At 39.4% G+C, this 144,179-nt stretch overlaps 5 protein-coding genes and 2 long non-coding RNA genes across 12 annotated transcripts; 6 read left to right on the top strand and 1 right to left on the bottom strand.

The window, feature by feature from the left end:
* The first annotated feature begins 4,837 nt into the window (after positions 1-4,837).
* On the top strand, positions 4,838-5,206 carry LOC119786737 (protein S100-A1-like). Its single transcript, XM_038290247.1, has 2 exons — positions 4,838-4,994; positions 5,077-5,206. Exons 1-2 carry the CDS (start codon positions 4,863-4,865, stop codon positions 5,203-5,205), a joined length of 261 nt encoding a protein of 86 aa, XP_038146175.1. The 5' UTR covers positions 4,838-4,862; the 3' UTR covers position 5,206.
* Positions 5,207-8,613: 3,407 nt separating this feature from the next.
* Positions 8,614-25,005, top strand: LOC119786739. Its single transcript, XR_005281227.1, has 2 exons — positions 8,614-8,748; positions 24,923-25,005. It is a non-coding gene; the product is annotated as an uncharacterized LOC119786739 (long non-coding RNA).
* LOC119786738 (protein S100-A1-like) lies at positions 23,874-25,005 on the top strand. Its single transcript, XM_038290248.1, has 3 exons — positions 23,874-24,032; positions 24,538-24,674; positions 24,764-25,005. The coding sequence occupies exons 2-3, from the start codon at positions 24,543-24,545 to the stop codon at positions 24,890-24,892; spliced, it is 261 nt and encodes an 86-aa protein (XP_038146176.1). The 5' UTR covers positions 23,874-24,032; positions 24,538-24,542; the 3' UTR covers positions 24,893-25,005.
* Positions 25,006-63,576: 38,571 nt separating this feature from the next.
* Positions 63,577-64,765, top strand: LOC119786727. Its single transcript, XR_005281226.1, has 3 exons — positions 63,577-63,711; positions 64,216-64,355; positions 64,444-64,765. It is a non-coding gene; the product is annotated as an uncharacterized LOC119786727 (long non-coding RNA).
* Positions 64,766-72,746: 7,981 nt separating this feature from the next.
* snx27b (sorting nexin 27b) lies at positions 72,747-89,906 on the top strand. Of its 2 annotated transcripts, none has more exons than XM_038290236.1 (13): positions 72,747-73,260; positions 76,413-76,644; positions 77,534-77,726; positions 78,056-78,120; positions 78,204-78,308; positions 78,389-78,467; positions 79,897-80,060; positions 80,135-80,224; positions 85,405-85,554; positions 85,652-85,780; positions 87,223-87,282; positions 87,365-87,413; positions 87,508-89,906. In XM_038290236.1, the coding sequence occupies exons 1-13, from the start codon at positions 72,929-72,931 to the stop codon at positions 87,642-87,644; spliced, it is 1,785 nt and encodes a 594-aa protein (XP_038146164.1). In that variant the 5' UTR covers positions 72,747-72,928; the 3' UTR covers positions 87,645-89,906. The 2 variants fall into 2 exon arrangements, with proteins under 2 accessions (XP_038146164.1, XP_038146163.1); XM_038290235.1 differs by having other exon boundaries at positions 72,752-73,260; positions 87,365-87,427.
* Positions 89,907-99,557: 9,651 nt separating this feature from the next.
* LOC119786694 (neuronal acetylcholine receptor subunit alpha-7-like) lies at positions 99,558-116,685 on the bottom strand. 3 transcript variants are annotated; one of them, XM_038290171.1, is made up of 10 exons: positions 116,384-116,685; positions 112,753-112,892; positions 109,046-109,090; positions 108,484-108,593; positions 107,404-107,465; positions 106,981-107,148; positions 106,466-106,660; positions 105,802-105,888; positions 105,608-105,717; positions 99,558-101,911 (listed from the first exon to the last, which is right to left on the bottom strand). In XM_038290171.1, the coding sequence occupies exons 1-10, from the start codon at positions 116,433-116,435 to the stop codon at positions 101,039-101,041; spliced, it is 1,842 nt and encodes a 613-aa protein (XP_038146099.1). In that variant the 5' UTR covers positions 116,436-116,685; the 3' UTR covers positions 99,558-101,038. The 3 variants fall into 3 exon arrangements, with proteins under 3 accessions (XP_038146099.1, XP_038146097.1, XP_038146096.1); XM_038290169.1 differs by having other exon boundaries at positions 107,386-107,465; positions 108,484-108,590; XM_038290168.1 differs by having other exon boundaries at positions 107,386-107,465; positions 116,384-116,684.
* A 6,353-nt stretch (positions 116,686-123,038) lies between these two features.
* adar (adenosine deaminase RNA specific) lies at positions 123,039-143,792 on the top strand. 3 transcript variants are annotated; one of them, XM_038290203.1, is made up of 17 exons: positions 123,039-123,167; positions 126,936-128,488; positions 128,570-128,643; positions 129,057-129,361; positions 129,457-129,652; positions 129,737-129,933; positions 130,746-130,881; positions 132,237-132,475; positions 132,544-132,700; positions 135,335-135,503; positions 137,319-137,412; positions 137,540-137,656; positions 137,738-137,865; positions 139,533-139,715; positions 139,834-139,946; positions 141,661-141,788; positions 142,896-143,792. In XM_038290203.1, the coding sequence occupies exons 2-17, from the start codon at positions 127,054-127,056 to the stop codon at positions 143,215-143,217; spliced, it is 3,993 nt and encodes a 1,330-aa protein (XP_038146131.1). In that variant the 5' UTR covers positions 123,039-123,167; positions 126,936-127,053; the 3' UTR covers positions 143,218-143,792. The 3 variants fall into 3 exon arrangements, with proteins under 3 accessions (XP_038146131.1, XP_038146130.1, XP_038146129.1); XM_038290202.1 differs by having other exon boundaries at positions 126,936-128,643; positions 130,746-130,872; XM_038290201.1 differs by having other exon boundaries at positions 126,936-128,643.
* Positions 143,793-144,179: the final 387 nt, after the last annotated feature.

Here is a 144,179-nt window from a genome sequence, read left to right as displayed (position 1 = left end):
TAGAAAACTATCAAGAGTTCAGAAATGTAATTGAAATAGAGAGGAAATACTGTTGCTGTCAATACAACCAGGGAAAGGGGATACCCTATGGAAGCAAATCGTTACCATATTTAAAATGAAAAAGCATTTCCAGAAATGCTTTTTAATTTTAAGAATGTGGCTGCATTGTTTGACTCATAAATGAAATTAGTAATCAATAATCCTGTTTGCATTTTCATTTTCTTCTTCAACACTGCTCATCCTTTTACTTAATTAAAATAAAAAAGTAAAAGACATTTGAGATTTATTTTTCAGAATGTTCCCTAGCAAATTTATACCAAAATTCAATTTGAAATGTAAAATTTGAAAATGAAAAAGCATTTTCAGAAATGCTTTTTCATTTTAAGAATGTGGCTGCATTGTTTGACTCATAAATGAAATTAGTAATCAATAATCCTGTTTGCATTTTCATTTTCTTCTTCAACACTGTTCATCCTTTACTTAATTAAAATTAAAAAGTAAAAGACATTTGAGATTTATTTTTCAAAATTTACCCTAGCAAATTTATACCAAAATTCAATTTGAAATGTAAAATTTGAAAATGAAAAAGCATTTCCAGAAATGCTTTTTCATTTGTGGCTGCATTGTTTGACTCATAAATGAAATTAGTAATCAATCATCCTATTTGCATTTGCATTTTCTTCTTTAACACTGCACTTTTATGCCATAATCAAGGAGAAAACACAGCGGACATTGCTTTATCGTTTTCATGGTCTGCCTGCAAAGTACTGTCCACAACTCGAAAACGAAAATGGAGCTTGGCTTCTTATATTAATGATATAGAAACGTTTAAATATACCTCTCGTGGGAAATAAATGTGGTTATTTGGCAGATTCATTTACAAAAATATGGATTTTTAAAAATAACATTAATTCCAAAGATTTTGACCGAGGTACGGCTAATTTACTTGTTGTGGTCTCTTGTTATTTACACACAACAATAAACCGTGGTAGCCCACGTGAGTTTTGAAATTGCAAAGCTTTCTCTTAAAGCTACAGTGTGTAACTTTTAGCGACATCTAGCGGTCAGACTGCAGACTGCAGCAATACGAACATCTCCCCCCCACCGCTTCTCCCCCCCAACAGTACGGCGAGCGTTACGGGACAAAATGTCTTCCACGACGTCCGCATCACCTACCTTCTCAAGTGATGAGGTTTGTTTACATAGATAATTTTACAGATAGTATTTCATTAGTCTGTGTAGGGTATAGATTTCATGTAGACTTAAGATAATAAATATACCCGTTATTTTTTCTACATCGTTGTGACGTTTTGGCGTTCTCGCAATCGCTAGTTTGTTGGCTCTGCGCTGCCATAGCGCAAAGATGTCTGCCTCCATGGCTGCGAGACCCGCTCCTATGTAATTATAAATAACGAATTCTAAGGCAACGCAAATATTAAGGTTAAGAGGCTGAGCTCGTAGATGATGATAAATAACATAGTTATGTATAATATATTACATTTCTGACTGTATATCCCTGTAATTATTACACACTGTAGCTTTAAGGGTAAAATCAAATGCGCATCTACACAGCACAGCGTTCACAGACAAGTGTGATGCACGCGCCGCGCCGCAAACGCGCTGCTGTTCAAGATGGAAAAATCTAACTTTCGCTGCTCGACGCGCCTCTGAAAGAAAACAGCTCCTTGTTCTTTTCCACACGTTCCTTAAAAAATCTTTCGTTGTTTCACAGTGTCCAAATGTTCTCATCCCATTGAAAACTTTTGTAAACCATATGCTTGTAAAAAAAATGAAATAGAAAATGGAGTGTAATGATTAAAGACTAAATCCTGAAGGAAAATAACCTTTTCCTGTGTGAAATTTAGTACTTAAATCTATATTTGTGTTTTATTATTAACTTGCAATTTTTCTTTGTTGTACTATCCTTAATAAACAGTATGTGTTCTAACATCTGACGCTTTATTTATATAAAATAAAAATAAAACCTGCTTTAATATGTCCCCCCTGTTTAAATCAGACAAAAAAAGGTCCCAGCTTTTTCACTTTTGACTTATAGCTACGCATCTTTTATGATGAAAACTCACTCCTGAAACTCTGGAGGTGATAGACCTTTGTTTCTTAAAGTTACAAGGGGGGAACAGATTATAGCAGGTCACCTGCTATAATCAGCGCCCACTACCGAACAAGATGGGTAGCCTGGTCAGCAAGGACCTGAGGAAGAGCGGCTGCTGACGTCACTCTGCTACCCTCCGCTCAGAATGCTTTTTCGTTTTCGAGTTGTGGACAGTACTTTGCAGGCAGACCATGAAAACGATAAAGCAATGTCCGCTGTGTTTTCTCCTTGATTATGGCATAAAAGTGCAGTGTTAAAGAAGAAAATGCAAATGCAAATAGGATGATTGATTACTAATTTCATTTATGAGTCAAACAATGCAGCCACAAATGAAAAAGCATTTCTGGAAATGCTTTTTCATTTTCAAATTTTACATTTCAAATTGAATTTTGGTATAAATTTGCTAGGGTAAATTTTGAAAAATAAATCTCAAATGTCTTTTTCTTTTTAATTTTAATTAAGTAAAAGGATGAGCAGTGTTGAAGAAGAAAATTAAAATGCAAACAGGATTATTGATTACTAATTTAATTTATGAGCCAAACAATGCAGCCACATTTTTAAAATAAAAAAGCATTTCCAGAAATGCTTTTTCATTTGAAAATTTTACATTTCAAATTGAATTTTGGTATGCATTTGCTGGGGAACATTTTGAAAAATAAATCTCTAATGTCTTTTTCTATTTAATTTTAATTAAGTAAAAGGATGAGCAGTGTTGAAGAAGAAAATGAAAATGCAAACAGGATTATTGATTACTAACTTCATTTATGAGTCAAACAATGCAGCCACATTCTTAAAATGAAAAAGCATTTCTGGAAATGCTTTTTCATTTTAAATATGGTAACGATTTGCTTCCATAGATACCAGGCTAGTGCTGAGAGATAAATTAAAAATATAAATGTATTCTGAGTTTGTCAACCCACAGAAATATATTCTTGGTGCCATTAGTGAGACAGCTAATTATGTATTTTCTTTAAAGATTTGTTTAACATTCTTTGGAGATTTAAGTATAGAAATTAATACCATAATTACATTATTTATGGTCCTGGATAAATATCTGCTTTCATTCGCACATACGCTGATGTACCAATCGTGCCTCTGGTACGAATCGGGTAGTGACACAGAATTCGGGAAAACCAAATTGAATTGTAACTTCATGATACATTCCCAAAAGTTGGAAGATATTTTACATGCATAGAAAAATATATTTATGAGATTTGTAATGTGTATTAAAGAGCATGGAAAGTTTCCATTGAATGATCTTTAAATGTGTAAATTCTCTCTATTTCATCGTATGCATCATTTCCTAATGTCCAAATCTGATATTTAACCAGTTTCTTTCCCAATTTTCCAGAGGAGGCTTATTTTATTGGTTGCTTTACAGTAATCGGCTGTCCCACGGAACATCTTCAGTTATGCTCTAAGTGTTCTCCAGACACTCTGTAGGCCTGCCTATTTTTGTCGTTTGGCTAAAGTCAGGTGAGCTTTGTTGCATCACTTTTTTTTTTTTTTTTTTTTTGCAGTTGCTGTTTAATTGATATGAAAATAAATAGTTAACAATAGTTTTGGTCCAGATTTAAAGCGCTTAGATCTTTTTATTGCCTTTTGGATATCAAGGTAGTGTGGGTTTTAGTGCTTAGTTTTCCCCTCTTGTCAGGCACTTATCTCATCTGTAATGTTACTTAAATAGTTAATAGTGGGGAAAATATATTCTACTCCAAGCAAAATTCTATATTATCACATCAAATTTGATTTGAATGTGTTTCTTGATATAATGATTATGATTTAAAAGGTGACAATTCATGTTTTAATCTAACAGCAATGGCTTGCTACCCCCTTCCCCTGCTTTTATTGATGGTAACAGTTTTAATTTTAAATTACATTTTAACAGCTTTCTACCAGTGAAATACAGAGTGTGTTAACAATTCCCCATAATTTCTCAATGAACTTCATAGTTGACTGCATGGTCTGCTTAGCTGAGCAGCATCGCAAATTACTTGAACCTGTCTTGTTGCTACAAAAAGATTATTGTAACACTCTACTCATACCCACACACCAACACACAGAAAAAAAGAGCAAAACCCACAACAAACAAACACAATCACGGAAAAGCACCATGGGAGGGGTTTATAGTTTGAAGGTGGGTGTGTCCCAAAGTGTTTAAAACAGACTGTCTGTGCTCTGCTCTCACATCAGTCGTGTTTTCTTCCTCAAGCTGAACAACACCTCCATATAAACTGGTAAGAAAATCAACTCTTTTAAGTCAGAATTCAAATTGCATTTATAGTAGATTACAGATTAGGCTTCATGTGAATTAATATATATATATTTTTGTTGAAAGCACATTAAACTTTGACTTTTAAGCTTAAGTTTTAGATGATGATGAAACGGAGGGAAGCATGTAACCAAACAAACTTAACAAAAAGTATACCGACTATTATCTTTAAGATGCCTGATTTTGTTTTGCATAAAATCGTATTTAAAGAGGCTTACTAATGGTAGCCATTTCCTGGTTTGTTGTACTGCCATTAGCTGATTAAAACCAGCAGTTGCAAGAGTGGTTTGATCAACCCATGCAGATAGGAATCATTGCACACTAGCAAAATGGCTTAGGGTTTTTTTTTTTGCAAAGGGCGTGGCTGGGCACAAAGGAAAGAGCCAACGCCCATGTAGCCTAAACCTGCAAAATTTCTAGTACTACAACAGCAAAAATTAAATGCCCTAATTGTGACTCAATCTTATCCCAGCCACCATGTCCACCATTCTGGGTGCAATTGGAATCCTGAGGCAAACTTTTGATAAGTATGCTGGAGCAGAAGGAGGCAAGGGTTCTCTGTCGAAGAAGGAACTTGCCACCTTGCTGAAAGCTGAGGTTCCTGGATTGGTAAGTAAACTGATCTTATCAGGGATGTGCCATGATTTCCTAAAGATTTGTTTTTTTAAAAGGTGAATATTTGTCTTTACAGGCTGATAAAAACGAAGAGGTGGATGAGTTTATGAAGGCGCTGGATGAAGATGGTGACGGTTCTGTTGATTTTAAAGAATACGTCGTTTTTGTCGCCACCTTGGCTATGATTTTGGGCACTACAGAATAATGAACATAAACGGTTACTAGTGTTGTGGAGGTTTGAGCAGGTTAAAGTGAATATGATGTGAAATGTCAATGTTTGTTTTTAAACAAGGAAAATTAAACTTTTTTCACACTTAATGTCTTGACTGTTTTTTTTTTAATCCGAGTGGAAACATCAACCCAGCATTTTACTGTTTTCCTTATCTGCCTAAAGCAGGGATACTCTTCAAATGAAACAGCCTATCCATTCATAAAACAGGTTTTGTGTGGGTTGTCTTATCATGAAGTAAACCCTTTTATCAGTTAAAAATATATGGCTGCATTTGGATAAGCTCTATTTTCCATTAAAAACTTGTTCTGATTTATTTTTTTCGAACATTTGGCTTATGAGAACGTTTACAATTGTGGGTCATGAAATAAAGGATTTATATTAACTTTGTAATTGTCTAGACAAATGGCGAGCTTCAATGAGGATGTGGCATTATTCAGGGTACTGGCTGCACGGTATACTTAGGAAACTGGTAGCTCTGTGGGTGGCTTGTTTGGGAAGTTGGTGTGACGCAATTTAAGGGCTCCTCTTTGAGTTTATACTTTTCTCTTTCGAAACACTATAATCCTAACACTGGATTATAAATACTATTTTATATTCTAGTCTTCTAGTAAAAAATTCTGTTAAAAAGCAAAATATCTGGTCTTAATCATATACTAAGTCCAGATGGCTTTGATCTGTAGACTAAGGGGAACATTTTGTTGTGCAGCTATTGGCCTGTAAGGTGATCTAATTTTAAGCAGCATAAATAAAGCTGTTCTTTCTAAATGGGCATTTGTTTGGAGGGGCGGGGCTAAAGGATTTGCCCAGGATGGCATTCATTCTAGAACCAGCACTCAAATAGTCATAGAGAAAACTCTACTGTTTAAATCTGTTTTTAATACTGGTCAATATTTTTTTTTTTTTCATAAATTTGCCTCTGGGTTAAAGCTAAATGGTTTGGAAAAATACTGCTGAAGATTCTCTGCTCCAGCAGCTTTTCCAATGCTGCCACCTGATGTTTTTTAGTACAGCAAAAATGGCTATATAAAAATGATATTGTGCATATGATTTTTCTCTTTGAGACGAGGTAAACAAGGATGTAAGTTCAAATATTCATCTGCTTTGGATTGTGTTCTGTGATAATGTTTGGAAGTGTCTAAAACTTCCTGAAATTTGCATCCTATATTGTCCTTTGTTTTCTGCAAGCAGCTCAGTGTCATGATCTGGCCTGTTTGCTCTCCATTTATTGGTTATTTCTTTCACCTGTTTTCCCTCCCTGCCTCAATTATCTATTCCTCTCATCTGTTTCCTTTGGTTTATATTTTGTTCAGCCTGAGCATTCGGGGCCAGATCATCATTTGTTTTTCTGTTCCAAGAACCTTGTTCTTGTCCTGGATCCTGGCAGCCAGTGGAAAGAGTGTTTTGTGTCTGTCTCGTCTCCTGCTCGTCCACAGTTCCTCCCCTGCTGAGCCCTCTGGGTTTTCCCCTGTACGCAGGGAGGTTCAGTTTTTATCCAAGTAAGCCTGGCTCCAAGGTGGAGACCAGTTTAAAGGTCCTGCATCAAGTTCTGGTTCCACGTCCTGTCTCTGCTACCCTCTTCCACTGAGCCTCCTCATCTGCACCTGATCCTGTGCATGACCACCTGGTCACACTTCCGGACTCTGTTGGACTCTGAACCTGCCTGGGAGCTCTACGAGGCCTGGAAGCCTGGATCCGGCCTGTTCTGTCTGTTCTGAATCTCTGATCAGGATCGGCTTCCTGCAAGACCTCTGGGACTGCAGCACTGGGGACATTCTTGGACTGGACTGTTAGACCAGGTAAGTGACCAACTCAGATAATGATCTTCTGTCAGGTAAAAGGAAATAAAAACATTGACCGTTATCTATTTTGGTTGTATTCTTTTGTGCAATACACAAAAGAAGATTTAGAAAATTGTTATTGTGTCTGTTTGTATACGATTTTAATAACCAAACCTGGCTGGAGGATGCTCCAGTTGCCGTCTTACTCTCATGCGAGGCACAGAAAGGCCTCAATACTGAGCAGGTATTGTTTTGTATCCTGACTCCTTGGAACATAACACTTCACCTTTAAATAGAGTCAGAAAAACCACTGTTGATAACAAATCGAATAAATCTTAAATAGATTAGATTTGGTATGATTATCTGACGTTATTGGGGGAAATCACGTCGAAATAATTACACATAGGTGATATCCCATCTACCTTCTCCACTATCTCGAAATCCTATCCAAACACTCAACTGACCCCCTCTAGTGGAGACTCTGAAAAATTGAATAAGTAGAGTAAAGCAAACGAAACCTTTCACATTTCCTTACAGATGTATTGTTGTACTATTACTAGTACTGAACTTCAGGAAGCAGGACAGTCGCAAGTTGGTCACAAAATCTTTTGATCGATGAGATAGAGATGTGGTGACCACGGCTTAGCTGCAAGGGGGACGATTTTTTTGTCATCAGGCCCAAAACTCCTGGCAGGCTGCCTGATCAGATAAGCTCGACTTTACTTCATTAGATGAATTAGTCCCACAGTTTAAAAGAAAAATTATGTTCTGATTCTATCCAGACAGGGACCTGTCCCTCCCACCCATTGACTTCACAGGCTCCAAGTGACCCTGCAAGGATATGATTATGACCTGGGCTAGCTGCTGTGCTGAAGAAATTAGTTCCTAATGTTATCACTGGATGGCTGTTTTGTGAAATAAAGGAATGTGCATCTACAGCAGACTAAGTCAATTTTTTTCTGGTCTATTCTTAAAAGACAAAATAATGACAAACATTTCCTAGTGTTTCAACTTTCGTGAAGTGCCATTTTTATAAATATTTAAAGATTTAATGATTTTGTTTTGCATGAAAGTGTATTTAAAGAGGCTTACTAATGGTAGCCATTTCCTGGTTTGTTGTACTGCCATTAGCTGATTAAAACCAGCAGTTGCAAGAGTGGTTTGATCAACCCATGCAGATAGGAATCATTGCACACTAGCAAAGTGGCTTAGGTTTTTTTTTTGTTTTTTTTTGCAAAGGGCGTGGCTGGGCACAAAGGAAAGAGCCAACGCCCATGTAGCCTTAACCTGCAAAATTTCTAATACTACAACAGCAAAAATTAAATGCCTTAATTGTGACTCAATCGTATCCCAGCCACCATGTCCAACATTCTGGGTGCAATTGGAATGCTGAAGCAAACTTTTCAAAAGTATGCTGGAGCAGATGGAGACAAGGGTTCTCTGTCGAAGAAGGAACTTGCCACCTTGCTGAAAGCTGAGGTTCCTGGATTAGTAAGTAAACTGATCTTATCACTTTAAAGGAATGTGCCATGATTTCCTAAAGATTTGTTTTTTTAAAAGGTGAATATTTGTCTTTGCAGGCTGATAAAAAGGAAGAGTGGATGAGTTTATGAAGGCGCTGGATGAAGATGGTGACGGTTCTGTTGATTTTAAAGAATACGTAGTTTTTGTCGCCACCTTGGCTATGATTTTGGGCACTACAAAATAATGAACATAAACTGTCACTAGTGTTGTGGAGGTTTGAAAATTCGAAAATTAAACTTTTTTCACACTTAATGTCTTGACTGTTTTTTTTTTTATCCGAGTGGAAACATCAACCCAGCATTTTACTGTTTTCCTTATCTGCCTAAAGCAGGGATACTCTTCAAATAACACAGCCTATCCATTCATAAAACAGGTTTTGTGTGGGTTGTCTTATCATGAAGTAAACCCTTTTATCAGTTAAAAATATATGGCTGCATTTGGATAAGCTCTATTTTCCATTAAAAACTTGTTCTGATTTATTTTTTTCGAACATTTGGCTTATGAGAACGTTTACAATTGTGGGACATGAAATAAAGGCTTTATATTAACTTTGTAATTGTCTAGACAAATGGCGAGCTTCATTGAGGATGTGGCATTATTCAGGGTACTGGTTGCACGGTATACTTAGGAAACTGGTAGCTCTGTGGGTGGCTTGTTTGGGAAGTTGTTGTGATGCAATTTAAGGGCTTCTCTTTGAGTTTGAACTTTTCTCTTTCGAAACACTTAAGACTTTAGATCTTCACTGGATTATAAATACTATTTTATATTCTAGTCTTTGTAAAAAGTTATGTTTAAAAGCAAAATATCTGGTCTTAATCGTATACTAAGTCCAGATGGCTTTGATCTGTAGACTAAGGGGAACCCCCTCCTTGAACCGCCACCTTAACGTGGTGGAGGGGTTTCAGTGCCTGGGTGATCCCAGAGGCTATGTTGTCGGGGCCTAAATGCCCCTGGTAGGGTCTCCCAAGGCAAACAGGCTCAGGGTGACAGGTCAGACGAAGAGCGGTTCAAAAACCCTTATGATGAGCACAACAACGAGGCAAGTGACGTCGCCCGGTACGGCGGAGCCGGGACCCCACCCTGGAGCCAGGCCTGGGGTTGGGGTTCGTTGGCGAGCGCCTGGTGGTCGGGTTCTTCCTCGCGGGACCCGGCCAGGCCCAGCCCGAAGGAGCGACGCGAGGCCATCCCCCAGTGGGCCCACCACCTGCAGGGGGAACCATGAGGGACCGGTGCAAAGTGGATTGGGCGGCAGCCAGAGGCGGAGACCTTGGCGACCTGATCCGCGGGCACTTAAACTGGCTCTGGGGACGTGGAATGTCACCTCACTGGCGGGGAAGGAGCCCGAACTTGTGCGGGAGGTGGAGCGATACCAGCTAGAAAAAGTTGGGCTCACCTCTACGCACAGCCAGGGCTCTGGAACCGAGCTCCTTGATAGAGGCTGGACTCTCTTCTACTCTGGAGTGACCCGCGGGGAGAGGCGGAGGGCGGGGGTGGGGCTGATTGTCTCCCCCCAGCTCAGCCGTCTCGTGTTGGAGTTCACCCCTGTAGACGAGAGGGTCGCATCCCTTCGCCTTCGGGTTGAGGGGAGGACTCTGACAGTTGTTTCAGCCTATGGGCCGAACGGCAGTACGGAGTACCAGGCCTTCTTAGCATCCCTGGGGAGGGTGTTAGAAAGCACCCCTCCTGGGGATTCCATCATTCTACTGGGAGACTTCAACGCCCACGTGGGAAACGACAGTGACACCTGGAGGGGCGTGATCGGGAGGAACGGGCCCCAAGCTTGGAACCCGAGTGGTGTCTTATTATTGGACTTCTGTGCAAGTCACGTATTGTCCATAATGAACACCACGTTCAGGCATAAGGATGTCCATCGGTGCACTTGGCACCAGGACACCCTAGGCCGAAGGTCGATGATCGACTTTGTAGTCGTATCTTCTGATCTTCGGCTGCATGTCCTGGACACTCGGGTGAAGAAAGGGGCGGAGCTGTCCACCGACCACCACCTGGTGGTGAGCTGGATACGCTGGAAGAGGAGGAAGCCTGAAAGACTCGGCAGGCCCAAACGTGTAGTGAGGGTCTGCTGGGAACGTCTGGTGGAACCCTCGGTCAGGGACATGTTCAACTCCCACCTCCGGGAGAGCTTCTCTCAGGTTCCGAGGGAGGTTGGAGATATGGAGTCCGAATGGGCTCTGTTCTCGGCCTCTATTGTCGATGCAGCTGCCCGTCGCTGTGGCCGTAAGGTTTGCGGTGCCTGTCGTGGTGGCAATCCCCGAACCCGGTGGTGGACACCGATAGTAAGGGATGCTGTCAAGCTGAAGAAGGAGTCCTATCGAGCTTGGCTGGCTTGTGGGACTCCTGAAGCAGCAAGCAGGTACCGTGAGGCCAAGCGTGTCACGGCCCGGGCGGTTGCAGAGGCAAAATCTCGGGCCTGGGAGGAGTTTGGAGAGGCCATGGAAAAAGACTATCGGTTGGCCTCAAAGCGATTCTGGCAAACCGTCCGGCGCCACCGGAGGGGAAAGCAGTGCTTCGCTAACACTGTTTTCAGTGGGAGTGGGAAGCTGCTGACCTTGAAGGAGGATATTGTCGGGCGGTGGAAGGAATACTTTGAGGATCTCCTCAACCCGACGGACACGCCTTCCGTGGGGGAAGAAGAGACGGGGTGCTTGGGGCTGGAATCGTTCATCACCCAGGCCGAAGTCACCGAGGTGGTCAAAAAACTCCACGGTGGCAAGGCTTCGGGGGTGGACGAGATCAATCCTGAGTATCTTAGAGCTCTGGATGTTGTCGGGCTGTCATGGTTGACACGTCTCTTCAACATCGCGTGGAGGTCGGGGACAGTACCCCTGGATTGGCAGACTGAGGTGGTGGTTCCCCTCCACAAGAAGGGGGACCGGAGGGTGTGTTCCAATTATCGGGGAATCACACTTCTCAGCCTCCCCGGAAAGGCCTATGCCAGGGTGCTGGAGAGGAGAGTCCGGCTGATTGTTGAACCTCGGCTGCAGGAGGAGCAGTGTGGTTTTCGTCCTGGCCGTGGAACAGTGGACCAGCTCTACTTCCTCTGCAGGGTGCTTGAGGGTTCATGGGAGTTTGCCCAACCAGTCCACATGTGTTTTGTGGACTTGGAGAAGGCATTTGACCGTGTCCCTCGTCCTGCCCTGTGGGGGGTGCTCCAGGAGTATGGAGTCGGGGGCCCTTTATTAGGGGCCATCCGTTCTCTGTACAAGCGGAGCAGGAGTCTGGTTCGCATTGTCAGCAGTAAGTCGGACCTGTTCACAGTGGATGTTGGACTCCGACAGGGCTGCCCTCTGTCACCAGTCCTGTTCATAACTTTTATGGACAGGATTTCTAGGCGCAGCCAAGGACCGGAGGGGGTCTGGTTTGTGGAGCAGCGGATCTCGTCCCTGCTTTTTGCGGATGACGTAGTTCTGCTGGCTCCCTCCTGCCAAGACCTACAACGTGCACTGGGGCGGTTCGCAGCCGAGTGTGAAGCGGCCGGTATGAGAATCAGCTCCTCCAAGTCCGAGGCCATGGTTCTTGACCGGGAAAAGGCGGCTTGTCCCCTTCATGTTGGAGGAGAGTCCCTGCCTCAAGTGGAGGAGTTCAAGTATCTACGGGTCCTGTTCACGAGTGAGGGAATAATAGAGCGGGAGATCGATAGACTGATCGGTGCGGCTGCTGCAATAATGCGGACGCTGCACCGGTCTGTTGTGGTGAAGAGGGAGCTGAGCGAAAAAGCAAAGCTCTCAATTTACCGGTCTACGTTCCTACCCTCACCTATGGTCATGAAATTTGGATCATGACCGAAAGAACGAGATCCCGGATACAAGCGGCTGAAATGAGCTTTCTCCGCAGGGTGGCTGGGCTCTCCCTTAGAGATAGGGTGAGGAGCTCGGTCATTCGGGAGAGGCTCAAAGTAGAGCCGGTTCTCCTCCACATCGAGAGGAGTCAGTTGAGGTGGCTCGGACATCTTCTTCGGATGCCCCCTGGACGCCTCCCTCGGGAGGTGTTCCAGGCATGTCCCACCGGGAGGAGGCCCAGGGGACAACCCAGGACACGCTGGAGAGACTATGTCTCTCGGCTGGCCTGGGAGCGCCTAGGGCTTCCCCAAACAGAGCTGGAGGAGGTGTTTGCGGAGAGGGAAGTCTGGGAGTCTCTGCTTAGTCTGCTGCCCCCGCGACCCGGTTAAGGATAAAGCGGGAGACGACGACGACTAAGGGGAACATTTTGTTGTGCAGCTATTGGCCTGTAAGGTGATCTAATTTTAAGCAGCATAAAGAAAGCTGTTCTTTCTAAATGGGCATTTGTTTGGAGGGGTGGGGCTAAAGGATTTGCCCAGGATGGCATTCATTCTAGAACCTGCACTCAAATAGTCATAGAGAAAACTCTACTGTTTAAATCTGTTTTTAATACTGGTCAGTATATTTTTTTTCATAAGTTTGCCTCTGGGTTAAAGCTAAATGGTTTGGAAAAATACCGCTGAAGATTCTCTGCTCCAGCAGCTTTTCCTATGCTGCCACCTGATGGATGTTTTTTAGTAGGGGTGTGCATTGGCACTGCCCTCACGATTCGATTCGATTACGATTCACCAGGTAACGTTTCGATTCAATTTGATTCTACGATGCATTGTGATGCATTGCGATGCATCAAAATCCCATTGACTTCGTAAAATCCGAAATGTGCCCAGATATCTGCTTTCCAAGCTTTTGGTGCGTTTTTAATTAGGCCTACCCGTCTATTGCGGTCATCTCCCTCCGCCTCAGCCATCTTGATTGTTGGTATGCCCTCAGAAGTAATTGAAACTTCACAACTTGTCTATTTGAGATCAGAAAATAAACAGTGACATAATCGATTATGGCACGTTGCCACATCGATGCTGAATCGTGCATGCCCCGCATTGCAATGCATCGCTGAATCGATTATTGTTGACACCCCTATTTTTTAGTACAGCAAAAATGGCTATATAAAAATGATATTGTGCTTATGATTTTTCTCTTTGAGACGAGGTAAACAAGGATGTAAGTTCAAATATTCATCTGCTTTGGATTGTGTTCTGTAATAATGTTTGGAAGTGTCTAAAACTTCTTGAAATTTGCATCCTATCATGTCCTTTGTTTTCTGCAAGCAGCTCAGTGTCATGATCTGGCCCGTTTGCTCTCCATTAATTGGTTATTTCTTTCACCTGTTTTCCCTCCCTGCCTCAATTATCATCTATTCCTCTCATCTGTTTCCTTTGGTTTATATTTTGTTCAGCCTGAGTATTCGGGGCCAGATCATTATTTGTTTTTCTGTTCCAAGAACCTTGTTCTTGTCCTGGATCCTGGCGGCCAGTGGAAAGAGGGTTTTGTGTCTGTCTCGTCTCCTGCTCGTCCACTGTTCCTCCCCTGCTGACCCCTTGCTCACACTGACTCCGGTGCGGTTACCGAGCCGACGGAGACCGCAACTCCCGCACACCCCCTCTCACACCGCCCTTTTGACTACGGTGCGGTGCGGCTCTGCGGCTCCGGCAACAGGTCCGGAGATTTAACTCGCGAGAACAGAAGTTCACTTGAGTTCACGTGTTCACGCGATAACACGGCCCAAATAAGGATATTTGCGAGAGCTTGTTGCGGAGGGCTCCGGCACGCCGCAAGGATAGCTTTCTTGCGGAATTTTCTGCAACGCCGGAGTGTCTCGGTAACCGCAGCCGGACAGCTCAGCAGCCGGTGAGAGAGGTTTACGTCTTTTTAATGACTTGGAATCACTGCGGCGCCGCACCCACCGCACCGCAACGGTAAGACCGGAGTCGGTGTGAGCCTGGGGTGAGCCCTCTAGATTTTCCCCTGTACGCAGGGAGGTTCAGTTTTTATCCAAGTAACCTCCAGATTCAAAATACTCCGTCAGCGCTCTGCCCCGCCCCGCTGAAATACGTCGTGCGGAGTGCTTGTCTTTCATGTAAATCAATGAGAGCTGTTCCATATCCACCGCTACTCCTCCGCACGTCTCCGTCCAAGTACGTCTTCTCCGTCCGTCACCGACAAAATTCGGAGCCGAGCTATTTTTTGCTCCGCTCCGGTCCGACCAGGTCAAGATCCGCAATTACAATCGCACCAAACAGGAAAAAGAACATCGAGAAATTCCGGTTCGTCAAATTAAAATATAGTAGCAACAGATCGGTGAATAGAAATTATAGCACAATTCTTATATATAGGGCTTGGTCGTAATGACGTAAGCACTTTGCGTCGCCGCCATCTTGATGGCCTCTTTTACCGCAGCTCAGACTACTGCCTATGACTACCGCATACTGTACTCCTTCTCAGCCGTGTTTTAATTTGATTAATTTCACCTTAACTTGATTTCAACCATGGTAAAACGTTGCTATACTGTGGGCAGTAACAGCTCAACACATGATCGCCATGGGAAAAACATAAAAAATGGGTTAACTTTCCACTGCTTTCCTGCCTGGAGGCGCAACCACGGAGATAAAGACTCGTCATCTAGCTTGGATCGCAGCTGTAAGACGACCGAACATAACTTTCCACAGTATTTTAATGTCATTGAGAGTGTGTTCCCTGCATTTTCATTCTGGTAAGTTAAAGATGCACGGTTTTATTTTATAGCCTACTTTGTTTCTTTCCTTCAAAGTTGGGATCTTTTACGGGAAAATAATAAAAACGGCAGCGGGAAAAGGCTCAAATACGTGAGAAACCCGGAGGTTTGGCAGTTAACGTTACTAACTACACCTTTGAAACACATAGCAGCTAGTTTAAAGTACATTACATGCGTGAGTGGTTGTTAGCATTAGCGGTTAGCAGTTGCTAAACTAGCAGGTTCCAGAGCCCGTCTGATCACAGCTTACCTTCGTACGGATTACTGTGCTCCCAATGTTTGCTGGCTTTATGATCTGCAGCTCCTGAACCCATCCATTCATGAACTGCATATGAGACTCCAAGGACTTGTAGCTTCGGAACTGTTTTAAAGTATAGGCGCTCACTCATCGGGGCTCCACTCATTGTTTGGAACTTCATATGGATCCAAATTATTAATAATGCTGATTTTGTCAACATACCGGTCCGTGTCTTCTCTATTTAATGTGTCCTGGTAAATTCCAGATCTTTTTCGGGATTTTAACATCTTTTTTCTCTCTACTTCTACGTCTCTTCTTTCAACAATAACGTTGTATCAGAGCTATGTTTACGTTAGTGTAGCCGTCAATATGGCCGCCACATTCCACAATGCAACGCGGATCCCAAGCCCTATAAAAAACAAAAAACTAACACCGTTTATTTAAATGATTGGATCCAAACTATTGGTTATTCACCAACGAGGAAGCAGATTTCTCATCTCCATCAAAATATTTATTTTATACCGAGGGACTTAAACTTTAATCAAATCCATTCAAAAGAAACTTCTTATTACAGGAATGAAAAGAGATGCTGAGTTTGGGAGTAGAGAACAAACAAAGTTTTATTATCCTTATCCCCGTTACAAAAATCTACAAAATGTATATATATATATTTGGGCAGAAACTGAACATCTGCTGGATGATGGTGGGATTTTTTTAATATGCCATATTAAATTAAGCGTTCACAGGGTTCATGCAGCAATGAGTGACTCCAATTTAATGCTATTTTAATGCTATTAGAAATTATTTTAATGCCATCAACAAGAACCATGTACACAAGTTATAAGTGTACATGAACTATGAAGGAGCTGTAAGCACAGTTCCATGACTCTTGTATGTATGTAAACACACACACACACACACACACACACACATATATACGTATATATACATGTATATATATTCTCTCTAGCTTTTTCTCAACCTCGAGCTTCCTTTCCGAACATACGGCTTTATGATCAGTTCCACGCAAATTAATAGCGATATAATCTATCTGACGAAATTGTTTTTATAAGCATTTTTTATTAAATAATTATTATTACTTTGATGAACATATTTAAAAAAAATGTGTGCCAATTAAGGCCTTGATTTAAAAAAATTTTTATGAATTGTAATTATTTTTAATGATCCGTGGAAACCCTGGTTCATCTCGCGCATGCTCTCTACGATCTCCAAGGAACTGAGAGCGGAGCGGACTGGAGCCACAGCGGAGGTTGTAGGCTTTGCTTTGCGCAGGCGGTCTGGAGCCAGCGGGGCGGAGCGCTGACGGAGTATGTGGGATTTCGGGGTAAGCCTGGCTCCAAGGTGGAGACCAGTTTAAAGGTCCTGCATCAAGTTCTGGTTCCACGTCCTGTCTCTGCTGCCCTATTCCACTGAGCCTGCTCATCTGCACCTGATCCTGTGCATGACCACTTGGTCACACTTCCGGACTCTGTTGGACTCTGAACCTGCCTGGGAGCTCTACGAGGCCTGGAAGCCTGGATCCGGCCTGTTCTGTCTGTTCTGAATCCCTGATCAGGATCGGCTTCCTGCAAGACCTCTGGGACTGCAGCACTGGGGACATTCTTGGACTGGACTGTTAGACCAGGTAAGTGACCAACTTAGATAATCATCTTCTGTCAGATGATCATGGTCACTTACCTGTGTTTCTCCCACTAACTGTCATGATTGGCTTAAGAGACTTAACCCACATGCAGAGCACCACTGGAAGCAGAGTAAAAGTTTAACAGAGTTTATTGAAATGTTCACAGAGAAATCATGAACTGGTTCTGGCACAGGTCCGGGACTGGAATCACTGATGTCTGCAGAGATGGATAGTTTGATTAGCCAGGCAGTCAGATGGTTTATCGAGTGAGTTAATTCTGAATGTACCTTGAAGAGGTTCTGACAGATCCTTTGTGAGGGAGGAAACCGGTTGGGTCCAGAGACTGTAGATTCAGCAGAGAGCTCAGCAGCAGCAGCGTCTAGCTTCTGGCTTGTGAGTTTCAGACCTTGACTTGAGTTTTTAGCTCTTCCTTGAGAGCAGTTGGTGAAGTCTAGACTGAAATCTTCTGGTTTGGCTTCCTAGGGCAGGCAGGCAGGTTTACAGGCAAAGCTCATCCAGAGCTTCAGACTTCAGTCGGGTTTTCTGTGAGCAAGAAGACAGAGGCAGGTTAGAATCAAGTTTCTCTCTAGAGGCAACTAAGATTCTCAAGATTAACAGAGGCTCAGGTTCGCTAACCAAACTTGGTCAACACTGCAGCGTCGAAGGAAGGTCTGACTGCTGCTTATGAAGGAGGTCTCCTGATGGACTGATGATCCTCAGGTGTGGTGAGGGCTCCAGCCCAGGAGACCCACAGCGCTCTCTGCTGGAGACAGGTGGAAGATCTCCAGATCCCAACACTAACAGTGTCTGAGATTGGTCGGTACCCCGCCCCCCACCTGCAGTCGCCGCATGCCACAGATCCTAGCAGCTTCTCTTTTAGTTTTGTTAATTTAATAAACATTTAAATGAGGGAATCTCATCCAATATAACTTTAAGTTTTACAGAGCCAAATATCGGAAAACTTATATTTTCCCATTGTGAGGCGCAAAAATGAATTTAGTTTCAACATACATTATAAACAAGGTTATATTACAGCAGATAATTATGAGATAGATTAAATTGACTTTAAACAAAAAAAGTCAGCTTCAATTGAAAAGTCAAAATATATTGAAGGGATGACAAAAGCAATTCACTACCAAGTCAAGTTCTGTTTGTTACCTTTAACTACCTTTAAAAAGCCAAAAGTGTCATGTTTGGTTTAAGGTGTCTAACCCACATGCAGAACTCTCAGAGGCAGGAGAAAAGTTTTATTGATAAGTTTGAACACAATAAATGAACTGGTCCAGAGGGGAACTCGTTTGGTCACGAGTGGGTTCTGAAAAGCACACAGAAAAATCAGATCCAGGACTGGTCACAAGTGGGTTCACTGCAGAGGGGGACAGAGGAGTTAGTGGAGGTCCAGGAATTTTGCAGGATGAGAGTGTGCAGGGCTGTACCTGTTCTGGAGTTGAGCAGAGCGGCAGAGGGGGGGAACCTTGAGGGTCCAGAGTCTGTCGGCAGGCTGAGGGCTAGGCGGAGGCAGAGCTTAATTTGAGTGCTGGCAGATCACAGATTTGAGTTTCCTTCAGTGTCTTCTGAGAGCGGGCAGGCAGATCATAGACAGGAATAATTCTCCAGAGTTCTATTGAGAACGGACAGGCAGGTCACTGGCAGAGAAAACTATTCAGAGTTTCAGGTTTCAGGCAGGTTCAAATCTAGGAAGCAGAGAGGAGAAAAACAGATCAGGTTCAGGCTTGCTAACCGTTACTGGCAAACACTCTGGCACTGGAGAGAAGTCCTCCGCCTCCTTAAATATGGATCTCCTGATGAGCAGATGAGCGACAGGTGGTGCAATCAGCTCCGGCTCCAGGAGATCTCGTACGCCCTCTGGTGGAGAAAGTGGACAGACCTCCAGATCCCAACAAAAAGTTCCTTCACTTTACTACCTTTACCCACCCTGTATAAACCCTGTCACTTTTATATAAAAAAAACAGATAAATAAAAAACACACAAAAAATGGGCTGAAGGAAAAAAAAAAAAGATCACCTTGAACTGGGGTCAAGGAGGGTAGATAGAAATACAATGCTCATGGATTGCATGGATTGCAAAACTTGAATTTTTTGCCGTAGTTCCCTGATGAGGTGGTCTCAAATTTGGAGAGTAGCTGGTGGTGCAGGCTTTGTCATCTCCTCCTGAAGGCCTTACTTCAGCATTTTCATGAGGACAATTAATGGAGGCGGAAATGTTCTCCTTTTCACTCTGACAATGTTGGCCTCCTCTAATGACGACAAAGAAATGTCAGTTTGAAAGACAGCAAATTCTGTCCACATATAGGCATAAGGCTAACAGCAGGCACCTTTATAACTTTCGCATTGGTCTTCTCCATTGCAGACTTAAACAGGTCTTTCTCCATGGCTTCAGAGTCTAAGGGAGGGAGAGAGAGACCCCTTTCATTTTATGAATGAATTAATTTGAATTTATATATACCTGCAATGTAGGACAAATAAATGACTGTAGTAATACAAAAGTAATTGCTTGATGATAAAATGAAATAATTGGGAATAGGATTTGTAATTAAGCCCTATACACAAGTCTGAAGGGTTGCGCCTCCTTCACTACAAGGTGGACACAGAGTTTATCCAGCTCTTGCTTCATAGTTGATGGTTAAAAGGAAATAAAAACATTGACCGTTATCTATTTTGGTTGTATTCTTTTGTGCAATACACAAAAGAAGATTTAGAAAATTGTTATTGTGTCTGTTTGTATACGATTTTAATAACCAAACCTGACTGGAGGATGCTCCAGTTGCCGTCTTACTCTCATTCGAGGTACAGAAAGGCCTCAATACTGAGCAGGTATTGTTTTGTATCCTGACTCCTTGGAACATAACACTTCACCTTTAAATAGAGTCAGAAACACCACTGTTGATTACAAATCGGATGAATCTTAAATAGATTAGATTTGGTATGATTATCTGACCTTATTGGGGGAAATCACGTCGAAATAATCCCACATAAGTGATATCCCATCTACCTTTTCCACTATCTCGAAATCCTATCCAAACACTGAACTGACCCCCTCTGGTGGAAACTCTGAAAAACTGAATAAGTAGAGTAAAGCAAACGAAACCTTTCACATTTCCTTACAGAAGTATTGTTGTGCTATTACTAGTACTGAACTTCAGGAAGCATGACAGTCGCAAGTTGCTCACAAAATCTTTTGATCGATGAGGTAGAGATGTGGTGACCACGGCTTAGCTGCAAGGGGGGCGATTGAGACAGTTTTTTTTTTTTTTTGTTACTTGTCAGGTTCGGGTCTGAGCTGTTCCCTCTCCCAAGGAAATCTCAAGTCTTCGCTAAGTGCGGAGCACATTCCCCCCATTCTGCCTCTCTCCGCTGGCTGGCGCGTTGGCCTGCCAGTGCATTGGTGGTGCTATAAATGAAGCAGACTGAAGACGTTTTATCGTTGTCTCCCTTTTATCTCCTCTTTCTTCTATCTATTCTCCTTTTTCCTGTTTTACCTTTCCTGTTCTACTTACATTGCAGTGTCCATGTGATCTGTAATACTCCCTGCATAATTATAATAAGGCTATTTACATGCATAAATCCAGGCGATAGCTGTACTGCTCCATTTGTGAAAGCAAGCATCTGTTAGGCCCTTTAGAACGTTGCCACATGATGTAAAACATTATGGTAATAATAACATCGCACAGCGTCGGTGTGCCGAGTCAGGAGCATCTAGTGTTAGCGCGTCTAATGACCAATTAGGTTTTACCTGATCAATAAAAAATCTGTTTATGGTGAACAAAGTAACTGCAAGACCATGATATAAAGGGGGAGAGCTGGGTAGCACTGTAGCTAGCTGTGCTCAGTAGCTAACACGTTAGCCTCTTTTTTCTCGGCCAGTTAGCCATATTACGCTACAATATTTTTAACTGTGTCAACAGCAACCGTTCGTTTTCTACAAGTAAAATAACTTTTTTATTTTTCTAAAATCTCTACAAAAGTCCTTTTTGAGATGTTCCATTTTTTCCTTCCTGTCCTCAATCTTAATAAAAAGAATAAAAATAAGCTGAGACTTTTTCTTGTCATCTTGTTAAATGGCAGAGTTTAATCTTATAACGCAGTAGTTTCTGTCAAGACTTATAATGATTGTTTTCTACTTTTGGCTACTTTAGATTATTAATGAAATGTAAAATAATAGCAAATATAAGTAATATGTTTAGACTCCAAAAGAGATTTGATCCTTAAGAAACTGTTGCAATACAGTTTGTCCGAGTGGAGTTGCCATATGTTTACGTCATAAGAAGGGGCAAGGCCCCTAGCAGATCTGGTACCTACACCGTCACATGCTGGTCAGAGCTTGAAGCTTTCTTTCTGAAACAGGTTGTGGTGTGATGACATTCTCGTAATAGTATTCTCGTAATGTTATGACTTCATTCTCCTAATATTACAACAATTTTATCGTAATGTTATGACTTTATTCTCAAGATTAAAAAAAATAAAAAAATCTCTAGCCTGGCCCTAATACTCCATAGTATATTACAAGCTTTATGGACACTGCAAAATTCGGAAAAACTCCCTAAAATTTGCAAAAAAGTTGTATTATGTCTTGTACGCTTATGTAGGATGGGAACCATGTAATGGTGCATGACACTTCCATCTGTCAATCAGTCGATCAATTAACTGTTGTCAATTAACAGAAATAGAGTGACGTAATGTTATGTTAAAGACAGCAGTTTGAGATTATCTGAAATCTGTGTTGATTCATTGGGGGGCTGGAAGTAACCATCAGAAGCTATGTCCATTATAGTCACAAAAAGATGGCCAACAACAACACTCCGGTAGACTGGACAATATCAATGTGATAAGAAAATACCTACCAAGAATACTACAACCAACAACATAAAGATTTGATGCATGGAAGAGTGTGGCAATGCTTTTATCCTATTAATGAAAAGAATCCCACCCTTTCCATTTGAATGCAGATGAAACAGACTCTCATTCTGGCGAGGCAACGTTTTTCAATCTGTTATTGTCTAATTTTGGTAAATCTCTGTAATCTGTACACACCCAGTAACTCAGGAATTTCTCAAATAGTGAGATTAGCATATCCGAAGTGTGGATGAAGTACTGTCCTTGTCAAGGGTGTCATTCATACAGAAACCACAGCTGCAACTGCAGTTTTGAGACTAAATGCAGTTCAATCTGAGTTTTTTTTTCACTTATATAACTCATTCTTTTCCCTCAATAGATTTTAAACCAGCCAAGACAACTATGCAGCTTGATCTGCCTCATCATTTGCTCCTTGGGAAAATGAGACTTAACTAAAGTTGGTATACTGACAAGACAAATGCCATTTTGTCTTTAAATGATATAAATCAAAATTAAAGAATGCATAAAAAGAAAGAAACTTGTTTGTTCCTTTTTTTTTATTTCTGGGGTGTTGGTATGTTCATGTGACAGTAAACAATTCCCTGGTATTTTGTACTACCATGAGCTTGTGTCCTGATTAAAACCAGCTGTGGCTTAGTCATATTCAGCAATGGAGACAGATGGTGTGGCTTGATAAACAAACAAGGGCAGTCTGTCGATTAGTTTGAACTTTGCTCGAGGTGTATGGATCTTGTAAAGCCACCGGCTTAAAAAAAAATCATGTTACATGTTGTAAAGCAACCGTCAACGCCCATGTGTCCTTAATGTAGGCTAGGGTGCTATGCCTCGAAATTTACGGATGAAGATTGAAAGAAGAATGTAACTTCCTCTTGTTTCCGACAACATGTCTGAACAGTTGAGAACAATTTCAGCACTAAAAGAGACTTTTCTATTATAAGAGAGGAAGGTTACAGTAAAACCCTGTTGAAGGACCCTTTAACATGGTAAAAGGGGCATAAACTACCAAATATTCATATATTTTAATCTGTTTCTTTTATAAAATTAAAAGCATCTTTCCATCAGCTAGCTGCCCTAATTAAGTGAGGACTAGAGTGTTTGTCTTAAATGGATTTTTTTTGTTGTTGTTGTTGTAGGCACCTCTTAAAATGATTTAGCCGACTCTGCTGTGTTCCTTTGTCTTTGGGTGTTTAGATGGAAAAGCAGAGTTCCAACATGACTTGAGTTTTTCTTAAAATACAAAATACTCACAAAACTTATCTTTATTTCGATATAGAAAAGCCTCAGCAAGTCATTTCCCATGTCTCTAAGTGCATCATAAAGTGTTTTTGTTCTTTTGACCGCCATAGAATAATGGTCAGTTAAGCAATAAATGTCAATTAAGCAATAAATTCAATTTTGTCAAACAATGGGATGCAGATACCTCTGCAGATTATTCTCAATCTTCAAGTTCAGTGTAAAACCACCAGCACTGTTTACTTTTAAAAATTCGTTAATAATGTGTATGCAAACACATAAAACTACTGATCTGTGCTGACAAAAACGGCAATTCTGTTGGAGATAAATGGGAGTGTCTGTCGGCTGCCCTGTCAGAAAGTCCAAAGTCTAACAAACCAAGAGGGTGTGGTTAGCTGCAGGGAATGTGAGAGCAGGATGTGAGCGCGCGCGTGATTGTAGTTCTGTCCTCGTGCGCCCCTGAATAACCTGCATGTGGAAGCTGAGCTGAAGCTTGCTGTTTGCTTGCTTTTTCTTCATTTTCTTCTTTTTATTTGTAATCAAACACTTACGGCGCTCACTGTCATCACTCAAGGCTAGATCAACAAACGATTTAAGTTCTAGTTCACCAATTAACCACTTGATTAACCCTAAAATATCTCTGCAATCTGGGCCGCTACTTCCCCTGAAGTATCTAAAAATCCTCCCTTAACTTGTCTTGTTGCTACAAAAAGATTATTGTAACACTCTACTCACACCCACACACACACAGAAAAAAAGAGCAAAACCCACAACAAACAACACAATCACGGAAAAGCACCATGGGAGGGGTTTATAGTTTGAAGGTGGGTGTGTCCCAAACTGTGTTTAAAACAGACTGTCTGTGCTCTGCTCTCACATCAGTTGTTTTTTCCTCCTCAAGCTGAACAACACCTCCATATAAACCGGTAAGAAAATCAACTCTTTTAAGTCTAAATTCAAATTGCATTTATAGTAGATTACAGATTAGGCTTCATGTGAATTAATGTATAAATTTTTGTTGAAAGCACATTAAACTTTGACTTTTAAGCTTAAGTTTTAGATGCTGATGAAATGGAGGGAAGCATGTAACCAAACAAACTTAACAAAAAGTATACTGACTATCATCTTTAAGATGCCTGATTTTGTTTTGCATGAAAGTGTATTTAAAGAGGCTTACTAATGGTAGCCATTTCCTGGTTTGTTGTACTGCCATTAGCTGATTAAAACCAGCAGTTGCAAGAGTGGTTTGATCAACCCATGCAGATAGGAATCATTGCACACTAGCAAAGTGGCATAAGGTTTTTTTTTTTGCAAAGGGCGTGGCTGGGCACAAAGGAAAGAGCCAACGCCCATGTAGCCTAAACCTTTAAGATTTCTAATACTACAACAGCAAAAATTAAATGCCTTAATTGTGACTCAATCTTATCCCAGCCACCATGTCCAACATTCTGGGTGCAATTGGAATCCTGAAGCAAACTTTTCAAAAGTATGCTGGAGCAGAAGGAGACAAGGGTTCTCTGTCGAAGAAGGAACTTGCCACTTTGCTGAAAGCTGAGGTTCCTGGATTAGTAAGTAAACTGATCTTATCACTTTAAAGGAATGTGCCATGATTTCCTAAAGATTTGTTTTTTTAAAAGGTGAATATTTGTCTTTGCAGGCCGATAAAAAGGAAGAGGTGGATGAGTTTATGAAGGCGCTGGATGCAGATGGTGACGGTTCTGTTGATTTTAAAGAATACGTCGTTTTTGTCGCCACCTTGGCTATGATTTTGGGCACTACAGAATAATGAACATAAACTGTTACTAGTGTTGTGGAGGTTTGAACAGGTTAAAGTGAATATGATGTGAAATGTCAATGTTGATTTTTAAACAAGGAAAATTAAACTTTTTTCACACTTAATGTCTTGACTGTTTTTTTTTTTTTTTTTTATCCGAGTGGAAACATCAACCCAGCATTTTACTGTTTTCCTTATCTGCCTAAATCAGGGATACTCTTCAAATAACACAGCCTATCCATTCATAAAACAGGTTTTGTGTGGGTTGTCTTATCATGAAGCCCTTTTATCAGTTAAAAATATGGCTGCATTTGGATAAGCTCTATTTTCCATTAAAAACTTGTTCTGATTTATTTTTTTCGAGCATTTGGCTTATGAGAACGTTTACAATTGTGGGTCATGAAATAAAGGATTTATATTAACTTTGTAATTGTCTAGACAAAAGGCGAGCTTCAATGAGGATGTGGCATTATTCAGGGTACTGGCTGCACGGTATACTTAGGAAACTGGTAGCTCTGTGGGTGGCTTGTTTGGGAAGTTGGTGTGACGCAATTTAAGGGCTCCTCTTTGAGTTTATACTTTTCTCTTTCGAAACACTATAATCCTAACACTGGATTATAAATACTATTTTTTTATATTCTAGTCTTCTAGTAAAAAATTCTGTTAAAAAGCAAAATATCTGGTCTTAATCATATACTAAGTCCAGATGGCTTTGATCTGTAGACTAAGGGGAACATTTTGTTGTGCAGCTATTGGCCTGTAAGGTGATCTAATTTTAAGCAGCATAAAGAAAGCTGTTCTTTCTAAATGGGCATTTGTTTGGAGGGGCGGGGCTAAAGGATTTGCCCAGGATGGCATTCATTCAAGAACCAGCACTCAAATAGTCATAGAGAAAACTCTACTGTTTAAATCTGTTTTTAATACTGGTCAATATTTTTTTTTTTTTTTTTTTCATAATTTTGCCTCTGGGTTAAAGCTAAATGGTTTGGAAAAATACCGCTGAAGATTCTCTGCTCCAGCAGCTTTTCCAATGCTGCCACCTGATGGATGTTTTTTAGTACAGCAAAAATGGCTATATAAAAAATGATATTGTGCATATGATTTTTGATCTTTGAGACGAGGTAAACAAGGATGTAAGTTCAAATATTCATCTGCTTTGGATTGTGTTCTGTGATAATGTTTGGAAGTGTCTAAAACTTCCTGAAATTTGCATCCTATCATGTCCTTTGTTTACTGCAAGCAGCTCAGTGTCATGATCTGGCCTGTTTGCTCTCCATTTATTGGTTATTTCTTTCACCTGTTTTCCCTCCCTGCCTCAATTATCTATTCCTCTCATCTGTTTCCTTTGGTTTATATTTTGTTCAGCCTGAGCATTTGGGGCCAGATCATTTTTTTGTTTTTCTGTTCCAGGAACCTTGTTCTTGTCTTGGATCCTGGCAGCCAGTGGAAAGAGTGTTTTGTGTCTGTCTTGTCTCCTGCTCGTCCACAGTTCCTCCGCTGCTGAGCCCTCTGGGTTTTCCCCTGTATGCAGGGAGGTTCAGTTTTTATCCAAGTAAGCCTGGCTCCAAGGTGGAGACCAGTTTAAAGGTCCTGCATCAAGTTCTGGTTCCACGTCCTGTCTCTGCTACCCTCTTCCACTGAGCCTCCTCATCTGCACCTGATCCTGTGCATGACCACCTGGTCACACTTCCGGACTCTGTTGGACTCTGAACCTGCCTGGGAGCTCTACGAGGCCTGGAAGCCTGGATCCGGCCTGTTCTGTCTGTTCTGAATCTCTGATCAGGATCGGCTTCCTGCAAGACCTCTGGGACTGCAGCACTGGGGACATTCTTGGACTGGACTGTTAGACCAGGTAAGTGACCAACTCAGATAATGATCTTCTGTCAGATGATCATGGTCACTTACCTGTGTTTCTCCCACTAACAGAGTGTCTGAGATTGGTCGGTACCCCGCCCCCCACCTGCAGTCGCCGCATGCCACAGATCCTAGAAGCTTCTCTTTTAGTTTTGTTCATTTAATAGACGTTTAAATGAGGGAATCTCATCCAATATAACTTTAAGTTTTACAGAGCCAAATATCGGAAAACTTATATTTTCCCATTGTGAGGCGCAAAAATGAATCTAGTTTAAACATACATTATAAACAAGGTTCCAATACAGCAGATAATTATGAGATAGATTAAATTGACTTTAAACAAAAAAAGTCAGCTTCAATTGAAAAGTCAAAATATATTGAAGGGATGACAAAAACAATTCACTACCAAGTCAAGTTCTGTTTGTTACCTTTAACTACCTTTAAAAAGCCAAAATTTCCTTCACTTTACTACACCCTGTATAAAACCTGTCACTTTTATTTAAAAAAATAGAATAGAATAAAATGTTTCTAATGCTGGGTTTTAATCTATTCCATTTTTTGACACTATTCCTCTGGCCTTTGAAAACACTTGCATAAAAAACACATCTTTATTAATTAGTGTATTGTAGTTTTTTTCCCCCACCCAGTACTGTAGTGCAGAGGTCTTCAACAGGGGGTCCGCGACCCCCAGGGGGTCCACGGAGGTACTGCATGGGGGTCGCAAAGCTTTGGTTGATTAGTTTTTTTTTATATTCTCCCCTGCAATTTTTTCCACTAATTGAAATGTCTAAATACACATTACCATGAATTCAACACACTGTAGTAAACAGATAAATGGAGGCAGAAGATGTCTTTCAGTCATCAATGCACACATTCAGCGACACACAGGAGCTCTTTCAAGCTGGGCACCGTTTCATTCACAACGCCTGTCCCATCCACCAGGAATCAGAAATACTTTAATAGCCCAGGGAGGGATTACTTTAGTTACATTACTCCATCTGTAACAGAGTGACTATTGAAGCAGTTTGATAGAACACTATTTCATAGAATATATATAATAAGGGGTCCCCGCTCCATCTCGTCATCAGTTTGGGGGTCCTTGGCCTGAAAAAGGTTGAAGACCCCTGCTTTAGTGGATTTTCCATTCCTGTTATGTTGAGCTCTGAATGTAGCACTTCAACGGTGGCATCTGCAGTTATATTTTGTGATTTTCTTGCCTCCATCACACTTTCATCTAAACGCCAGAGCTTGCTACCTAAGAGAGAGAAGTAAATGTTTGCAAGTGCTCTGATAGAAATAACTGATCAACATGAAAAATAGATTGATTACCTCTAAAGGTATCATCTGAAGTGGAAACCTAGGGGGAGTTTCATCTAAGCTCTGTTTGGAACAAAATTGTGGCACATTCAAAGTCAATCTTTTAATGACCTCTTTGGCTTTAGCGGGGCTGAAGGAAAAAAAAAAGATCACCTTGAACTGGGGTCAAGGAGGGTAGATAGAAATACAATGCTCATGGATTGCATGGATTGCAAAACTTGAATTTTTTGCCGTAGTTCCCTGATGAGGTGGTCTCAAACTTGGAGAGTAGCTGGTGGTGCAGGCTTTGTCATCTCCTCCTGAAGGCCTTACTCCAGCATTTTTATGAGGACAATTAATGGAGGCGGAAATGTTCTCCTTTTCACTCTGACAATGTTGGCCTCCTCTAATGACGACAAAGAAATGTCAGTTTGAAAGACAGCAAATTCTGTCCACATATAGACATAAGGCTAACAGCAGGCACCTTTATAACTTTCGCCTTGGTTTACTCCATGGCAGACTTAAACAGGTCTTTCTCCATGGCTTCAGAGTCTAAGGGAGGGAGAGAGAGACCCCTTTCATTTTATGAATGAAATTATTTGAATTTATATATATCTGCAATGTAGGACAAATAAATGACTGTAGTAATACAAAAGTAATTGCTTGATGATAAAATGAAATAATTGGGAAGAAGATTTGTAACTAAGCCCTATACACGAGTCTGAAGGGTTGCGCCTCCTTCACTACAAGGTGGACACAGAGTTTATCCAGCTCTTGCTTCATGGTGGATGGTTAAAAGGAAATAAAAACATTGACCATTATCTATTTTGGTTGTATTCTTTTGTGCAATACACAAAAGAAGATTTAGAAAATTGTTATTGTGTCTGTTTGTATACGATTTTAATAACCAAACCTGGCTGGAGGATGCTCCAGTTGCCGTCTTACTCTCATGCGAGGCACAGAAAGGCCTCACTACTGAGCAGGTATTGTTTTGTATTCTGACTCCTTGGAACATAACACTTCACCTTTAAATAGAGTCAGAAACACCCCTGTTGATAACAAATCGAATAAATCTGAAATAGTTTAGATTAGATTTGGTATGATTATCTGACCTTATTGGGGGAAATCACGTCGAAATAATTACACATAGGTGATATCCCATCTACCTTCTCCACTACCTCGAAATCCTATCCAAACACTCAACTGACCCCCTCTGGTGGAGACTCTGAAAAATTGAATAAGTAGAGTAAAGCAAACAAAACCTTTCACATTTCCTTACAGATGTATTGTTGTACTATTACTAGTACTGAACTTCAGGAAGCAGGACAGTCGCAAGTTGGTCACAAAATCTTTTGATCGATGAGATAGAGATGTGGTGACCACGGCTTAGCTGCAAGGGGGGCGATTTTTTTGTCATCAGGCCCAAAACTCCTGGCAGGCTGCCTGATCAGATAAGCTCGACCTTTACTTCATTAGATGAATTAGTCCCACAGTTTAAAAGAAAATTTATGTTCTGATTCTATCCAGACAGGGACCTGTCCCTCCCACCCATTGACTTCACAGGCTCCAAGTGACCCTGCAAGGATATGATTATGACCTGGGCTAGCTGCTGTGCTGAAGAAATTAGTTCCTAATGTTATCACTGGATGGCTGTTTTGTGAAATAAAGGAATGTGCATCTAAAGCAGACTAAGTCAATTTTTTTTCTGGTCTATTCTTAAAAGACAAAATAATGACAAACATTTACTAGTGTTTCAACTTTCGTGAAGTGCCATTTTTATAAATATTTAAAGAGGAGTGAGTCTGCGGCGAGGGTAGTGAATTTACATAGTATCCTTATGCAAACTGCATGGGGAAGGACAGGGAATTGGCCAGCAGTGAATCCAATGCTCTGAGGGCGTTCGTTGCCCTCACCTAGTGCTATAGAACTGAGGTGTTGTCATACAGCAGTACCGCATGGAGAGAGTGGAGCGTTGAAAAGCTAAAGTTGAAATGAGATGAACTTTACTGTGAAATCATGACAAGGAAGCCAATCAAGGACTGGTTGTAGGCAAAGCTTTTTTTTTTTTTTTTTAGTTAAATGAAATACAGAGAAACTAATGTTAAGAAAGGTAGAAATGAGGAATACTCTAAAGAGGTTTTTAGGTAGCTTTGAAAAAGCAGTTTTAATTTAGCCCTAGAAAGACTGTTCATCATCTTCCCTTAACTCCAGCCCAGAATCCGGTCTGTTGCTGCCCACTCACAGCATTGGTGCTTTCTGAGTGAGTATATTTACAAGGAAGTGCAGCTGAATCCAACTGTCATCCAAGACAGTTCTATATGAAACAAAGTGAAATACCTTTTCAATGCTTCTGGGGCTTTTCCAAAAATTGGTGGTAAAATGGTAATTGGCCTGTACTTATATAGCACTTTCTTAAGTCAGGAGACTTGACCAAAGCGCTTTACACTACATTCAGTCATTCACACACACACTCACACACTGATGGTACCACAAAGCCAATTCAAAAGATCTGCACAGAGAACAATTTAGCAGCAATCTGTGAAGTTAAGTTTCACCAACCTTTTTGTAAAATACTGACAGACCTTGACAGAAAATTCCATGGGGTGGCCAGGGGTAACAGCAGACCTTAATTGAAGGGTCTGGGAGACTGGTTATTTACTAAATATTAAACAATCACTTCAGCCACTTGATAAGGTAAACATGTCAACTGTTATATCCACTACCAGCATATGAATGACATGGGATGTCATGCAATAACTTTATATCTGCGCATATCAAGTAGCACTGACAAAGTAGTGCTTAATGGGGGGGATATGTGACCTCTGGATGACGTAAACAATAATCTTTAATGTCCCTGAAGCAGCAGTAGCACACATGATCTTATTGTTTTCATTTTCACAAATGATCCTGCACTAATGAAGTAATAACCCTTCGGTCTATTTTATTAGTTTTTTTATATGGGTGAGGTGTCCAATTTGATGATGCTCTCCAGGGTGTACACACTGTCTATCTGAAATGCAGAGCAGTGAACTCCCTGCAGTGCTTACGGAAATCACAGTGAATCGCAGTCTGCAACTGCAACCATAAGGGAGTTTGGTTAATAATTTCCCTTTTGTTTTATTATGTAGACAAAAATGTATCCTGAAGTTACACTGCCCTCCATTTGGCATTCAAATCTAAAATAAACATGTTGTAATTAAAACCTTTTTGAATTTTACAAAGTTGTATGGTACCTGCATTAGATATAGCAAGGATGGATCATCTTTGTGTTGTGGTCTGCCCCCCTACAGACCACAGCTATAGTTTGGAACCTGACAGGAAACATCCATCCATCTTCTGTCACTCATATGTCAAAGTTTTATAGGTGGCTGGTGCCACCTATGAAGGAAAGGAGGGGTAAACTCTCGACAGGTAGCCAGTTCATCACAGAGGCAAAGCCATGCACACAGATACTGTAACCTCAGATCATCGTAGAGCAGTGGCGGATCTAGAAAATTTTACATGGGGGGGCGAAGGGGTGGCAAGAGGTCTTGGCAGGGTGGCAGAAGTAGACGGTACATGGGAATCCTTATATGTGAGCTGCTTTAACCAAATAAACACAAAACACTTTTAAACTACAGTAGTTGTTGTTTAATCATGCCCTTACACACTACAAAGTTTTTCTTTTAAATTTACAACAGAATAAGCAAAGTGCAGTGATCGAACAAAAAAAAACCTGCATCTTTTAAAAAGTAAAAGTCTAACAAGCAAAATCCCTTTAATTTATTTGTTATAATAATTGTGTCCAAGATGCAGTGGACTACAAGCACTTATTTCCTCATTTCCTTCACTCATTTCTGTGTCTCCTTCATGTATTTCCTCTTTTTCGTCACTTATTTCTGTGTCTCCTTCAGTCTTTTCCTGCACTGACCCTCCTGGGCTCTCCAGTTTACTGCCTTCTCCCTCATTTCCCTTGCGCTCTTCCTCTTGTGTACTTGTTGGAATTTTCTTTGCAAAAAAGCTGGTTATATCCCCACTTTTAGCCTTCCTTTTCATGGCTAGGCCTATGAAGTAATATTTGCATGCAAAGGTCAATATGTGAAAACCTCTGGTTATCCTTGTATTTCATTAGCCTACACTGTAGGGCCATGGAACTTATAAGTTAAGTAGCATATACTACAATACCTATATATATATATATATATATATATATATATATATATATATATATATATATATATATATATATATATATATATATATATATATATAGGTATTGTAGTATAGCCTATATAACAAATATAAATGAGAAAGATTTATCACATTCACACACCAGTTATGTTTAGACTACTTAATTCTATTGTATTTGTTATTTCCCCAGTTATAACCTGGTTTCATTGCTGCGTTATCTGAGAGGAATTGGATTTATAGGACTGCTCAGCTAATCAAATCAACACTGTAGCCTGCGTGTTGTAACGTAACGGCGGCATAACGGTTACCATCAGTAAATCAGTTAACGTTATGGATAAAAAAAATATTTTGTATTTTTTCATTAAGCTGTTTTTTTTCTTAACATTAATTAAAGGGAAGAGTGCTCTTACAAATCCCGAGGGAAGGATTTGACCGACACACTCGCTGTTTTTGCTAATCGTCTTTGCAGATATTGACTACAAATGTAACTTTTAAGTGAAACGTGTGTTTAAACTACACCTGGTAAAAGTCACTTCACCTTCAGATGCCCTGGGACAGCTCAGTCTCTCCAGTTGGTTTGCCCACTACAGAGCCACCGCGACGCTGCAGACTGTGTGTGTGTCTATGGCAAGCCAAGAAGGTCATATTTCGCATTGAATTGTCGCGTTAAGATTGAAGTTAACCCGCAAAAAACGCGCGTTCTCCCGAGATTACGCCGCTTTTTACGCCGTCTTTTACCAACAAGCGCCGCCTTTTACGCGCGTCATGATAGTACCGCAAGACGCGCGTTAAATACGCGCGTTGTGTCGGTCAGAACGCGCGTTAAATACGCGCGTTGTGTCGGTCAGAACGCGCGTATTTAACGCGCGTTTTCCTAATATGATAATGATGTCCTTCCTTCTTTTCCCACAGCCAATGCATTTGAACTGGTTGCATCCAACCTCTGATCAAGGCAGCCAGACCAAGAAAGTTCAGCACAGATCTGCTTTGTGGAAAACTGCACAGAGCTCAATGTTGCAGCATTGCCAGAATTCACTGCATTCACAAAGCCTTAATTTTAGGAATATATCCACTACTTACACTTTGCTGTTATTTTGAATCCATTCCATGCCTATTTTCACGTAAAAACGTTTTGCATCAACATGCATCGCCAACTAATGTTTTGTATTCACAGGTATTACTAGGAATGTTTCACCACTTAATACTACCGAGAGGGGGTGTGGTGGCTTAAGTGACCGCCTTCAATGCGATCCTTTTGCTTCGTGGCGGGTTCGAATCCGGCAGAGGCCGTCCGACTTTTCCCTTTATATTCTGTCTTGTCTCCAACCAAGCCCATTTATTTATTTATTTTTTTCTGAGAATATAATCATAAATGTAGCCTACTTCACTGTTTTTGATCCATCACCATGCATTCTGTCATGTAAAAACTTTTTATATTGTACTAATAAAATGACAATAAAGGGGACACTTGTCTTCCAGAAAATTTGTCGGTCTGACTTGTTTTCTGTATATTTTCCTGCATATCACCAACCTTTTTCCATAATGCTTTATACAGCCATGGAGCAACTGCTGTTAAAATTAAATTAACAGGAACATTTCTTATTAAAAGTGTTATTAGTGCAATGAGAAAAAACTTGCTTAGTTCCTAGTAATACCTGTGAATACATAACATTAGTTGGCGATGCATGTTGATGCAAAACGTTTTTACGTGAAAATAGGCATGGAATGGATTCAAAATAACAGCAAAGTGTAAGTAGTGGATATATTCCTAAAATTAAGGCTTTGTGAAATGGCAATGCAGTGAATTCTGGCAATGCTGCAACATTGAGCTCTGTGCAGTTTTCCACAAAGCAGATCTGTGCTGAACTTTCTTGGTCTGGCTGCCTTGATCAGAGATTGGATGCAACCAGTTCAAATGCATTGGCTGTGGGAAAAGAAGGAAGGACATCATTATCATATTAGGAAAACGCGCGTTAAATACGCGCGTTCTGACCGACACAACGCGCGTATTTAACGCGCGTTCTGACCGACACAACGCGCGTATTTAACGCGCGTTCTGACCGACACAACGCGCGTATTTAACGCGCGTCTTGTGGTACTATCATGACGCGCGTAAAAGGCGGCGCTTGTTGGTAAAAGACGGCGTAAAAAGCGGCGTAATCTCGGGAGAACGCGCGTTTTTTGCGGGTTAACTTCAATCTTAACGCGAGAATTCAATGCGAAATGTGACCTACTTGGCTTGCCATAAACGCGCGTATTTAACGCGCGTTCTGACCGACACAACGCGCGTATTTAACGCGCGTCTTGCGGTACTATCATGACGCGCGTAAAAGGCGGCGCTTGTTGGTAAAAGACGGCGTAAAAAGCGGCGTAATCTCGGGAGAACGCGCGTTTTTTGCGGGTTAACTTCAATCTTAACGCGACAATTCAATGCGAAATATGACCTTCTTGGCTTGCCATATGTGTCAGACAGACTGAGCGCGAACTGCGCTCTGCACGTTTGAATCAGGGGCGTGGCTAAGTATTTGAGGGACGGTGGCAAATAATACATTAAAAATAAAAAACTAAATTGCAACCTTTTGGTAAATGTATTGTTTTGAGAAGCCTGTGAACATAGTGGCAGGTTGTTTTTACAGGTACAGCTTTTGGATCATCAAAGTTAGGGGGGCAGCTGGGGGGGCAAGGCTCCATATTGGGGGGTCAGCTGCCCCCCCTTGCCCCCCTGTAGATCCGCCCATGTCGTAGAGACACCAGTTAACCCAAAATACAGAGAACCCACACATGCAGATGGAGAAAATGCAAGCTCTGCAGAAAGACCCCAGGCCGATAAACTAAATCAGGACCTTCTCACTACAAGGCCATAGTGCTACAGGCTGTGCCACCATAGTGCCTGTGACTAGAAACAGTCCATTTTATTTTCTCAAGTAAAATGGAACTGAATGAGTTAGATCTTAAATTGACACCTAAAAGGTATGGCATGTTTTTTTTGTCCATGGATGGACAGCTTTCAGTGATGGATTGAAGACTGGTGTGTCTCACCTAACAGACCCAAAGGTCACATAGGCAAAGACAACGGAAACATTACACCCCACGGTTTTAAATGCATTTTATGCCAGGGGGTAGTTGGCACACGTTTATCATAGACATTTGATCTTTAACAGCACATTATCAAGGTTTCCAAAGCAGTTTAAATAACATTCCGTCATTCGCATATGCAGTAAGCTGCCTTGAAGCCACAGCAGACATGTATTTTTCTCAATGAGGGCTTTTATGACCTAACAAAAGAAATAGATATTTATGCTTTGGATCATAAACTGTATTTGTATATTTATCTGTGAAATGACTAAAGTAAATATCTAACAACAAAACATTTAGTTTTGAAGAGCATTGTTTAATTTTTTTAGTCTGTCCTAAGAAATGTATCTAAAATCTGGAAAAAAAAGTGAAGTTGTAATGTTTAGTAAATACTCATAACCAAATAGGAATAATTGCACGTGTCCCTAGTTTTAATTCTTACCACTCGATGTCAGTGTTGCTCTATCTCAGTAATATTATGCTTTCTTTTTTTAAAGAAATCTCTTACTTTTGCCCAGCTGCGAGGGGCAAAGAGAGGAGAAGAAAAATACGACTTTTTAAGTTTTATAGACAACAGAACATTTCAAAGCATAGCTTTAAAATGCATTTATACAATGGTCTGGGTAAAAATACACATTTCTGAATGGCTGCAGAGTGGCTAAAAAACAACCATGTCACAGAAGCTTTGTAAAGTTCATTGCCTAATTTTGAATAACAGATACGTTGTTAGGGCATTATTCATTTCTTATGTATTACTAAGAAAAAGACAAGAGAAATTAGCCCATGTTAGGCCTGTTATACCTACCCTTGATTTAAAAATGACTTACGTTGCTCCACAGCTTTCAATTTCTGATAAATAAAAAATAACATAAAGACGTTCTACTTTGAGGATGTCTGGATTTGATCAGGATGAATCTTCCTTAGGAGAACAAGGACTGCTCATCAGCATATCGGTCTGTATCATTCATAAAGTCTTAATTTCTCTCGTTGCACCTTTATCATTTTCTTATTTTAATTCCACTTTCCCTTGTGAAAGGTAAAACACACTAATCTTGAGTGGAAGTATCTGCATAAGAGTACTGCCAATTTGGTCAGTTTATAGATTCTTTAGAATCTATAAACTGACCAAATTAAACTGTCCATTCCTCGAGAGCTACCATCTCTTCTGTATAAAATATAATTCAATTTTATTGTCATTACACTGTCACAAGTACAGAGCAACGAAATGAATTCTCTGCATTTAACCCATCCCCTTGGGGAGCAGTGCCATTGTGCCTGGGGAGCAGTGTATTCCTTAGGGACCCAGAGTGGCAGTGGGGGATCGAACTAACCACTAGGCCGCCACAGCCCCCTAACACCTGAATACAAAGGTTCAATCAACTCATTTAGCAGAGGCATTGTAATGAGTAACTCCTTTGATTCAGATGTGTTAAAAATGGGTTGCATCAGAAATTTGCAGGATAATAGCTCTTGAGGACTACTAGACTTTAGCATCCCTGATGTAAATATTCTAGATAATAGGCATGTGTGGGATTTGTGTAATCATTATTAATATAAAGTTGATTTCTCAACCCTGCATTCTGATACTCAACTATTATAAACACCAAAAATACTCCAGTAAGGTAAATTGAAAATATTAGGAATATTTAATATATATTTCATTGACTGATTGGCCTTCTTGGATTTTGACATGAGGTTGCACTACCAACTTGGCTGATTTTTTTATTTTTTTTATCCCTTTAAATAGAACACAACTCAAATGTTGTACTACATTTGGAACCATATTTATTTTGCACTGCACTGAACTTTTTCATATTAAAGCCTTTTGCTCTTTTAAACTGGTATCCTTTTCTCCCACACTGTTTACTTTCTTGATCACCGCTGCACTTTATAAATGGAAATGTCCATTTCTCTGTTGTAAGCTGCTTATTCACTGTTGTAACAATTCTTTCAAAGTTTAAGGTGTATCTTTGTTAAATAGTTTATTTCTGTTCTTAAATGCTTTAATTCCATTGATGTTTCAAAGAATTTCCTTTTGTTTTATTGTTTTAGAATAAGGTTAAACTAATCAACATCAAAAAAGGAATGCAAGAATTGGCTCCGATCAAGTAATTTAAAATAACTATATTACTTTAGGATACTTTTTTTAACACCTAGTAAGTTTTGTTTATTTAAATATCTGATCTTGGAAATCCCTCCCAAAAATTGAAAAGTTAAAATGTACTTTTCTAATATAAATATTCAGTCTGATTTAACATTAAACTGTGGGAATCAGGTGTGGCTTTTTCCAGTGTCAATATTAATACGTGGTTAGAATGGCAAGGGTTGGTCTACAGGCATATATGTAAAACATTTTTATATTTTGCCATGGATGCCTAGCCTTTTCAAATGAGTAGCCAAATGTAGGTTTGCAAATGCAAAACTTACTCAAACATCAACGATAACAATATTCAGTTGCATTCTGTTTTTTTAGTAAATTATTTTCAGCGAGTGTTTATGCCCCAATGAATACCAATATTTATGCTTTGAGTCGTCATATTATTTGTACTTTTTAGTTTAGTTTATTTATGTACCACCAATTTACAACATGCATTAGCTAAAGGCATTTTACAGAAACAATTCAATCAAATCACCTAGACAAATTGGTTAAAGGTTTTATATCTAAGGAAGCACAACTGATTGCATCAAATATTTGACTTTACAGCATTCACTCTGCCTGGATGAGCCAGAGTAGTATTAGTAAACATCCCCTTACATGGTGTCAATGCCGCTGTACTACTCCTGCACTCCGAGCATGCACACAGTGACAGTGGAGAGTCATCAACTTATCTGTAAATTTAAAGGAATAGTACACCCAAAACATGATTAGCCTTCATTTTCTACTCACCCCCATGCTGAACAACACCCTGGAGTACTTTTTTGATATCTCAAATGCATCTGGAGATCTGGGAGGCTTCTTGCTGTCTGCTGACATTCAAATAATGGAGGTCTATGGTGCCCGAGACAGAAAGGTCCATAAAAGTCCACAAAAAACGTGTCAATATTCCTCCATACTGGTCGTCCAATGTATTCCAAGTGTCCTGAGTGGGTAGCATCCAGAATTTACTCGAAACGAAGTCATTTAGAATGTTTTTAGAGCATAAACAGTAGTGTATAGGATTTCCTGAAAGCGCGCACATGCGCGATCACGACGCTACGGAAGCCGGCAGACCAAACCAGATGAAAGTGCGCATTCAGCGTCTGCTCTTCCAATAATGCAAGCGTAGAAGAAGAAATGTGCTGTTTACCTGTGCAAAGAAAGAAACAACGAAAGAAAAATGTCTGAGGACTTCAGTGTTGAGGAAGAGCATGAGTTCTTTGCCGAGCTGAATGCGCTGGTTAGATCTGCCGGCTTCCGTAGCGTCGTGATCGCGCATGTGCGTGCTTTCAGGAAATCCTATACACTACTGTTTATGCTCTAAAAACATTCTAAATGACTTCGTTTCGAGTAAATTCTGGATGCTACCCACTCAGGAAACTTAGAATACATTGGACGAGCAGTATGGAGGAATATTGAAACGTTTTTTGTGGACTTTTATGGACCTTTCTGCCTCGGGCGCTGGGTACCTCCATTATGTGAATGTCAGCAGACAGCAAGAAGCCTCCCAGATCTCCAGATGCATTTGAGATATCAAAAAAGTACTCCAGAGTGTTGTTCAGCATGGGGGTGAGTAGAAAATGAAGGCTAATCATGTTTTGGGTGTACTATTCCTTTAAGTTTAGTTTATTTATGCACCACCAAGGATAATCATTAAAGATTATGATTTCTATTCTTTAAACATTGGAATAATTAGAGCATTTTACAAAATTTCTGTTGAATGCAGAAAATGTACAGAAATGTACATACATTTAAAATCAAAAACACCCCACCCCCAGACAAACACATGTTGCAACAGATGTAATACCGTAGAATTCCTTCAGTTGTTGAAAATGACATTTCTACCAGCCTAAGCAGGTGTCTTTACATGGCCTTTGGCTGTTCTGAGGTATTTTCACTCGGTTCACTGAATAACTTGAGTTGTCTTTTTGTATAATATTATATTTGCTCAAAGTTACATGCCATTTATAGATGCATGTAATGGCATTAACGGATGAATGTAAAAACCTTTGGCATCTTAAACTTTTACGCACGGATAAGCCAAACTTAAAGAAACAGGGAAAAATGTTATCCTAATATTATAAAAAATGTTCAGCTTTTTTCAATTATATCACAAAATGATGCCGTGAAATTGAAGAGTTGTCCTACAATACATATGCAGGAGTGGCTCGCATAATCTAATTTACAAATAAGTTGAGACATTTACTTTGGGATAATTGTTTTAACACCTTGTAATATTTCTTCATGTGAGCCTTGGAATTTGGAAAGAAAAACATGTAAACATTAACATGTACTTGCCTAATATAAATATTCAGTCTGATTTAACTTTAGACTGTGGGAATCAGATTATGGCTTTTTCCTGTGTCAATATTAATATCGGGTTAAGATGTTAAGGGTGGGGCTACACGTATATGTCATGATCCCTACACTGATAGCTGACCTAATTGTTCATTTCACTCACCTGCCTAACCCTTCCCGTTACTAATACGCATTCATCTTATCCACCTGCTCCTGCGGCTTTCTATACAGCTCAGACAAGCTATCAGGGCCAGATAATTATATGTTTGTTTGTTTGAGTTTTTAGTTGGAGATCATGGCTGATTTCAATGGTTCTTGTGCCTGTTCTCGCAAGTCAGTGGTTAGAGAGGGTTCTTTGTCTAGTCTTGGTGTTTCCTGATCATGTCCTTGCTCTTGTCTGCTGAAGTTGCCCTGTTCCTGTTTTAGCTCATTGGAGGGAACTAAAGTTCAGATGTTTTCCTGGTACCGTGTCCTGATCTGCCTCTCAACTGCTGAACCTACCTGTTTCCATCTGAGGATGTCTGCCTGAACTCTCTAATGAACTCATGGAACCCTGAACCTGCCTGAGCGCTCTGTGGATTCCTGGAACCCTGGATCTGTGTGTTCCTGTTCTGATCAGAGCCCCTGACTGGGCTACAGACTTCTGGATCTCAAAACTGTTCCTGACCTGGTTTAAACTTCTACCTGTTCACTGGCGGCATCGAGGACACTCTGGGTGGCTCCCGCCGCATCTCGTTTTGCATTCCATCGGCTAGATTTATTTAAAGTGACAGATCTTTAGTCAACAGCTAGGGCATCTAAGACAGGGACCACTGCAGGAAGAAAACACAGACTAGTCACCATATCAATCTGGCTGAGAAAGATTATGAATGTGTGAGTCACTAACCTGGTCTTAAAGTTCAATTCGTGCTCAAAGGACGAGTTAAGGTCCAGCCAATCGGCTTCCGACAAGACACTGCGGGTGCTGTCCTGAGAGTCCCATGCCACTGTAGCCCCAGAGGTCGGAGGACAGGCAGGAGATCAGATCTGACCAGACAAAGGAAGGCAGGATATTCCAGAGGGTGAAGCAAACGCCGGTGTCACAGATGTACTGATTGAGCACCAGGAGTTCAGAGGTTCAAAGAGTTTCCAGGGAGAAATCCAGGACAGTGTCAGGAATTAGTTCAAAGTTCGGTACAAAGGCTGAAATCCAGCAGGAATCTAAGGATAGGTGAAGCAAAGAGATCAGAATGGGAACAGGCAGGGCAGAGCTCCAAAGGCAAAACGGTTAAGGATCAGGGAATCACAACACAATCAGGTACGCTAGAGAAACTCTTACCAAAGGCCTGAGAATAACCTGGCTCTGATGACTGGTTAGAGGACTGGTGAAATAGAGGCAAGAGCAGGTGGATCTTGGACTTCTTGGATATTGATTTGGTCAGGTAAGTAACAGAGGGGGTTGTTAATCAGTTTCATTTGCTTTGGTGTTAATGAACTTAACAACAGGCCGTGTATAGATGCATATTATTGCTTGAATGGATGAATGTAAAAACCTTTGGCATCTTAACATTGTATGCATAGGTAACCCAAAATTTAGAAAATAGGTAAAAAAGGTTATCCTAATATTTTTGAAAATGTTCAGCTTTTTTCAATGATATCAGAAAAATTATGCAGTGAAATTAAGGAATTGCTGTACAATATATATACAGGAGTGGCTCGAATGAAGTAATTTTAAATAACTAAAAGTGTTTACTTTGGGATAAATTGTTTTAACACTTAGTTATCAGTGTTAATTTAAACCTCTGGATTTGAAAACCCCAAAACAATTTAGAAATTAAAATGTACATGCCAAATATAAATATTCAGTCTGATTTAACTTTAGACTGTGGAAAACAGGTTGTGCCTTTTCCTGTGTCAATATTGTTACGTGGTAAAAATTGCAAGGGTTGGGCTACAGGCATATATGTAAAAAATCTTAAATTTATTTTCCATGGATGCTTAGCTTTTTCAAATGAGTAGTCAAATGTGGGTTTTCCAAGTGCAACACTCAATCAAACATAAACAAAAACAATATTTAGTTGCATTTAGTTTTTTAATAGTAAACTGTTTTCAGCAAGTGTTTAGATGCCCTAATATATACCAATATTTATGCTTTGAGTCTTCAACTTATCTGTACATTTAAGTTTAGTTTATTTGTGCACCACCAATTTAAAAACTTCCTTACCTAAAGGCATTTTACAGAAATAATTCAATCAAATCACCTAGAGAGGTTATTTAAAAGTTTTATATCTAAGGAAGCACAGCTGATTGCATCAAGTAGTTAACTTTACAGGATTCACTGTGCCTGGATGAGCCAGATCAACAGTGAGTATTCCCATGCTTGGTGTCAAAACCTTTGCACTAATCCCTCACTCCGAGCATGAAAACAGTGACAGTGGAGAGAAAAACTCACTTAAAGAGGAAGAAATCTCTAGTAGAACCAGGCTCAGTGTAAGCTGCCTAGAGTTGAGGCTGACGTGGGTTATGAGGTACCAATAAACAGACACACAAAAGGAACATAGAAAAAATTTACCAAAAATGTTTTCTATATTAAAAAAGTAATGGTAAACAAGCTCAATATGTGTCTCTGTTTGGGAAAAAAACTGTTGAGCACATCAGCACTGTGTTTTACCCTCCAAAAAGATGAAAGAAAGCACATATGTGGTAATACATACGGTACGCTTTTAATGTGGAAATAGATAAACTAGTAGCGAAATACATAAACTAGTAGCGAAGCTATTAGTTTAGCTACATTTTCAAGTAGCTTGACTGTAGCGTCGCTGCTTTATTTATCAAGTAACTTTCCAGTAGTGACGTTATTATTTTTAGCAAGTAGCGACGTAGCGTCCACAAACGCTACAAAATCCAGGGCAAAACTAAGTAATAAAACCAGGTTTTCTATTTTTTAAACAACAATCGGAGTTATTCGTTGGACATTCACGCATGAGCCTCTATTCTGCCTCTCCTGTCTGTATCTACGAAACATGCGCACTGCAGTGGAACTCAAAGAATGACACACACAGACACACGCAGACACACAGAGCCACACACACAGGATGGAGGAGGAAACAGGAGCAGAGCGAGAAGAGCAGCCAATTGTCGCTACCACACTGTGGCCTTATCTTCAGAGATTTTGAAACTTGTTGAATCCTCTGATAAAAAGTATGTGTTCAGATGTTGTAAGGCTTATTTGCACAGATAAGATTTTTTAGGTATGAAGCAACAGCTCTCCCATGTAAATAAGCATTCAATTAATTGCCCCCCAAAATACAATGAATAAATATGTAGGTAGTGTTAAGTAAGAAAATATTCTAAAATAGTTAACTTTGGAAAAAGGTTGGCTTTTCATTCTTCCTTTCCCAGGTCCACTCGGCGAGCTGCATGTGGTCACAATGAAAACCAGCATTGCGTGTGGACGTCACAGAATTACAGAGTTTAATCCAATATAAGACAATGCATAAACTTAGAAATAAGACAATGCACAAACTTACACCAGAAACTGCAGAACAACGGAGACATACATTCAATTACCTGACATAAATGGAGAGAAGAAAAGAAAGCAAAGACGTACAAAGACATCTTTGGAGAGTTGCAAGAGCAAATCTGATTTGTTACTTCTATGTAGAAAGCTTTATCCTCTTGTATCTAATCCATTCAAAAAAGGCTGGCTTTTGCTCCTCCAACCAGGAGCCATCTCTGACACTGCCTAGAGCTTCACTTAATTTACGGCAAACATCTGGGGTCATTTGCTTCTTTGTTTTAACAAGAAAAGGCGGAAAGCTTGTCTTGGCATTTAGAATTCTTAGGGTCATCTGGCTAAGATAAGCTTTCACAGACAGCTTGTGGAATGCGGGGGCCTCACCATAAATTATTATTATTATTTTTTTAAATTATAAAAAAAAAAAAAAACTAAATTCTTTTCACTAAACCTGTAGCCAATAAATAATGAAAAAGTAATCTTCCTTTGAATCTTCTTCCCACTATTTTTGTCAATCTTCTCGGATCTTTCTTTTAAAAACTTTTAGCTTCTATTTTACTCATATCGATTTTTATATCACTCTTACTTTGGTTTATTGCCATCTGCCTCAAGTTTTTGTATAACTTGATCCAACAACATATTCCTCATCCCCAAGAATTTCTCAGCTCCTTTAACAATGATTTTGATTTTCTCATTTTTATGTTTAACCTGGTCCGTGCAGTTAATAACATAAGCCACAAACAAAACAAGTTTGTCAAAGTCAACAGGGTTATAAATCCTGGCATGCTGCTCTGGTTCTAGCCTTAATACTTGAATGTTACTCACAGTTTCCTTTTGCTTTTCCTGAACCTTCTTTAACGCCTCAGCATAACTTAGGTTGTTTGTTGATTTCACTTTTTGAACCTCAACTGCTTTCTTCCTAACTTCACACCCTCTATATGTTGCCCTGTGCTCTCCACCACAATTACAGCATTTAATCTGAGTATTTTCACCACATTCTTGTATTTTGTGCTCCCCTCCACATTTAAAACATCTCTGTTTGCCCCTGCACACTGCAGCAATGTGACCATATCTCTGACACTTGTAACACCGAAGTGGAGGAGGAACATAAGGCCTGACTGGATAGCACATGAAACCCACTTTAACTCTCTCCGGGACTTCTGGAGTAGAAAATTTCAGAAGCACAGATAAGCTGTCAACTCTCTCATTGTTCACTGTTTTCTGCAATCTCTTTATATCACTGACTTCAACATTATGGATGTTATGTTTTAATTTCTCCAGATCCTCATTAACCGGAATTCCGTAAATAACTCCTCGGGATTCTTTCTTTTCACCCAACACTCTTTTACTCTCCACTCTTTTCTTTCCAATGCTTACAACACTCATTGCTTTCCTTTTGTGCTCTTCTGATTTACAGGCGATTAGCAAGTTTCCATCTCTCAGAGTTTTAGCCATTTCAACTTCCCCCACTTTCTTTTTTAGCTCCTTAGAGACTATTACTGGGCTCAGAATAATATTTTCATCTTCCTTTCTGAATTTTAATATTATCTTCACCTCTTCTTTCATGATTTTTTTACGTACACCCTTGCTTCCATCATCTGTGCTTTCGTCTTCAAGGTTTCTTTTGATTCCTGAATTCTCACAAGTTCTGCCCGCTTCACTACTTTTGGATTTTTCATTTCTCCGGTAACTACCAACTGGCATCCAACTATCCATATCCGAATCACTTTCTAGCTCTTCCTCATCCTCTACAACTTGAGCCGCCATCTTGATCCCACAAACTGGCTTTTGACTCGGATCAGTGTCATTGTCATCGTCTCCTTCTTCCGACGAGAACCCCCAAACCATTTCGCGTCGCCGAGATCTCGGAGACCTGCTCATGTCTGAGCCACACCACGTGTCCCCCACGCCCTTGTCCTCTTCTACTCGCCAGCTCTTTATTTTAGGTGAGCGGAAACACACACTGGCGGCTGTGAGAACTCCACAGGGCTGCCTCCACTCAGTCCTTCTCTGCCTGAAAGATTTTCCGGCAATCCAAGTAAGCTCAGGAGATTTCTGTTTCAGTGTCGGTTATTTTTTTTAATTTTATGAGTCTAGTTTCCTGTATGATAAGGAAAGGATAGCTTTTGTTAAGTAATTTCTGTCCGGAGATGCTCTTGAATGGGCGGAGACCAGATTTCCGTCCAAATCTCGTTCCAACTGTACCTATGAAACATTCATCCAGGAATTTGAAAGAACCTTTAGTCAGATCACCAAGTCCATCGTTTCTTGTAGTCTTCTGGAATCTAAACAGGGAAATAGATCCGTCGCCGAGTTTTCTTCTGAGTTCCAGGAAAGAGCAGCCGTTTCCGGGTGGAACGAGTCTGCGCTCAAGACCACTTATCTCTTAGCCCTGAACGAACCCGTCAGAAACGAGCTTTCATTTTACGTCGAGCCAACTAACCTTGAGGACCTCATAGAACTAGCCATTGGTTTAGACATAGCACTACAAACCAGATCCAGTTCCCTTCAGCGCCAGGTTAGTCTCTGCTCACATTTACTCGACCCTCACTTAGCTCCATCTGTCAAAGGACTCAAATTAGGCCCACAAGTTAAATTTCATCTACTAGAGTTCCCCGCCAGCCTGATCAGACACCTGAACCAGTCACTTTCGTTCCTGAACCCGTTCCCATTCCCGATTCCCTAGCCACTGATTTAGTAATCCGTTCTGGAACTCTTATTTTTCAACCGGTTAATTTGTCGCCAGATTCAATCAGTGAACCGGTTAGCTTAGCTCCAAAGACCCCTCGGCGTAAGAAAAGGCGTCGCCTTAAGTCAGCTCTGTGCCGCCTAGAGACCCCTGGGTCAGCTCTGTGCCGTCTAGAGACCCCTGAGTCTACTCTGTGCCGTCCAGAGACACCTGAGTCTGCTCTGTGCCGTCCAGAGACCCCTGAGCCTGCTCTGTGCCGTCCAGAGACCCCTGAGCCTGCCCGGTGCCGTCCAGAGACCCCTGAGCTTAAACTTAAGAGGGCTTCAGAATTTGGAGTTGGTGAAGATATGCCTTCAAGAGCCCCTCAGCAGAGGCCACAAACTGCCAAGAGCCCTCTACAGACACTTCAAGCCACCTCAGAGACTGAACATGTGCCTCCTTGGGTGGTCTCCCCTGTTCCTGAGATGGAACCACAGTCGGTGGTTTCTCCAGTTCCTGAGGTGGAACCACAGTCGGTGGTTTCTCCAGTTCCTGAGGTGGAACCACAGTCGGTGGTCCTTCCAGTTCCTGAGGTGGAACCACAGTCGGTGGTCCTTCCAGTTCCTGAGGTGGAACCACAGTCGGTGGTCCTTCCAGTTCCTGATGTGGAACCACACCCGGTGGTGTCTCCTGTTCTTGAGGTGGAACCACAGCCGGTGGTGTCTCCTGTTCCAGAGTTGGAGCCACAGTCGGTGGCCTCCCCAGTTCCTGAGTTGGAGCCACAGTCGGTGGCCTCCCCAGTGCCTGAATTGGAGCCACAGTCGGTGGCCTCCCCAGTTCCAGATGTGGAGCCGCGGTCGGCGGGCTCCCCTGTTCCTGACTGGGAGCCGCAATCGGCGGGCTCTCCTGTTCCAGACCCAGAGCCGCAATCGGCGGGCTCTCCTGTTCCAGACCCTGTTCCAGAGCCGCAGTCGGCGGTCTCCTCAGAGCCTCCTCTAGAGCCGCAGTTGGCGGTCTCCTCAGAGCCTCCTCCAGAGCCGCAGTTGGCGGTCTCCTCAGAGCCTCCTCCAGAGCCGCAGTCGGCGGTCTCCTCAGAGCCTCCTCCAGAGCCGCAGTCGGTGGTCACTAATGAGCCTGTTCCTGAGCTGCCGAGGAGGGGACGGGGTACCCCGTGGGGGTACCTGCTGAAGTTTGGGCGTCATCCTCCTGAGAAGCTGCTTCGCCTTCGGCCCCGCGGCTGGACCCCTGAGCGTCAGCTTCGCCGCCGGTCCCGCGGCAGACCCCCGGAGCGTCAGCTTCGCCTCCGGCCCCGTGGCAGACCCCCAGAGCGTCGGCTTCGCCTCCGGCCCCGCGGCAGACCCCCAGAGCGTCAGCTTCGCCTCCGGCCCCGCAGCAGAACCCCGGAGCGTCGGCTTCACCTTCGGCCCCGCGGCAGACCCCCGGAGCGTCATCTTCACCGCCGACCCCGTGGCAGACCCCCAGAGTTTCAGCTTCGCCTCCGACCCCGCAGCCGGCCACCTAAGACTCTGCTCCGTTACCGGATCCTCGGCCGGTCCCCAGAACCTCCGCCATGCCTCCGGCCCGGCGGTGGTCCCCCTAAGACGCTGCTTCGTCCCCAGCCCCGTGGTCGAACTCCTGAGCATCTGTCTCGCCTCCGGCCCAGCGGTAGGCCCCCTGAGAATCGGCTTCGCCTCCGTCCCAACGGTCGGCCTCCTGAGCATCTACTACGCCTCCGCTGCCGGTTCCTGGGCCGGCCACCTGAGACTCTGTCCCGCTCTGAGACTCTGTCCCGCTGCCGGTCCCACGACCGGCCACCAGAGACGTTGCCCAAGAAATTTTTTGGGTTTTCTTTTGTTTTCGTCCACCATAAGTGGATCGTTTCTTGTTCTGGACTCTGGTTTTGTTTTCTGCCCTCCTGGCCTGTTTTCCCCTTCGCCCACCCTGGGTGGGTTGTTTTTTGGTTTTTGGACCTTTTTTTCTGTTGGTTCTGGCCCTCCTCGCCCTAGTGCCCCCTCCGCCCGCCCTGGGTGGGTTGTTTTTTGTTTGTTTTTTGGACTTTTTTTTTTCGGGGGGCGTCTGGAATCCGCCCTTGAGGGGGGGGCTCTGTTGGGATCCTCAGGCTTGCCCACCAGAGGGCGCCGAGGATCCTCTTCTGCTCTTTGTATTTTTTCCCTTAGGACTGAAGTTACTGTTGGGACCTGGAGATTACCCTCTGTCTCCAGCAGAGTGTGCCATGGGTCTCCTAGGGCTGGAGTCTTCCTGCACACCTGTTGCTAATCCACCCATCAGGAGATCTCCCCTTTATAAGCTCCTGCCAGGCCTTGCTTCCACGCCGCAGTGTTGATCTTAGTTGGTTAGCTTCCAGAGCCTCTGTTTCAGAGTGAATCTTGGTTGTCTCTAGTATGAGATCTGATTCTAATCTCTCCTTTATCTGTGCCTCACAGGAAACCTGTCTCTGGTCTGAAGCTCAGGAAGAGCTGCCTCACTGGAAACCTGTCTCTGGTCTGAAGCTCAGGAAGAGCTGCCTCACTGGAAACCTGTCTCTGGTCTGAAGCTCAGGAGGAGCTGCCTCACTGGAACCCTGTCTCTGGTCTGAAGCTCTGGGAGAGCTGCATCACAGGAAACCAGTCTCAAGTCTGAAGCTCTAGGAGAGCTTAACCTGCTAATCTGCCCTGGTGAGACAACCCGAAGATTCCTACGTGGATGTAACCTGAAGACTTCTATGTGGAGTTTACCTTGGAGGTTCCTATGTGGAATCGGCCTGAAGAATCCTATGTGGATTTTTCCCTGTTGTTCCCTGCAAAGAGCTGGAAGCTCAGCCTGAAGAATCCTATGTGGATTTTCCCCCTGTTGTTCCCTGCTAAGAGCTGGAAGCTCAGCCTGAAGAATCCTTTGTGTTTATCCCCTGTTGTTCTCTGCAGTGAGCTGGAAGCTCAGATCAAAGTCAGCCAAGCTAAGCCTGATGCTAGATGCTTAGCTTTTCATGAACTCTGCTAACCTACAATCTCCCGTCCCAGTACTGACTCCAGTGAACCTGCTCCCCTGCCTGAACCAGTTCCAGTGTTTATTCCATGTGCTTGTATTCAATAAACTCTGTTAAACTTTTCATCTGTTTCCGTGGTGTTCTGCATGTAGAGGCAAGGATTCATTTTGGTAATGTCTCTAAGGGTAGGCTGCATGTGTTAAAGGTATGTATGGGCATGTGTGGGTGGAGCTATAAGTGGGTGTTGGCATGTGTCTGAGTGATTGTCTAATTAATATCACCTGGATCTGCTCTGAGGCTGTTTGTTTTTGTTTGATTCATAGGGAGGCTAAGACAGGGTGCCAATATTTCTGTTGACCGCAAGTTTAAAGCAAATAAGTCTGCAAATCGACCTGTTGTACAATGCCTCACAGAAAAAGAGTACAATAAACATCCCTAACTGCAGAAAAGCTTTATGTTTCCTCCTTGAATTCAGCGCGTCGAACAGATCCCTGCTCTCCTCTCAGTGACTATTTTTTTGGATGATAGTCGCCTACATTGTCAACAGAAATGGCAAAAGATCCAACACTTTGATTGAACTGTGCACGTAAGACAATGGACCACTCAGCCATTTTGGACGCAAACTGTGAGTAAATGTGAATGAAAAGACGGAGCACAGCACAACCTGTGGTATGTTGGATTCTGTCGCGGCCTTCTGTTCCAACAAAAATAAAGTACCAAAGTTTCCAATGAAGGCCGTGGGTGGTAACAGGTGGTTTTGTTTTTGTACACACTTCCAGCTTGGCTTAAAAGGCAAGAATAAAAAATATTAAAAAAAAGAAAAAATACTTCAAGTGTCTTGGAACTTAGTAGAAACGAAATTTAATGTTTTAAACCTCCAAAAAAGTGGTCAAAAAATCATTTTTCAAAACCTCCCGTCCACACTAGACCTTTTACCAAACATCCTCCAACACCTGGGGCCTGTTTCAATAAGGAAGTTCAACCAACTCTGAGTTAAAACTTGAACTCTGAGTTGACTTATCCTGAGATTGGAAACTCTGAGTTTTGGGTTTCAGAACAGCTGAAATGAGTTAGTTCAATCAACTCTAAATTGACTGACTCTGAGTTAAGCGTGTGCACCACAACTATAAAAAGCCATTATCAATGGAGCACAGATATTACGAGTCACCATGGCAACAGCGTCAGACAAAAAAAGGTGTGCATATTTCTCACCAGCAGAACTGGATGTGCTTATGCAAGCATATGCAGAATTTGAACATGTATTTAAAAAAAAAGCAACACGGCTGCAGCGGATTTAATATCAAATTTTAAAAGGTATATTTTGATTTGAACTTTCTCCCTCTAGTTACACACTTTGGTCAATTTAAGATTAATTTATGCAATTGAATATTGTTTATTTGAAAGCATTAGAAGTGCAGTTTCTTGTCTCTCCTTGTATTGTTCATGTGGTTGAGGTTGATTTGGGATTTAGAAAGTAATTAATAAGTAAGTAAAACAAATTAGTAAGTAGACCAATACTTTCTAGAGACAGTAATTATTACATTAATCTAATTAGACTTGTAGAAGATAAAATTTGTAGTTAGTAATTAAGTAATTTTAGAGTAACTTACCCAACTGTTATAATATCAGAGGTGAAACTGGAAGAACAGTATTTTATTAAACCTAATTTAGTTTTCATGGATAGGTGCAATCCTGCAGGCATCAAAAGAACATGGCAGCAGCTGAAAATGAAATATAAAAACATACTTCAAGCAGGTAAGCCTTGAGCACATCATGGGAGTAGAGTAGCTACCTGGCTTTACAAACAGGATCATCCATAAAAGGACATGCCATTTCATTCCCTTTGATGCGCTCTACGTGACTGAAATGTGTCCAATGAATACTGTATGTCCCCAAAGAATCAATGAGGTGTTTAAACACCACTTCCTCTTTAAAAAAGGGGAGGAGACCAAAATAAACTCTGGATTTTCTGAAGAAAACCTGCTCCCGACCAGGTTAGGTTCACAGAGTAAATTCCCATGGTAACTGACTCTGAGTATAAGTTACCTCTCTTTCAGAAACGGGCTTGACTTACTCTGCTTTTTCAGGTTTAACTTACCTCCCTTTCTGAAACAGAAAACCCAGAGTTTCCCTCATTTCAGCGTTAACAAACTCAGAGTTTTCACTTAACCTCCTTTCTGAAACAGGCCCCAGGTGTGCTCTTGATCACTCAAATTAATGGGAGGGACAAACAATTAAGAACTTACTCCAAACTACTCCAAATGTAAAAATAAATAACACATTTTGGTTCTAAATTAACTTAAATATATTTTATATACCAAAAGACAAAAACTAAATTTTTAGAAATAACAAATTACAAAAATGTAGCATAAATGGCCACAACAGATTCAGTTTATTCATACTGTGAAGATCATATCTGTTTTGGACACAGTTGATGCTGGTTACCACTGCGTATTTGGATGCATAGATGCTGTGGCTGTTGGTTATATCATTCAGCTATATTACTCAAAACTGAATTAACTTGTGGAAACTGTGGATCACTCATTTGTGCATATCAAAGAAAAGTTGGAATTGGATGTTTGATGCTGTTATTGCTGATGCTTAAGCCTGAATCAAAGTGTGGACATGCAATATTGGATTGTTCATGTATGGATGCAGATTTATGCCAAAAAACGCAACCCTGCTTGACTTGTGGACTGAAACCTGCTTTCTGAAATTCTGTGTTGCATTATTTGTTGGGCATCAATATGAGTGCATCAAAGGCTGGTTCACAAGTAAATGACACTCATTGCAATGAAGTTGTTAAAAGGAAAACTTTTCCTACTGAAAAGGCCTTGATATGGAAAATGGAAACACTGCAGAAAGAACGCAAAGCAAAAGTGAATAAAATAAAAGGCCTCATCACTGCTTTAAAGGAGCTCATAGAGAGGAATGATGATGTTTCTCAGGTGGAAACTGAGTTGGACAAGTTGATGCATTTGCATGAGGAGACAATTTCTCTGCATGAGTCACTGATGGAAATAATTCCTCAGGAAGAAAAGGACAAGCAAAAGGTGTGGTTTGAAAGTATCAATAAATATAACAAGGGATTTATTGAGGATGTAAAACAATGGATCTCTGAAACAAATGCACCATCCTTAAGACATGCAACAAAGGATTCTGTGGTTGGTAAACAAAACAAAGAATGTGAAGATCCACCATGTTTGTCACTACACGAGCCTCAGCTTGATGCTAAAGTGTCCTTAGACACAGGACAGGAAGGCTTTCCTGAAAGAATTGACATGCAACAGGATGAAATTCAACCAAATGACAGCATCTCAAATGTTGGAAGCAGAAGACATGGATCAAAAAGTGGAACCTCAAGAACTTCAACCTCTTCTGTTTCATCTTCTCACATCAAAGCAGAAGCTGAAATAGCTGCTCTTCTTACTAGACAGAAATTACTCAAACAAAAGCAAGAGCTGGACCACCAAGAAGAGGAAATTAAGAAAAAGAAAGAAAGATTTGTGCTTGAGATGGAAATAGCTGCTGCTCAAGCTAAGATGGAGGTTCTAAGAGTCTCAGGAAGCAGTGTGAAAGGCAGCAAAAGTATAAAATTAAGTGGCATAGAATCCTATGTGGCCAAAGGGGCTTGTGCTGCTCTTAATGTTGAAGCTAATTCATTTGTGCCTGGTAGCCAAGGAGGGTATGACGCTCATACCACACTCAAGCCTCATCTGGAAAGAGTCAAGTAAAAAAAGAGAAAGTCCAAACTGACAAAAAGACCTGCCTTTACTGCAAGAGTGAACATGCGTTGGAGTTGTGTTCTCTATTGGAAAAAAGAACACATAAAGAGAAAATCACTTTTCTCAGAGAGCATGGGGTCTGCTTTGGCTGTCTGTGCATAGGGCACATAAGTAAAGACTGCAAGAGGAGACTGACATGTAAAACATGTGGAGCTAAACACCCTAGCATGCTTCATATTCACTCAAAGAATAAGGATCAAGTTGAAGGTCATGAAGGTGTGCCAAAGCAAGATGCAGCTGTGGGTGGTTCTCTGGTGGCAGTGCAAAGTAGTGGTCTTACTGGGGCCGGTGACCAAGACTGCAAACTCTCCATAGTGCCAGTCAAGGTGAAATCTAAAAAGGGCCAAAAAATTGTGGAAATGTATGCCTTTTTGGACCAAGGCAGTTCTGGTTCATTCTGTATATCAAGTCTGATGAACAAGTAAAATGTTTCTGGAAGAGGAACTAAAATTTTTCTATGCACTATGGGCCAGGAAAAGCTTGTAGGAGGCTATATTGTATCTGGTCTGGAAGTTGCTGGCTTGGAAAGTGACCTCTATTGTGACTTGCCAGATGTTTTTACACAAAAGAAAATGCCTGTGTGCAGGAGTAATATACCACTGGAGCGGGATCTGCTCAGTTGGCCATATCTGAGAGGGGTACATCTACCTGAAATTGAAGCAGATGTTGAGCTTTTGATTGGCTTAAATGCACCCAGAGCACTGGAACCAATAAAAGTGATTCCAAGTGAGAATGGAGGGCCATATGCTGTTCAGACATTTTTAGGATGGACTGGTAATGGACCAGTATTTGGGGAAGCTGACTGCAATCAACCCAGCATCACTGCTAACCGTGTCTCTGTAGTGAAATTGGATGAATTGTGGAAACAACAGTTCCAGCTAGACTTCCCTGAGTGCAGCCATGAAGAACAACTGGGTCCATCAAGAGAAGATTGCCAGTTTATGGAAATGGTGAAAGGCACTGTTGAGCTGGTGGATGGTCACTACACAATTGGTTTGCCATTAAAGAACAGGAATGTATACATGCCTAATAACCGAAAGCTAGCAGAACAACGTGCTTTGAATCTCAAAAGAAGGTTCCAAAAAGATGCCGTATTTCACAAGGATTATACGACCTATATGCATAACATAATTTCCTGTGGTTATGCTGAAAAGGTGCCTGCAAAAAATCTGATTTGCAACAGTGGCAAAGTTTGGTACATCCCACATCATGGGGTATGTCACCCACAGAAGAAGAAGATTAGAGTGGTTTGTGATTGTGCTGCATCATTCCAAGGTACATCACTCAATGCACAGCTGCTACAAGGACCTGATCTTACCAACTCATTGATTGGCATCATAACCAGATTCAGGAAAGAACCCATCGTGCTGATGGCAGATATTGAGGCTATGTACCACCAGGTGCATGTACCAGCTGAGGAATGTGACATGCTAAGGTTTCTCTGGTGGCCAAGAGGGGACGTCTCTCAACCCATGGTGGAGTACAGGATGCGTGTCCATCTTTTTGGTGCAACCTCATCACCAAGCTGTGCAAATTTTGCTCTGCGAAAATGTGCAGAGGATAACAGAAACTCCTTCAGTGAGCAGGTGGTGGATACCATAATGCACAGCTTCTATGTGGACGACTGTCTTGTTTCAGTTCCCTCTGAATCTGAGGCTATTGCACTCTATCACAACCTTCAGGCCATTTGTGCCAGAGGAGGATTCAACCTAAAGAAGTGGATGAGTAACAGTCGAACTGTATTGGGTGCAATCCCTGAAGAGAACAGGGCAGAGGACATAAAGGACATGGATTTGGACCATGGCCTACTTCCTGTTGAAAGAGTACTGGGTGTACAATGGTGCGTGCAATCAGATGCATTCAGATTCAAAATCTCAATCCAAGATCTGCCTTTTACCCGTAGAGGACTTTTGTCTGTGGTCAGTTCAATATACGATCCACTTGGAGTACTTGTGCCAGTGGTTCTAAAAGCCAAACTAATCTTGCAGGATCTGTGTAAGAAAGGTCTTGGGTGGGATGAAGTTATACCTTCACCAATTGCGAAGGAGTTGACCAACTGGATAGATGAGCTTCGTCTACTTGAGGACCTCAAAGTCAGCAGATGTTTAAAGCCAGTGGATTTTGGTTCTGTGACTTCTGCCCAACTGCATCATTTTGCAGATGCAAGTGAGGTGGGTTATGGAACAGCTACTTACCTCTTGCTGTGCAGCACTGATGGAAAACAATGCAGCAATCTCATCATGGGAAAGGCCAGAGTGGCTCCATTAAAGCCAATTACCATTCCTAGACTGGAGCTGACGGCAGCGGTGGTAGCAGCACGTATGGACAGATTCTGGAGAAAGGAGCTGCGAATGCCACAACTCGACTCTGTCTTTTGGACCGACAGCACTTCTGTGCTGAAGTACATCACAAATGAAACATCCAGATTCAGAACATTTGTGGCCAACAGGGTTGGAGAGATACTTAAAGCATCTCAGGCAACTCAATGGAGATATGTAAGCACTCTGTCCAATCCAGCAGATATTGCTTCAAGAGGACTTGGAGTAAAGACTTTCCTCAAGAATGAACAATGGATGTGTGGCCCACAATTTTTGCTAGCAGAGGAGCAGTGGCCTACAATTCCATACAGCTTAAAAGAACAAGAACAAGATGATCCTGAAGTCAAAATTAGCGTGTTGACAAATGTTGTTGCAGCCCAAGACGAAGATGACCCACTGTCTCAATTGATTGACCGTACCTCCTCATGGAACCGGTTGAAGAGAGTGATAGCTTGGGTCTTAAGATTCAAAAGCAGACTTTTAAGTCTCTGGAAGAAGAGGAAGGAAGTCAAGGGGCTGTTGTCACACTCAAAAATGGATGAGAATGAACAGAAGACTGTTCTAAAAAAAGAGCTGCAGAGTGTCAAGGATTTGTTCCCCGTTTCTCTCTCTGTGGAGGACCTGAAAGAGGCGGAGCTAGAGATCATTGGACTGTGCCAACGGAAAAGATTTCCTGATGAGTTTTCCAGTCTCTTAAAGAATCAGAATGTGAAACAGACAAGCCACATATACAAATTAAATCCATTTCTAGATAATGGTATTTTGAGAGTTGGCGGAAGGCTCAGTAAGTCAGCAATGCCTGAAGAGTCAAAGCATCCAGTGATTTTGGCCAATGATCTTCATGTTTCTGACATCATCCTTAGAAAAGTGCACAAAGAAGTCGGTCATGGGGGCAGGGCCCACATGTTGGCAAGGCTACGCCAGAAGTACTGGATTACTGGAGCCAGTGGAGCCATAAGAAGAATCTTGGCCAAATGTGTTATATGCCGACGGGTTTTGGCAGTGCCAGCAAGCCAACAGATGGCAGACTTGCCACTCAACAGGATTTCTCCTGATGAACCACCATTTACATCAGTGGGAGTGGATTGTTTTGGTCCATTTGAAGTGAGACGTGGAAGATCCAAAGTCAAAAAATATGGAGTTATATTCACCTGCTTAGCTCTGAGAGCTGTGCATATTGAAGTAGCTGCATCACTGGAGACAGATTCCTTTATGAATGTACTACGTCGCTTTATAGCTAGAAGAGGCCAAGTCAAAGAGCTTTGCTCAGACAATGGAACCAACTTTGTTGGCACGGATCGAGAATTGAGAAGATCTCTGGAGCATTGGAATCAAGCTCAGATTCATAATGAACTATCACAGAAAGGAATAAAGTGGAAGTTTAATCCTCCTAGTGGTTCCCATCATGGGGGAGTCTGGGAGAGGTTAATACGTTCAATTCGAAAGGTCCTCAACTCTACTTTAAGAGTTCAAACTCTGGATGATGACAGCCTCCACACTGTGCTTTGTGAAGTTGAAGCTATTCTCAATAGCAGACCAATAACAAAAGCATCCACAGATCCAAATGATTTGGAGGCTCTGACTCCTAATCATCTCCTCCTCCTCAAAGGTCAACCATCTTTCCCACCTGGTGTTTTCCGGAAGGAGGATTCGTATGCTGTACGTAGATGGAAACAAGTACAGTACATCTCTGATTTGTTTTGGAAAAGATGGACAAGAGAATACTTACCACTGCTTCAGGAGCGTCAGAAATGGAACAAAATCAAGCGCAACTTTGCTCCTGGAGACATTGTGCTCATCGTAGATGACTCTGCACCCCAAAATTCTTGGATTATGGGGAGAGTTGTTGAAGCCTATAAAGACAGAAAAGGACTCGTTCGACAAGTCAAGATCAGGACCAAGACAAGCTGTTTGGACAGACCTGTAACAAAGATTTGCCTGCTTCAGGAAGCCGAGGATACTTGATGGATTATTTGTTATGATTTGCTGTTCTTGTTCTGTTGTTGATACTACTTCACTTTGAACATAGAACCTGTGGCACAGACCATTTTTTACCAGATTCTCTGTTCAAACTGCTGATCTGAAAACACAGCTTCTATACATGTTTTTGTGTGAGATTATACCATGTTTCTCTTATTATTTAGTAATTATTATATCATAATAATTAGGGGCCGGAATGTAGAGGCAAGGATTCATTTTGGTAATGTCTCTAAGGGTAGGCTGCATGTGTTAAAGGTATGTATGGGCATGTGTGTGTGGAGCTATAAGTGGGTGTTGGCATGTGTCTGAGTGATTGTCTAATTAATATCACCTGGATCTGCTCTGAGGCTGTTTGTTTTTGTTTGATTCATAGAGAGGCTAAGACAGGGTGCCAATATTTCTGTTGACCGCAAGTTTAAAGCAAATAAGTCTGCAAATCGACCTGTTGTACAATGCCTCACAGAAAAAGAGTACAATAAACATCCCTAACTGCAGAAAAGCTTTATGTTTCCTCCTTGGATTCAACGCGTCGAACAGATCCCTGCTCTCCTCTCAGTGACTATTTTTTTGGATGATAGTCGCCTACACTGCATACTGGGCTTTTCTGAAACCCATCATGACAGCTTCTTTATTTTTTCTGTCATGATGGGTTCACTAGTGAGACCCAATAATGCAGAACACCACGGAGACGGAAACTGAAGTAAAAGGTTTAACAAAGTTTATTGTCACAAGCACAGAGTTAATCACTGGTTCTGGTTCAGGCCTGGGGAACTGGTTCACTGGAGTCTGCGTGGGAGACAGTTCAGTTAGCGTTTGCTCAAAGGAGTTTGATTCAGACTGTTTCTGATTCGTACCTTGAGGGTTCTTGGTTAAAGCCTTGAGAGGGAAACTGTTGGGTCCGGAGATAGTTTGTTCAGCAGAGTCCGTTAGCTGCTTCAGCGTCTTACTTCTTGAAAGTGAGCTGACCTTGGCTTTGAGTTTCCAGCTCTTAATCCAGAGCTGCATGGGAATCCAGAGAGGGACTTCAGGTTTGGCTCAGAGGGCAGGCTCGGCAGGTTAAGCTCTTCCAGAGCTTCACAGGAGAAAAACAGGTTTCCTGGAAAACAGAGACAAAGGTTAGAATCCAGTCTGGATTCAAGAGTCAACAAAGGTTCTCAGAGATACTAGGCTTAGGTGCTAACCAACTGGATCAACACTGCGGCGTTGAGGCAAGGTCTGAAGACAGCTTAAATACTGTGGATCCTCTGATGATGGAATGGGCTCCAGCTGTGCAGGAGGCTCGACTCAGGAGGATCCACGGCGGACTCTGCTGGAGGAAGGTGGTACTTCTCCAGCTCCCAACATTTTCACCTTTTCTGTAAACAGTTTCATTTCTTACTTGAATCGACTGTTAAATTGAAGTCTGAAGACGTTTTCTCTAAGGGAGACCCTAAAGAAATAAGATGCCTTTTGTAGGGTTTTGTTTTCCCTAGAGATGTCCATTGAATGCAAACTCATAGCCATGTCTCAATGTGTATAACACTACACAGTACCTTTAATTTGGTTCTAAAAACAGCAGATTGTTTACTAGTTTGTCTACTAGTAATTACTTTAGTTTTTTTATTATGCTGATCATAAAGCAATTTTTACACTGTGTTATGTCATTGGCTGATCTTTAATAAATATTTTAACCAGTGTATCAGACTCATTTTGAATTGATATTAGGTTGGTACAACGTTAAGTAGCTTCTGATGTAGTTAAGCTACTTTTAACACATTAGTGTAACTTAGCTTGCTATAATTCTTTAGGTGGTAGCTTTGGTGTAGTGAAGCTTAATTTATTGTTGAGTAACTGATAGCTTAGCTCACTACACTGGACAAGTAGCTTGCCCAACACTGCGAGACAGTCAGCGCCTGAAACACTGCTTATTTTCAGAAAATCAGCACTGCGTTTTCCCTTCCAAAATGATGTTGATAAAATTATGCTGGAAGTTTTGATAAAAGTATGTACAAGTTGGATAAGACCTGAGATCGAAATATTAACTTCAGATCATTTATAATAAATCTTTTTCCTGGGCCATTTCTATTTGATCACAGAAGATGGTAGAATATTAAATCCAAACATTTACTGATTCTTACAACAAACATAAAATTGACGTTTTCCTCTTTTGCTTCAGTTAGGATTATGATTTCTATTTTTTAAACATCAGAATAATGAGAGCAATTTTGCAAAATGTCTATTGAACGCAGAAAACATAGAGAATTGTACAGTATGTACATTACATATAAGTACACCAACCCAGACAAGCATGTTTCAACAGATGTAATAGCTCAGTAATCATTCACTCATTGAAAATGACATTTTTTACCAGCTTAAGCAGGTGTTTTCTCACGTTCTTTGGTATTTCTCCTGAGGTGTTTTCATTTAGTTCTCTGGAAATCTTAAGTTGTTTTCTTTTACAAGAGTATGATTGCTGGAGAGTTAGATGCTGTTTATAGATGCATATAATTGCTGGAATGGATGAATGTAAAAACCTTTGGCATCTTAAACTTTTATGCATGGATAACCCAAACTTAAAGAAATCTCTGAAAAAATGTTATCCTAATATTTTGGAAATTTTTCAGCTTTTTCAAAGATATAAAAAAAAAGAATGCAGTGAAAACGATGAATTGCTCTACAATGCGTATGCAGGATGTGCTCGAATTAAGTAATTTTGACTAAAAAAAAAGCGTTTACTTTGGTATGAATTGTTTTAACACTTAATTATTATTGTTCATTTAAACCTCTGAATTTGAAAACCCCAAAACAATTTAAAGATTAAAATCTACATGCCATATATGAAAATTCAATCTGATTTAACTTTAGACTGTGAAAAACAGGTTGTGCCTTTTTGCTGTGTCAATATTGTTACGTGGTGAAACTGGCAAGGGTTGGGCACCAGGCATATTTTAAAAAAATCGTATCTTTTTTTCATGATGTCTTTTCAAATGAGTAGCCAAATGTAGGTTTTCCAAGTGCAACACTCAATCAAACATCAACAAAAACAATTTTTAGTTGCATTTAGTTTTTTAATAGTAAATTGTTTTCATCAAGTGTTTATATGCCGTAATGAATACCAATATTTATGCTTTGAGTCTTCAGCTTATCTGTACCATTAAGTTTATTTATGCACCGCCAATTTAAAACCTATGTTACCTAAAGGCATTTTACAGAAACAAATCAATCAAATCACCTAGAGGTTATTTAAAAGTTTTATATCTAAGGAAGCACAGCTGATTGCATCAAGTAGTTAACTTTACAGGATTCACTGTGCCTGGATGAGCCAGATCAAAAGTGAGTATCCCCTTGCTCGGTGTCAATACCTTTGCACTAATCCCTCACTCTGAGCATGCAAACAGTGACAATGGAGAGAAAAATGAACTTAAAGAGGAAGAAATCTCTAGTAGAACCAGGCTCAGTGTAAGCAGCCTAGTGTTGAGGCCGACTGGGTTATGAGGAAACCAATAAACAGACACACACAAAAGAAACAGAAAAAATGAACCAAAAATATTGTCTTCATAAAAATGTAATGTTAAACAAGCTCAATATGTGTCTCTGTTATGGGAAGAAACTCAGAATCAGAATCGGGTTTATTGCCATTGTTAGTGAAGGAGTTCACAACTAGGAATTTTTTATGGTACAATCGTGCAACATGAAACATATAATATGAAATAGGTAAATAAAATTATAAAAATCTCTAAAAACACTGGAGTATAAGGCATGCAAAAATATACAAATATATACACTTAGGATAAAAATATGGATAAATAAAAAAAAATATAAAAAGTATAAAAAGTAAAATGTACAAGGTAGTGCAAATAGAGCAGTGTGCAATACAGCAGTGTAAATGGCATGGGCAGGTTATGGAGTCTGACATATAGTTATGTGTTCATGAGTCTTACGGCAGAGGGGAAGAAGCTGTTTTTATGGCGGGAGGTTCTGGTCCGTATGGACCGTAGCCTCCTCCCTGAAGGGAGAGGTACAAACAGACTGTGTCCAGGGTGAGAAGGGTCGGCTGTGATGCGACCTGCACGCCTCCTGGTCCTGGAGACATACAGGTCCTGGAGTGATGGCAGCTTACAGCCGATCACCTTCTCAGCGGAGCGCACAATGCGCTGCAGTTGGTATCTGTCCCTGGCGGTGGTGCCAGCGTACCACACGGTGATGGAGGAGGTGAGGATGGACTCAATGATGGAGGTGTAAAACTGCACCAACATCCGGGTTGGCAGCTTAAGTTTCCTCAGCTGCCGCAGAAAGAACATCCTCTGCTGGGCCTTCTTGACGAGGGAGCTGATGGTCGACTCCCACTTGAGGTCCTGGGTGATGGTGGTGCCCAGGAAGCGGAAGGACTCCACGTTGGAGATGGGGGTAGGGCTGTCTGTGAGGGCAAGGGGGGACGGTGGGGCTGTGACCTTTCTGAAGTCCACGATCATCTCCACTGTCTTTTGGGCGTTCAGATCCAGGTTTTTGCTGCTGCACCAGGACACCATCCGGTCCACCTCCCTCCTGTAGGCAGACTCATCACAGTCCGAGATGAGCCCGATGAGGGTGGTGTCGTCCGCAAACTTGATCAGTTTCACGGACTGATGAGCAAATCAGCACTGCGTTTTCCCCTCCAAAAAGATGTAGATAAAACTATGCTGGAAGTTTTGCATAAAAGTATGTACAAGGTGGATGAAACCTGAGATGGAAAGATTAACTTCAGATCATATATAATGGATCTTTTTCCTGGGCCATTTCTATTTGATTACAGAAGATGGTAGAATATTATATCCAAACATTTACTGATTCTTACAACATCAGTACATAAAACTGAACTTTTCCTCTTTTGGTTCAGTTGATTTCTACTTTTTCAACATCAGAATAATTAGAGCATATTTAAAAAAAAAAATTCACTTGAATGCAGACCATGTACCGACATGTAAAGCAAACATGTTGCAACAGATGTACAGATGTAATAGCACAGGAATCCTTCGCTAGTTGAAAATGACATTTCTAACAGCTTAAGTAGGTGTCTTCTCATGTTCTTTTGTTCTGAGGTGTTTTCATTCAGTTCTCTGGAAATCTTAAGTTGTTTTCTTTTACAAGAGTATGATTGCTGGAGAGTCAGATGTCGTTTATAGATGGATATAATTGCTTGCATGGATGACTGTAAAAACCTTTGGCATCTTAAACTTTTATGCATGGATAACCCAAAATCAAAGAACTATGGAAAAAATGTTATCCTAATATTTGGAATTTTTTTTAGCTTTTTTCAATGATATAAAAAGAATACAGTCAAACTGAAGAATATCCCTACCAGCCATATGAAGGAGTGGCTTGATCAAATAATTCAAGTAAACTAGACTCATTTACAGTTATTTAGACTTTGGGAAAAAATGCTTCAACACAGCTCTACTCTTAACCATAGCCCTGTGCTCCTCTATGAATTTTTTTGTACTTCTTAACTTTACCTCTTTTCTTTCACCACTGATTCTGACTAGGGATTTTCCTCTGGAGAACTTACTGTCATAATGATGATAACTGTAATATTGTCTCTACTTTGTAAGACGCTTTGGATTAAAGTACCTACTAAATTTATAAACATATAGAAAGTAATTTTTGTGTATGTAGACCTCTGAATTAGGAAAACCCTAAAGCAGTTAAATAAAGAAATGTAATTGCCGTGTTTAGATTTAAGTCTTATTTAATTCAAACTGTTACGGTAAATTGAGAATATTTAAAGAAAAATATGTCATGAAGTTGGTATTAATTATTAGCTTACTGTAGGACATTAATTCAAAGAAATCTGTGGCTGCCTGAGATCAGAACCTCCGGCAGCATATCTCAGGTAACAGAGTTCAAGGGTCCTGGTTTTTTAAATTTTCTTTTTAGGAGCGCTCATACTGTACCATAATTTTCTTCCAAGCCTGTTTTATGAGTTTATTTCTTAAATCATTTTGTTGAAGCATGTTTGACTTTCATTTCTTTTATTTATTTTCATATAATACTTATCAATTATTTTTATGAGATTTAAGTTATTTCTCTTACCATTGTGTGGTTTTCTTTAATGAAACAAGCTGTACCAACTATCTTGTTGATTTGTGTATTAGGAAATTTCCTGTCATAAACAGTTTAGGTGGGAGTTTTCTGTATCATTTTTATTCAGTGTCATGATTTATAAAAGGCTATTTGCAAACATTAACTCTTTTCTAAAACATGGTACTTACTTTTACACTTGTGTGAATGATTTTTCTAAAAATTTCCTGCAACAGTTTTCGAAAAGTTGTTTCGACTAAGCTTGTCCTTTTCAAGATCTTTCTGTAATACTGATTTAGGCAGTTTAAGGTAAGGTAATTTTTTTATCTTTTTTTTTTACGGCATATAATTTGTAAAATAACATTGTAATCAATGCTATGTAATGATGTGTTTGTATTTATTTGTTATTACTTTTGTGATGTGGTCAAATTAAGCAACTATCCCCTCTAAAGGGCCTATTGAGAGAAAGATACAGTTGGATAAACCTAGCTAAAAGTTTAGTCACTGAAAAACAACATTTCTATCAGTCTCAGAATGCTTTGGTTACTAAAAACAAGAAAAAGCAACAACAAAAATCAAGGTGAGTACAATCTTAAAGAAATGAGGAAGTTGGTGGGGATTGGGTGGTGCTTGGAGCCAAGGTGTCCGAGTTTGCTTTAAAAGGGCCTCCTCTATGCGCTCTCCTCACACATCCAGCTCTCTTCCTCAGGCTCTACTGCATATCCATACAGACTGGTAAGAATAAAAAAGAAACATATTTGCTTTTTATGACTAGATAGCTACAGCGTTAGCAGTCTTCAGATCACATTTGACTGAGAATGATTGATTACATTACAGTAATTTGTTGAGTGCAAATCCATAGAAGAACCAACTTAAAACTTACCTTGTGAGTACTGTTTTTATCAGTTTAGAAAGCTACAGTGAAAATACTGTATAATGAATTAATATTTGATAAGGATAAATCAACTCAATGCAAAATAAATATACACTGATCAGTAGAAACCTGTACATTAGCCGTACTTTATCCCACACTCAGCTGTGTTATCTGGTTAAGAAGGTCATGAGTTTAAGTTTTTGCTCATTTGATAACTATAAAATCTTTCCCCATCTTTGTGAGTAGTTCTATAAAGGTTTACACTAATAAAGGATTAACCACACTTAGATTTTCATGACAAAACAAAATATTGTTTTAGCTGATTTTCAACCACAAATATAAACTTAAATGATTTGTTGTTTTAGCTGCCATGGATGGGATTGAAGAAGCAATGAAGATTCTCAGGAAGCCCTTTGATAAGTATGCAAAGAAAGATGGAGACAAAAAGACTCTTTCCAAGCGTGCATTCTCTAGTCTGCTAAAAGCTGAGTTACCTGAACTTGCTGTAAGTAAACTTTCTATCTTTTTTGTAGCAAACGGTTATAATCCAGTCAAATTCCACAATAACTTAAACATTTTCTTTTATCTGACAGGGAGACAATAAACAACTGAATCATATGTTCAAAGAATTCGATGAGGACGGTGATGGCACCATTAGTTTTTCCGAGTACCTCCAACAAATTTCTGAATTAATGGTCCTTATGGGATTCTTTGAAGATCTTTAAAGGCTCTTTTTTTTCATTCAGTACTGGATAAAGCAGATCTAACATCATGAACACCTTCAGTTATCCTTAGAAATAGCAACATAATCTTTGTTGTAAGAATGAGCAACTTGAAGTTGTACATAATATGGACTTCTGTCTATATAACAATGCTGAATGAAAGAGGAAAAATAAAACATTTTTAATGCTGCAATATGTTTCTGTGTGTTGATTCCATAAAGGAAGAATGCTTATCAAATTAGACAACCCCCTGCCCCCTTTAAAAATACATGCATCCTCTTTTATAAACCTAAAACTATGCATCTTTTAAAATTTGTATAATTATAAAACGAAATGTCTTAAGAATATCTACGGAAGAAGAATTCGCCACGTTAACTCAATATTACCCTCTGCAGGACATGACACCATGCAGATTGATTATTTTTATACAGAGCCAAGTGACAGACATAAATAGTGTAACTGAATAATGATACATCATTTTCCTGCAGATCTTCGGGATATTTTACTCCCAACTGATGTACAGACTTAAACATTTTTGATTGTTCACTTTAAAAAAATGCCCCCTCAGTCAAAGTTCATGTAGACAATTTGTGAAGATTAGTTTAGTCTGTCATTTGAACAAATAAACTAGAGGTAAGATAGTCACCAAGTAAGCCTTTTATCATCCAAAGGACATCTACAGCAGAGGTCCCGGATTAGCGGACGACGGTCTGGATCGGGACCCACCTGCTGGCTAACCCGGACCCAACCGGATACAAAAAATGTATAAATTACTGCATGTTGTCCGAAAATAGTGTCTAATTTCACTTGCACCGCTTCTCCCGTTAAAAAGGTAAAGCCCTCTGGAGCGTCCGGCACCAGGCTACACGTGATACAAATTAGCCAATGAGCTGCTGTCAGTCAGGGTTGCTGCTGCAAGCTACTTTTAGACACATCAGGAAAACCTGTGGCAAGCCAGGCGATGGGGAAGAAGGAGAAGACGATGAGAAAAAGAGAACGGAGAGAGTTTGGACTGCTAGAAGAACTGCGGGGAACTAGTGAAAGAAAAGAAATGGGGTGCTCAAAGATGAACCTGCACATTTTGAGTGTGTTTGGCTCAACCTACTGGTGTGAAGCAGGATTCTCCACCATGACCATAATCCAAAATAAATTTCAATCCAGGCTCACGAAGGAGCACCTTGATATGTGCTTTAGAATGGCTTTGTTGCCAATCAAACCTAGGTTTAAGAGTCTTGCAGGGCAGCCTAAAGACCACGTCTATCATTAAGCCATAAAAAAGAAAGAAAAAAAACAAAAACAAATGGTCATTTTAGGTGTTTTGTGAAATATTTAAATCATTTAAACACTTTAGATTTTAAAATAGAAAAATGCTTTATTTTTTTATATTTTTTTTATTTAGAAATTCAATTTATAACATGAATGCAGAAACACCTGCATTTTTATTTCAATGTTAAATGCTGTTTAAAGTAACAAATTTTAATTGAAAATGTCTCCGGACCTCTGCTGGTTGTTGATTTTCTTTATTCGGACCCTGCTGATTTTTAGTTGGTTACCCCTGATCTATAGGATTAAAAGACTAATGTCCAAGCAGGATCTAGAAAAACTCATTCATATATTTATCTTTAGTAGACGTGATAAATACAACAGTCTCTTCATAGGGTTGCCTTAAAGTCCATCAGACAGCTGCAACTGATCCAAAACCCTGCTGCCCTTGTTCTCACTAGAACTAAGAAAGTAGAGCTCAACAGTCTGGTTTTGAAGGTCTTGCACTGACTCCCTGTATCTCAGATAATGGACAATAAAAGCCTTCTGTTAGTCTATAAATCACTGAATGGATCAGCACCTCAATACATAACATATTTGTTGTCAGAGTACCAGCTCCCCAGACCACTCAGGTCTTCTAGTTCAAGCCTACTCTGTACACCCAGAAGTAAAACCAAACATGGAGAAGCAGCATTTAGGTCCTATGATCCACTTATCTGGAACAAACTCCCAGAAGTCTGTAAAAGTGATAAAAGCCTGAGTTCTTTTAAGTCAAAGTTAAAAACACATTTGTGTAGAACTGCATTTGACTGTTAAACTGTTAACTGAGGTATCAATAGTTTCAGATTGTGATCCAACTGTTTTATTTGCTTTACCACCTGCTTGTACCATGTTTTTGTCTGTATTTGCTTTTAATCTGCTTTTATTCTTCTTCTATTTAATTTTTTCAATCATGTAAAACACTTTGAACTGTCCTTGTACTGAACTGTGCTATAAAAATGGGTTACTAGTTCATAATGATCCTGTTTGTTCCATAATGTTCTCTAACAGCTTTTAAGTTCTCCTAACACCGAATGTCTATAGAAGATTCAAAGAGGTAAGATTTTTTATTTAATGTTTGTTTGTTTGTTTATTTCACTAAAACTGCAACAAGACAAATGGATGCAATAAGATTATAAACATTTAATTGTTCGTTTAAGATGCCGCACTGTTGCTTTATTCCTATTAGCAACAGCTTCTAATCAGTGATGATGTCTACCATTGTAGTTGAGATGCTAAAATATAACAGAAGGCATGTTTCCATTGAAAAGCATTTTTGTTCAATGTTTCCTCCCTTATGAACATTTCAGAAGACTTTTTTACTGCCTGTGTATGGTCGTCTGCGTCAGTATCCTACAGATAGTTGGCTGAAAAAGGATATGATAATGTTGTGTTGTGTAGTGAGTGTCCTCCCGTAACATCATCAATGACCCCTTACACTCCCACCATGGACTGTTCTCCCTGCTGCCCTCTGGGAAGAGACTTTGCAGCACTCGCTGCAGGTTCTGCAACAGCTTTCTCCCCGCTGCCATCAGACTGTTGAAACTCTAATCACATCACAAATCGAGACTCTTCATCACACTGTAAACATCATATTTGCACTACATGGTGAATTTTCAAATCCCTTTAAATAGAATTCAACTCTGTGTTCAACTGTATTTTGCACAATATTCATTTATTTATTTTGCACTGCTCTGAATCTTCCACATCAATGCCTTTTGCACTATGTCTCTTCCACACTGTTTACATTTTGATCACTCCTGCACTTTATAAATTGAAATGTTAATTTCACTGCTAAGCTGCTCATTCACTGTTGAAAAAGCTGTATGCATCAAAATTTTGTTTTGCATACACTCTGTGTATAGAAAATGACAAAGTTTGCACATGAAATAACCAATGCAAGCATGTACATTAGTATGTGGGATTAAGACGTTGTTGTCTAGCTAAGCTACGAACATGTATTGCATAATTGAAATATATGTTATGTATATATATATATATAGCAGTCTTGATGGTTTTAAAATACCCCTTAATCTAAAGCCTTACTGAATCTTTTCTTGGGATTACTTGTTCTCATTTTATTAAAAAAATAAGAAAACAGTTAATAAATGTCCATATTTTTTGTTTCCTCATGTCGTTTCAGGGATAGCTTATTTTTGACTTGTTAAAGACTTGAAATCTAAAACACAGGACTTTGATTTGACGTGAGACTTCTTAGTCTTTAACTTGTGAGTCAACTTGAGACTTTCCCATCTGTACTTTACTTTTGTCATGATCGGTTTAAGGTATGTGACCCACACGCAGAGAACACACTCAGAAAACACGGGAAAAAGTTTAACAGGTTTATTTGTTATAATGTGTACAGGAGTAGGATCTGGAACTCAGTGGACTGGTGAACCGGCCGAAGGTCTAAGGGGAGACCACAGAGATCAGTTCAGGGACTGTGGGAAATTTGACTGTGACCTGAATAAAGCTGGAGCGGGACTCACGTCTGAGGGGGTTCTTGTCAATCCTTGAATCCAGTCTGTGTGGGATTTTCCCAGAGAAGAGGGAACTCGTTGGAGAGCGGACAGGTAGACATACACTATATTGCCAAAAGTATTTGCTCACCTGCCTTGACTCACATATGAGCTTAAGTGACATCCCGTTCCTAATCCATAGGGTTCAATATGACGTCGGTCCACCCTTTGCAGCTAGAACAGCTTCAACTCTTCTGGGAAGGCTGTCCACAAGGTTTAGGAGTGTGTTTATGGGAATTTTTGACCATTCTTCCAGAAGCGCATTTGTGAGGTCGCACACTGATGTTGGACGAGAAGGCCTGGCTCTCAGTCTCCGCTCTAATTCATCCCAAAGGTGTTCTATCGGGTTGAGGTCAGGACTCTGTGCAGGCCAGTCAAGTTCATCCACACCAGACTCTGTCATCCATGTCTTTATGGACCTTGCTTTGTGCACTGGTGCACAGTCATGTTGGAAGAGGAAGGGGCCAGCTCCAAACTGTTCCCACAAAGTTGGGAGCATGGAATTGTCCAAAATGTCTTGGTATGCTGAAGCATTCAGAGTTCCTTTCACTGGAACTAAGGGGCCAAGCCCAGCTCCTGAAAAACAACCCCACACCATAATCCCCCCTCCACCAAACTTTACACTTGGCACAATGCAGTCAGACAAGTACCGTTCTCCTGGCAACCGCCAAACCCAGACCCGTCCATCAGATTGCCAGATGGAGAAGCGCGATTCGTCACTCCAGAGAACGCGTCTCCACTGCTCTAGAGTCCAGTGGCGGCGTGCTTTACACCACCGCATCCGACGCTTTGCATTGCACTTGGTGATGTATGGCTTGGATGCAGCTGCTCGACCATGGAAACCCATTCCATGAAGCTCTCTGCGCACTGTTCTATAGCTAATCTGAAGGCCACATGAAGTTTGGAGGTCTGTAGTGATTGACTCTGCAGAAAGTTGGCGACCTCTTCGCACTATGCGCGTCAGCATCCGCTGACCCCGCTCCGTCAGTTTACGTGGCCTACCACTTCGTGGCTGAGTTGCTGTCGTTCCCAAACACTTCCATTTTCTTATAATACAGCTGACAGTTGACTGTGGAATATTTAGGAGCGAGGAAATTTCACGACTGGATTTGTTGCACAGGTGGCATCCTATCACAGTTCCACGCTGGAATTCACTGAGCTCCTGAGAGCGACCCATTCTTTCACAAATGTTTGTAAAAACAGTCTGCATGCCTAGGTGCTTGAATTTATACACCTGTGGCCATGGAAGTGATTGGAACACCTGATTCCAATAATTTGGATGGGTGAGCAAATACTTTTGGCAATATAGTGTACGTTGGACCCAGAGGAGTAATGGAGCGGACTGTCTCTTGGATTTCCGATGGGAACTTGAACGGGAACTTGAACTGGCAAACACTCTGGCCTCGAGGTAGTGACAGACCACTGCTAAAATACTCCTCCAGTAATGAACCAACGAGCTGCATGTGTGCAGGGAGGCCCAACGAGAACAGGGCACCACCTGGTGGTGGAGAGAGAACAAACACACAAACAACCCACACAAACTGGATCCCTAACAACTTTAAGACTTGACAATAAAAAATTTAAGCCTTTAGTGTGACTTGTGAAGGACAGATACAGTATCTCATCTGCTGAAAACCTTTCTTTGTTTAAATAAATGTTTTGTAAATCATGTACATTTATTAATCACTAACTTGTAGCTATGATTAAATATAAATATACACACAAAAAACACAGACTAGGTGAAATAATACTTAATAATGGGCAATATAAGATCTAATATAGCTATGAACTGCCATGGAAATAATGTTTACACTGACTTCATTCTGATCATTAAGGAAATCCAACAGAGTTTTGAACTCACTGTGTGGCTACACTCGTGTGGCCTTGCAAGCACTCAACACACCATTCCACTACAGATGAGTACAAATACATTGAAATCTTCTGTGCTGTAATAAATGTATCTAAATAACATACTTTCTTTAAATTATATAATGTGTTTATCCAAATGTTACTGTAGTGTTCCACAAGGTTCAATTTAAGAATACAGAATCTGTATTGTTATTTTGGACCTACAATGCAATTTCTGTTGAGACACTCTGCTCAGAACACACATATATAGAACACAAACAGAATTAAAACAATTTCAAAATAAATGAGCATCTTTAAAAGTGTTCCTCAAGAAGTAAGACATAACAAAACATAAACATTTAATGGAACAGGAAAGTTGGAGCACTAATAGCATCTGTAACAACCCAAAACCGAAGTATGGGATAAATGCATGGAGATATAGCATTATTTATTTACATAAAGTGCAGCTCATGTTAAAGCTGCCTTTTAGTGAACATTAGTCATGAAATGGACTATTGTGGATCTAGAGGGGGATGATTGCCTTCACAGCCCAGGGGGAAAACTGTTTTAAAGTTTGTTCTGTATTTAATACAGCTAAACCATCTTCCCAATGCAAGTAGGACAAATAGCTAATTGACTTCCTGTGCTTTTTTATTTAGACTTATTACCATATAGTGGTGTCATCAGAAAATATGACATTTAAACGTCTATTTTATCTATATATAACGGTTATAATTGATGATGATCAGTGGTGTCAAATGTACACATATTTGTTACTTAAGTAGAAGAATAGATATTGCAGTTTAAAAACACTCCGGTCAAAGTTGAAGTATCAACTTGATCTCTACTCAAGTAAAAGTGAAAAAGTATGTGCTTCAAAAACTATTTAAAGTATAAAGGTATAAAGTAACCTTAAAAAAAAACAGCCAGATGCCACTATATGAATTGAAAGCTCAATTTTTCAACTATTTCGAAAAATGCTTTGAGATAGGGCCAAGGATGATGGAGGTCTTGTTGGGTCTCCATCTCCCGATAAGCTCTCGCCTGTGTCAGACCTTTCAGACATTTCAACGTCTTTTTCTGAATCCGACATTGTAGCATGGCATAGACAGTTCACGTTTGCAGTTTGAAGAACACCTGCTTGCTGCTGATGAAGTCCTTTAGCTAACCAATGAGTGTTTGCGTTATATGACTCATCCAATTGCACTAGTTTCCACTAGATGTGGATGGCGCCAATGATCTGCATTGGATGGCGCACATGACCTAAAATAAATATTTATAAACATTAAACTGAAGCCAAGAGTAATGAGTAAAGTTACAATGTAAGGAATAGAAAGTACAGATACTTGTGTGAAAATATGAGTAGAAGTTAGAAGTAGGAAGAAAAAAAAGTAATGGGGTAAAGTATAGATACCTAAAAAGTGTACTTAAGTACAGTAATGAAGTATTTGTACTCCGTTACTTGAAACCTCTGATGATGATACTTTTTCTTGGCTCATAGACCCAATTCAAGTGCTAATTTGGGAAGTAACTTTTCCAATGTATCTTAGCTGTAGTGTTGTCTCATCAGAATGTTCTTTTTTTACCTTACATGCCTTTCAGACTAACTTTTGTTCTAAGGTCTTCTGATCATCTCTACAAGTAGAATTTAGGTGTTTTTTTTATTTATTATTTATTTGTCTGTTTATTTATTTATGCATGTCTGCTTGACAATTAAACAATTGTTTCTGCTTTTTATGGGTCAAAAAGTCTTATTGAATTTATTTTGCTTGTATGCTTTGTGGTTTTTCCTTTAATGTGGTTGAAACTTAAATTTTACATTTATACGTTAGCTTATCGTAGATGTCAGATATTTTTTTATATAAATAAACTGTCTAGGTAAGTATATTTTACTTTATCAATAATTAATATTTGTTTTGGAGGTTGCCAGTATCTTTTGTAAAAGTACTTTTTTGTGTAATATTGGGGAGTTGGATCCTAAAACAATCGGAGATTCATAAACAGACATTTAATTTATTAGTATATTTTTTGCATGCCTTATACCCCAGGGTTTTTAGAGATTTTTATAATTTTATTTACCTATTTCATATTATATGTTTCATGTTGCACGATTGTACCATAAAAAATTCCTAGTTGTGAACTCCTTCACTAACAATGGCAATAAACCCGATTCTGAATTTAATTTGAGAATGTTAATAGATATAATGTATGAAAAAATGTTTTACATATCATTCAAATATATTAAAAAATAAACATAAGTGGGAAATATATATATATATATATATATATATATATATATATATATATATATATATATATATATTAATTTATTGAATAAATGCCCTCCGACAAGAAATATCGTCGTCTTTGCTTTTTCTACTTTTGTTGGCTTTAAAGAAAAGGATGTAAACGTTCTAATTAGCATAAGGGTGTAAGCTGGGGTTTAAATTAGTTTAAAGAAAGTTATCCTTGAGTCCTTTGCCCTCATAGACAGAAGGGTCTGATGTGGAACGCGCCCCAGTCTTTTGTTTCGGCCATCATCGGCAGTTTTCGCATTTAACCGTCGGATACCAGTCATTTAGCTAGCCAAGCTGATTAGCCTGCTACCACAGCTAATGTTTGTAGGATATTTAACGTTCCTCGAATACTACTGGATGGTACAAACATTGTAAAAAAAAAAAAAAAAGATGGCGGACGTAAAGGGACAAGGAGTTTGTTCCCCGGTTCCTCCGTTGCCTCGCCCTTCCTCTCGTAACGGCTCCGGTAGCGGCAGCATTACGCCAGACACCGGGGGCAGCTGGCAGACGCCAACCACCGTTACCTCAGGCCCCAGACTGGTGAGGATAGTAAAGTCGGACTCTGGCTACGGCTTCAACGTTCGGGGGCAAGTTAGCGAAGGCGGACAGCTGCGGAGCATTAACGGGGAGCTGTACGCTCCTCTGCAGCATGTGAGTGCTGTCCTCCCCGGGGGAGCTGCGGACAGAGCCGGTATATCAAAGGGGGACAGGATCTTGGAAGTGTAAGTTAAACATGTTCCTGCAGAAGTTCTAAAAATGACCCGATCAGATCTTAATCTCTTTATTTGTTTATTTTTTGGTGGGGGTCATCAGTGACCAAACAACCTGCCTTATCTTGAATGCAAAATTATCTGAATGAAAGGAGTGTTTGTGTTTCAGGAATCATTAGAAATTCCCCTCACACGTGCACATGATCCAAACAAAAAACCCATTTATTTGAACATATTTTATATACTATCAACTGTACTGTACACGCAGATTACATGGTTTTGGTCTTTTTTATATATATTATTGGTGCTCTTTGGATAGAAGTCATCCTCCTCAGTGGCCTGTGTGCATGCTGATGTTAGATGCTGTTGCTATGGAGAACACCACACAGCATAGAGCTCAGCATCATCAGCTCTGCCTGTTTCAGCGTGTGCAGGGTATAAGGTGTTGCAGAGATGAAGCATTGCTCTGAATTCAGCTGCAATTGGCTATGCTCTCAAAAGTGCTCAGTTGTTGTTTTTCATTTTTTTGCACACTGCTTTGTGAAAGGGTGGCCTGCAGTAACCTGGCAGTTGCTTGACCCTATTATTGCTGTGTGCATATTGTCTGATTTGCCATTAGACATCCCTGCATACCCATCTCTGCCTTCCCTTTGGGTCTGTTACTTTTGTCAACATCAGCCTTAGATTGCTTATTATTGATTATTCTCCCTGCCCTCTAGCTCACAGAGCTTCCACTCCTAGATTTAAGGTTCCCTCCCATGCAGTTCATAGAAACACCAGGCTATATCTTTGCACATTCATCCAGCTGCTGTTTGGAGGTATTTTTAGTTTTAGCCCTCATGTCAAACACAGTGTGCACCAAGCTCTGCTGCAAAACATCAGGACTTTATTTTTTCTTGAACTGTTTATTCGCACATTTATGCAGCTCTGTTCCTTTTTATGCTTTTTAAAAGTTGTCCACGTAGATTAATATTGTTTCAAGAACTTTCGCTTATTTTAAAGGTTAATGGTGTTTATTATTTATATTTTCTAATATATTAGGTGTGCTGTTAAATGAGTGTGACTGATTAAGAAATAATAATAAAGGGCACTTTTGGGGGGGATGTGTCTCTTTCTGAATCTAATGCAATTGTTCCAGTTTCTGCTTAATCATGTTCTATTTTCTTACCCATGATTTAAGACCCAACTGCTGATCTTAGTTTGACATAGGCAAACAATGATAATCTCATAATGATAATCCTATGTTTCATTGTACAAAGTCATGAATGATATAATTAAAGCAGAATTCAGGGAGATGTGACACACTCAGACTGTGTTTTACAGCTTGTTCCATCACTGTCAAAAGTGCTGACAACGTCGGTGCAAAGGCCACACTGATGCTTATTATATCATCATAGAGCTGCAGTAAAGAGAGTGATGCTCAAAATGCTCAGTCTGCATTTTTTTTCCTTGTTGGAGGATGTTCTTTCTCTCGATGCACCTGCAAAATGTTTGCATATTATTCACTTCTATTAATCCCCTGCTTACTTCTAACAACACAGCTACCTTACCTGACTTTGTTTAGTCTTAGTTTTGTGATGTGTTATGACTTGTTAATATTTTATGTGCAGCTGTCCTCAGTTTCCTCTTAGTTTATTGTTCTTTTTATTTCTCTCCACATGTTTATTATTGTTATAATATTGTTCTACAACGTCCACATAAAGCTATTCTCTTCCCTGTCATAAGTCTAGTCATAAAATACAGTTAACCAGGCAGATTGAGCTGTTTTAATTGTTCTCAAATTTGTTTCTTCAGTAGCAAAATGGGATCTTATCAGTAGCTTTTAAACGTGGAATTTTCATTCAACCTTATCATCCTGATTAGGTAAAGCATTTAAAGGCCTATCTGAAAATATTTTGTAATAAAAGTATGATGTAGCAGGTCTGCTGCTCAATCTGGTAAAGAAGAATAGTCCTTTTTACTAAATGTGAAATCTGCCACAGATCAAGTTTGCAGAAATCTTTTGTTAACTTCTGTAATAAAAGTATGATATCAGATATATTCTACAGTAGTAACTATCAGGGGAATTAGCTCACAACTTTTGCAAAGCATTATTTATTTCAACCCCTATCAGCAATATTATTTTTAAAAGTAGGGTGTATATTTAAAAAGGATTGCTTTGGAAACAGATTTCAGTAGCTTACTACAACATATTGGAGTAACTTTTGTTTTTATTTTAAGATTTTGAGTTTTGCTTATGAAAAATGATCAAAGTGCATTGCAGTAATGTAACACATGGCAGTCACATGCAAGAGGTTTTTCTTTGTCCTTCAAAACTTAGATGCAAGTTATTAAGTTTAGTAATTAAAAAAAAAATTGGGGACCAATGGAGAGCTAGTTATCTTTAATTCTTGTAGGTCTTAAACTTAACTTGCAGGAATCTACAGAAACCCTGATTAAATGGGTCAGAACACATGCAAGGTAAATATTTTGCATAACACCAATCATGTTGATAGATTATTGTTGGTCTCTGTCTGATCACATCAGATTTTGCTGGTAGTGCTTAACAGAGGTAGTTGCTTCTTTAGTCTCTGACATTTTTTTTTTTAGTCATACATTTATCTAACTTATGCAATTTTCATAAAGTTAATATAACATAAACATATTGTGCAAAAAGGAATTTAAAAGTGCTGAAAAATACATGGTGTTGCTGACAGTTAAGCGTCAGGCCTTCTTCAGAAGCTGGACTGGGTTCTGAAAATGTGAGAAAGAGCTGGAGACACTGTGGCTGCTCTCTGTGATCCTAACCATAGGTGATGTTGCTCTGGCTCTGTCATTAGAACTGCCTCTCCTCTTTCACATTACTGATAATGAGAGCACTCCCAGTGTTGCTCATGTTCACAGACGGTTAGGACTTGAGAGCTAAAATTCCAACTGCAACCAATTTCTCTTCATGAAGACAATAGTTTTATATCAATTTTATTTACTGCGTTGGCATCTATTGTGTTATCATTTGTTTAATTGTTTTGTTGTGGTTTGGTGTCACTTGAGATGTGAGGTTCAAGTAGTTAAAAGCGGAAAAGCTTCTGCATGTCTGTGGTTGCATGCATTAAAGATTATTTGCCGTAGACGCTTCACAAAAGCACCAGTGTCCTGATAAGTTTGTGTTTCTTTTCTCCCTACAGCAATGGGGTTAACGTAGAGGGAGCAACACACAAGCAGGTGGTGGATCTGATCCGGGCTGGCGAGAAGGAGCTGGTGCTGACCGTTCTGTCCGTCCCGCCGCAGGAAGCCGACTCCTTAGATCCCGGCGACGACATGTCGGCTTTGTCCTGTTACGACTACTCCGATAAGCAGGCCGTCCCGATCTCCATTCCCAGCTACAAACACACTGAGCTCAGTGGTGAAAAGTTTGTGGTGGGTGCAATACTGTGCAGTGTATCTTTGTAAATCTAAACACACAGCCAGATATTTAATGGAATAATTTATATTAAAACATATTCATAGTTTAAAATGCCTCAGTGCAGTGAGCAGCTTTTTATTTCTAAAACAACCATGTTGGAAGACACATTATTTAGTTGTAACAGGGAGGTTCAGCAGGTCCACTTATTAGCATTCAGGAAATTGCATTATTAGACTGAAAGTATATTGATAAACCATCAAATTTGACAAGAAATGTCAGAAAAAGGTATGAGCTATACAAATTGCTTACACTTTGATATCGAGTATAGCCGGTTTCTAGAAAGTCAGAAAGCACAGCCAGGTTCAGATTAAGAGGGTTTCCATACAGGTAACTCAAAGGAATGGAATTAACATCTGTTTAAAGAAAACAGCTAATTGGATGCTTTAAGAATAAAGAGTGGACTAAATGTAATTTGGTCTGATGAGTTTAGATGTACCCTGTTTCAGAGTGATGAGTGTGTAAAGGTAAAAAGACAGCATTGGGGAGGGCATGCATCACTGCATATAAACACAATGTTTTGAACTGTGGTGGCTGCAGCTGGCCAGGCTTTACTTCAATAACATTATGAACTTAATGTTTTCCCTAATGGTGTGGGTATATTCCAAGATGAAAACGGCAGGATTCATCAGGTTCAGATCATTCAGGGAGAATGAAAACTGATGTTCAGGTATAGACTGGACAGCACAGTCCAGATCTTAACCTTGCTTATAATCTTTGGGATCTATCAGAAGAATAATGTGCACAGCTTGCAAGATCCTACAAAAACATTAATGCAAGCTTTGGAGGAGAGCACTCAATATATATTTTCCCATTCTGAATAATTGACATATCCTGTCTTTTCAGGTATATAATGTATACATGGCGGGAAGGCAGCTGTGCTCTAAGCGTTACCGGGAGTTTGTGATTTTACACCAAAACCTTAAGAGGGAATTTGCCAATTTTACTTTTCCCAAGCTTCCTGGGAAGTGGCCGTTTTCACTTTCCGAGCAGCAGCTAGATGCACGCCGCCGAGGCTTGGAGGAATACCTGGAAAAAGGTGAAGGGGATGTCAATATTTGCCAATTTTTTTGCATACAAAGTTTTTAATGTACCCTAATAGGACGTAATACCATTTATTTATTTATTTTATCCTGTGGTTTTAAATGTTCGTTTATGTCGGTTAGATCCTATTTTTATGATGGCTACATGTTTGGTTTCGAATCTTTCAGCTTCATAAACCCTCCAGGCACATGTAATTTTGTGCTAAAATGAATCTGAGTGTGAAAAAAGCTTAGAAGAGAGAGAGGATGCCTGGAAGTGTGCTGTTATTTTATACTTAGACACAAAACTTAACTCCAGAAATGTTTTTGTTTGTCTGATCTGCAGTCTGCTCAGTACGGGTAATTGGAGAAAGCGACATCATGCAGGAGTTCTTGTCTGAATCAGATGAGGTAAAACGGAAAAAAAGAAAGCTGAAAGAAATGTTCTCCTCCACTTAAATGTGTCATTTTTCGTCTCTCTTCCTTCAACCTAGAACTATAATGGGGTTTCAGATGTGGAGTTGAGAATAGCTATGCCAGATAAGACAACGCTCACTGTTAGAGTTCGTAAAAACTCCACAACAGACCAAGTTTATCAGGTAAAAACCCATCGGTTTTTTTTACAGCCATGTTTTCTTGTTCCTTGTCACTTTCTACCTCCATCTACTCTCTTTCCCAGGCTGTGGTAATGAAGCTTGGTATGGATAGTATTACAGCCAGCTACTTCGCTCTGTTTGAGGTCATCAACCACACCTTTGGTGAGTAAAAACAGAACCAAAATGTAGTTGTGCCTCTCCTTTGTGTTTTAACATTTCATTAAATAGTCCATGACAGCTTTTCCACTTCTGCTTTTTGCTAGGAGAAAAATATCCTTTTTAAAAAGCAAGTCACTGACTGGTTTCACTTCCATGAGTGTAAAAGGAGTCAGATTTATCGGTGGGGGATTGAATGATGCCCGTCTAAACTCTGGTATCTGTTACTTTTAGTGTGCAGATCACCATAATTCCCAGCTTTTTTCTTATTCGGGCACATGGTATGCCTTTTTGTTTTTTGTCATTCTGTGATTCATGACAGCATTAGATGTAAAAAAAAAAAAATAAAAAATCTGGTTACATCTCATTTACAGTATTTACTGGACTAAAGAGTGCACATATCTATAAGGTGTGCCCACTAAATTTTTTGGAAAAACTGGAAACTTACATCTGCGATGGACTGGGGACCTGCACAGGATGTGCCATGCCTCTCGCCCGTAGACTGCTGGAGATAGGCAGTAGCACCCCTCGCGACCACGTGATTAGCTTGACGGAAGATGGATGGATTGATGGAAACTTACATGTATAAGAGGCTAAAAGCCAATCTACTGAATTGTCCCCCACCAAACCTCTAGGAGGAGCTCTACATATCACCCCAAGAGTAGGGACAAAGAAAATGCTAGCTCCCCTTAGCTTGTTGGCTTGCAGTAGTAAAAGGGGATCTTTATTTCAGCCCAGTCTCTTCATCGGTTCAGTTTAATGCTGCAAATAAATGGCAAAATGTTTTAATTCGGGATATTTGTTCTCTAACGTGTCTGCTGCTAGCAAGTTCTTGTGCTACATGAAAACTAGCACCTTATTCTTTCATTTCCATCTTAGACTTCCCCTAGCGGCTTTTTTTTGAAAAATCTACAAGAAAGCCACACCTTCTTATAAACATGTTTCAAAGTGTGGGGGGAAAAAAATTAGCAGCTTATAGTCCGAAAATACTGGAATGATCAGTCTGTTCTTTCTTTCCTTCCCTTCTGTGTTTATTCCTAACAGTGGATTTTGCATCATACATTTTAATGACTGACTACACCAGAAATATCTACTGTGATTTTATAGTAATCCTTATAGTCTTTAGTATTTATTCTTCAGTTGATCATGTTGCTTTGATACTAACATTGAGATAATCTTACTTTAGATATTTTCATCATCTTTAAAAAACAAAAAGAAAACCAAAAAAGCAGTTAAAATATTCAAACCTACAATTCTTGTTAGGTTTAAAAGGTGCATTGTTAGAAGATAAGATGATGCAACATGGTAGTCAACACACTCTACTTTTGCATATGTCCTCATTTGATTTTCTGTGTTCCTACAATAAAAAAAAGGTTTGCTTACATTATAGTAACAACTTTTTTTCCCCCTCTTTCTATCATCTTTATTTTTGCAGTGCGTAAACTGGCCCCCAATGAGTTCCCTCATAAACTTTATATACAGAACTATACCTCAGCCATCCCAGGAACCTGCCTCACTCTGCGAAAGTGGCTCTTCACCACAGAAGAGGAGATCTTGCTCAATGAAAACCAGCTTGCTGTTAACTACTTCTTTCATCAGGTTTGTGAATATTTGCCCGATCTGTATTTATGCTGTTTTCTTTGTTGAATGTCGTCCTCCCTGACTCTCTGCAGGCAGCTGATGATGTGAAGAAAGGCTTCATCAAAGTTCAGCAGAAGTCTTATCAGCTCCAAAAGCTGGCAGAGCAGATGAAGATGTCCATGGTTAGTTTCACAATTTCAAATCATAATTACTTAGCATTATTCAGTTTACATTTTTCTACAGTGTTTATAAATGGAAACTAGTTTATAAACTAGAACGTAAGCTACGGTCAGACCGCACGCTGCAGGAGCAGCAGAAGCAGCTGGTTTACATGCAAAGTCTTGACCACTCTGAGCAGCTGAAGCAGCGCCTCATGAGCTTCTGAGGCCCGGGATGCGCTGCACAAGCAGCAGCTGCAGGAGTTGAAAAGTTTTGTTGCTCGACGTACCACATCAACCAATCAGGATGCTGATCTGGGAGCTGGCAGGGAGACAGACACAGCACCTCTGATGCAGATCGCTATGATCACGCCACTGAAACAGTATATTAACTCCTCAATTAGCTTAAAATATCGAAACCTGCCGACAAAATATGTTAGCTTTTATTATTTTGGTGCCTGCAGTTTGGATTAAACTAAAATTTCCTAGCAGAAAACCTCCAAGAGGCGACCAGGCCAGAGGCTGCTGTAGAAGGGGATTTCCAGTGACAGAGCACCACCGGTGTACAGGGGTTTAATGCTCGTCCGACAGCGAAATAATATTTGAAGGCAGGATCATAATCTGGATGAACTGACAGCACAGATTAAGTTATCAGGTCCAACATTTTCACTTAAAAGCATATTCTGACCTTACTGTGTACACGCATTGAAAATGAAGCAGCAGAAGCTTTTTTGCTGCTTCCAATGCTTGTGGTCTGAACGTAGCAGGAGACTCTCCCTCATCACCTTTCCACCGTTTTAAAAAATTTTCATCAGTTCTAAAATAACAAGTCTCCACAACATTACGTTAAGACTTCACGAGGATTAAGAATTCCTGCCACCTCAATGAATACTGTCAGGAACACAGTCAGTAAGAATGGATTGTTATATTAATTAACCATTATTTTAAAGGAATACTGGGATGTTTGGCACGTTTAAATTTGGACGGAAACAAGTGCTATAATAATATAAATAAATAATTTATAAAAATAATTATTTAAATGTGTCTTTAAATTTCAAAGAATTAAATTATTTCATGATTTAGCACACCACAAATTATTTTAAACCATCACATATCCATCAAAGTCAAGGTGATGGAACTAGGGACACTTCCATAGAAACCCTGTCATCTGATTGGCAGCGCCTCACTAAGCAAGATAAGACAACATTTTTCTTCTTTTCTTTATTCTAAAGTCAACATTTTTGTTTCGAAAAGTTGAGCAACTCCAGCTTCTACATACATTGTTTGGTCCTCATAAGAAAACTGGACTCGGTGTTAGTCATTTGGCGGGGCTAAAACGTTCCTCTCACCACCAAACATTTCACAAACATTTTTTGTGAAATAATTTCTGCCTTTTTCAGCAATTATAGAGAAGAAGCTAATCAGACGTCAGGGTTTCTATAGAAACCGCCCTATCCCACCTCCTTCGCGTTGACGGATGTGTAACCGTTTAAATTAATTCATGGTGTGGCTCATTACAGGACACCTTTTCCTTCCACTAAACTTTCTATCAGTACTCTGCTTTTTTTATCCACCACCAGACTTCCTTCCCAGGTTTTTTTTGTATGAATGATGCTTTTTTAATTATCTTATGTAATACTACAAAAGTGAGAAATTTGGGGTTTTCATTGGCCTTAGCCACAACCATTGAAATGAAGAAATAATTATCTCTCTATGTAATTAAATTAAGTGAGCACCAGATTTTGAAATGTATGACTAAAAAAGGATAACTTATTTTGATGATGTTTTAATGTTAAAAATACATGTGTAAAAAATAAAACCAAAAAGGTCAATTTTCTGATGCACAATGGGACACAAAAGGAGTGACGAATGCCTGAATAAAATTAGATACAAAAGTAGATATATCTTATACTTTTCTTATACTTTTAAAGTATAAGATGATGGCAGAGACAAAACTTGATGTAAAGGCATGAAAATAACATCTAAATAAGTATTTTAGATATGACGGGGTATTGGGGTCAGGCTAGAGATTTTTTTTTTTTTATTTCAAGAACAAAGTAATATTAGGGGGAAAAAAATGCAACATTACGAGAATAATTTTATGACTTTATTCCCATAATATTATGTTTTTTTTCCCCTAAGTAAATATAAAAAGAAATCTCTAGCCTGGCCCTAATATTCCATCGTATTTAGTAAACTGTTAGATGATAATAAAGAAATACACTCACCGGCCGCTTTATTAGGTACCTCATGCTAGTAACGGGTTGGACCCCCTTTTGCCTTCAGAACTGCCTCAATTCTTTGTGGCATAGATTCAACAAGGTGCTGGAAGCATTCCTCAGGGAGTTTGGTCCATATTGACATGATGGCATCACACAGTTGCCGCAGATTTGTCGGCTGCACATCCATGATGCGAATCTCCCGTTCCACCACATCCCAAAGATGCTCTATTGGATTGAAATCTGGTGACTGTGGAGGCCATTTGAGTACAGTGAACTCATTGTCATGTTCAAGAAACCAGTCTGAGATGATTCCAGCTTTATGACATGGCGCATTATCCTGCTGAAAGTAGCCATCAGAAGTTGGGTACATTGTGGTCATAAAGGGATGGACATGGTCAGCAACAATACTCAGGTAGGCTGTGGCGTTGCAACGATGCTCAATTGGTACCAAGGGGCCCAAAGAGTGCCAAGAAAATATTCCCCACACCATGACACCACCACCACCAGCCTGAACCGTTGATACAAGGCAGGATGGATCCATGCTTTCATGTTGTAGACGCCAAATTCTGACCCTACCATCCGAATGTCGCAGCAGAAATCGAGACTCATCAGACCAGGCAACGTTTTTCCAATCTTCTATTGTCCAATTTCGATGAGCTTGTGCAACTTGTAGCCTCAGTTTCCTGTTCTTAGCTGAAAGGAGTGGCACCCGGTGTGGTCTTCTGCTGCTGTAGCCCATCTGCCTCAAAGTTTGACGTACTGTGCGTTCAGAGATGCTCTTCTGCCCACCTTGGTTGTAACGGTTGGTTATTTGAGTCACTGTTGCCCTTCTATCAGCTCGAACCAGTCTGGCCATTCTCCTCTGACCTCTGGCATCAACAAGGCATTTCCGCCCACAGAACTGCCGCTCACTGGATGTTTTTTCTTTTTCTGACCATTCTCTGTAAACCCTAGAGATGGTTGTGCGTGAAAATCCCAGTAGATCAGCAGTTTCTGAAATACTCAGACCAGCCCTTCTGGCACCAACAATCATGCCACGTTCAAAGTCACTCAAATCACCTTTCTTCCCCATACTGATGCTCGGTTTGAACTGCAGGAGATTGTCTTGACCATGTCTACATGCCTAAATGCACTGAGTTGCCGCCATGTGATTGGCTGCTTAGAAATTAAGTGTTAAGAGCAGTTGGACGCAGTTTCAGTGCATGGTCGTAATATGCCACACCGTTTCTTTTGGGAATACTGTGGTTATGTGTATGAAAGACAGCTGTGAGGTCTAATCATTAAAACTAGGAATGCACGATATTGGGATTTTGGCCGATATCCGATATGCCGATATTTTAAAACTCATGTAACCGATAACCGATATCGATACTGATGTTAAAGCTGGACAATAATAAGTAATCATTGAAAATAGCAGTTTTGTTATCCATTTCTGACACTTTGAAAAATAATATACTCAAACATATTTTCATATGCTGATATCAAATAGATTTTTAAAAACGTGGTATCGATCTATTTTACTTTCAAAACCTCGTGAAATTTCATCGTTCTGTTACAAACTCTCTTGATATTTTGCAAATTCTTGTGAGATTTTGTTAGTAAAATAGATCGATACCACGTCAATGTATCAACATATAAAAATATGGCAAATTTTCGTGAATTTTCGAGGGATTTTGTAGCATAACGATGACATATAACAATATTTCATTAGTAAAAGAGATTGATATGGTGTTTTTAAATGGCAATATATCAGCATATGAAGATATTGTGATATTTTAATGTATCAATATTTTTTCCCTCGTCTTTAGAAGTTTTTAAGTCTGTAAAAAAGAAGTTTTTGAGGAAGAAGAAGAAGTACTGGTAGTATTTTTTTTTTAGACTTTAGAAACTCAGAAGCTGATCAAATATCGGGTTAAATATCGGTGGGGTGGCCGATGTCCAATATTCAGTTTTAAGGCCGATACAGGCCGATACCGATAGGGGGCCGATTATATCGTGCATCCCTAATTAAAACTGTTTAAAAGTGCTGCTCCCATGCTGTAAATGACATTTAAGCAAGACTTAAACCTTTCAAAAATGCAATGTTCATGTAACAAGGACTGAAGGAGCTTATATTTAACTATTTTATTACTTTTTATTCTTACTTTTTCTACTCTCCGTTCTTACTTGACCTGTATGTTGTCTTTAACTATCCCTGTATTTTCAGAAACAGTTGGTATGAATACCAGCACAGCATACCTATATATTTTGTTCTGCCTCTTTTACTCTAGAGACATGTGCTCTGTCATAGCCTCACTCACATTTCTATAAGTAAGAGCTCAGCTGGAAATATCCTGCAATGAAAGAGACGGGAGAAGAAAAAAACATCTGCGCTCTCTGCAGAACATCTCCAATGTTAGGTTAAAAAGTCTCTTTAAATGGAAAATAAATCATTGGAAATCAACTAGCAAAAATGAATGCAGTAGTTTAGGGAAATTAAAATGTTGATAAGATGTTTGTTTTTTTTTCTGTGGCCCAATGCTTACAGAGATTTAGCAGGTTTGAGTCTGATCTGCAGGGCTAAGAAAGAGCAGCCTACTTGAAATTGGAAGAGCATGATTCGCTTTAGCTGTTTTCACACAAAAAATGGCATCTCCCCGTTTTTTTTTTTTGTGCTGAGGTATGCTATCTCTGATTTGTGCTTGAGAATGATGTTGTGAAACAAGAAAATGTTTTACTTCTCAGTTTCGCTTCATTGTTCTCATGATTGCCTCTCTTGGTCACGCACTGCACAGATTAAACTGCAGAAAACTTCTGCTGCAAATCTGTTGGCCTTCAGTTGTCCTGCTTTATGACCAGGAACGTTTTGTGGGGATGTGGGGAGTGGGTTTTAAATACTATAGCAATTTTTAGTTATCTACATAGGAAAAGGCTGGTTCTCATCCCCTGAATTTGTTTAAGCAGTTGTTGTTTCTATCATGTCTGCTGTGCAATTCCTTTCAGTACCTGGGCTTGTTGCGGAGCTGTGAGGGCTACAATGAGATCGTATTCCCGCATTGTTCCTGTGACTCTCGACGTAAAGGCCATGTGATCACAGCAATCAGTATACAGAACTTTAAGCTGCATGCCTGTACAGAAGAAGGTACACTTGAGGTAAATACAGCGGCCTGCCAATGCATTTTACTTTTTGACATTGCATTTGCTTCCTGCGTGTCAGATGGAGCAAATTAAAGACTCCTTGTCATTCCAGAACCAAGTGATTGTATTTGAGTGGGAAGAGATGCAAAGATGGGACACAGATGAAGAGGGCATGGCTTTCTGCTTTGAATATACACGGGGAGAGAAGAAGCCACGCTGGGTGAAGATTTTTACTCCCTATGTAAGTTTAAAAATGTTTTTTTTCTGATGTTTTTAAGATGTTCTTTTTGCCTTTTGCACTTTTTTTAAGTAACCTGACACACCAGGCAATGAGAGCTGTTAAAAACTAAAATTAAAACTCACCATTAGAAGGCTACAATAAGTCTGCAGAGATCCACAGCTAAGGAGAGAAAATTGGTTCGTTTTGCAGTCTACTAATTTTATCTCTGTGGTTTAGTGGTAAGAATGGTACATTTTTTTATGAAAATTCTTTAGAAGTCCTGTTTGTTGGCCTAAGGCATTTTATAAGCCAGAGCAGTCATGTGGAAAAAGATCCTTTGGCTACATTACCTATTTAACCCTAAGTTTGACAGAAAGCTAGTGATACCTTTAACCCTGGACACACTATCTTTCTGTGAAACACGGTGGTGACAGTATCATGCACCATGGGTGGAGGAAAACTAACAGAGAATTAACCTAAATCAACAATTTCCACCATAAAGCATGGTGATGGCCGCATTATTCTGTAGGGATGCTTTTCTTCATTAGAGGTTAGAGTTTATGGGAAGATAGATGGAGTTAAATACAGAAACATCTTTGATGTAAACCGCAAAAAGAACTGCAAAAAAACGAGGATGGAGGCTTATCTTCCTCATCTGTCACTGGTCTCAAACTCTGTACTTTATAATTGACTTGGCTTTCTCGGTATGCAAAACTAATTGCAACCAAAGGGGTTTACAATTTTTTTTCTACATAAATTCCACAATCCTCTTCCTACTCTGCAATAATGAACTGTTATGTGTTGATCAATCATATAATATCCCAATAGGATAACAGATTATCAGGGATTAAAGTATTCTGGCCCCAGGCCGGATTTCCGGCTCATAGCGATTGCCCGTGGGTAAAAAAAAAAAAAATCTCTCTATAAATTTATAAAAAGATAATCGAAATCCCTCTTGCGTTTGTCAGCCAATGGTAGCAAAGTAGCGCTCTGAAACTAACAATATTAGCCAAGCAGAAGACGAAGGTGGTGAGTCTTAGGAAAGCGCGTACCTCCTCCTCCCGTTTCTTGCCCAAGTCACCAGATAGATTGTGGTACAGTGCTGAAGCTCTACACGTTAAACAGAGAGACGTGTAAAAAGTCAATAAATTAATTAAACTTCGTGTTTGGAGAGAAGGACGACAGAACGGAATTTCATGGAGTGGGCACAATGCAGTTCATGAACTCCAGGGAAGATGTCATCACCATTGATAAAGGTCTTAAACATGAATGGCCCTGGGCACGGCCGGAGGAGACAGGACGAGATATAAATATATATATATATAATGTATATGATCAGGATTTATTTTTTTTGCTTTAATCCCTGTATTATGTTTTCAAAGCGGTCTGTAATATTAAGGACCTATTCAGAGTGTTATTAATGTGTTTCTCCTTGTCTTTTCCCCTACTTGGATGATATTTAGTTTAACTACATGCATGAGTGCTTCGAAAGAGTCTTCTGTGAGCTGAGGTGGAGGAAAGAGGTATCAACAATCCACTTATAACCTTCTCGGTGGACACTATGTTCTAGTGTCATTCATTATTAGCTTGGATGTGTGTTTTCAGGTGGAAGAGGAGGCCACAGACAAGGACAACAAGAACTGCAGTAAAGATGGCATGTGTGGAAAGGTAAACTTCAGAATGAGCAAAAGCCTTTTCACATTTCACAAACCGGCAGGACTTTGTCCTGATGGCTGTTTGTGTTGCAGAACATTTTCCAGCTGCTGAGGCACAGAAGAGATGGAGGAACGTAGAGGGTGGCGTTTCACCGTCTCAGCTGAGTGTTTACCCTGACCCAGTCTCGCTCATCCATGAACTTACATGGTCATCATTTACACTCCATTAACTACTATACAAGAAGCTGCTCCCCACATGTTAACCGACAACCATTTGCTGAAAAACAATGAAAACAGAAGCATTTAGAAGAACTACATGACTCACGAGCCAGAACTTATGAATCCAGCACTTCATAAACATGTGTTAAACTAAAGCCTCTATGGACTGAAGGGGATGGATTCATCCAAGCCTTTCCTTCTTGGGTTGGACTCAGCATGGATTATGAAATGCTACCAGGGATCATTTAAGCTTTTTTTCCCCCCTTTCTTTTTTTCAACTGAAAATATAAAAATTTCAAGTGAATTACTGGTGCACAAACAATGAAACTGAAACCAATCAGAGAGAGGAATGGAGGAAATGACCGATCAGCAATACTTATCCATATCCTGCAGATAGGAGTCAAAGCAAAACAAGATCCTGTGTTGCAACATTTGGTCAAATCAGGTTACATGTTTAAATTTGCTTTAGAAATAATCATTAACACAAACAAGTATGACAAACTACTTGTTATTTGGAATTTTTATGTGGATGAACATGAAGAAGAAACTTGGATTTACACTAATATTGCACTTTATCAAACTTTATGAACAGCTATAAGATGTGCAGATTGAAACAGGGAAATGATACAAGTGCTCAATACTGGAATAAGGTTATACTACATATAATTTTTTTATTGGAGTTGAATTATAGATTGCAGTCTCAACTAATGTTAAAGCCATGGCTTTAACCTTTGTTTACAGGTAACTCTCAGTAAATTACTATATCTTAAAATAATTATTTTATTATGGTAATTCCATTTAAAAAAATTTACTTATAATTTCGATGAATTAAATGCAGAAAGAGAGATATGTTTGATGTGTGTTTCAGTTAATTTTGACGATTTTGGCAAGAAGATCCAAAATTCAGTTTCTCTGAAAAGTAAGATATATTTTTTGTTTGTTTGTTTTTAATTTCTGAAATCTTTAAAGGGACAGTGTGTAAGATGTATCACCATCTAGTGGTGCATTAAATGAATTATAAATGACATTGGTGCCTCCCCTTTAAGTTTGCGACACCTACTAAGGAAGCTGTGGAGTGACATGTTCTAATAGCAGCTAATAACTGTTGCATCAGAGCTCATCCAATGTAGGCTAAAAAAATTAGTTGTCTCTGCTATAAATACAAAATAAAATTAACTGCTTTATTGAATGACCTTACCTGTCCAGCAGAAACCCTGCAATCTGAGTGTCCATTTCGTCCTCTCCGTCATAAATTATCCCCACCTGGTGAAACCTGCTCCAATGTGATTTTTTTGTCCTCGTTATTACGTCTTTTTCCTTTTTTTGATTTGTTTCTTTTGCCTCTCAATCAACATAAAGTACAGATGTTCTTCCATTGCAATAGAAAGAGGACGATAGAACAATCTAGAGTTGTTTTTGCATGTTTTTAACACTTCGGACACCACCAACCTATTTCCAGATAGTAAAACAATGCCGCCAAGTTTAGCCTCTCTCTGCTTCTCTAATCAAAAATACTGACATGACATGGTATCCCCGAAAGGGTGCACCACCCCTTATATATTTATAAACAACTAGTTCTAAGCAATGAGAATGTGCTCTTCTTTTATATCATGTAATTAGACTTTTACAGAATTTGTATTTATTAAACCAATTCTAGATTTTTGCTAATTAAAAGTCAGATTTGTTACACACTGTCCCTTTAACCTTGGCCCAAAGAATTATAGCTAAAGAAGCTGGTTTGTTCTGTGTTGTAGACAGATGTTCGTTTTTAGACACTCCAGCTGCTGCCTCTTCCATATCAAATCCCCTCCCAAAACTTGAATAGGCTTTAGTTTTCCCTATTGCTTGTGCGCTTTTTGTTTCCTTCTGCTCAACTTGCTTGTATAACTCTGACAACTCCAGCTTCCTCAGAAAACATCTCGTAACCCACAGCATAACCGTGTTTCAAATCTTTTCTTTTTGTCTAATGAATAGACATTTTTTTTTCTGAGAAACAGAATTTTATATTTTTAGTAGTGGTAACCCATAATCATCAAAATTAACTTTAATAAATGCTTGAAATATTTAATTTCTGTGTGATGATTGTTTACGGATTCAGATTAGTTACTGACAGAACTTTGTCTGCCAATTAAACTAATTTGTTTTGATGCACCTGTACCTGCAGTATCATGGGAGCTCTACATGCAAAAGGGAAATATTGTATGAAATGATGTTCAGGGTGAATTACTCAGAATAAACAGCAGGGGTCATTCTGTCCTTTCTGCTCCCTTGTTCACAGTGATTACTTCTTCTCTTGGAGCTCCCACAGGATTTATATTAGGCTTGTAAGTCAAGCGGCCTTTCCATGCCGCATTGTTTGTCTGTGGCTGGTGCTTTGCTGTACTGGTCAACCATCCATTCACTGCAGAAGTCAGGCTTAGTTAACGACATTTCTTATCAGAAGGTAATGTTTTCTTCCTAATATAATGAGATAAATGGGCTCTGTCAGTTAACGCTTCATAGCGTTAACTGACTGATATTAACTTTCCTTTGATAAAGGAAATTATATGAAGTTTAAAGTCATGTAAAAGCTGATAATGTGATCCAAATACTTTATTTCTTTTTTTTATTGAAATGTAACAATATTCTTTGCCATGTTAGAATCTGATGTCATTCAATAATTATAAGGTTTTGTTTACCCAATCTAATATTGTTTGGTTTATACTGTGTTTTTGAAATATATATTTTCAGTCAGTTGTTGTTTTTTTTTGCGAGAAAGTCAATTATTTATTTTTATTGAGCTTCTAAGGTGTCAGACTGTATTATTTTAAAGCGGTGCTGTCTGAAAGGTTTCCTTGAACATTGGCTTCTTTCCATACATTTTCATTCTAATATCGAACAATGCATAAATAATGATCTTTGTTAGTTGGTTAAGCATTTTAATTTCCACCTTAGAATTATTCAGGTTTATATAGGCTCCAGGTTTTAAGGGATCAAAAAGTGTCTCCATTTTTTATTCCCCTTTTCATAGAAGAAATCAATGTAAAATACCAAAGATAACAACAGATGTACATGTGCAAAGCAGTCTTAAATGCTATTGAATTTAGATTTAAAAAATTACAAAAAAAATTACTATTTACTATATTGTTATTGTTTTTAAAAACGAAATATCAACTTTTTTCAAAAATATGTCCAATCAGAACCTTTCCTGCTGAGACTAAGTAGTTTACCTTTGCCTTAGAAATACATCCACCAATTCAATCCCTGAGATAAACATTTCAGTTTTGGATGCACTGAATTTAAACACATCATATGTAAGTGTTACCAGGCTACCATCAGTGCGGAAATTATTATCGAGTAAATAAGACAAAATGAGCTGTTCTCAGTATCACACAGTAAAGAATTAAGTCTTGAGAACTTTAGGAAGTGAGAAGCTTTTTTTTTTTTTTTTTTCTATGACCTGTTCAGACATTTATGCATTTTACAGGATGTGATAGAGAGTAAGTCTTCAAGCAGATAACAGAAAGGCTGAGTACAGAATACTGAATTGCTGATAGACTATTGAAAAGAGTACACAGATTAACTGCTGCTTTAGAAACCGATCTATGCTAATTGCAAATATCAGATTCTAAGAACAATAGAAAATGTCAGCAATACAATATTCATTTTGTACTTATTTTAGAAATATTAATCAAAACCTGTTTTACATTAATTATTCTTAGAGACCTCATCTATTTCTAATGTAGATATTTTATTTTCCACTCATGGCAGTAATGCTAAAGAAACATTTTGAATACTTTTCTATTCAAGTATTATAGTTCTATGGTAGGTATGTCCAAAATTTCAGGGCAATTATTTACAAAAGCTGGTGATCTTTGCTATAAAAAATGCAAGATGAAGATGCTGTGGTACTGATGTTATTTATTTTAGGTCTTAAGCTGCTTCTTTAGTCATTTTAGTTGTTTTTCTTTTTTCATAATAATTGGGTGCAAAGGCTGGGCTGAAAGTAATGAAAACGTAGCGAATGTTCAAAGAAAACTCCTGTTCAAGTTGACTTTAAAGAATTACAAGAAAGTGTGGCGAATCCGAGGCGATCATTACTGGATCACATTTTTGTTTGGCAACCAAAAAAAGATGCACCAAACCCTTAAATCTGGACCCTTGGATCAGTCAGTTTAGCCTTTACCTGTTTGGTCAATCATCAGGATGTCAAATCAAGAAAAATATAAACTTTCTTTTTTTATATGTGTCGAATGCATTATATGTTTCATCAGTTATACCATTTGCAATATATAAACTCATTCGGTAGCATTTAAATTCATGCATTTTGTTCTAACAGATATAGGTATTATCTTGTTTTCCCTTTATTTTATTATGGTTAGAGAACTGCTACCTCTATAAAATAAGATCCAGTACGTATTACTTTCCCCTTTATGTGTTTTAGCCTTTACAATAAAACTAAAATTCAAACCTGGGGGGGGTTATTGGTGCTTCCCTGCCACTCTACATTTTTATTTAATTTAATAAAATTATCATTTTAGTAATACAGATCTTGCTGATTATCAACAACCTCTGTTCATTTTTTTTAAAGCTTCCTCTCCGTGAGTCATTTAAAAAATATTACTAAAAGTCATTCATTAGGTTAACTATTTTTTTTCTCTGACCACACTGCGAAAACGATCTAGAATTAAGTCCACATTTCTTAAATTAAGTGTATTTAATTTTAATCTGAGTAGGTATGAGATGATCTGCCAATAGAATTGCTATTTTTACTCCTAAAATAAGATCATTAGATTATATGCACTTGAAATAAAAACGCAATAGTTTTTTTTCTTATTTTAAATGTAAATTGTCTTGTTCCATTGGCACATTTTCTCACCACTTCAATTGAAAAGAAAAATGCACTTATTTTAAGAAAAAATTACTTTCAAGTTTTTGCATTGCAAACCCATCTCAAGCTGCTAATTAGGACATAGTGTTTCTACAACAGTTTGTAAAAGAAGCATTTAAAAGCACTACTCAGTGGCTTTTTCTAAGAGCTTGTTTAGTTTAGCATTGGTGCTGTTCACGAAACCCATCTTAGATGATTAATGGACTTATGCAGACCTCTGTGGGTTCGTACAGGGGCTTTAATTTAGAGTGCGGATCCTCCAATTGAAAAATTGAATGTGCAATCCTCGAGGCCAAAAACATCACGTTGGCTTCTTGTCTGTTTACTGAACCAAGTCTGACATAGTCGATTGTCTGACACCTTCCAGTGTGCTCTCTCTAATCTCTCTCTTTGTTCAGAAAACAACCCAATGTTATGTACTTGATTTATTTTAATGCCGCAGTGTTAAATTGAGGCCATAAGGTATGGAGATTAAAAGCCTGCAAGTTTTTTGACATGTTAAAATGAAAGTTTGAAAAAAAATGCAGCAGTTACTGTAATACATTGTAAGATATTCTTTTAGATAAAAGGTTTATTGATCCAAATATAAATCTGAGTATTTTTTGTAAGCGTGAGAGATAACAGCAGGTTGAAACCATGAGTGAAATACAGCCAAAATCCCGAAGTTATGCATAGTTAATTCCTGGCATGCAGTGTGTTGATTTTAACTGGATTCTCTGCTCTTCTTTGTGCTCACATCTGTTTTCTCTCTTCCTTTCATCATGTTGCCTCTCCTTAATTTCACCCGATCCTTTCGACTTTTAATGAGATCTGGGAGACAATTACCCAACAGGCAGAGGAGTGGTTATACCTCATCGATCAGCATCAAGTGTCTGCACCCGGTAATTAATAGCTATTGACTGGTGGTGTTTTGGGGATATCATTCCTAAAGACCTGAAGTTTGATCAGCAAACGTATCGGTCCTTGGGTCCTGTACTTGGAGGCGTCATGTTACTGAGTTCACTACTTACCTGGATTTCAGCCATTTAACAGCTTGGTTTTGTGAGAAAAAACTTTTCATTTAAGCATTTAAAAGTCCTCACTGCTTTTAGAAAACCCTTTTAAATCCTGCACGTTTCCTATGGTAGCAAACTGACATTTGAATGTCTGCTACTCTAAAAGGTGCAGACTTGCAAGTGACTGAACTAAAAAGCTGCTGCATTTTTCACCATAGTTACTCATTTTATTCCACTTTTAATGCTACACTTCAGAGTAAACAACACGGCTTTAGTAAGACCTGGGCTTTTATATTCCTGAAAACATTTGAATTTCATTTATCTTTTGTCATTTTTAGAGGCAAATGTTTCCATGACACTTGACTTCATAAATGGGTACAAATTATGCTCAGTTATATAGAATGCAATTTACCTCAAATTATTTGTCATTTTAATACTGGCCAATCACAATCTCAGACAAGGTTTACTGAAGCTCAACCCATTTTAATTAAATCAATAATACAATATAGTCCAAATCTATTGATTTAGAGATATGCGTTTTTTTTTTAATCTATTTAAGAAAACTGGAAGATTTTATAAGGTTTTTGACCATTCACCATTTTTCATATTAAACAAGCATGTATTGATTGTGGAAAGGTGCAACTCTCTTTCAAAATAGAATAGAATAGAAAATCACTTTATTGTCCCAAAAGAGGGAAATTGTGGTGTTGCAGCAGCAAAAAGATTATAGCAAAAGTGGTCACACAAATGTGGATCTTAGAAAGGTTGTATAAAAATAACAGAATAAGTGAAAGACTAAGTTAACATAAATAAACCTTGAGCATAACCCTGTTTAGAGTAATTGGATGTCCATTGCAAGTAACTGGGAGTTAAGTAGACATGAAAGAAAATAGGCAAAAACAAAAGCCGTGTGCACTGTATTACCTTAAAATGATTTTTTGTAGGAATGAATGAACATGTACTGCAGTTAATTGCTAGTTAATTCCCTGAATGGCTTCTTGCAGGATAGAAAATCGACCAAACACATTGTACGAGTCAGTGATACTTTCTAATGGGGAAAGAAAGTGTAAAGAGTACACAAAGTTGACTGAAGAAAATGCCCTCTCACTTATACTATCAAAGAATATGACACAAACTAAACTAAAAAGGCAGTGAGTAGGGGTTACAGTGTAGGGACAAAAAAGGTAATCAATGTCATAGTCAAGAATGGGACACAGCTAAACAGACTTAATAGAAACAGATTATTTTGTATAGACAAAAAAAATCCCAATGTGAAGGAGAGGAAATAATTCAAGGTGCATAAATGTTGGGGTCGGGTGATGGAAGGTAAAAGTAAAGCTATAGGCAAGAAAGATCCTAATTTGCAGAGAGGAACCAAAACCACTCTTTACATGCACTTTAACAAAAATGAAACTTTTAAGCTCTGCTTCTAAAGAAGAAAGGTTATGTGCCCTCACTGACAAAAAATAGGTAGCTAGGTTGACAGAAAAGGTTAGCCTCTAATTCAATTTTAGAAAACTCCAGGCACCTGGAGATTGTCAACTCTGCAGGAAAACACTGCAGAGTTATGGTGGATAGTAAAGCAGTGTTCTCCATCTCAGTCTGCATGTTTATAGTCCCTCTATAAATTTTGCCTTAAGGGTTAAAATACATGTTCAAATTTAAATCTACGACAAAAAAGGGGAAATAAAAAAATAGCTACAATTGAAACAGAAAACTCAAGTTTAGAAAAAAAAAGTGAAAAGTTTTTTCCTCTTAAAAGCAATGCTTTGGAACAGAGACCAGTTTAAACATGTATGAAACGTAAAAAAAAAAAAATTAAAAAAAGGGTTTATCAAATTCTACACACTTTTTTTTCCAAGAAAAATATATTTATTCCCGAATGTTGCTTTTGTTCTTTTAAGTTCTCTCCCTGCTTTTATTTTCTCCACATGGTTTGCAGCAGTAGCACCAGAACTGACATGGCTGGGCAGCTGCTGCAGTAAGTTAACACATTGGGTGCATAAAACCTAGAGTCGGCTTCAAGAGCTGGGACTCTGCAGCAGGTACTCACTTTTAACACCACCTATGGGATTTAATTTCTGTTTGTATTTGTGCAAAGAGTGGGGCAGCCAAAGATCATAGTGGGCCACTGAAACCGAAAACAAATGTTATGCATTCTGTCTTCTTGTTTGAGAGATTGTGTTGCGCGACTCAGCTTGCTTCTGCTCTGAAAAAAAAAAAGCTCCACATGCACCATCAACCCAGAGAAGGTGGATGACGGAGTCTGTGGAGGAGGAGAGCCTCGGAAAATTTATCATCTCTGCTGTGGTGCAATCCTCAGCAGCTGCGCTGGTAGTTTGCAGACAAAAGGAGTTCAGTAGGCCACTGACTTCCTCGGGGTATGTCCTGAGTTATAGAGCTACCCGTCTGACACAGCACGCTTGAAATAAAGAGGGTTATAGTCAAATTAATGGCATCACAGTCAAAGGTCTAAACAAGCTTCTGCCAAGACATCAATTAGACAAATCTTATCATCATAAAGTCTTTGCATCAATTCATAGTCAATCATTTTAAAGCAGAAATATTGCCAGCATTCGTTGCATAAATCTTGTAAAACACAGCCTCTTGTATATATGTCCAGTCCCCCCTAAATGCTGGTCTAAGCGTAGTTTAGCAGCTGCAGCATCTATGAGGAGATGAGGGGGGGGGGGTTTACTCCTCTCCCTTTCACTTCTCCTCCCTTTCTCATTAATGACCAATCAGTTAAAAACTTTATTGGTCCCAACCTGCTCCCTCAGCACATTTTTTTTTCTTGTTCCCTCATCTGTTTTTTTCAACCAGCCCATGAAAACACTTTGTTCTCTCCTTTCAATCTGCATCACTGTTGTCTGTCTCTGCAAAGGTCTTTCTCCCTTCTGTCTTTCTGTTATTGCTGCGTTTCATATCCTCTTTTCCTCTCAGGCTCGTGTTTTTCTCCCTCCAATTTCTGCATCCTTTTTCAGAATCCCACTCATGAAGGAGCCAGACTGGAAAATTAAACTTTAGATGTGTCTGTGGAAAATCTAAGAGACAACAGAGTGTATTTTGAATTGAACGTTTAGTCTGTATTTGAATACATCTGCATCATATATAGCCCATTTAAAAGTCCTCATCTCTCAAACTTTTTCACAGCTTGTCACCTTAAAACTTAAAAATCTTCAATGCATTTGGTTCCTATTTTATTTGAAGGATAAACAAAAAGATTTATAAGTGTGAAGAACTGACTCTACCAGTTGTGTAAATTCTCAGACTGGCCTTTGTACCTATTCCTCATGCAAAAAAAGCACAAGCTGTCACATTAGAAAAAAGGAGCTTCTTTTTTTATTGATTAATATTAATAATGAGTTTGAAAGCTCAATGCTCAATGTAGTCCGTGATCTTATTCACTTTATGAAGAATTCTCCTTTGTGAAATAATCTCCACAGGTTTTAGAGGAGTTCCAAGAACAGAGCCTGCTGAGCTTTTTTAAGTCACAACAAACTTTTAGAAGATATCGAGCATCTTGTTGCAAATGTCGAAGGACCAAGGCTTCCTTAGGAAGTACAATCTGCTCTGTTCCTTCTTGTAGAGAGCCTCACAGTTGTGTCTTCATTCTAATTTGTTGTCCAGGTTAACAACAAGGCATTTATACTCCTTTTCTACAAAGCAACATGTACACTCACCGGCCACTTTTTTAGGTACCCCATGCTAGTAACGGGTTGGACCCCCTTTTGCCTTCAGAACTGCCTAAATTCTTCGTGGCATAGATTCAACAAGGTGCTGGAAGCATTCCTCAGGGAGGTTGGTCCCTACTGACGTGATGGCATCACACAGTTGCTGCAGATTTGTCGGCTGCACATCCATGATGCGAATCTCCCGTTCCACCACATCCCAAAGATGCTCTATTGGATTGAAATCTGGTGACTGTGGAGGCCATTTGAGTACAGTGAACTCATTGTCATGTTCAAGAAACCAGTCTGAGATGATTCCAGCTTTATGACATGGCGCATTATCCTGCTGAAAGTAGCCATCAGAAGTTGGGTACATTGTGGTCATAAAGGGATGGACATGGTCAGCAACAATACTCAGGTAGGCTGTGACGTTGCAACGATGCTCAATTGGTACCAAGGGGCCCAAAGAGTGCCAAGAAAATATTCCCCACACCATGACACCACCACCACCAGCCTGAACCGTTGATACAAGGCAGGATGGATCCATGCTTTCATGTTGTAGATGCCAAATTCTGACCCTACCATCCGAATGTCGCAGCACAAATCGAGACTCATCAGACCTGGCAATGTTTTTCCAATCTTCTATTGTCCAATTTCGATGAGCTTGTGCAAATTGTAGCCTCAGTTTCCTGTTCTTAGCTGAAAGGAGTGGCACCCGGTGTGGTCTTCTGCTGCTGTAGCCCATCTGCCTCAAAGTTCGACGTACTGTGCGTTCAGAGATGCTCTTCTGCCCACCTTGGTCGTAACGGGTGGTTATTTGAGTCACTGTTGCCCTTCTATCAGCTCTAACCAGTCTGGCCATTCTCCTCTGACCTCTGGCATCAACAAGGCATTTCCGCCCACAGAACTGCCGCTCACTGGATGTTTTTTCTTTTTCGGACCATTCTCTGTAAACCCTAGAGATGGTTGTGCGTGAAAATCCCAGTAGATCAGCAGTTTCTGAAATACTCAGACCAGCCCTTCTGGCACCAACAATCATGCCACGTTCAAAGTCACTCAAATCACCTTTCTTCCCCATACTGATGCTCGGTTTGAACTGCAGGAGATTGTCTTGACCATGTCTACATGCCTAAATGCACTGAGTTGCCGCCATGTGATTGGCTGCTTAGAAATTAAGTGTTAAGAGCAGTTGGACAAGTGTACCTAATAAAGTGGCCGGTGAGTGTATATATTCACTGAGGACTGTTGGCCGAGTCTTCTTTGGTATTGCAACAAGGCAGGAGGTCCCAGTTGAGCTATGGCTACAATGAAGCTTATCACCGTACATAACTGAGTGTAGTGTAAAGCTCTTTGGGGTCCTCAAACATGATAAAGTGCTAATGATTAAATTCTGTATACAGTTTTATTTTAAAGCTGAAATGTAAATTATTCACAATACAACTTAATTAATTTTTAGGGGGAAGAAAGTATAACAACAGATATCTCACAACTACTAAATAAACATTTTATTTTATTCACTTTTATTTGCTTTGTATTTTTAAAATAAGGAATTCGCTCAAACACAATATGTACACTGAAAAGCAAAGGAGCACATAAGCCCAACTGTACTAAAAACAGTAGAATAATTAGATAAATAGGTAAATAAATATAATTGCCAAATCATGTGTTTAAATTATAAAATGTTTTAATTTGATATGACTCATTTTAATTGAATATTTTGAACAGCACTACAGAACTCTTGTAGGACCTACTTTCAGCAGGTAGGAAATGGACGTAAACAGTGCTAAAGGCAGTCTCATTTTAACTTATTTCTATAAAAAAAAACTTCTGCAGAATTTTTATTTTGTTGTATATGAAGCTGAATCTATGAAAAGATGTTTACCCTTGGCTACATGTAACCATTTATATATTCAGTAGGCCTATTAGTAGGATCCCTAACATATGTCATTAAAACCCCGTTATTGTTATGCATGTACACAGAATTTAAGAAAAACAATGCCATACATAAGATTATGCATAGTGAAACAGAATTAAATAAAGAATGTGTGGAAAAACACGAACAACGTGCTCAAATACCATTAAAAAGCCAACAAACATACTAAAATCTGTAGATATTAAAAAAAAGAATCAACATCCTTTTAGTACTACTTAATATCCACTACTTTCAGTCTTCAGTATAAAAAGGTTTAGGTAAAGGCCATCATTACCGTTATCACACCAGAAGCATGCTATAATAGGGAAAACAGAATAGCTCTCCTAAAACCCCTTCACTACTGTGCTATTACATGCTGAAAAATGTGATGGCATATTTCTAAACATCTGACTGCTCTATTGAGCTGAGTTGCAGCCATAATCCAGAGGTGAAAACAAGATAATGTCACCATAACCTAGTATTGGCCAGGTGTTCGTTGCAGGCTTTATTATAGAAGAATCAAAAGATTAACAAAAAGAGTTGTACAACAACCAAGAAAAGAAAATCACAGATAATTTCAGAAGTATTTTTTTTCATGAGCATAATATGTAATTCAGTCAACTGCATATCCCCCTGGTCTCCCTCAGTGTAAGGTCTTTGCTTCTATAAAAAAAAAAAACGACAAAAAAGTTGTATCCCAATTGATTTTTGCTGCACAATTTTTAGACAAGACAGTGAAGTACAGCACTGAGAAAAACTGATCAGATTAAGAAAATCAACAAACTACATTTGGAGAAGAGATGGCATTTTACATCAGTCCCAAAGCATCACACCATTGAACCAATAATTTATAGAGAACATCATTGGTTGGTTTCACAGTGACAAAATAAAGCTTCTGGAATGGTCTGGTCTATTGTTTGGCATGAAGCAAATAGAAGAGTTTCCCAGATCCTTTACATTTTAAAGGACAGTTTATTTGGAATAAGTGGTCATATACACACCTTTAAAAATCATTCAAGTAGTTGCAAAATTCAAAGGATGTCAGCTCTTCTTACCAGAAATCATGTTTGCAGTACAAAATTACTTCAGCTGGCCATAGCATGCTTTTCTTTTTTGTAGAGATTAATGAAATTGAGGGCTTTTGTTTTAGTAGAAAAGCTGAACCTATATAATTGTCTCTTTGCAAGTTGTCCCTGGCTCTTGCATAACTCTGTAATGGAGTGGTCATGGCATATAAGCACCGGACCTACTTTCTTTACTGAGAAAAATGTTGATGACTTTAGTAGTTTATTTAATTGCTATCCCATGACACATTTTAAGAATAATCTAGGCAGTAGAGTTTTTTGAAATGTCCTAAACAATCCCAGATGCAGAGAAATGCTCCCTCAGTCTCTGCAGTTTGATGGAAGTTATACAGGTTTGCCATCCTAATGAGTCAAAGCTTTGTTGTTTATCAGGATATGTTGCATTGTTGGCTTTAAGTGATGAAAGGCTGATTGCCATGTTTAGCTAGTTAGTATGATGAGTAAGGGCTGTGAAGGCTGTTGTTTGCAAGCCTTGACACAGAAAGTGAATCAAGATCTCCAGAAAGAGAAAAGCACTGTAAGAAAACTGGCAAACCAACAGCATAATTTCACAGTCTATAGTCTATATTTAAACACACAGGAAAAAAACACAGCTTAAAACTGAGAATTATCTTTTAAAGACTATATTTACAAATTAAATCAAGCCACATATAATTATTTTTAGATATGCAACGCATTAAGTTCTGTTCATAGTTTTTCTTATTAAAGGTAATTTCCTCATCAAATGCTTAACAACCCAATGTCAGCAGGAAGGTGTGAATATGTTCCATGAGAGAATGAACTGTAAAGTTTCTGAGTCCTTTCCAGCTTTAAAATCTAAATTGTGCTTCCATCAGTGTCTATTTCCACTTTCAGACTCGTTTTTTGGGCACTCAGAGAAAATCTTTTGAAAGTGCTATTCCAAAGTTAGGGGCAGCCATCAGGATAGCAATGGTGCAAATGATGTTAAAAACACTAAATCCAACCAGGCACAGGCGGTCAATGACAGCAGCTGCAAACTGCCACTGCTCCGCTAGACTCAACTGACGGTCCTGCTCACGAACACGTTCTACCAAGAATTGCACCTCATTTAGAAGAGCCTGTAGCTGGTTTTCCACAGCGACAGATTGAATCATCCCGCTGTGGCTCTGTAGCGCAGCTGCTCTCCCACCCCCAGGCTCTAAGCCACAGGGTCCAGTAACTGTTCCTGTGCGCTCAGGATCTGGAGATACTGGAGTTTCCAGTGGGGGGCCTCCAAACTTTGAAGAATAAAGGTGTTGATTTCTTGATATATCTGCAATCGTTCCTTCCCCACCTCCTCCCAGTGCAACACCTTCGTCTCCTTCTCCTCCTCCGGCTGGTCCTCTGTTAGCCCTCCCATTGCTGGTAGTTCGGCACCTCTGAATGGGTTCCATGTCAGCAGTTGACTGGAAGGTTTGAAAACCCATGTAAGGTAGATGACCATTGGGCTGAGGTGGTGGATAGGAGCTTGCATTTGGCTGGATATTTGCCTGCGAGTTTGGGCGGTGAGGAAGTTGGTGGGACAGAGGGTGGCTGAACTGAGCTAGGCTTGCCGGCAGGGAGCTTAGACTCTGCGGCAAGATGGAAGGAGCGGGAATGGGGATGCTTGTGGTGGTTGTGGTCGGAGAAGACAGGGTCTTGCTGTGAGAATCTGCTTGGCTGCTGGAAATAGTGGGTTCTGCTCCCTCTCCTGGTCGCTTCATGCGCAGGAACCAAGGAACCCACTGTAGCAGGACCAAATGTACCTGACAGTTAATGACAGAAGAAGACAATCAGAACATCGGCGATTAACATGTAGTCACATAGCAAACACAACTCTGAACATGTTCCTTAGTCCACTGCAGGTGGTAAAATTGACTTTAATGTACATTGACTGTATTCAGCAATGGTTCTTGTTTACATGGTTCTGAGTGAGCAACTGCTTTTTCCAACCCCCCAACCATTTAAAATCTAATAAAGAAATTCTTTGCCTGGCCATGTCTTAAAACCATACATGGCCAAACTGGCATAAGTTATAGATGCTAATACTGCCCTGAGTGACAGACCACTTTTGGCCCACATCCAAAACCAGCACTGTAGCTTTTTGAGAAACATTTAGTATGCTCACTTTTGTTTTGTAGAAATTAACAAAACAGAGAAGATGTGGTAAAACGTGCGGGCTCCCCAACTGGATGGATTTTATTTGCCAGTTATTGCTTTTAAGGAGGGCTATAATATTTTGAATTTAAAAGCAGAAAATAGAACATCAAGAATCTTTAGTCAGCTGTTATGAGTTCTTTATTATTGCTGCCTTGGCAGGCACTGTGAAATAGAATAATTGACAAGGCTAAAAAAGTGTTTTCAAGTGGCAATTTCAAGAGTCTTTATTATAATTAAGAAATAGCAATTAAAAGGAATGATGGGATCAAAGAGCAAAAGCCCTTCACGAGAGAGCTGCTACTATAGAATAAGGCAAATTAAACACTTTCAGTTTACTTGAAAAAATACATATAATGATCCCTTATATTTTCAGTAACTACTGAACCTAAGCAAGTGTAAAAAAAAGTTTCACATTTCTTTTCTATTTTAGCCGGAGATATATGTGAACAAAAGTAGAGCATTGTGAAGTTTAAGGAAAATAGATAATTATTTTTTTTTTGCTTATTTATTTTTTATTTTATCTAAAAAAATAAAAAAAATTTTTACCAATTCTCACTTACTTTAACACTCCCAAATAAAATCCAGTGCAACTGAGATTTCGAATCAGTATCTCAACCTTTGCACACCTGACAAAACCGTGTAACCAGTGTAATTAATAAGAGGCTGCAGAGATCCACAGCCTAGGAAGTAGAATATGCTGAAACAATGGTTTGTCTAGCCTAACAGAAAAAGTCATAATTATAAAAAGAAAATGTTATTATTAAAAGAAATCCAAAACAAGTCTTGCTAGAAGTTTGTCACAAGTCATATAGAAGGAGGGGCTCTGGTCAGATACGATTTAAATTGAACTGCCAGTGGGTAACCGCCAGATCCCTGAAAGCCATTTGTGTGAGTAGACCATCCAGCAATTCTTATTTTAACCTCCTGATATCTTCCTGTCTGGTTCCTGTTTTATCCTGCCCGTCTTGCTCCTGTCAGATACAATGCATCTCCAACACCACCGAGTGGTTCTTGGCCACTTATCCTTTTCTCCCCCTCTCAGTGATTCCAGTTGCAGCCTGTTCCTGCAACCCCATTTTATTCTTCTTTGAACGCTTACTACTTGTGTCAGCTGAATTATTGGGTCTCCATATTTTGTCCAGGCATTAAAAGAGTTTGCGTGTATTAAAGCATGTGAATAGCTGATTTACAAAGCAGTTGATAATAAAAAATTGTCTTTAAAGTAAGCAGAACAGCAGGTGCAAACTGTTTCGCATGACTAACCCTATACATTTATGAGTATTACCAAAAAATCACCACCTAGAATTAACTAAGCCAATGGATACGAGCCTTCCATTAGATAATTACTGAATGGGTGATTATGATTCAGCTGGCAAGTAAATTAATGCAAACTGGTGCAATGAGACTTCTAATTGATTAAACGACCATATTGAACAATGCATCCCACGGTCATGGAAAAGATGTCAGTCGGCTTCTGAAAGGTCCAATCATTGGCATGCTTCAGTCGCAGAATATATCTAAGGGGATTGCAAAAGCAGTGGAAAATTGGGTTAAGAGCTGTCCTACGCATTATTTAAAAAATTTAAAAAGAGTGGGTACCCTTTGTCTGTAAGATTGTTTTTTATTTGTTTTAGGCTCTAGTGGCTTAATTTAATTTTTTTAAAGTAGGCAGATAGAAAATAGGATAACCATGATGACAGCCACATCGAGGACCAGAGCCTCAGCACATGGGTTACTTGATTAAACCCTGCACCACCACTGCACTCATCGTCTTTAAGGAGAAAAAAATGTGGCTGGAAAAAAGATCCTGAAGGGTCATTATAGGCGATCACTTAAAATTCTGGAATTTAATTGAAGAAAAAGAATAAAACTCTTGAATATGTTCAATATTGAAAGTAAGAGTATTTCCACACACAATGCAATCAGAACTCAATGGATTGGGATTGGAACAGCTATGCAGCCTTAAGAAAACCACTAATCAGTTAGACTAACAGGAAGAAAGGGACTTTAATTGCTAAGGGGCATAAAGATTAGACTCTGGAGAAATGGAAGAAGGTCATATGATCCGAGTCCAGTTTTACCCTGTTGCATGATGGTTGGTACATCAGGGTAAGAGGAAGTAAAGCACCCATCATAGTGCCTACTGTACACACCTATTGTGGCAGTGCTATTATCTGATGTTTCTATAGTTGATCAAGTCTAGGTTCAGCAACACTATTTTCTAACATAATTAGATCAGCTGACAACCAGTTAAATCCATCAATGGGTTTTCTCTTCTATCATGGCATTGGCATATTCCAAGATAACAATGTCAGGATTCATTGTAAATTGTTTAAGTGGTTCAGAGAGCATGAGACATAATTTTTCAAACAGGGATTGGCTACCTTATTGCTACTGAGAATCTTTATGATGTGCTGGAGTAGGCTTTATGCAGCGGCATTTGACATGTGGGACGGGATACACTGACTAGAAGATGAAAGACTAAAGTCGGGTTTACCATCCACATGTGGCTTTTCTCTCCATCCCCTGCAGCTCATAATGCCTTTATTTATCTGTTGAGGTTCTCACTTTGGGGCAAACACTTTAAAAGCATCTATCAAATTTTAGTGAAAAAATGTCAGTAAATGTTTGCTGTTATCAATGCTAAAGGCAGTCTAACAAAAGCTTTATAGAAAACCTCATCATGACACCTAGGGACCTCTGTGATTTTTTTCCCCCCGCCTGACTATTAGTGGGAAAAAGACATCTGACCATACTGCACAGACTTAGGCAGAAATTTGTATGAACTTTTGGGCTATTTTTATGCAATTAAGCCAGGACCATGACCATAAAGGGATGCATAACTCTGTGTGTTGCTTCTGTCAGAAGGATTTAGGGGAGCAGCTGACAAAGTCAGCTTTTTCAGGATTTATGACAGGCATTTAATCTTAAAATTTTATTATTTTTTTTTGCTTTTTTAAAACTTTTTGTTTCCCTGTAGATTTACCCCATTTTACTTGCAGTTGTGAATATGGATTTAAAAAAATTCCACAAAGTATCGACACATAGACAGTAAATACTGATGTAGAAAAAGGAAGAAATTATTTGTTAAGAGTTTTTTTTTTTTTGGTTTCGGGGGCTCACAAAACTTTACTAGAATAAAAGGTAAGCCAATTTAGCCAATATAGAAAGAGCATATATCACTTTTAACTTTCCCTGGGAAATCTTTAATACTTTCTACAGTAACAAAATATATGGAAAAGTAAATCTCTTCCCTGCTCTGTAGACACCCATCTAATGAGCTGACGGTGTAAAGAACTCACCCAGCGTGGCATATGTCCACTGTTTAGACTGTGGTGATGGAACTGGAGGACGATGACTGTGGCTACCACTGACATTCCAACAATTACCATGGTGCTAGCAAAGTACTGACCTAAAACACACATATTGGTTATCAAAAAGGATGACAACTTCCAGATATAAGTCATGTGTAAGCACAAAGAAAGAAACAACTAACCAATCAGTGGTACAGAATCGGAAGTGGCGGGCATAATCTCTGCAACCATCAGCATGAAGACAGTTAGAGAAAGCAGAACAGTGATGCCTGAAGGGAGACAGGACACCAGGGAGTCATGGAGTGAGAAAATCAAAGAAAAGATTGTCTTCTAAGTATGGGGGTGCAGGAGTCCAACACAGTGAATAATGTATGATGTGTTTGACTTCCTGCCTTAGTAACCCATCTTTCTAACACTTAAAAGATCATAGTTTATCATCATTTAAAGAGCTACACCTTTGTAGGCATTTAAATGTAAACATGCCAATATCTTAGTAGGTGTGCAGTTTTGTAAAACCACATTAGTATTTTCTAACATGTTGTCTATGTAGTATTTTAACTTCTGAACACACAAAATTTATATTATATGAAATGTATATTATTTAAACTTATTTTTGGGTATGACATTAGATAAGGTTTTATGAACCGCTCTTTGACTCTTTTAATTATTAAAACTATAATTTTTCCTTTCACAATTGAACTAAACTGACACATCAAATCCCAGTAGAATACATTAAGCTTTGTTGTTTCAAAGTGGCAAAAGCACATGGATATGGACAAGAGTCTGGTTATGCATAGTATATATCTATTTTCTTGCAGACATTATGTCTGTTTCCTTTCATCTCACCAAGACTGATCTTCTCCCCCGAGTTGGCCGGGAGCAGAAACACCACCAGGGTCATGGAGGAGAGGAGCACACATGGGATGAGCAGGTTGAGAGCATAGAATAGGGTTCTCCTTCGTAGCGTCACTACGAAGGTAACATCTGGGTATGGCTCTGCACAGCAGTCATAGAAAACCTCATTACGACCCCCAGGGACCTCTGAGAAGACAGGGAAATAAAAAGATGCGGCAAAGGATTTATATTGTTCTGCAGCAGAACGTGACTGATGTAACTAATAAAATGTTTTGAGTTTGACTGTGCAGTTATAGGAAAGGCATGAGGAAAAATGTAGCAGCGGATCAGAATTTATCATAAATATAGCTGCATATAATTTTTTATAGAAAATGTTTTGGATGAATCACAAACAAATATTGTGATTTTTTTATTTATATATAAACAAGGAACCATGAAAAGATGCTTTGAATTCTGACAGGTTTCATTTATCTGGGAATTCCAGTAGATCTTTCATGCATTCATACCCATAAGGTCCCACTCTCCATTCGGCATGTATCCGGACACATCTGCTTCCTTCATTTGAATGTCCAGCAGCCAGCCGTCAAAAGTCCATGAGCCGAACTTTAGCTCACAGCGCTGGATGTCAAATGGAAACCATCTCACATCCACATTGCAAGTGCTAACGAATATGCCTTAAAATCCAGAAATAAGGAGAATTTATTTCCAGTGAAGCAACATCCCCCAGTATGTGACACAAAGTAGATTAGATTAATAATTAACTATGGCAGTCATGTGGAAGGATAGGAAAATTATGAATATCTGAACGCAGCAGACTTTGTTCTAATTTAATTTTGTGCAGGATGAGTACACTTTCTAAATGAATAAACAAGTCAGGTTTAAATTAGGAGACTTCAGCTGTGAAGACGTACCTGGAGGCAGATACTCACAGAAGCCACTGGAGTTAACCAGCACATTGGTCTTGAAGGTGGCATCAAATTTATCGTGAGCGCTGAATAAAGACAGTAAAGCGATAAAAGTTTGAGCTGCAGCCGCTGTAAGGATATTATTTGAATTAACACCTAAATAAAATCCTTAGTGCTGTAAAATGGAGCTAGTTTAGGAAATACGGGTCCAGTTTAAAGTTGATTAAAGAGGATTTGAACGACAAAAGTATGGTTCAATAAACCACTTGCTTATGTTAAATTAATGTGCATTTATCTATGGGTTTGTAACTTAATTTTTTATAGTAAAGATAAAGGATGACATTTGTAAATAAATAAAAAGGTAAAAGGTACTTAATCTTTTAAAAAATCTGCTTTAATCTTTTAGATTGTAGAATAAAAGGAAAACACAGCAAAGCTGAAACTGCAAAAAAAACTGAAATCCATCCATCCATTATCTGACACGCTTGTCCCAATTGGGGCGACGCGAGGGGTGCTGGTGTTTATCTCCAGCTGTCAATGGGCGAGAGGCGGGGTACACCCTGGGCAGGTAACCAGTCCATCGCAGAAAACTTAAATCTAAAGAAGTAATTTTTTCTTCAAATAAGGGCTTTTTTTTTTTAACTGAGGAGCTGAATGAGATCCTTTGCTCATGGAACAAAATAATATCCATTTAAAATAAGAAAACGATTGCATTGTCATATTTCAAGTGCATGTTATCTATTTATCTTTTTTAAGATCCAAAATACTAATTCCAGTGGCAAATCATCTTATTTAATTACTCAAATTAGGGGTAATTGCACTTGATTTAAGAAATTTTACCTTATTTCTAGATGTTTTTGCAATGTAAGCATTTCTAAGTCTAGAATTGAATCTGACTAGGATGCTTTTTCTTATAGAAAATACTAATGAGGACCCCAAAAATCCCCCGTACTACTTAGATGTTTATCTTTATGATAATAGATTAAGGAAGGAATAATGGAGATTTTAAAAAGCACATTCTCTTGTTTTTTTCAGACGTGGATAAGAATAAACCAATTTACAGGAAATGCTAAATGGGTTTGTGTGTTTGTATGAGTCACTCACCTGTTATAGAGCAAAATGTCAGGAGTCCAGACCTGGTCAGGGGTAAAACGAAGGTTCTTGACTCCAGGATACTCTGACTGATTCCACTGGAGATAGTGGTCATACCATTGCTATGAGACATAAGCAAAGACCTATTTCAACTAATGTAAGAGTAAATCCAATTTACTGTTAAAATATTTTTATAGTGTGAAAACACTGTTTTAAAGTGTGAAAACATAAAAAACAAATATATTCATGTTTTCACACTTTAAAAAGTTTATTTTGTTATACTGTGAGGCACTGTCTTCATTTAAACTAATAAATATGAAGTCTTAGACTGCATAAATTAGGATTTTGAGCTATAAGAATACAACAGAAATAGATTCATCCTGCTTTCATAACGCAGTGTTTAGGGGAAAAGCAAGAAGCTGTCCTCCTGCTGAGCAAGCCATTACTATTATAATGAAAGCCAAACAGCACCGTGGATGGCACTGAGCATAGTATTGCAATGGCCGACGGCCCGCAAAAAGCTTTCCGCTACACAGATCAATACCACATTATGAATGTTATCTATTATACTCACCATCTGCAGCCAGGCGTTTGTGGTGAGGATCTGATTCTTCTCATCCTTGCATGACACAAAGCAAATAAGATAATAAAGGTTTTTGCAGTTCAAATATAATAATGTCTTTCTCTTGTATCAGTCTTAAAATACTGCTGTACTTTTAGTAATTTGTTGTTTTTCCATATTAAAAAGTTGAAGATTGAAAACTATGATTCTGTTGTAATCACTCATATGGTTACAAAGAGAATATCTTAAAGCAATTTTGTATGAGACACAACCATGCTGACCTAATGTTTACATGTTTTTCAATGAAATGAAGCAGGTTGTGGTGAATATATCCAATTTTTGTCCAACACCCATTTAGGTTATTTTGATAATTATTTGAACAATGAATTCTGTGTCAAAACAACTAAGTTCATCGTGCAGTTTCTAAGATAAGACAATTTCATATCAGTTTTCTTTTAGGGAAACATTTAAAAAAAAAAACTAGTGGATAACAAACAGATGGACCCTCTTGATATTCAAAATACAGTAGGTAGCTACATCAGTGGAGCTCTGTATATCTACCCAAATAAGATACAAAAAAAAATGTTGTTCAGTTTGTGGACAAGGGCAAAACATACTAATCATGCTTTCCATGCCACATATGCTAACCAAATGATAACATCAAAATTACAGTGAACCCTCGTTTATCGCGGGGGTTACGTTCATAAAAGAACCCGCGATACGTGAAATCCGTGAAGTAGAAACCTTTATTTTTTTTACAGTTATTATACAATGAAATACTCCATACAACATTGAAATCAAGGAACAAAAACTTTTTACAGGCCCAAGCGTTTGTTTAACAAATAAATGTACGGTATAAACGTTGTTGCTGTCTGTTTTTTTTTTACAAATAACTACTGTACTGTACTGTAAAATAATCTAGTTATAAATAAATAAGTAATAATTTTAATCATCAATACGAAATGAAGCGTTAATATTGCGGGGATCAGCACCGCCCCGCCGTGACGGATTGGAACGGGGAAAAAAAATACAAAGTACAGCAAGACAGATAGTGACTGACGTGTACAGTACAGTATTTCACTGCTGTTCTGACGGAGCCGCTGCATCCTGATGGCTCTGTGGCGTTTTTTTCTTCTAAAGCCTGCGGTGCAGGTGTGTTTTTTGGAGAGAAGAACATAGTTATCGGTAGTTGTTGTCCCTTTATTTTCTTCTGGGCCAAAAGATCCTTATAAACCGACATGCCACCATTAATATGTTTGACAATAAAGTTTAACAATGCATGATGCAAATCCGTGAAGCAGCGCGACCGTGAAAAGTGAACCGCGTTATAGCGAGGGTTCACTGTACACCATAATTCCTTAGGATGGCTGTGATTATGCCACACATATAAAGTCAAGGAATCTCTTTGATAGAACTTAAACAGCAACATGAATCAGACTAAAAGATCTAAACACATAGAAAACCCTCATGTTTTTCATGTACAACATTGCTACTGCACAGCTTAGAAACTTTTAGATGTTCGAGCTCGGCCTTTCAGTGTAGTCCCTGTTCTCTAACTGTGACTAACTGTGTGTGCTCTCTTCATCCTCTGACATGGGAACTGATTCGGAGCTCGACTGCCTGGCTGTGTGTTTCCTGGACGGTGCCGCATGTGGAGCTGGTTGACAGTTGCCTTTTGTATCTCTGCTTCTTTCTGTATGTCTGTTTCTGTCTCCTTGAACCCCACTCCGCCTCTGCTGATGGCCGCTCACACTGACTCCGGTTCTGCTGAAGGTCGCTTCCTTTTAAAAGGGAGTTTTCCTCTCCACTGTCGCTACATGCATGCTTGGTGTGAGGGATTGCTAAAGAGTCAATGAGTCGATGCAATCAACTGGTTTTCCTTAAATAAATAAAAATTCAATCAATCTGACTGTATGATCTGGTTGAAATGTTGAGATGAAATCTTGAGATGATACAGTATGTGTTGATAATTGGTGCTATGTAAATAAACTGAATTGAAACACTAATCATTGCCCTGAGAAGCTCTGTTGGTAAAGCTCAAAGGTGGATTTAAGGGGACAAAACTGATCTAAATTAGTTTATTCTTTGGTGTATTTCACACTTGTACAGAGTTCAGTCTCAACAGTCTTCTCAGCAATGATGCTTTAAAGTGGATACATTAATTGTCCAACTGGTTAAGGTCTATGAACCTTTGCTCAGACACTGGCAGCTGAATTCTAATACTTAATACTCTTAGGATTACTGGGGTTCATCCAGTCTAAAAGTGAGCCATAAGACTGAACAGGTCAAGTCTTATGAATCATAACTGGTTTCAAGGCACAACCTGAAAATGCATGCTGGTGCTAAAGTCTTTACCGTTTAGGGGTTCATACCCATATTCCTTATTCTGTTTTTGAAAGACTATAGCTATCAACAAACCCTCTCCCAATGGGTAACTAACTGAGAAATCAGGGTTAGAAGAGCTTTGTACTGACGCCCAAAAGACAGCATCCTCTACACATGAGATCAAAAGTGTCTCTTCGAAGTGTGAACACTTCACATAAGAGCATTAATCAAAGCAACACTTCACCAGTAAGTCGTTTAGATTAGGGTGGCCAGTGAAATGCAACATGTGGCAGGTTGTTGAGGAAAGGTCAGAGCCACTTAAATTGTTCTCTAACATTAGAAAAAAAAATCCTCTGAGCTGAAACAGAACCACCTTTTTAACCCCACATTTCAGCCATAAAATATTGACTCCTTCATTGTTTTTTTTTTCCGTTAATGATAAGATCATAGTTTTTCCCCAGATCATCAAAAAAAATTATATAAGACAAAAGACCAGAATAAACAATAAAAGCAGTTTTCAAACATTTCATTATTTTTATTTCTTATGGATTTTTTGTTTATTTTTTAGATTGTTTTGACTGTTATCTTGATTATGTCTTCCTTATTAAACACAATCTGATCTCAATTTGACCTCCTAGTTATATTAAGGTATAACAATAATTTGATATTTTCTATATAATGACTTAACAGTTTTTGGTTGTCTTTTTAGTTCATTTGTACCAACAAGTCTAATTGCTGCCTGACCTCTAGAACTCACTTATTTAAAACCTTTCCCACAGTCATAGATGGTAGAGGTGTTGTGATGATCTGAAGTTTTTCCTCAACCATCAGGAATGGACCGTGTGCCAATCATTCATTAGTCATGAATTCTGTTTCCTGGCTGAAAAAAAACCTAAGGAGAATTTACCATCATCCCTTTGTGACCCAAAGATGAAGCCTACCTAGGATATCAAGGAAGAGAATAATCTAAGGCACACCAGCAACTGCAACTATAAATTCCAACCACAGAAAAATAAAAAACTAAATATAGGCCTTAAAGTGGTATACTTAAAATTTAACTGAGATGCTTTGACATGATTAACAAAATGGTCTTTAAAGATCAAAAACTCCTCCATTCTAGATGTGCAGAAACACTTCAAGGGGAATGGCCTCATCGCCAGAGAGCATAAATACGTGTCATTTTATATCAGCAGTCATACAGTAGGTTGGACTTTTTGTATAAATGGTTTTCAGATAAGTGATGGGTTGTATGAACTGACAACAGAGGGATCAGTTTGAATACTAGCATTAAATTTGAAAAGGCAACTCAAATCCTTAAAATAATGAACAATATTTAGGGAAAAAATCCCTGTTTAAAAACATTGGGCTAATATAATAAAACTACTGAGGCATACCACATCTGCGACCTGTATCAGAATGAAGGAGAAGTGAACGATGAGGGGCTGGGAGTCGTTGGCCACCGGTCTTTCCATGGGGTTGTAGTCCCTGAGCAGCTCCTTCAGAAGAAAACGCTGGTGTGGGCCCTGCGCCGACTCTAAGCAAAGGATGATGGTGTGGGTAACAGAGTGGGAAATTGGAAGAAATGGCTATCAGATCACAAAATAAAAGGAAAATGAGAAAAGATGGAGAAGTACTGCAACTGTTGTGATTGATCTAAAGCAAGACGAGCAGGAGGATAATTAGGAAATTAAATTTAGAGTTTAGAAATGTGAGAGTCTGCCTAAAATATGCACAGGCAGGAAAATATACGAGTAGGAAGACAGAAATAGTCCTGCTCTTCTTAATCAATTACAGCTTTGATTGATCACGAGCACCCAGCCAGTCTTCCCTCTTCCGTAAAAACGTCCACTTGGTTTTATCCAGGAAATATTGAAGCCATTAAATAGTAAAACACCCTAGACAGACACAGACAGCACTAACAGCAATGGGGGCTTAAGAAGCGCTTCCTTTTAAGTCTCAAACTACGCCAAAGGCCTTAAAATTGCTGTTGATTCGAACTCTGCTGTTTAATCTCGGTTGATTTGGGGAGACGTGTTATAGGTGGGTGTAAGAGGTGCTCTAAATAGACTCAAAACAACTGCAGAGTGCATGAAATAGTTTTACAATATCTGTTCTGCCTCTAGCCCTCAGTGAGAGGGCTCCTGAAAACGGTGTATGATTAATGCAGGTACTGTGGGGTGTCAAATCTATTTTCACTAGCAGAACCTTGAAAACCAGTTTGAGTTCAGGGATAGAAGATCTTTATACAGGTATGCAGTATCTTAGTGTTCGTAATGTCTCACAACGAGTAATTTGGTATGCTTCCCTTTATGTTTCATATTAACAGGACACTCCACATTTATGCTTACACCGTGTTAAGGTGTGTTAGAAGTGTTACAATTCAGTGCTCTTACATTGAAGTATGACCTCATGTTTTTTGGAAAATACAAATCATCAAATGGGTCAAGAAATAAATCTAACTATAGGAATAGAGATGCACCGATCCGATACCTGGATTGGATATCCGCTCCATTGTTAACTAATTAGCTGGATCATATTTAAGTGATTTGATATTGGATACTTGAAATCCAATCCAGTGTACTTTACATAGTTATAACTGTTATTTCTTTCTTTTTGCTACTTATGTGTTAATACATACGAGAAAGTACATCTATATAATTGTTTACATGTTACATTTTTTAACAATATTAATAGCAAGGCTAATGTCTTCATCCAAATGGCAAGATAAATGGTTAATTCCTTCAACAGTTGAATCAGACCGCATCGGATATCGGCCGATACACTCAGGTGAGTTAATGTATCGGATTGGATCAGAAAAACTGAAGCAGTGCATCTCTATATAAGACTGCTAATGCAATTATTGATCTCTATCAGCTTCTACATATGAAAGGGTCAATTGTTGATGCATAGCTATTTCAGTTTATCAGAGTTAAGTGAAATGTACTTGGTTACCCACCTCTTCCTGTTTTGCCACTGTTATTATCATCATGTGACAAATGGGCTGTTTCTTTTTTCACTACCCTAACGGGAAAAAAATGTTTTAGAGCAAGAACTGAAAAACACTTAAAATAACTAAAAAGGGTCAAAGTTCTTCCTTCTACCTTACAAACCTAGGAAGATATTAAAATGGTGGAATAAATCTCCAAAGCTCTGCATTAGGTAATAGCAGAGTTCCAACTGCACATATTTTAGATATGATTTAGGTCTGAACTTTTTCCATAGCCCTTCTAACAAAAACGATTATTTTATCCAAATTTGTAAATATATATCCAACCATCTATCCTGCTTTGCAGCTAGAATAGCTTCAGCTCATCTGAGAAGGCTGTCCACCTGGTTTCGAAGTGTGTTTATGGCAATTGTTAACCATTGTTCCAGAAGCCGATCATGAGGTCACACTCTGGTGTTGGACATAAGCGCCTGGCTCTCAGTCTCCACTGTAATTCCTCCAAAAAAAAAAATTATCAGGCTGAGCTCAGGCCAGTAAAGTTCATCCTCAACATACTTTTCATTCCACGTTTTTATGGAACTTGTGCACTGGTGCAAGAGGGGCCAGCTACAAGCTGCTCCCGCAAAGTTGGGAGCAAGAAACTGTCCAAAATCCAATCTTGATATGCTAAAGCATCCAGTTCCTTTTTACTGGAACTGAGGGGCCAAGCCAAGCTCCTGAAAAACAACCCTACACCATAATAACCCCCTTCCATCAAACTTTACACATAGCACAATGCATTCAGAGAAGTAGTGTTGTCCTGGCAACCCGCAAAACCGAGACTCATTCATCAGATTTCCAGATGGAGAAGTGTGACCTGTCATTCCAGGAGCGCGTCCCATTAAAGTTTTGCATTGCACTTAGTGATGTATGGCTTGGATGCAGCTGCTGGACCATGGAAACCCGTTTCAGTTCCCAAACACCTCCATTGTCTTATAATACAACTGACAATTGGCTGAAGAATATTTAAGGGCAAAGAAGTTTAACAACCAGATTTGTTCCATTGGTGGCATCCTATCACAGTTTAACGCTGGAAACCACACAGTTCCTGAGACAGACCCATTCCTTTACAAATGTATGCTTGGTTTTATACAGCTGTTGCCATGGAAGCACCTGATTCTTATATATAAAGTGGCATTAGGGACTCCAGTGACCATAGTCAAATGTTTTTGAGGGGCCAGAATGAGGAACATTAAGTCCTTCCAATCTCTGGCAAACTGACACAGCCCTCGAAATGTACTGGCTTGGGCATGGGAACGATCCTGACACGGAAGGTTTTGAGTCTCTACATCACCTCACCATCTCTGCAGATCTTTCACCAGGTCCCTTTGTGTATTTCTTGAATTTTCGCCAACCCATGTTATGATCAGTGTAACCCCAAAGAATGAGATCTTGTGTGGTGCTCCAGATTGAGGGCGATTATCTTTCAATTCTTACAATTTTTCCGAAATTTGATCTATTCTTTCTAGTCTTGCCCAGGTCTATAACTTTCTTCCTGGTGTCATTTGACAGCTCTTTGTTCTTGGCCATGCTTGATTATGGAGTCTGACTATTTCAGGGCATAGACAGTAGTCTTATATACAGATAATGGGGGCATTAATACAGGTATCATTGGTGAACATCTTAAAGTAAAAGTTACAAGTCAATGAGGTCCTTGTTATACAGTGTTATTTCCTGGATTTTTTCTCATTGTGTCTCTTATAGATGAAGTAGAACTTTCTTATCTCACTAAGAAGGAGAACTTGCACAATCAGTGTCCCTGTCTGTCTGTCCGTCCGTCCATCTTTTATTACAACATACCCATGGATGGAAAAATTGCTATCTTCTATGAAAACTACAGGGAAAATGATAACATATAATAGCATGGCTGGTTCATCATGAAAATAGATATATTGTCCTTATTCCCACCAATACATACAATGACCCACTTTGTTTCTAATTGAAAGACCTTCCTTTCCCACACAAAAACAAGCATATCATAAGACACTCATACTTGTTCATGCCCAGTCCCACTAAAAGCACCAGTTGAAGTCACTCACCTGGGAGCAGAGCCGCCAGTATCAACAGCCAAAAAGCCACTGCTTCCCTCATGCTGCATTCCTCAATATGAGCACTAAAAGAGTTGCAGAGGAGGAAACAGAGATGGAGAGAAAAATCTGGGAAACTGAGGTAAAAATGGGCATCTGTGGAGAAAAAAGGAAGCCTGCTGAAAATAGGTAGAGATTGCTGGCTTGTCAGCACTGGCAGAGCAGAAGAAAACAAGGAGAAAAAGAGAAGGAAGAGGGAGCAGCAGACACAGAGTGGGTGAGACACGCAGTGAAATGAACACTCCAGTAAAGAGGGAGATGCTGTGTGGGAGTCGATCAGATGGAGAGATCGGCAAACCTCAGCCTGTGGTCAAACTCGTACTTAATACTTCTATGAGCTTTCCTTCCTGCAGACTTAATGACAAACACCTATCTGTAGCTGACTGTCAGTCATTCTTATATCCTTATTCCCCAATTTAATATTTTCTATACAGCCTAACTTTTCTCAGTTACCATTTAGATCATATTTTATGCAAAAAAAAAAAGATTTTCTCTTTATCTTCAACAGCTTCTTGAATGAATTTAATTACATTTTTTCTCCTTTTTTTGCTGCTTTCTTATATTTACTGCAGCCATCTAGGATAACAAGCAGTGATTGGTAATTACATCTCTTTAGAACAAGATTGAACTGACATCTCAACATTCACAATGCAATGCTGACACCAACTGGTTCAGACACTTAATACATCGAAGATATCTGCGGTCCACTTAGTTGAAAGATTGTTGGGGTTGTTTTATTGGAATAAAAAATAAGAACACTTAAAAAATTTCATGACAAACCTAGATTTTTTTAATGCACTTCATAATTAACTGTAGGATTTCTTCCCAAAAGGATTGTGGTGACTTGCTTACCATCAAATTCATAAAATCCCAACAAGATTTTCTCTTTAGATATGCTGTCAAGTAAAAAGCATTCCACTTTGCTGAGGAGTTTTGTGTTTAAGAGTATAAAAGGAAAAATCTTATTATTATTATTATTATTACACACTGCAAAACCTAGATGAGAACCTGCAAAAGTGTGCAACTTGTTCAAAATGGAGAGCTTATTTCTAGAAAGCAAGTATTCATGTCAATAAATGTGTCATTGTTATCCTGGTGTAAGTCCTCGTGTTTTTTATTAACAATATTGTCAAATGAATTTAGAATTTTGTCATTGCGATAGTTTACTCTTTAAATGTTTTACACTGAAAAATGTCAAATCTTAATGCAACAATGTGAAAAATGCCCATAACAGCAGTATACACTTGCACAGCCGTTGAAAACTATGGTAAAGTCACATTACTGTATGTAACGACTTACTGTGTGCAAGACAAATATTTCTTCCGTTGATTACATTTATACATGCACTCTTTGCAGTTCAAATCTGCACACATCATTGTGCAAAAGAACAAAGTGCAACCTCATTTACAACAAACATTAACAGCCTTTGGGTATAACTATGCACAAATGTAAGCCATATCAGATTAGAGTGCATATTGGAAATGAACATACGACATACATCATCTATGCATGTATAGATATTCCTCTCTCTCTGGCCATATAGTTTTATTACATCACAGTGAATATCATCTCTTTCAATGCAGCAAGAAAAGCATCTTCTTGAGTGGCAGATCCACCCTCTGCAGGACCCTGCAGTGATGTCATCACATGCAGCACGTTGCTGGCAGGGCCATTTGGATATGTGGATGCAGGTCATTTAGCTTCCATCTCTAGGAGGAGGAAAACTCTATTGGATTTACCAATGGTGAGTAGGAGGGATATATTTCACCTGCATCCTGTAATGTCCTGCACACCACTGTCTCGTGACATCTAAACAACAATAATACAATCTCCAGTAACTGGAGTCCAGTTAGACTCCTCTCATTTCCATGGATTATGTCCTTGTAAAGAGCGTCTAAAAAAGGTCAGCAGATGTTGTGTGTTTTATGGATTAAAATGTGGGATACGGGTGAGGATGCAATTTCCTGAGATGTCTGCACATATAATATTCCCTCCTTGTTGGCCTGGGTCATCTGCACTTGCTCTCTGTCCAGTGAGATTCCTTTCACGTCTTCTGCCTCTCTGCCAGCAGGAACCCTGCCTTATGAATGTTTGTAGCAGTTGCCTGGCCTCCAGCTCCAATACACGCTCTGTTACAGAAAAGGGAGTGAGAAAAACAAGCACTTGTCCAGTGTAACATGATGCATTTTAGACAACAAATTGTACAGTATGCGCCGTTACTACACATACATATAAATGCAGTGCATGTCACTTCATAAAGTAAGAATTTTACAAAACTGAACATTAGAACATGTATAGAACACATACATACTTTATTTGTACAAAGCAGTGATATGTCTCCTTCCCTCTGTTGCTGTTCCATTCAGATGGTTCATTGTTCAACTTTTTAATGCTTATGTCATTCCTCCTCTGCACTGTCAATGTCAATCGTAGCAGCTGAAGGAGATTAATTATTCCCAAACATGTCATAATCCTCTAAAACAGCATTGTGTATCTCTCTCAACCTTCTGATATTGTTTGAAACAACCTTTGCAAAAATGGCTTCCTCTTTTTTTCTAAGTAAAAGGTGCCTTGTTTCAGCTCTGAGAGGTTGTCTTTCAATCCTGCATGGTGGAGAGTAAAATCACAGTAAATGTGTAAAGCTTTACTGTAATCCTACTGTACACTACAACATACTAAAGGTGTGATTACTATAATGGGCAAACCTTACAATGTCCATAGTCAGTAGTCTAAGTCATAGCTTACTTATTTAAAATGCAAAATTGTCAGTGGGATGTATTTTGAATTAATAAAGTATACTTACTCAAATGTAATACTAATGAGTTCATTGTTTGAATTGCATAATAAACAGGGTTACATTTATGCAATTCACACAATAAAATGTATGTATTTGATATAAATACAATAATTAGTAATTATTTTGAGTAAGTATACTAATATATTACTAATTGTATTAATATTAAATACATAAACCTGATGATTAGGTATTTATGGGAGTTTGTTATGTAATAACTGCTGATTTTACTATCACTTATTGTAAAATGTTTGTTTTAAATTAACCAGATACACTTTCTGTAAATGTTTTTTATAACTATGCAGTATTTGTGTTAACAGTTTCTCTCTTAATTCTTTGCCGTTTAGTCTTTATTTACTTTTTTTTTATACACTTTTAAGTTATATTTTGTGTGAATCTTTTCACTGAAAAATGTTGGTCAATCTGTTGCTGTTACAGCACAATTTTTCCATTGCAGGATAATGAAGGAATTTTCTGTTCTATTCTATTTCTTCTAAGAGAATGAACACATCTTTTCCTGGTTGGTTCATGTATGCTTGCAAATAGAGGTTTATGGTAATCTTATCTTTTGTGGCATTTATTGCTTCCCACACCCCTTCACATCAGTGAGGTTCACCTCACAGTAGCTTTTCAAAAAGTTTTAGGAAACAAAAAAAAATATTTTAAAGTCTGTGAAATTTGCTTTAATGATTTTGAGAACTAAGTTAATATTTTGTATGCAATTGCTCAAGCGAAGAAATAAGGAGTTTTGGCCGTCCATGGAATGACTACTTTGCATTTACAACAATTATAATTCATTTTGTATGACTTGACATGTGAAACGATAAAGTTATAAAACAGCTGAGGGTTGTATTAAAACAATTGATGCATGTCCAAAATATTAAAATGTCTAAATATTCTATAGGTTGAACTAGCTGTTGTGTGAATGTGGTGTGAGAATTGTGCCAAAGCAACTGAGAAAAACTGTATAAGAAAAGATGCCTAGTATTATATATGTTGAGATGTTTATATAGCCAGAGGTAAAAAAAAAAAACAGAAAATAGAATCACCATAGGCCAGTGCTGTTTCAGTAGTTACATTTATAAATATGTACCACCTTCTTAATATCGGTGGTAGCCTATGTGATTAAATTAATTATAAGCCCTTCAGTTCCTGAGCTTAATATCTCTGAGTTTTGGAAAAGGTTGTGATCCATCAATCACCTAGGAAACTAAATTTATAAAAATTGTAAATCCTTTTTTTTTTTTTTTTTTTTTACAGTTTTATGTGACGCTATTAGCAATATAGATATAAACTGTAGGATTAAAGTTAAATATGGGATTAGGATTAATTGTTATTAACACATATTTTTCTATTTTATTTGATTTTCTTTAGTTGCATAGACGTTAAAGTCCATTTAACTGCCTAATATATTATTGCTATTCAGAAATAAGTTTCTATTTTGATAACAAATTGAATTTAAAGCACACAAAAAAAGTTCATGCTTTTTTTTTTTTCTTTTCCACCAACCAACGTGTTGAGTGTCTATGTGTTTTTTTGTTTTGTTTTTTGTTTTGTTTTTTTGACACCTAAAAAGCATTCAGCATTAAGTGTCCAAGACAGAAAAAGCATATGATATGCTTTGGAAGGAGGGTTTATTAATTAAGATGAATAAAATGGGAATCAAAGGAAAAATGTTTAATTGGATTAAGGATTTTTTAAAGAATAGAAAAATAGAAGTAAGAGTTGGGGTAAATTATTCAAACATTTATGATATACAAAATGGAACTCCACAAGGTAGTGTATGTAGTCCAGTGCTTTTTAATATAATGATTAATGATATTTTTGATAATATAGATTTTAGAATTAATAAAGCATTATATGCAGATGATGGGGCATTATGGGTGAGAGGAGGAAATCTTAGTTATTTAAAAAATAGAATGCAATCAGCAATTAAAACGGTAGAAAGATGGTCACACGAATGGGGGTTTCGTTTGTCTGTTGAGAAGACACAAGTATTATGTTTTTCAAGGAAAAGGGATAATCCAACAGTAGATCTTAGATTATATGGGCATGAATTGAAACAGGTAAATATGATAAGGTACCTTGGTGTATGGTTTGATGAAAAACTTTCATTTAAGATACATTTGCAGAAGATTATTGATAAATGTAAAAAAGGTATTAATATATTGAAATGTTTGTCAGGGAATGACTGGGGGGCAACTAGCTCATCCTTGAAAAGAATATATGATGTTTTAATTCGATCTGTGTTGGACTATGGATGTATTGTTTATAAATCAGCTGCAAATTCTTTGTTGTTAGATCTAGATAGAATCCAAGCCAGAGCGCTTAGGATATGTAGTGGTGCTTTTCGAACATCTCCAGTTCCTGCTCTTCAAGTGATTACTGGAGAAATGCCACTGGACTTAAGGAGGATGAAACTGTCAATAAATTACTGGTTAAATTTACAAGGGCATGAGGAAAATTACCCTACTAAACAGATATTCAGAGAATGTTGGGAATATGGCCATAATATAAGGAGTTTTGGATGGGAAGGAAATATTTATGCAGAGTATTCTGGGATAAGTAATATAACACACTGTAAAACTGTAAGTACATCTAAAATTGCTCCATGGTTTTTCGAAATGCCAATAGTAAATTTAGAAACTAAAAAAATAGAAGAGTCTTGTGGAGGTTTGTATCAAATTATTCAGCAGCATTTAGAAGTAAGGTATGAAAATATGACACAAATATATACAGATGCATCAAAAGAGGAAAATGGTAAAACAGGAGTAGCAGTATATATTCCAAAAGAAAATATTTCTATCAAGAGAAGAACAACAGATAATTTATCAATTTTTTCAGCAGAGATGTTGGCAATTATTTTAGCATTGCAATGGGTGCTGGAGGTGAAGCCTAGAAATGTAGTTATCTGTTCAGATTCAATGTCTTGCCTGACTAGTTTTAAAAGTGGAAAATCTGAAAGCCGTCAAGATCTTTTAGATGAAGTCAGTTATTTAATGTATGGTATAAGGCAACAAAATATAAGTATTGAATTCACATGGGTTCCAGCACACAAAGGAATCTTAGGTAATGAAAAAGTAGATAAGTTAGCTAAAGAAGCAGTTAAAGTAGGAGAAATTGAATATGATGTCCCGCTAAGTAGAACAGAAATAAAAGTAATTATTAAAGATAAAATAAATAAGGTATGGCAGAAGAGATGGAATTTAGAAAAAAAAGGAAGACATTTATATAAAATACATAAAGATATTAGCATAGGATATAACAGTATAATGAGTAGAAGAGAGGAAATATGGATAAACAGGTTAAGGATTGGGCATACTAGTTTAAATGCAGGTCTAAAAATAATAGGGAAACATTCAACGGGTAATTGTTGTTATTGTGGAGAAATCGAAGGAGTAGAACATGTGTTGATCTATTGTAGCAAATATATAAAAGAGAGGAAAGAACTGGAAAGGGTAATGGGGAGTTCAGTAAAGATGGCAGATTTATTAGGGAAGCATCAATCAGATAAGATAATTAAAGCACTTATTAAATATTTAAAAGATACAGAATTAGCTGGGAGAATTTAGTGTGTGTATGTGCGTGTGTGTAAGTATAGATAGAATTTAGTTTCATGAAGATATAAAGATATATAGACATTATATTTCTGAATTACATCTCCGTCCAGTTGATGGCGGTAATGCACACAGGATGCAAACTGCCAGAAAACTCAATAGAAGAAGAAGAAGTGTCCAAGACAGTTAGGTGCCTGCTAAGGACGCGCTAGAAAAATATTCGAAAGTGGCCCTTTATGGCTGCGTCACTCTCGCGCGACGGTACAGCCTTTGGCTCCAGTTGCAAACCAAACCGTCGCATCTCCGTGCAGCGGCTGCTTGGTTGTTTTTGTCACGGAGTTGACCAAAACAACGAGATACTGTAGGAGGAGGAAGGCGAATGAAGGTATTTTTTAAAAACCGAGTCATATTTGTAAATAATCTAGCGAAGAGTAGTTCGCCTTTTTGGGTATTTTGAAACATTTAGAAAAGGCGCATCAGGCGAGGGACGGGAAATGGTGCAGAGAGCGGAGCTAGCAGGATAACGGCTAATGTTAGCTTGGTGGAAGAACGATAGGAGCTTTTGGCATCTCAGTCTTTCATATATATGAATCTCATATCTCGGTGGTTTAATAAATTAGTCTTTCTACCCTTCAATATAAAAGTGATAACATTATGCATAAGTGCTTAAAAGAGGAAAACAGAGGAAGTATTGCTGTTTTAATGAGCAATAAACTAGTTGTACTTGAGTTTTAAGTAGTTGTGGTTGTGTCACTTCTAGAACATTGAAACGTATATTCAAATCTCATTTTGATTAAATTGAGGTTGAGATGAACCAGTTCAAGCAGGTTCGTACCAAACCTTTGCAAATCCCTTTAGTTTACATGTACTAATACACCCAAATGAAATATTATGTTGTGTAAAATCATAAATACTCAAACCTTGAACAGCAGGCGATTAAACTGGTTTACCCTCACTTCATTTTTTAAGTCAAAGCAGAGTTATTTTCACACTTTTATGTTTGGTGTGGCAATACCTCACATATGATTCAGTTTTTAAAACTATTTTGAAGAGTGTCGGAGTGTGTCCACGTGCAAGCTGCCCACGTGTAAACCCAATAGTTGATAAATAACATAAAAATGCTGGTTTTAATTAGGAGGTGTAAAGGCAACAAAGCTGTTTATATGTGAGCCCTATATAAAATAAGTTGGATTGCAATATGATTACTTCCAGTAAGTCTCTGTGTCCTTGTGCTGCCTTCATTCAGTAGGGTAAAATGGATCCTTTCCACTTGTAAAAGGTAAAGGATCAGTGGAAAGGGTCATTTTTTATTGTGGTAGGGAAGAGGAATATGGTTGATGTACAGATAATCCTGGCATTGCGTAGGCTAGAATGCAGTACTCATCATACAAAATAGTTTCTCTGCTCTGACCTGTTAAAAGGTTAAGGTTTTGATCATCTCAGCAACTCTGGTATCAGAACATTTTTCCAGGTATGCAGTGAAAATCACAACATGAGCGATGTGTTCATGTGCAACTTTCGTGTCAGTTTTTGTTATTTACCATAATTACCACACCACATGAAGGCACCATTAGACATGTTGGACGCCTTCATCTGTCTCAGGTGTGGACGGTTGCCAAAGCGAGATCCCGCTCCATCATGCTGGTTATCTTACTTTCATGCAAACTATGTTAGCATGTAAGGGACTGGTTTTGCCTTTTGGCAAGATATTATGTCATTCAAACCTGTAAGGCAGCATTTCTGTCTACTCCAAATAAATCAGTATAATAATGGTATTTAATATATTTACCAGCAAGTTAGTTTTTGTTTGGTTTGATTTTGAGTTATCAAACCAACTCAGTCGTAGTTCCGATCATTCGAACAGAGCCATTATTAACTGAGTGCAAAATAAAATTTTTATGTATCATGTGTTTTTTTCAGGTTAATCAAATTATATGTAATATACAAATGTGTAGTGGGCATTTCTTATATATGAATTACCTTCAACTTAACTCGCATATGAAAATGGATATTGGTGTGACATGATTTATTCACAAATGTGAAAAGCATAAAGAATCAAGGCAGAGTGTATATGAATCCAATGTTTGTGAACAGGGGGTTGGTGTGAGACTTAATGCTTATGCGCTGATCCAAACGTGGATCACTATGAAAAAAAAACAGAAACTGGGTGATATGTTTTTTTTTTTTTGTTTTTTTAATACAATATTCATTTGTGGAATTCTCAGAATTCTGACTGAATTCTGACAATAAAAAAGTCAGAATTCTGAGAAAAAATTTAGAATTCTGAGAAAAAAGTCAGAATTCTGAGATTTATTTCAGAATTCTGACTTTTTTCCCATGTTAAAATGAAAAAAACATATTTTTTTAAATCAGTTAACTTTTTCTTCAGTGGCCCTAATCCTCTTCCGTATACATGAGATCTATTTTTGTAATAAATTACCATAAGATAAGTACTAAAAATGTTTGTTAAGGAGCATTAATGGCTGAAGAGGAGGAAAGGTCTTTATCATATATCCAGGAGTTTCCACAGACAGGAAACGGAAGTGGTCCCCTTAAATCAAAACCCGGTTTTTCAAAATAAAAGCAGCGAATCGAGAATGGTTTCTCATCTCGCCGCGGCTCTAGAGATCAAAGTTAAGCCGTTAAGCGTCCATGGGTACCATAGAGTCTGTGATAAATGTGTGTTTAGACAAAAATAAAATAAAGATAACGTCATCATCGGCGTCGATCTTTTTATCCTTATTTTAGACCCAGAGCTCAGCTTCCCTTTGTCCATCCAGGAACGCAGCGCCGATCACGTGACCAACAGCAGAAACTTAACTTTTTACCAAGAAGGGAAAACGAAAGTTATTTGTCCCACACGTTTCCCTGTGTTCCGATTTACTTTTCCATCTTAGATGTTTCATCTTTGGAGCGCGTGGTGCAACCTCACCGTCACACATGCAGTATTTATAAGCGCCTTTTTAGAGCAGAACTTAAATGATCTAGCGTGGTTTGTTTTCTATTGATGCTACCTAACGTCCGGGTTTCCTTTATTTTTTTGCATTTAACGTGCTGATTTAAAAAAAAATCCTCAATATTAGAATTTTTATATATTACATCTTATTTCACTTAAATAACTTGATTTCTGGAAGACTTCAAAAGCAGCTCAAATTGGCTTCATTATCTCCTTTATCATCTGCTTCCTCAATTTGATCGCCTGAAGGTGAGATTTATAATTGTGTCCTAGTGCAAAGCCTTGTGCTTTCTATAACCACAATGCATATGTCTAATAATACAGAAGTATTTCATTATTTACTTATTTACCCCTTTGACTGGGATGTAAACATGAAGAACTCTTATTTGTAAAAACCCCAAAATGCATATTTGTATTTTTGTGTGTCAGATGTTGCTTTGCATCAGGATCAGATGAGTCGGCTCCAGCCCACTGTCTCTCCTTGTTACTCTGATGAACCGACACTGCTTTGTGCTCCATTAATGTGGGCCTGTCCAGCTCTGTGCTGACAGGACCAGAGGCGATGAAACTTGACTCAGTATTGGGTGACTTCTTGTTGTCAGCATCACTGATGCAGACATCATCGAGGGTGTTGGGTATGACACTCAATGCGGAATCAATCTTTATTAAAAAAAATATAAACTGTGTAATCTTAATTTCAGATTGTGATCCCTGGTGTATGTTTGGAGGTAGGGAAATAAGATACCTATAAACAGAATTAAAAGCTGCTGGATTTTCCACTTCATAGTTTTTACCCTCTGTAACAGGCCAGAAATAATATATAGCTGCGACAAGAAGTTTTTAATTATTAACCGATTTTTTTTTTACCTTGGGATTTCTTTTTAGCATTACACAGAACGATGGCACCTCCCTCAACTGTATCCTTGGAGTTTAAGTGTGTTGTAATCTGAAAATAAAAGCAGCAGAGATTAATTTCTGCATGTACTTTTTCCTACTGTCTATGCTTAAACCTTCCCAGATTGTCTGCTCTGTTGTGTGGTGCATTTCAGGACGTTAGCAGCGTCCTTGGAGTATAGAATGTGAGACTTGTCCAAGGACACTTAAGCAGGCTGAGGGGTTGTCTGCTGATGTAACGGTTTCTTGTAACCTTTCTATTTATTGTTGGTGTTCTGACTTTGGCTTTGTCTCTGCTTCCAGTGTGCGTCCATCCTGACCCAAGGGTTCATCTTTTGCCTTTTCTGTTGGAGTGTGAAGACTTGCAATCATCCTAAACAAAGAGCTGTCCAAGCCCCCCTTTTAACTCCACCCCTGCGATATGAGCAGAGGTAGAGGAGGGTCCTACAAAGAACATTACAACAGACATCAGCCTCCCCACCTTCAGGCTAAGGAGAATTACTACAGAAGCGGTCAGGCCTCACTCTTTTATAGAGCCGGTCAGGAGCTTATCCCAAATCTAAATTACTACCACCATCCAGGAGGGCCTATACAGCCACCGCCTCCTCTGCTCCCATCTGCTCCCCCTATACCAGGCCAGGTTAGAGTAGTCGCTGCTCCTGACCACATAGATTACCAGGTTCAGGGTGGCTGTCCGGTTCCGAATTCCTTCCGTAGTAGACAAGTAGAATTCCTAAGAGGACGGAGCTCTGAGGCACCGCAGTTCAGACCTCGCTTACAAGGAGGCGGGGCAGCATCGAGCAGGCCTCCTAGTTCTCCATACCATTCACAGTTGGGCTATAGTAGATATCCAAACCCTGGCAGCAGTCCGAGAGGACGAGGAAGCCAAAACCAGAGTTTTCATTACTCTTTGGGTCCAGGAGCATCTCGAGGAGCCAAGGGCCCTCGATTCCAAAATAAAAACCAGTTCCAAGGAAAAACCAACAATAATCAATTTTCCAACAGGCAATGTTGGCGAGAGGAAGACTCTCTGTGTGATAGTTTTCAGAGTTTCTCTCTTGAACAAGATCCAGCCAACCAAGGTAGAGAGAAGTTAGACAGATATTCATTATCCAACCCCTTAGCTGATTCCAGATTTGGAAAAGTTAACATCTGCCTTACACCGCACATACAGGAGCAGGTGCACGGGGTTCTGGCTGCTTTGAAGCCAGGTGAGAGTATCTCTGCGAAAGTGTTAGCCAAAAAACTCCATTTGCCCAAAAAGGTAGTAAACAAGGCTCTCTACTCTTTGGAGGGCTCACAAAGAGCTTCTAAGCAAGGACTTCAACCTCCTCTGTGGAGTTTGTACAAAGCTGAAGGTCCGGTCTCTGATAGTAGAAATTCAGTTTCTTACCTGTGTGCCGGTACTGAACAACCCGAAACAACTGAAACCGTGGTTGACCCAGGAAAGGAAACCAAAGGACAAGTTAAAGAGGAGAAATCTGACACAGAATCTAGTTCCTCTTACAGCCCGTCTCCAGAGTCTTCTGACTCGGAAAAAGCCCAGTCACCAGCAGAAAGTCAGAACCACAGAAACGATCCTGCAAGCACAACCATCTCCACTAATCAGGACGCTAGTTCTCCCATCATGGCACACAAAGAGCAGATTTTACAATGCCTTCTTGATTTAGGAGAGGCAACTGCTCTCGTTTTAGCCAAAAAACTGTGTCTAACAAGTGCTAAGCAGGTAAACCCCACACTTTATGCTTTGGAAAGGCAAGGTGAAGTTGTTAGAAATCGTGATACCAATCCTCCAAAATGGGAGCTCTCTGCCCACCGCAAAGAGAGGATGGAAAGGAGCCTGAAAGTCTCAAAAGGTGCTCCTGTTTTTGGGGATCTGATAAAGATGGAAATCAGTACAGAAGAGAATAACGAAGGGTCTGTCTTCCCATCGTCAGCGTTACCAGCTATGCCAGGCCTTGAGCCTTTGCCTCTGCCGGATGATTTGCTGGAGCAAAGTCGAAGTGGTTTGGTATATTAACTTTCATCCTTTTTATTTTCATAATATTTTAACTTGTAATGATTATTCCAGGTTTTCTATTGTGAAACTGAAAGTTTAACTGGACCTCCAGTTTCAAGTAATGTCAAAGGAGTTAATGCTGACATTGTTTTCTGAAGCCTGTAGCTATAGTCACATTTACGTTTTGCCTATATTTCAACTAAAGTAAAAAAAAAATTTCCACGTGGGAAATAGGTGTTGGAGAAACACACACTGTTTTCCACCAAAGTAACCATCTGAAAAAAGGGTTTTATTGTTAAATAAAGTTGAAAATGCTAGCTTTTTTCTTCTTTTTTACTAAATTTACCCTGAAGGAGAACTTAGCTTTTTATTACTTGATTTAAACACTAAAACTTAACTCATGTATCCCTTTTTCCTTGTTTTAGGAGCCCACTCTAACGTGTGAAGACAAAACTCCCAGCGACCTACCGTGGGCCTCTGATGACATTCCAGAGTTTCTCAATGCTATCCGCCGAGAGACTGATGCCAAGAAAATTGCAGAACAGCAAGGTGGCGCCGTTGGAACTGTTGCTGTGTCTGTGGCTGCACCACCTCCTCAAAACCTGCAGGCTAAATTACAGGAAGTGAGGCTGAAGAACCCCGTCAGTGGACTGATGGAGTATGCCCAGTATCTGGGCCAAAACTGCGAGTTTCTGCTCCTCAACCAATCAGGACCCTCTCATGACCCAAGGTTAGTCGACTTTGTAGGTAACCATGCTGTTTTAGGGATAACAGATTTCAGTCCAGCCTGTGGATTGAGTTTCTTTCTTTCCCTGCCCTTGATAGATTTCGTATGCAGGTGATGCTGAATGGAAAGCTGTTTCCTGTCGCAGAAGCTTCCAGTAAGAAGGTTGCTAAAAAGGATGCTGCTGCAGCTGCTCTGCGCGTGCTTAGCGGAGAGATGCAGGGAGGGACGGTAACGCCGGAGGAGGGAAATGCTACCAGTGGTGACCAAATAGTGGACATGCCTCTAGATGCCACTGTGAGATTTTTAAAACAAATAAAAAAAAAACAGTCTGTAGGAATGTAGTTGTTTCTTTATTTAATTGATCTTTCTCTTCTTTAGGGTTCAGATGAAAATATGGGTGGGACGTTTGGATCTAACAGTGTGGAAGGATCAGCAGAAGGAGCTCGCCAGCCTCTGTCCCGTTCCCTGCCCGGCGGGAAGAATCCCGTGTCTGTCCTGATGGAGTATAGCCAGCGCAGCGGAAACCCCATCGAATTCATTAACACAGGGCAGGCAGGCCCACCACATGACCCAAGGTACGCACTCTGTCATCACTCAGATCGTATAAGGTTGCTGCTTATATTTCTTTGAAAATGTTTAGGGCTGATCAGGCTGCAGTGAGTAAGAGTCAGTGAGGAAGAGATAGAAGGTAGCAGAGTAAAATACATCCCTTTTGGGGAAAATACAAATAAAACCTCTGAACATTAAGGTAAATAATCCATCTTCACCCTGTTTAGGCATACAGCAAGTATATATCAGTGCGAGGGTGCAGCTGAAGTGGGACTAGAGAGAGGCATTGTATGTTACACATCTTTCTTTAATCTGCAGTCTTTAGCAGTGTCCCTATGGGTTAAATTTTATGTATTAGTCCTTTTAAAAAAGCACCAGTTGAATATTTTTTCTGATTTTATAATTTCACCCAATCAAATTGAGGGTATGTTTTCATTTGTGGGCCACTGGGACAGAAGAAAAAATGCTGCACAGTCCCACACAAATCAGGACATCTAGTCAACCTATGCGTAGTAGGAGCCTCTATACAGCCAGTGTGACCAAATAAAAATATAAAAATGCATCGTAGCTTGCAGAGCTGGACGTGTGACCCAGTTTTTAGTCATCTGACTGGAGACAATAACCATCTTTGTCTGTCTTCTCTTTCAAATCTATTTCTTAAACGGTCTCTGGAGTGAGAGTGTTATTGACTCGTGGTTTGTTGCACCTTTTCTAAAAGAAACCAAAGAAGTATCATAAGCAGTAAAATTATAATAACCGTATCTAATTTGTTTGTGTCTTAATCTTAAAATACTGTGTGTTCTTGGTTACAGCCTTCTAATCTCTGTCCCGTTCTCAGGTTCATGTTCAGGGTGAAGGTTGGAGAGATGCTGTTTGCTGAAGCCTCGGCACCAAGCAAGAAGGTGGCCCGTCAGCTGGCAGCAGAGGAGGCTGTTAAAGAATTAATGGCCGATGGAAAACTGCAGGTAAACAAGGTAAGATATTGAAAGAGAATCTTAAGGAGTTGATATTATTATGCTTTTTTAGCCCCATCTAGTTTCTACAAAGAACCTGCTTCTCTCCTGTTCACACAAAATGATTAAGACCTGTATGTATAAACAGGAGCTGGAAATGATTTACACTATTTTACATTTCATCACATCATTAAACTTTGGTATATGTATTTTTTTAACACTACAAAGAAGTGGATATTAATAATAATAAAAAGTGAAAAAGATCTTTAAAAAGCTATTGGAAAAACTGCATCATTAAGGCCAGGACAATACAGTTTGAAACACCCCATGGAGCACTGCTTAATCTATCAACTGAAAAGGAGAAATGTGTTGTAGAACTGCAAACCTACTCAGGCATGTCTCTTTATTTAAACTGACAGGCCAGGCAAAGAGGGCAGTGGGGGAAAAAAGGAGAAGCTCCCAAGGGAGCAACAGACATCATGCACTCAGATGGAAAATATATCGTATGACAATTATTAGTCCATCCTTCTGATTTCGGTGAATAGTTAGAAATCATTACTTTCATTTTGCCTTAAGCCTTGAAGAAAGAAAGTAAAGGTTCATGCAAGACACCAAGTGGGGTCGAAGTGTGTTATTGTGCATGTAAAATACTTAAAGTGGGTTCACTGCCATACAGAAAGGTAAAGAGAGTTTCAACTTTCATGCAGATCCATGCACGAGTAGAAGCATGCACTTTTACACAAAAGGGTTAAAGTAAAGTCATGCAATAATGGAGTCTGGACAAGGAAGTTTTTGACATTACCACAAAAATAACATCCTAAAATAAAACATCTACAGGCTTATGCTCAGTGCAAAGGAAAATAAAAAAAAATCGCAATAATGGTGAAAAACAATCGTTTAGCCCCACACATGAACCACTTGGCTGATTGAAAGTTGCATAGAGCTGAAAGCAGGAAAGTCCTGGAAGAAATCTGCAGAGGCTGGGTTAGAGGTTCACCCTCCTACAAGATGACAACCTTTAGCATGAAACTGGAACAACCATATCATACCTTAGAATGGCCCATCCATGGCCCATACCTAAATCTAGGTCAACATATTTTTTGTGAAACTTGAGTTGCAATGTTTAAATACACTTTCAGGTGTTAAAAATCTAGAAAACCATGCATCCTTTTTCTCTCACTTCAGTTTGTCCATTCAAAGAATCAAAATAAAATACACTCATGTTTTGAGTTCGTATATTAGCTAAGGGTGAAAAAGTATAGATGCAATCACAAACCAGCTAATGCTCAGTATTCATTTAATGCCAGATGTAGTAGAAATCTGTTCTTCTTGCTGACTATTTTACATCTCTGGTTTATTATTTCCCTGCCTTCCAGCCTCAGTTGCCCCTCACTCTGCCCCTTGAAGGAGATGGAGGTGCTTCCAGTGCCACCTGTCCTTCTTTGCCTCCTTTAACTGCGAGTGAATTGAGAGCTGCCCATGAGGCAGGGGTTGGGGACCTCATCAATCACCTGAACAACAACGCTGTGTCAGGTCTGCTGGAGTATGCCAGAGCCCGGGGCTTTGCTGCTGAGATTCGGCTGGTGAGCCAGTCTGGACCCCCACATGATCCTAAGTAAGTACGAACATTTGAGCTTTTAAATACTGAAAACCTTCTTTATGCTCAAGCCATTTCTTTGAAAGGTTTATCTACCAAGCCAAGCTGGGCGGACGGTGGTTTCCTTCAGTTTGTGCCTCCAACAAGAAACAAGGAAAGCAGGAAGCGGCAGATGCTGCGCTGCGGGTTTTGATTGGAGAAGCTGAGAGGGCGGCACGCACTGGAGAGCTAATTCCAACTGAGGTATCCACTGAAAACACATTCACTAATAATAACAAAGTCGTCCACATATGTGAAATATTGCGCTTGGCTTCAGATTGGCAACATGGGACAAAAGCTGCAGTACAGAAACATTTCACGTATAAGTAAACTGAAAATTTAACTTAACAATTAAAATACCTAATTGAGGAATAACTGGTTAAATTCTTAATTTATTGTCCTTTTAAGGGACAATTGATCATTTTGAACAAGGGTTGTGTTACAAGCTTAAAAATATATGTTTGTTATAAAAGTAGTGTACATAAGTGTAATCAGCATAGTGATAGAAATGATATATACTTGAATATTTTAGCATATAAAGGGCATCATATATAATCCAAACCAGCACAGTGCCCTTGCATTGATCCCTGCATGCTTGAGGCTTTATACTTTAATGCTGTGATCCATTTGATCAAAGACAGAGCTAAGATCTACTCAGGCAGGCACAGACATGAGTCCATCATCTTAGGCCATGGGAATATCATTATTTCATTCACTAGACCTTTAAATGCATTGGAACTCAGAACAATTACAGTGTGAACAGGGTGGGGCTTTAACAGAAGGTAGTAGTTATGACTGTCTAATCCCTAATCTGGTTCTGCAGTCAGTTCTTAGCTACCTCACCTACCGATATCTAGTTGACACGTTCAGAAGCATGTCAGGAAGTGGTAATTACTGGAGAATGAATAGATCAGCTATGAATGTGTCGGCATGGCTACCATTGATCTGCTCTTTGTTACACTTGCTCTGCAAAGTGTTTTTCAATACAACAATTTCATTCCACTTTCAGTATCTATTAGGTTTTAAATAAAAGGACAAAATAAACACAATGTAAGATATTAGCTGTTTAGCTTTTTAAGCTCGAGTAAAAACTCTCACCAACCTACAGGATCCATCTTAACACAATTACTGAAGCTCATGTCTGTTGGCCTACTGTAAATGAGCGTAGTCGGTGCAACCCAACATGCTGGAACAGGATCTGTTTGTTTTTTAAGCCCACCTCATTGCACAACGAGGAAATAATGTTCTTCTTGTCTCTGCATTTTTAATGATTGAAAGGGATTCTCTTTATGTACAGTTGATGGGAAAATCTGTAATAAACCTGAACGTAATTTGAGCCCTCATTCATCAAGCCGTACAGCAGGTTTTGGCTTGGGTGTGGTTTTTTTGTTTTATCTCCAGTGTATGAGACGTAAAGCCATTTAGAAGAACACATACTGTATTTTCTGCGCTATAGAGCGCACCTCACTACAAGCCGTGGCACAAAATTATTTGAAAAAAACTGGAAACTTCAAGATATAAAGTACACCTGGCTATAAGCCAATGATATCTACTGAATTGTCTCCCACCGAACCTGTAGGGAGAGCTCTACTTATCACCCCTAGAGTAGGGACAAAGATGATAGCTGTCTCCTGTTAGCTTGTTTACTTACAGCATTAAGAGCTTCTACTGAAAGATGGGACTTTGTCAGCTCTTTATTTCAGCTCTGCAGGAGTTGAGCCCAGTCTCTTCATTGGTTTGGCAGCTTTAATGGAGCAAATAAAGGTCAAAATGTGCCAATTTGGTAGGGTTGGGAATTGAAAAGATTTTCACGATTCCGATTCCCTTTTCGATTCTATGAAACGATTCGATTCTTTGTCGATTCTTTTTTCGATTCCAATTTGGGGGAAAAAGGAGAACAAACAGTTTGATTATCAGCATCAACTTTGTTTGCACAATCTTACAAACTCAACAAGATCAAGATGTCCACAGGAAATGTGAAACTGGAGTAACATCTGTGTTTAAATGAAAAATGAATACAAGAACAAACTTAATAACCAACAATGTCTAATAACAAATGATGGGATAATAACCTATTTTAAATAACAAAAAATACTAATTATAAAACAGTAGTAGGGAAAATGAACAGTTATTTTGCAGAAAGATGAGCATATCTGCTTTTTCTGAAAGGATACGGGATCTTTCAGCGCTTAAGGTGTTTCCAGCTGTGGAGAACACCCTCTCAGATGGGGTGCAGGAAGCCTGCACACAGAGGTAGTTTTCAGCCAGTCCAGATAGCAAGGGCAGCGTATCTTGCTTGTTCCACCACCACAGTGTGGCGCTATCCCTGCAGGGGATGGAGGGCAAGCTTTTATAGAGCTGGATTTCCTGATCTACCCTCTGGGCTAAGGAAAGACGGGGCTTTGATTCACAAAGTGACCGCAGCTCGTTGTCTTCCTCCTCGAATAGTTCTTCCAACTTGCATAACTTGTGTAACTTGCGTAACTTACGTAACGTACGTAAAAAACGTGACGTAAGTCGTGCTCCCCAGAGCCGGCGCTCTAGGCTCTGGTGCTGCGGGAATCGAAAAAAGAATCGTTCAGCAAGCTGCCAAACGATGCCATGGAATCGGAAAATACGGAACCGGTTCTGAACAGGAACCGGTTTTCGATTCCCATCCCTACAATTTGGGATTTTTTTTCTCCATCATGTCAGCTGCTAGATTGCTCTTGTGCTTAATGAAAATTAGCCCCTTATTCTTTCATTTCCAACTTTGACTTCACCCTCTGGCGGTAAGGAAAAATCCACAGAACAGCCGCACAATGTTTGAAAGCTTCTTGTTTACTTCTTTCTTTGCAGCTACCGGTTAGCGGCAGCACTTTGCACGACCAGATAGCCATGTTGAGCCACCAGCGTTTCAACGCCCTGACCACCCGCATCCAGCACAGCCTCCTGGGACGCAAGATTCTGGCTACCATCGTCATGAGAAGAGGGGAGGGACTGGGAACTGTCGTCAGCCTTGGAACTGGTAAATTCATGACATACAGGTGCTGGTCATAAAATTAGAATATCATGAAAAAGTAGATTGATTTCAGTAATTCCATTTAAAAAGTGAAACTTGTATATTATATTCATACATTACATACAAACTCATATATTTCAGATGTTTATTTTGTTTAATTTTGATGATTACAAATGACAACAAATGAAAATCTCAAATTCATCATATCAGAAAATTAGAATATTGTGAAAAGGTTCAAAATTGATGGCCCCTGGTGCCACACTCTAATCAGCTAATTAACTCAAACCACCTGCAAAAGCCTTTAAATGGTCTTTCAGTCTAGTTCTATAGGCTACACAATCATGGGGAAGACTGCTGACTTGACAGTTGTCCAAAAGACGACCATCGACACCTTGCACAAGGAGGGCAAGACACAAAAGGTCATCGCTAAAGAGGCTGGCTGTTCACAGAGCTCAGTGTCCAAGCACATTAATAGAGAGGCGAAGGGAAGGAAAAGATGTGGTCGAAAAAAGTGTACAAGCAAGAGAGATAACCACACCCTGGAGAGGATTGTGAAACAAAACCCCTTCAAAAATGTGGGGGAGATTCACAAAGAGTGGACTGCAGCTGGAGTGAGTGCTTCAAGAACCACCACACACAGACGTATGAAAGACATGGGTTTCTGCTGTCGCATTCCTTGTGTCAAGCCACTCTTGAACCACAGACAGCGTCAGAAGCGTCTTGCCTGGGCTAAAGAGAAACAGGACTGGACTGCTGGTGAGTGGTCCAAAGTCATGTTCTCTGATGAAAGTAAATTTTGCATTTCCTTTGGAAATCAAGGTCCCAGAGTCTGGAGGAAAAGAAGAGAGGCGCTTCATCCACGTTGCTTGAAGTCCAGTGTAAAGTTTCCACAGTCAGTGATGGTTTGGGGTGCCATGTCATCTGCTGGTGTTGGTCCATTGTGTTTTCTGAGGTCCAGGGTCAACGCAGCCACATACCAGGAAGTTTTAGAGCACTTCATGCTTCCTGCAGCTGACCAACTTTTTGGAGATGCAGATTTCATTTTCCAACAGGACTTGGCACCTGCACACAGTGCCAAAGCTACCAGTACCTGGTTGAAGGACCATGGTATCCCTGTTCTTAATTGGCCAGCAAACTCTCCTGACCTTAACCCCATAGAAAATCTATGGGGTATTGTGAAGAAGAAGATGCAATACACCAGACCCAACAATTCAGAAGAGCTAAAAGCCACTATTAGAGCAACCTGGGCTATCATAACACCTGAGCAGTGCCACAGACTGATCGACTCCATGCCACGCCGCATTGCTGCAGTAATACAGGCCAAAGGAGGCCCAACTAAATACTGAGTGCTGTACATGCTCATACTTTTCATGTTCATACTTTTCAGTTGGCCAACATTTCTATAAATCCTTTGTTTTTATTGGTCTTCAGTAATATTCTAATTTTCTGATATGATGAATTTGAGATTTTCATTTGTTGTCATTTGTAATCATCAAAATTAAACAAAATAAACATCTGAAATATATGAGTTTGTATGTAATGTATGAATATAATATACACGTTTCACTTTTTAAATGGAATTACTGAAATCAATCTACTTTTTCATGATATTCTAATTTTATGACCAGCACCTGTATAACAAAAGTTGGGTTGGTAAAACGGGAAAAAAAAAGTGTTGTCCCTGCATTATTTTGTCTGTATATTTTGTTGTTTTTCTTTGCTTAGAGGCAAGTGCTGTAACAAATCTAATACGTGTGGATCACACAAGACTTTGTTGTCATGTTGGTTGACTTGGATTTTTCCTTTTCTTTTATGTGTCAGGAAATCGTTGTGTCAAAGGGGAGGAGCTGAGCCTTAAAGGAGAGACTGTAAACGACTGTCATGCTGAAATCATCTCCAGGAGGGGATTTATCCGGTAGAAATGGATACCACACTCGTTTATTGATGCTTCTCCCACATTTCTAAAAATACGCTCTCCTCTCCCAGAAACAGCCAGCGCGACTTTATTTTGAGACGTAACCCATCGTCTCCTTTCCTCTCAGGTTTCTGTATAGCGAGCTGCTCAAGCACTGTGATGGAGCAGACGACAGCATTTTTGAGCCAGCAGAGGAGAACAAACTCAAGATCAAATCTGACATCACGTTTCACCTTTACATCAGGTTGGGGCATCTTGCTAGACCTTTTAATCTTATTTTGGCTCTTGTCAGACATTCATGTTGTTCCTCTTCCCTCTTCCACAGCACTGCACCTTGTGGGGATGGAGCCCTGTTCGATAAGTCATGCAGTGAGGCAGGAGATGAAACCCAGGGGCACAAGCCTCTCTTTGAGAACGCAAAGCAGGGCAAGCTTCGCACTAAAGTGGAGAATGGTCAGACAACACATTTAAATAAACCAGCAAAAGGGGGACATTACAGTGGATATATAAAAGTCTGCTTTTGATACATTAACTGGATTTTGTGATGTTAAAAGATGAGACTCTGATAAATCATTTTCTGCACTTATTCTACATGTAATGTGTCAAATCCCATATCTAAAAAAAAAAGCTTTTAAGGGGAAAAATTATAGTGCTTTGTTGAAGCACCTCTTAACGTCCCTTAATTTTGCCACACTTGTCACATTTGGCCCATTTCAAACAGACCAAAGTTTGTTTCCCCACTTGTTCTGCACCTTCTGTACAGGTGTGAATAAAGACCAAACAACTACAGAGACCCGCTTTGCAGACACACACTACTTAGAGCTACCTACATTATGTAAAGGGGTGAAAGGAAGCGGTACTGTGAACCACTGCGGTCAGTGGTGGTACCCAGTACTAGAAAGAAAGAGCAGCTGCCATTGTAATAAGCCAATCTAAGCGCACAGTGATTCTGATGTGCATTCCAGTCGGATACATGCTCACTCAGTTTGTGTCTGGCACAACACTCTATTCTGCCTGTAAGCCTTTGGAGATAATGGGTTTCAAAACACGCAATGAGCGTGTTGCATCCTGTCTGAAATGCCAATTAGCGTCAGTTTTGCACTTGGCAGTCTGCACTCAAGACCTAATAAATTTTAAGGCTATATTCAGTTCAAACATGTTATTTAGTGTAAAAAAAAAAGGTGTCCAGCATCTTAACTCGGATGCTTGTGCATCAGGAAATAAGACTCCCAGAAATCTGCATGCTCAGTGCTCCGGTGTTGAGCTATTCTTCTGCTGGCTTTTGTTTTGTTATTTTTTGTTGACCCACTGCCCATCTTATATCTCTTTTGGTGATACTACTCAGTGTTGTTTTGTGCCAAATCATGTAATCATAACCTTAAGCTTGTTTTTAACATCCATCTCATAGTTTTGGGATATTTCCAATTTTTAGCCTTGCTTAGATTATTTTGTTTTAATAAGACATATATGTTGTTATGGGTGATGCAGTAACAGCAAATGGTCATGTTCCTTCAGGCCTCTTGGCAGCCTCAGTGGCCAGTTTTCTTCTCATTGTGTCGTCACTTTTGTAAGGGTGTTCAGTTCCTGCTAATACTGCTGTGCTGTATTTCTTTCTACTTCTGACCGTCCTAACGATGTTCAGTTTCTTATGCCATGGAAATTGTGTCTGTCTCCCGACTGAAACCTTTTAACAGTGAAATCGCTCGAATGATTTGGAAGCTCCTTGCAAACTTTATTTTTTCTGAAAGATGCAGCATATTTCAGGAAACAGCTAACCTTTACTAAAACAGCGGCTGTTTCCCCGGGATTAGTCTAATAATCTGTGGTTAATTCTGGCCTCTGATTCAACGTGGATTGTAATGTGGGGGGATTGTGATCACAGTGGCACCCCAGCTATGAAATTATTTCTTAATTTTCGCTTCACATATCATAGGTCAAATTACATGTGGGGAAAAAATGCAACATTGTCTCACATTTTACTTCACAAAAAGCTACCATTTGAACAGGCCTTAGTAGGCTTTTTTATATCTGCTGAATGTGCCACGATGCTATTACTTGTTGTGCTGAATGAACTGATGGTGTTTTTGAAAGAGTTAAAGCTTTCCTGCTGCTATTTGCAGGTGAGGGGACCATCCCGGTAGAGTCGAGCGCCATTGTCCCCACCTGGGACGGCATCCAGCACGGTGAAAGGCTGCGAACCATGAGCTGTAGTGATAAGATTCTGCGCTGGAATGTGCTGGGCCTGCAGGGGGCACTGCTCTCTCATTTCTTACATCCCATCTATTTGAAGTCCATCACGCTGGGTAAAATCATGCTGCTGATTGGTGGTTGTTAAAATCTTAGACAAGCATTTAGAAGATTTAGCACTGGTAAAAAAGGATCGCTTCCACACTGACAGATTTCTGTCTTACATCATATCAGGCTATCTGTACAGCCACGGTCACCTGACGCGTGCGGTCTGCTGCCGGCTTGCCAGAGACGGTGAGGCCTTCTCCCAGAGTCTCCCTCCTCCCTTCACTCTGAACCACCCTGAGGTAAGAGCATAAGTTGCTCTCTAATCAGGACATAAATCAGAAACATTGAGGTCATTTTCAGTAAATTAATTAATGAAGCTGCCAACGGTCTTATATTGTGCCTGCACAGCTGTTTTTATTGTGCGGCGTCTGTTAATGGAACTCATCCATCAATTAACAAAAAGCAGAAGAGTTCTTGTTGTGCTGCCAGGAAAAAAATATCCACAATCACATCATTCATATCAGTTAATGCTGTAAGGGGCGTCTGTATCAAGCAAGTACTACAGTTCAGCCCACATTTATTCTGCACTAAAGGTCCACTAATAGCAGTTTTCTGGTCAGATCTTTAAAAGGCCTGACTGCTGATTTTAAATCTGGTTTAATATCGACTTTGTTAATGGTTGACACTATCAGATATTATCAGGTCACAACACAGCTCCAGTCTTCCAATCTTATTTAATTTAAAAACATTTAATTGTACTCAGGAAACATCACAAACTTGTTTAAATTGCACATGAGGTAGTGCCATAAAATAAAAATTCAAGGTTTAGAGCATCGATATTGGCTGATTTTCAGACCTTTGTGAAGGTATATGGTACGTAACTAAATACAAAATGCTTTGATTCATTAAAAAGATGGGAAGTCTTGGTTGGAAGGCTTCTCCAGAGTCAAGACTCCTTCCAGCAACCTGAGGGACTCTCCTCCACTTCCTGGTGTATCATAAATGGTCCTCTCCTCAGTCCAGTTCTTTGAATCTCACCTAGAAGCAGAAAGTTAAAGATTTAAATAATGAGCTTTTTATCAAATGTGGTAACACATATTAATGAATGACAGTTTTAAATCTATATCACAAAAAATAAGTTATAATTAATTGTGCTAGAGTGAAAGAAGACACTGAATATAATACATTGTGTGAAGCATAGAAATGGCTGGAGGAACCTCAGTAGTGATCTTTGCAGATTGAGTTAGGGTCCTTACCTTTCTTCCTACTGTGCATTATGGCACAAGATAGACGGATCCTTATCCCATGTCCAGTTCTTCATTTTGTCTAACCCACTTAAAGAAACTGCTTTGTTGCTATGATATAGCTTTCTGATGTCAGCTGATACGATATAAGCAAGAATCATACATACCTTTTTTTACTGGAATTTATAAAAAGATTTTGATCAAATTCAATTACTCAAGCAGAGAAAAATAGTAACAACGACAGGTGCAATAACAGCTGACTAACTGATTATTAACCAATGTGTTCGATAAACTTTTGACAAAAACGAAGTGTTTTTATCTGCATGTCAATATTGGAATCTTTAGGTATAGGCTGATATTAGACCAGGACATTACAGGTCACATCATATTTACATCATGCATTTTGAATTATGAAAGTTTCCCAGAAACTCTAATGGTCTTAATGAAAAAGAAGACAAATATCACCAGTTTACTTTATTGTTTTGTGTTCTACATGTTAGTATGGATGCACATAATTAAGTCCTTGGTGAGTTTAACAGTCTGTGCTTAACATTACAAAGAAAACAAAATGGGACTTTATTCTCTGAAGGTTCTTTTTCATAGATTTCAGTGTGATATCAGGCTGGTACAATGAAAGATGCATTTTGTTTAACTCTCTGTACACATCCTCACTGATGGTATTAGTGTTTTGTCTAAGACTTTGTATTTGAAATTGCAGACTTGCATTTTGCATTAGATCCAAACATTTTTCCTCTCTGCTGAACTCCAGGTGGGCAGAGTGAGTGTGTACGACTCCACCAGGCACACAGGCAAGACCAAGGAGTCCAGTGTGAACTGGAGCTTTCCAGACCAGCACAATGTAGAGGTTCTGGATGGGACCAAAGGAAAGCTAGATGGGTATGTGTCAAACTGTTACCTCTTGTTCATGCTGGAAATGTAATTGTTCTGTAGCCTCATAGGTCTGTTATCTTTAGTCAGAAGCTGAAGATTCTATTTAGGATGTTTTAGAACTTGATGCTGTTAAACATTTACATTATTTACACTTATGCTGATGTCCTTTTGGCCAGGTCTCTCTTGCAAAAGACATTTTACATCTAAATGGGACTAACCTGGTTAAATAAAGGCCAAAAAAAAATAACATTTTGTGGATGTTAGTTTCGAATGTTGTCAGAGTCTACTAGCTATCACTAACTAGTAGTCATAGCTAATTAGCCAATGCTGATCCCCGAAAAAATGCTAATATCAGCTGGCCAATGTATTGGCCTATCTGTAGTATATCATTAAATGTAAAACAAACAAGCTACAAAAACATAAAATACTGTTGAAATAAATGTTTCACAGCTGAAATGAGCAGATGTTGAGATTTATGGTTAAAATCTCTCTAAAAAAACTTTATGACTAATTTGTTAGTTCGTTGTGCTCTTTTTTATGTGAAAGGGGTTCCTAAGCATGTAAACTGCTTCTGCAGATATATTTCAGTGGATTTAAAGAGAGAGATGAGCAGTTATAAGAAGAAGGTCAGCGTCATCAGATAGAGCATACTTTTAGGGCGCAGATCGCTTTTTAGAGGCGGCAGCATTGAGGAAGAGCAGCAGACACAATGGATGATTTTAGGACTTAAAAACATCACTTGACTTGTATTGATTTCAATCTTAGAAACCACAGTGATGCATTCATTGTAATATACCCTATGCATTTACAGTCATAAGAGAAGATTCGTTTTTTTAAGTTAACCTGTGTTCATGCGCTCCCTTCCTAGATAATGGATTATCTGTGTTAAATAGATGGTAAAGTACGGTTGTTAACTAAAAAAAAAACTCAACTGTATTTTGCTTTATATAGCTTTAGAGCTTTAATTTGCAACATAAAAGTACCAAAAATCAGCATGTGTAATTAATTTTACAGTTATTTATATCAGATATATATCAGTTACAGATATAATGGCTTCTACATTGGTCTCCATCAGTACATAACTAACCAATTATTTAAAATGTCCCCCTTCAGGAACAAACAGGCCATGTCCCGCGTGTCCAAATCCACCCTCTTCTGCATGTTTCGCTCTCTGTGCCAGAGGTACGGCCGCACAGACCTCTCTCTATCCTCCTACGCTCAGGCCAAGACGTCGGCCATGCCCTTCCAACTTGCCAAGCAGCGGTTCTTTGAAGCTCTTTGCGTCCACGGCTACGGAGCCTGGATCGGGAAGCCGCTGGAAGAGAAGAGCTTTGAGGCTTTTGAGGCAACTGGATACAATGGGGGGGGTGTCCATGTGGGATATGGCAACAATAATAACGGAGGGGTAGTCGAGTGCAAGCAGGAGGAGGCGTAGGCCCATGTACTTAAAAAAATTATTCATCTGTGAGGGAAATGGAGAGCAGGGTATGATTTAGGAGAGGGGGTGGGTTTTGCAGACATGAAGTAAAAGTACAATCAAACAGCACACAGCCAGTGGCCAGAACTGTATCTTCTGATGAAACATGTTTGAAGGGTGCAGGGAGAGTGATAGAAAGGGACAAGACGAGTCAAGGGCAAAGCCTGAAGTATGAATGAGGTTACAGTTGACATTACAGAGATCCACAGGCTGTGCAGAGCTCTGTATACACTACATGCAAAAGAAACTTTCTGCATCCATGTTCCTTCTCTGTCAGCGTTCAATGGCTCAACCGAAACTATGTCATTTTCTTTTCCAATTTTATTTTTCAATTTCTGTCGATTGCGTGGTCTATTCTGTTTTAATTTTTTGCTTTAAAATCTTGTTTTCTTCTATTGGTTTAGAGGAAATTGTCAAACGGTCTGGACCAAGATGACTTCTACTGATTATATTAATTCTGTTTGCACCTAAAGCAGCAAAATGGTTTTGGCCTAATGTTACCCTGCATTTTAGCAGCGAATGAAATCACACCATGGTTAAAAAAAACAATTTTATTTTATATAACCATTATTTATGACATTGATATCCAAAATCTTTTTTTTTATATATATATATATAAAACAAAAAGCAGCAATTAAAGGTTAAAAATAAAGAACAAATGAATAATATTTTATAAATGTTTTACTTTATTTTATGGGGGAGCCGTATGAAAATGTAGATACTTGCTCTGGTTAACATTATTCAATAATGTGGCAGAGCAGCACCCATAGCAGGTTGAAGGGGTAATGAAGGATCTGGACTCAAATGCTTTTCTCCTGTGTGCGGTTATTAAAATTGTTCTAAAGTCAGAGTAAAAAATCACTCCAATCTAGGAAAAAGTTATTGCCCTAAAACTTGTTTTACTGATACTTTAAAACAAG

Source organism: Cyprinodon tularosa, unplaced genomic scaffold (genome assembly GCF_016077235.1).
Source record: "Cyprinodon tularosa strain WSP-4 unplaced genomic scaffold, ASM1607723v1 ctg277, whole genome shotgun sequence".
NCBI lineage: Eukaryota > Metazoa > Chordata > Actinopteri > Cyprinodontiformes > Cyprinodontidae > Cyprinodon > Cyprinodon tularosa.
Note: the sequence above shows the minus strand (reverse complement) of the source record. Positions and strands in the feature narration are given on the sequence as shown.

What these genes read in the sequence shown, in the direction of transcription:
- LOC119786737 (XM_038290247.1), top strand. Translation starts at nt 4,863, where the DNA reads ATGTCCACCATTCTGGGTGCAATTGGAATCCTGAGGCAAACTTTTGAT. An exon ending in AAGCTGAGGTTCCTGGATTG is followed by an intron (nt 4,995 to 5,076) that starts GTAAGTAAACTG and finishes TTGTCTTTACAG; the next exon opens with GCTGATAAAAACGAAGAGGT.
- LOC119786738 (XM_038290248.1), top strand. Translation starts at nt 24,543, where the DNA reads ATGTCCAACATTCTGGGTGCAATTGGAATCCTGAAGCAAACTTTTCAA. An exon ending in AAGCTGAGGTTCCTGGATTA is followed by an intron (nt 24,675 to 24,763) that starts GTAAGTAAACTG and finishes TTGTCTTTGCAG; the next exon opens with GCCGATAAAAAGGAAGAGGT.
- snx27b (XM_038290236.1), top strand. Translation starts at nt 72,929, where the DNA reads ATGGCGGACGTAAAGGGACAAGGAGTTTGTTCCCCGGTTCCTCCGTTG. An exon ending in TCTTGTCTGAATCAGATGAG is followed by an intron (nt 78,121 to 78,203) that starts GTAAAACGGAAA and finishes CCTTCAACCTAG; the next exon opens with AACTATAATGGGGTTTCAGA. An exon ending in TTAACTACTTCTTTCATCAG is followed by an intron (nt 80,061 to 80,134) that starts GTTTGTGAATAT and finishes GACTCTCTGCAG; the next exon opens with GCAGCTGATGATGTGAAGAA.
- LOC119786694 (XM_038290168.1), bottom strand. Translation starts at nt 116,435, where the DNA reads ATGAGGGAAGCAGTGGCTTTTTGGCTGTTGATACTGGCGGCTCTGCTC. An exon ending in GACATTTTGCTCTATAACAG is followed by an intron (nt 107,466 to 108,483) that starts GTGAGTGACTCA and finishes GTCTTTATTCAG; the next exon opens with CGCTCACGATAAATTTGATG. An exon ending in GTGGACATATGCCACGCTGG is followed by an intron (nt 101,912 to 105,607) that starts GTGAGTTCTTTA and finishes ATTAACTGTCAG; the next exon opens with GTACATTTGGTCCTGCTACA.
- adar (XM_038290201.1), top strand. Translation starts at nt 127,054, where the DNA reads ATGAGCAGAGGTAGAGGAGGGTCCTACAAAGAACATTACAACAGACAT. An exon ending in GAGAGCTAATTCCAACTGAG is followed by an intron (nt 132,701 to 135,334) that starts GTATCCACTGAA and finishes CTTTCTTTGCAG; the next exon opens with CTACCGGTTAGCGGCAGCAC. An exon ending in TTTGAAGTCCATCACGCTGG is followed by an intron (nt 139,716 to 139,833) that starts GTAAAATCATGC and finishes ACATCATATCAG; the next exon opens with GCTATCTGTACAGCCACGGT.